The sequence below is a fragment of the Nuphar pumila genome, chromosome 5 (assembly GCF_984573655.1).
Source record: "Nuphar pumila chromosome 5, dmNupPumi1.hap1.1, whole genome shotgun sequence".
NCBI classification, from domain to species: domain Eukaryota; kingdom Viridiplantae; phylum Streptophyta; class Magnoliopsida; order Nymphaeales; family Nymphaeaceae; genus Nuphar; species Nuphar pumila.
The window spans coordinates 130,455,826-130,600,004 of record NC_143253.1 but is presented as its reverse complement, the minus strand read 5'-3'; the positions used below and the strand labels follow the sequence as shown (position 1 = coordinate 130,600,004).

Here is a 144,179-nt window from a genome sequence, read left to right as displayed (position 1 = left end):
TAAAAATCAGGGTCTCCTTTGCCTATCAGGAAGCAACTCGACATTGGTCTAGCAGAAAAGAACATGTATTTGCAGGATTTGAACTCATCACATCCGGTCAACTTGGTATTATTTACAAGTTGCCTATGGAGCCCTTGTGGGCAATTTCTAGTTATTAGTTAAGATGGCTTCATGCATGCCAGTACTTCTCTCTGTTAGACACATTTAACTTTGGAGTTCCGATGGTCGATCAGTTTCAAAATAAAAAGTTGCTAGTCATTTGAATTGATTTCTAGTGGCAGTTTTGAGGCTTTGAATTCTCAATCTCTCATTCTGCTGTGCCAAATCCCTTACCTTCCTCTCATCACGATGCGCCAAAAAAAAAAGAGGTTCCCAACGTTACAAAAAAAAGAAGATGATGTTAATAGCTTAGAAAGAAGAAACAATGATGTTTCTTCAAATTTGGTGGATATTAATTGGGGGTTTTAATGGGTTGAGTTTGGTTTGGACCCAAGTGGAAGCAGACCTGGTCTTGATTTTCGAGTATGGTATCGGGTGTGGACCCTGGTCTAATCGGATCTACCATAAGAAAAACCATACCCGGACCCGATAAGAACTACATGAATCACACTACAAGAAAATTGTTAATTAGCGACGGAAATTAGCGACGAATTTTTCCCGTCGCTACTTAACGACAGATTAGCTAGAGATAGAATCTGTCGCTAATTTACGACGGATTAGCGAGGAAACGATTTTTATCGCTAATCTGTCGCTACTTAGCGACGGATTAGCGACTGCATGTTTTTGTCGCTACTTTTGATTACAAGAACACCATTTTAGCGACGGATTTAGAGAGGGAACTCTGTCGTCGCTACTCCGTCGCTAATTAGCGACGGAGTAGCGACAGAATATTTTCCGTCGCTTTTTTGGTATTTGGGTTTCGCGACGGCTTCGCGACGGAATTTTGCCGTCGCTAAGCCGTCGCTAAATGTCGCGTAAATCCCTAATCCCATCCCTCTTTCTCTTTTCCCTGTTTCGCTGTATTGCTCCCTCCCGCCGCCCGTCGGCTCTCGCCACCGTCCGGCCACCGCCGCTCGCCAGCCGCCGCTCCCCGTCCACCGCTCGCCAGCCGGCGCTCGCCAGCTGCCGCTCCCCGTCAACCTCCCGCCACCGTCCGGCGAAGCGCATGTAATATTCTTCTTCTTCTTCTTCTTCTTCTTCTTCTTCTTCTTCTTCTTCTTCTTCTAAACGCAGGGGGTACGCCCCTTCCCTGTCGGAAACGGAGGGGGTTTAACCCCCTGCCGTGCTTTCCGGCAGGGGGGGTCGACCCCCTGCGTTTCCGGCAAGGGGGGTCGACCCCCTGCCGGAAACGCATGGGGGGTCGACCCCCTGCCGGAAACGCATGGGGGGGGGGTCGACCCCCCTGCCGTAAAGGCACGGCAGGGGGTCAACCCCCCATGCCGGAACTGCCTTTCCGGCAGGGGGTTTAACCCCCTTCCCTGTTTTGAAAAGAATTTTTGTCGGCTGGGCCGGCTATGGCCCTGTCATAGGCTCGCCTAGCACCCAGCCGACTGGGTGCTGGGCCTGGCGCACCTGCCAGCATGCTGGCAGTCAGCCGAGTGCTACTCGGCTGGCTGCCAGCCAGCCAACAGCCACCAACGTGAATAAAAAGATTTTTTTTTTTTGAAATAAAGGGATCATAATTCTATTAATAATCATTGCAATATATATGCAAGTCATCATAATGTTATCATTAATTATTAATGAATACTTTAAACATTATTTTGTAGGAGGCATATGAGCAACAAATGGTAGAGCGATATGGTGAAGACGCTACTCAGCATCCATCATTTGATCCTACAGCATGGGTGACTGCAGCAGGTGAACCCAAAAAAGGTCGCGTGTTCGGGTTTGGGAGTAATATGAACACTTCACCAGTTATTGGTTCTTCCAGTTACGGCTCACCAACTTCTTGCGCCGACATAAGCTCCAAGCAGCCGACTATTCTTTCCGGTGATGATGTACGCGAGATCATTAATGAATCACTGAATAACTACTTCCAATACACCGTCGCCCCCTTTCTCCGAAATGAGATCAAGGCCGCTGTTCAGGATAGGGGATATTCGATTCCAGGTCCCTCTCAGGTATAATCACATATATAGTTTTTTTTACTATCTTAAAGCACATCTGAGCATGGTAGAATCACATATAGAGTTTTTCTAGATGCCTTAGAACACATATGAACATGCTATAATCACATATTCAATTTTTTTACTGCCTTAGCACACATATGAGCATGATAGAATCACATATATATATATATTTAAATTTTTGTCTGTCTTAGAGCACATATGAGCATGATAGAATCACATATAAAGTTTTTTTGATTGCATTAGAACACATAAGCATGCTATAATCACATATTCAGTTTTTTTACTGCCTAAGAACACATATGAGCATATTATAATCACATATTCTGTTTTTTGACTGCCTTAGCACACATATGAACATGCTATAATAACATATAGAGTTTTTTAACTGCCTTAGAACACATATGAACATGTTATATATCATTTATGATAGAATCACATATAAAATTTTTGGCTTTGCCTGCCTTAGAGCACATATGAGCATGCTATATTCACATATTCAATTTTTTTACTGCCTTAGCACACATACGAGCATGATCGAATCACATATATAGTTTTTTGCCTGCCTTAAAGCACATCTGAGCATGGTAGAATCACATATAGAGTTTTTTTATATGCCTTAGAACACATATGAACATGCTATAATCACATATTCAATTTTTTGACTGCCTTAGCACACATATGAGCATGATAGAATCACATATAGAGTTTTTTTATTGCCTTAGATCACACATGAGCACATGATAGAATCACATATAGTGTGTAATTTATTTCATTATATTTTGTTTATCAATACTGACTGTTCTTTTCTTGTGTAGGCTGCTAGCGATAATCAGGGTAGTGGAGCTGAAGGGACAGATAAAGACAATGAACAAGAAGACGCACAAAATCTTGGCGATGATTAGAGGACTGTGTTGAAGAAGTTCTATTTTTTTTATTTTTCCTAATTGTAATTGTTGAATTGTAAATAATTAAACTTCTTAGTTTTAAGGTGGAACGATTAATTATTATAGATACTTGTTATATGAATTTTTTTGTGTGGTTTGTTTTTTATTTACAGGAAATATAAATTGTACAGGAAATATAAATTGTACAGTTCTCCGTAATTAATTTTTAAATAATTTTTTTTTTATTTTTTTTCGTTTTTGCGACGGATTAGCGACGGATGATTCCGTCGCTATTCATATTAATCTAGCGACGACTTAGCGACGGAATTAAATCCGTCGCCACGCCGTGGTCGCCGTTTAGTACCGGCGGATTGGCGACGGAATATAGCGCTCGTTATTCCGTCGCAATTAGCGACGGACTTGGCGATGGAATTATTCCGTCGCCAGTTAGCGTCGAAATATTCGCGACGTAAGCATACTGTCGCCGCGTTGTCGCTAATCCGTCGCTAACATGGTTAGCGACGGATTAGCGACAGATTAGCGACGGAAGGTGGTCGTCGCTAATCTACTGCTCTGTTGTAGTGTCAGACTCAGGCTATACCAGGTAAAATAATATTTTCTTTTATCATTTTTCATTGAAAATTTGTGGGTCTTAATCGGAATTCGGGTCAGGCCCAGGTCTGGTATAAAAAATTCACAAACTATACCTGGGTCTTAATCGGGTCTTCTTATTTATCACCGTACTCGAACCCTATTGGGTGTGGTACGGTTTGGGTCCAGGTAAACCCAACCCGTTGACACCCCTAATATCAATCCATAAAGCATTCAAGCTGAATACGGGTGAAAAACTAATTGGGGTTTCAGTTGGTATCGCCAAATTGGTACTACATGATCTATTTTACCATGAAAACAAAGTGAAGAATTGATTGTGATGGTTTGATGTGGATCATATGTTGAGGAGCATGGACGAGAAGGACCTGAAGTAGAAGAAAGATATGGAAGCCAAAAGACAATGACCAATTGAAATCACGACTTTATAGAAGTCTCATAGCTTATTGATTTTGCAGTTGATAAGCCTTTACATTCTCTCTATTTTTTAGACATTTTTATAATATAATCTCGACTTTCCTTAGCCAAGCTGCTATTTGAGGTTACCATTGTTAACTTAGGTGGGGGTATACGTAGGTTTCAAAACATGTGTATTTGTAACTCTTGTAAATGGGTGTATATAAAGAACTGGGGCGAGGGACAAGGTCTCCACCCCCGCCCCGTCTCAAAATACTACCTTCCATCCCCGCATGGGTTTTGATTTTAACCTACATCCAACTTGGCAACTGGGTCACTTAATGGGCGTATCCCTTTGCAGCATAGGCCGAGCTAGGGGGTGGGTGGGTGGGGGGGGGCAGGACTGGGCTGTAGCCTTACCCTTACCCAAGTAAGGAACCCTGGGTAGGGCCCCACGGCCACCCAAACAGCTGCTTAAGTTAATACATTCAAATGATCCAAACAGCTAGCTTGAGCTTGGATTGTGAAACTGTGTGATCTGAAAAATGATCCAACAAAAAATTCCTCTACCGAAGGGGCGGAGAGGAATTTTTCTTATCAAATTTTGTTTTTTTTATTAGGACCATCATTCACCCACAACACATCTCATTTCATGTGTAAGGATGCACAACGAACCGAGCTAGCTTGAGCTTGGCTTGAGCTCAGTTTGTTTAATCTCGGCTTGAGATCGTCTGTGAACATAAATGAGCCAAAATTAAACACAAGTCCAGGTTCGGTGTACATAAAGAGCCGATCTTGATCAAGTCGCTGAACTGGATTATGCTTGCATAAAAGTGCATATACAATATGTTTACAAAATAAAACTCATTATTTCTTTAATGGCTTGGGCGTTGGTCTCTTCCTCAAAAGTTACTGAGTTTGACTTTTGCACCTTATAAACTTTTTCGTTGCACGATAATTTAGGGTTTTTTAGTATGTGTAAGTTTTTTAGGGTCATAATACACAAAATACACCATTTTGGCGTAATGGTGGGTCATTTGTACACCGTTTGAAGAGGTTGTGGACAAGGTTGTTAAATGCGATGAGGTGAAGCGAGGCGTTGAGCCTGCGCTCCTCTGAGGTACTGAGGCGTACGCCTCTCACAACTGGAATGGAAGTGAAGCGGTGGGAGGGGAGGCAGTAAGAAAAGGACCACCCGCCCAGCTGGTACGGAAGCGAGGGATATGCCGATCGTTCGGTGGTCGGAGAAGACTGAGCAGCAGCTGCAGCACAGCAACTCCGGTGGTCGGTAGTCACAACTGGTCGGAGGTTGATGAGGGGCGCATCACAACAACGCCTCAGTACCTTGAGCATGCGCCTCGCCTCTGAGGCGTACGCTTCAGGTACTGAGGCGTACGCCTCTCACAACACTGGTTGTGGATTGAATCTTACCTTTTCAAAACCGTTAAGCCTTTTTGAAACAACGGACAATATCCTTCAAGCTCTACTCCCAGTTTGAAAAAGGGCATTTTGAAGTAAACCAAGTTTGAACAGCCCAAGCTTGGCTCGAACTCGGCTCATGTACAGCCCTACCAGTGGACTGCCCCAAGAAGAGCTTCCTCCATGTTTATCTTCCTCTCACCCATCACCATTTTTAGGTCTCTCTTTCATTTTTCATTGTGTTTTTTTCATGCTACATAAAACAAGTAAAAAATTTTCATTTACAAAAGTTATCATATCAAAACTTGTAATAGACAAATTTGTATTCTGTGGGAGCCTCCCTCCTAAAACCCCTTCCATCTTCCACTCAATACCAGACCTGCCCAAGAGCTTAATTTATGGTCTAAAAGAACCGGGTGAACTTTGGGTACATGGCCCAAGATGGGACTGCTAGGCTGCAATTGGAATCCAAAACCTGACAAGACTGGTTAAAATATTATTTCCTTGAACCCAGTTATATCCAACCCAAGCCAAGATGGGTTCCTTGAAAACTTTGGGTCTACAATTTAGGAGTGAATCCAACTAGGCCTGGGACCCCAGCCAACACTGTGTAGAAGAAGCATATCAGGTCAGGGGTAGAGGTTTGTGTCACGTTTTTTTATATAGGCAAGCTGAGTCAGGCAGACACCCACCACTTACAGAACAGTAGCATTAGGTTTTGAACTTGCGACGTTCCAACATAAGGTGACGTGCATTAACTGCTCCTACCAAACAAGCGGCCTGTTGGGCATATGCTGTCCCTTCATATGCTAGTCATATTGAGAATTTCATAAAAATGGTTGCATTAGTATTTTCAGCCGTATCCATGTGACATGAGATTTAACTTCTGAGAAAGCCTTTCACATACGGTCATGGGATGCCATTCAAAGATGAATGTCAACCAAAGTAGATGTGTCAACGGGTCTGGTTTGATAACCTTAGAACACATATATGCATGATTGAATCACTATGCGAGTTTTTTTACAACATTAGAACACATATAAGCATGATTTCATCACTATGAAAGTTTTTTTACTGCCTTATAGCACATATATGCATGATTGAATCACTATGAAAGTTTTTTGACAATATTAGAACATATATAAGCATGATTCACTATGAAAGTTTTTTGACAACCTTAGAACACATATATGCTTGCTTGAATCACTATTAGAGTTTTTTTGACAATATTAGAACACATATAAGCATGATTTCATCGCTATGAAAGTTTTTGATTGCCTTATAACACATATATGCATGATTAAATCACTATGAAAGTTTTTTTACAACATTAGAACACATATAAGCATGATTCCATCACTATGAAAGTTTTTTGACTGCCTTATAACACATATATGCATGATTGAATCACTATAAAAGTTTTTTGACCACCTTAGAACACATATATAAGCATGATTTCATCACTATGAAAGTTTTTTGACAACCTTAGAACACATATATAAGCATGATTTCATCACTATGAAATTGTTTGACTGCCTTATAACACATATATGCATTATTGAATCACTATGAAAGTTTTTTGGTAACCTTAGAACACATATCTGAATGATTGAATTACTATGAATTTCTTTTCACTGCCTTATAACACACATATGCATGCTTGAATCACTATGATATTTTTTGACAACCTTAGAACACATAACTGCATGATTGAATCACTATGAATTTTTTTTTGTCAGCCTTAAAATACATATTTGTATTCAGTTAATGTCCTTCACTTTATTGCTAGCTAGTATATGTGCAATTCATTCATGTTACTTTGATTGACTTAGATTAGGTGCATTGCATATAATTTATTTCATTATATTTTGTTTATCAATACTAACCTTTCGGTTCTCTTGCAGGATGTTAGAGATAATCAACGTAGATGAGCTGATGGAGGCATGGATGAAGGGGCAAATTGAGACAATGAAGAGGATGATGCTCAGAATCTTGGCGATGATTAGATTCATGTGTTGCATTTGTTGCACCTTCTTGTTGTTTCAAAAGAAACTCTTTGTATATGTTCACTTATAAATAATTAGAACTTGACGAGGATTATACTGGATCGATAAATTTTTTCACCTTGTATCTTATGTTAAATTTGTTTCAATTATTTTGTATGTGTACTTTATTTTTTATACATAGGATATATAAATTTTATAACGAGAAAAATTTTCTCGATATTTATATTTTAAATAAATTTTAATTTTAATTTTATTTTTGGTGACGGATTAGCGATGGATAATATCCGTTGCTAATTAGTATCGGCCTCCAATTTACAGATGGATTAGGGACGGATATTTTATCCATCGTAAAACTGAATCGGCCGGTGTTTTGCGATGGATTGTAATTCGTCGCAAATCTGTCACTACAATAACGACGAATGTGTATCTATCACAAAACCAAATATCTGTGGATTAGTGACGGCCTCGCGATGGATCATGGCATTCGCTAATCTGTCGCAAATTAGTGACAAATTGCTAAATAGCGACTAGAAAAATTGTGATGAAAGTTATTCGTCGCTGAACTATTCAGCGACAGATTTGCGATGAATTAGAAATAGATTACGGCCGTCGCTAATCCATAGATTTCTTGTAGTGTTATTTAGATAAAAACTATGTTTCCTTTTGAGCTAAAAAAATGTCAGCACTTTTATATTGGTTGATTTTTCCATCACCAGGAAAAGTTGTACACGAGTTGGATTCCATCCATTCAAAATCCGGTTCCCACTAAAAAGATGATGTAGATAACTTCCGTTGGGCCAGTTCTACACGCATCAAGAGCCCCCAAGGGGTTTGGAATAGTCTGAGGAGGCCTTGTCTGCTAGACGGGTGGTGAGGGTTTCATTCCTGTGGGCGTCAGCCCCATGTTGCTTGTGCTGAAGCAAGGCCACTCCCCGTGGACAAGGGGTGTGCACAGGTTTACACCGTAGGAAAAGCGACCATAAGTGTCGCAGGCATAGCATGGTGCGACTAGGTTTATGATCCATTGAGTGGTTTCCCTTCGTCATGAAAAAAAAAAACTTTAACCCTTCAAATAATGCTACCTTGCAATCCCAAATTAATTATTTGCCACAAAGCCATATCTGGAATGACTTTACAGTTCAGTAAGCTTCAGATTCTGCATGCTCTCGGTCACCCTATCAATTCAAACATACAAGGCAATTCTGTTCACGGTCTTATCTCATCAGAATCGGAACAGAATCACATCCATCGATTGATATCCTTTCACAAAATCACACAGTTGCTGTGAGAGAGCATAAATGTCGTGTAGATGGACTATTTGCATGCCCATGCTCTATTTATGAGAGAGAATGTCGTATAGAAGGGTTGTTGCATGCCCATATTCGGTCTATGTGTGTGTGAGAGAGACAAAATAATATGTTGTGTAGATGGGCTACTGCATGCCCATACTGTTGGATTGGGTTACCTTCATGGCTAATTAAGGTTGAGGAAAGATGCTTTTTTGAGAGGGGGTATGTTTTTTATTGTAAGAAAAGAGGAATAGAAGGGCACTGTAGCCCTGTTTTTGTGGCTCTCTTCCTTTTTGTGAAATCTGATTGTTTTTACAAAAAGAGAGAGAAGGAAGAGAAGTTTAACTTGGCTGCATTTGTTCTTCATCTTCTTCAAATTTGCATCTTCTTCTTGTGAAAATTGGAGCGGAAAGGTCATCACTCTTTTTTAAGTGATATTTTTTTATTTTTACCTTTTTGTTTGTATTGTTATTTTTTTATTGTGATAATGTGTGAGCTTATTGAAATATAGACATCGTGTATGCTCATTTGTAGCCATTCTTTATATTTCATAATGGGGTTGTTGTTGTATTGTTTTTAATTTCATGGTTTTTATCTTTTTTTTAAAAGGATTTTCTACATAAAAATTGGTGTGTGCCTTTCTCTTATTTAGTTTTTTATTTTTGTTGTTATCCCTTGCTCGTGTGTATTAAAAAATATATTTTATGGTATTTTTTAGATAATAAAAAATTTATTTTAGAGCATGAGTGTAAAGAGTTGTTCTATGTGATATATGCAAAGCATAAAAATGAATATTTTTCAAGTTTTATCGTCTTCATTTGTGAAGCAGGTGTCTTCAACACATACTCAAAAGAGCTAAGCCAGTTCGTACCCGCATCTTGTAGATATGCTACTCCACGCCCATATATATATATAATATATATATATATATATATATATATATATATATAGAGAGAGAGAGAGAGTAAATGTCTTTTATTTTGGTTGCACGAGCTTCCCATACCTCTCTATGTACGGTAACAAGGACAAGAGGGTGTGTATAGTGTAGATGCCTGCAACAACATATGCATGGCGTAATTATGAGATGCAATTTGGACCACGTTACCAGTCTTGAATGCCAAATCCCACAAGCATGCACCTGTTAAATGCATCTTTAAAATCACCCACATGGGATGGGGCCACCGACTTCACTCTTTAATCTTTTGATTCAAGCTGTTTTGGTTCAATCTGACTTTACAGATGGATTCTACATGGTCAATTTAATAGGAATCAATCTTTGAATCTTATTTTTTTGAATAAAATATTATTTTTTAATTCACAAATTTTGGTGTTTTATCAACCGTTGATATTTTAAAAAGCCAAAAAAACTGATTTTGGCTCTTTAAATGTTGAAAAAAGGATGAATGATTCACCGTTGCTCAAAGATAAGACTAGGGATGGCAGTGGGGCGGGGCAGGGGACAAGGTCTCCACCCCCGCCCCGCCTCAAGATTAGAACCTCCATTCCCGGCAGGGATGGATTTTAACCTCCATCCCAGTTTCATGTCCTCCATCCCCAGTTCAAACAGGGATGAGGCCGGGAAAAGTGGCAGGGATGGGGCGGGGCAGGGAAAAGGGTACGTCCATCCCCAAACGGGTATGGATTTTAACCTTCGTCCCCGCCTCCATCCCCGTTTCATACCCTTCATCCCGGGTCCAAACGGGGTGGGCCCCACTTTCCCCCGGTCCACTGCGATCCCTATTTTAAGCCTAAAAGTTTTTAAAGACTTGAATTTTTTAACCTTATAGAAACCCACCCATGTTTCGGAATCAAATGCTTCAAAAGCTGATCCTGATAAAATCAAGTGCATAGTTCACATCTGTACGGTCAGAATTTAAAAATAAAATATAAAAAACCATTTAACATATTTCATTTAGGACAGATACCTGTAAACCCCGTTACCCAAAAGAAAGAAGATTTGCCTAGGGGACAAAAAAAGAAACCATATATCATACTTTTCTTATTTATTGACAAGGAACCCTACTAGGATATTGAGCCTTTTCCACCGCACCCTATATAGTGATAAACTTTGAGAGAGTGGACCGGCCTCATAATGTTGCTCCATAACTATTGCTGGTTTGATCTCAAGACTTATTTTAGAGAGAGAGAAGTTTGATCTCAGACAATCAAACGCGTGACATAAATTTGGGAGCCCCTAGAGTTCCCAATCCCACCCTAACAAGGCGAGCCAAAAGTAGAAAAGAATCATACTTAGAGGTAGAAAGATTGGACAGGAGGGGGTGAGTACTATTCATTTAATTTTTTTGTTAATTGATAAGCTTATATTGGCTTGATTTTCGTATGCCACCGTATCACTGATTAAGCATCTTTTCGGACGTGGCAGCATCTCAATGTGGTCATTCTTCTATGGGTCACCGTCTTATTATCATAATGTCCCTCATTTATCATCCTATTTTTTCTATATTAGCCCATCAGATTGACACCAATTCCACTTACTAGTTGAAAACTAAAGGGTTAAAACACATTATCAAGGCCTTAACTCCCACTTAAAAGAAATTGTGAGCCTTCAACAAAACACTTTTTTCGCCACAAGGCCGTGAATGATATAATTATATATTTAAAATTCCAATTTGAGTCCCACTTTTTGTATGATATTTCAATAAAGTCGTGTATTTTCTTTTTAAGGGTAGTTTCATGCGTGAAACTGCCAAATAAGGGACTCAGTTGCGGTTACTCAGGTTAACTATGAGTCATATATAATAAAATTGCCAAACTTACCTTATTGCTTAATAAAACGGACAAAACTCACTTTTGCAAAAATGATATTTTATATGGATCTTAACCATATATGCAAAACATACAATATGTAACACCCTAATCTGGGACCTCAGAAGTCTGAGCTCGGTTGATATTACTTCTCGGAAGGAAAAAGTATAAAGTTTACACAGAGAAAACGTGGCTAAAAAAAGTTTTCATTTTATTTCCATAATAAACATTTTTCCTTACAATGTTCATCATTCATAACAAAAGAAAAGCAATTACATTATTTTCAAGGGCAAAGAAAAGAAATTATACCAAATGCTTTACTGAAAAAGAAGAAGCTGCTCACGACCTGATTGGTCTAATGTCTGAAACTTACATTTATAATTAAACATGGGAGGTGAGTCTACAACTCAATAAGGAATAATTATAAACAAATAATAATTAAACTCACAATTGTAGTGGGCTCTAAGCCCCTAGTCTTAGCTTAGTTTTTGACACATCACACAAGTTTATATATTTTAATTACCCTCATTAATTTTCTCAAATACTCTCTCACAATCATCTATCACTAGATCGGTTATACCGGTCATACCCATCTGTGGGCATAGCAACCCTGTAGAACACCCCAATTCTACATGTCGGTCAGACAATGAACCATACACTTCTAGTGGTCCTCAGACCACCAGACACTGCAGTGAATCACCACGGAAACCCCACCAGTAGCTAGCTGGGTGGTCAAGCTCTTAATCTTGGTATGGTTCATGCTACATCCTAACCATGATGGTTATTAACCATCCATGGATCTCAAGAGTCTCAAACCAGTGTGAGTGTAATCCTAAGTCATAACTAAGTTTACACATTGAACCACATTCACAAATTCGCACTCGTTCTCTCACGAGTGATATTGTGGCTTATCACAAAAATCTTATTCTTAATCTCATGATGACCTTAGAACTCACACCTCTCTTACTTAGCATGTAATGATGTAGTGTCTCTACATCGTTAAATCACCGACGGCCCACTCTCTGTGGTGGTTGCACTCTAGCCGCGAACCAGATAGCCCTTGCCACAGGTCGTCACTTCCGAGATTTAAGAGGTTCTACATGCTGATCTCACAATATTCATTCATACCACATGAATGAACTAAATGAGACTCTAATCTAAACTTAGTCTCATCATAATGCATGATATTTAACGATCATATAAACATGCAATCACAATTCAATTTCTTTCTATCATGCATGACATATCACAATTAACCTGCATATAAATACAAATATTTATATAAATCAACTCATAATGTCAAGCATGAAAGTTTTATACATGTCATGGTCTTATTCTAAATTATCATGCTAATCACATAACATATATAACATTACAAATACATGCAACGTAAAAATGTTTATTTATTTCTAAGAATTGCTCATAATATCCCTTACCTCAAGTGTGAATTTGTGATCTCTCCGAAATCGAGCCTCATGAAGCTCTAACAATGTGATCTTGTTACATAAGATGTTCATATTAATGCATAAACTACTCATGTTATAACTAAATTACCAAAATACCCCTTCCCAAATTTAATCATAAAACCTCAATTTCTGTACCTCTGATTTTACTAAAATAAATGAACTAGTACATTCATTTCGACAATACGAGTCCAACGCATCAAACCCCACTCGATTCCGAGTTTGGAGTGCAAAGTTATGCCCCTTTTACTGAAATGGATCTCGAGTATCCAAATGGATATCTTGGTAAATTTCGGTACCATACGAGACTTTCGTATGATCTGATTCATATTCATTTTTTATCTAGATACAACCTAGTCTGATTGGATTCAGATCTATAACTCTTCTGGATCCAGAATAGTCTGATTGGATCGGAACCGGTCTGACTGGATCCATACTATTCTGACTGGATCTAGAATAGTCTGACTGGATCCAGGAAAATTTGACTGGATCCTGACCTACCTGACTGGATTCAAAACAATTTGCTTGGATCCAGATCTGCTTGACTGGATCCAGAATAGTCTAACTGGGTCCAGAGTTGTCTGACTGGGTCTAGACCCGAGACTGATCCAATCAGATCCAGACTCGGTTAATCTGGATTTAGGACAGGTCTAGATCGAACTGGGTTCAGACTAATAACTCAGATTCAGACCCGAACTGGTTCGGTTCAGACCATGGTTCAAACCGGTTCAGTTCAGACCCGAGTCAGTCTGAACCGGTTTCACTAACCAGTTTGATTTGAACCGGTTCGACCCAGACCGATTCACCCAACCCATAATTTTTTTTCAGCCTGTCTCGGTTCGGTCTGGGTCGCACCCAGGTCGAACCAACCCCCCCCCCCTTTTTTTTAATAAGGGTTCGGTCTGGGTCACGCCCAAACCGACCTGGTTCGGTTCGGTAACCCCGGACCGACTCGATCCCCCCCCCCGTTAAAACCCTCACAGGGGGCGAAAAAAGGGCATCGCCCCCTTTTCGTCTCCCCTTCTTCTTACAGAGAGGGGCCGACCGACGAAGCCGGCCCTCTCTGTCCATTTCTCCGGCAGGAGGGGTCGACTGCTGACATCGGCCGGCCCCCACCTCCTCTTTCTCTCTCTTACTCTCTTTGATTATTTTTTTTTGATGTTTATCCCCTCCACCGTCTTCGCCGGAGGGGGTTTTACACCATATTTGCTACAATGGCTTATTGATACCTATGTGACAAATATCTTGAGATTTATAAAAATCTCGTGAAAATTTGTCTTAAAGTTTAAAACTGTATTTTCTTGCGAGATTTTCAAACCGTAACAAATATCACGATATATATATTTTTAGCAGATATTTATCGTGAAGTTTGGGCACCTAAAGTTAATTTGGGTATTAATAAAAATGGTACCTAAGCTTTGAATTTTTTTAAAAAATGCACAAAAAAATATCAAGGTTAATTAAAAAAGCTCAGGAGTTTACTACTGGTCAAGTTTGCTGTTAAATATGATGTAAAATTATCATTCCACCCTCAGTATCATATTTTCAAAAATGCACCTAAGAAAAGGAAATAAATCTTTGAAGGGTTGACCAGTAATTTAACTCTCTTAACTCGTCTTGGTAGGTGATAACCTAGGTTAAATGGACACATTTTTTTTTATTAACGTTGAAATTTTTTAAGTCTTTTTAAAATTTTATAAAACTTAGCTGTATCTTTTTATTAATACCCAAACTTTAGGTGTGTTTCTGAAAATTCCCCAATTAACTTCAGATCTCTATTTGTCAATTTCAGTAAAAAAGTTTCATCTGAATATTTGTTTCAAGAAGCATGTGATCAGACTAAGAGGTGTTGGTCGTAGTGGGATGGGGAGTAGGCCACAAGGCGGGCGGTCTAGGTTCAATTCTCCTGGGTGTCACTCTCGTAAGCTGAATGCATGGCTATTTCCTTGAGGCAAAGGGCAAAACCCATGGAGTTTTATGCTGCCAGGATAGCAACCCTAAATACAGCAGGCAGAGTTAGCACGCCTAGGTCTCTGATCTTGGGGGCGGTTTCTCTTTGTAAATATAAAAAGAGAAGCATGTGATCTATTTGAAATAACAGGAAAATTAAGGTGGGCCCTTGAAAAACACAAGGAAAAGAGTGAGGCCATTAGCATCATTATGTTTATGAATGCACTTCCTCTTCCGTGAAAAGAATTATTCACTAACGTGGATTTCGCCCACGAAGGCTTGTTTGATCTGATTACATTTGAGACGAAAGAGTAATTATTTCATATTTCTATGCAACTGCCAAGTAACTTTTAATATGCAAAATGAGAATCTCTTTAGTTGAACGACTCTCTCTCTCTCTATATATATATATATCACTACAAGAAAACCGTGGATTAGCGACGGCCTCTATCCATCGCTAATCCGTCACTAAGCCGTCGCTAAACTATTTAGCGACGGATTAGCGATGGATAGAGGCCATCGCGATTTTTTGCTCGCTAATTAGCGAAAAAAATTATCTGTCGTTAATTCCGTCGCTAATTTGCGACAGATTAGCGACGGACATTATCCGTCGCTAATCTGTCGCTAAATTTTTAAAAAAAAATAAAAAAAAATTGATCCTTGTCGGGCGGTATTCCGGCAGCACTAAGCCGGACTTATACCGCACCCGACAGGCATTGCATGCACATAACGATCGCTCTGCCTCATCGCGAACCGGCGTCGCCGTCCTCCATGAACCGGTGCTCTCCGGCGTCGCCGTCCTCCATGAACTGGCACCGTCATCTTCCGTGAACCGGCGTCGCCGTCATCCTCCGTGGACCGGCGTCATCGTCCTCCATGAACCGGCGCCAACGTCCTCCAGCGATCGCCGACCGTCCTCCGTGAATCGACGTTGTTGTCCTCCGTGAACCGGCGCCGACATCATCCAGCGATTGTCGACCGTCCTCCGGCGTCGCCGTCCTCCGTGAATCGGCATTGTCGTCCTCCGTCAACCGGCGCCGACGTCCTCCAGCGATCGCCGACTGTCCTCCGGCGTCACCGTCCTCCACTCTCATGTACATGCTCTCCAATAAGCTCTCCGACGTCGCTCGGTTTAAATCGAGCGCGGTCGATTTAAATCGAGCGCGGTCGATTTAAATTTCAAACAGGGAGAGAGGAAAAATTTCGCGCTTGGTTTAAATCGAAAATTAGCGACGGATTAGCGACGGAAATTTTCTGTCGCTAATCCGTCGCTAATTAGCGACGGATTAGCGACGGAAAAATTCCCTCGCTAAATCCCTCGTTAAAATATTTTTCTTGTATTGAGAATTAGCGACGAAATACTTGTTGTCGTTAATTCGTCGCTAATTAGCGACGGATTAGCGATGAAACAACTTTCATCGCTAATCCGTCGCTACTTAGCGACGGATTCATTAAGAAAGTTTTCTCTAGCTAATCTGTCGCTAATTTGCGACGGAAAAAATCCGTCGCAAATTTCCGTCGCTAATTAACATTTTTCTTGTAGTGTATATATAAGTCACTAAAATATCAGCACTAGAAATATAAGAACTATCATGTGAATTGGGCATTTCCAATGTTTTTTTTCCCCAAATCCAACCTTGGAGATGTCTTTTTGGCATGGTGAATTCGCTACGAATCAACTATTGGATCATGTATTTTTTATAAAAATTTATGATTTTTTTATGCTTGAATATTTATGAAGATTATGAGTCATTGATTTTAAAGCCTTAAAAAATTTTGTTTAGGTATTGTAATTGAATGTTTCAAGAGATGGCCATGCAGATCACATCTGTGTGGTTAGATTTAAGTGAAAAGAACATAAAAATCATGGTTCACATCGTAATTCACATATTTCTTATTTTCATATTCTAGTGACTATATATATATATATATAAAATAAGAAATCTATTGTGGTTGTGAACCACAATCCCATACAGAAATATGTGCTCTTGTTTGAGCGTATCCAGCCACCAAATGTCAGATATAATCATTCCAGATGTGTTAGTATGTTTATTTACCATGTTAGTAAGCTTAATCATCTCCATTAATCCATCAATGGATTCAATTTTCCAGGTAGTAAAAAAACCTGTGGCTCTCAATTTACGAAAATTGAAGATGGTTTAAAAATTACTCTAGACATGGTTTATTAGTCAACTTTAGTGCATAAAAATAGTAAAAAGCTTGATTTTGCTTTTAAAGATTAGATCTATGTAAATCAAGCTGCGTCTTTTTTTTCAAAACAAAAAAACAGATGCAGTTTTGAACCACTGCTAAATCTCTCTCTCAACCCAACAATAATTCCCCCAATGAAGGGGTTTGCTAGGGTTGGTGAACAAGCCGAGCTTGGCTTGTTAAGGCTACACCCTTGCTCTTTGCGAGCCAATCATGAGCTGGCTTGTCTTCTAAAAAAATATTTTTAAATATTTTTTAAAGCTCGATAATGTATAATATATATAATACATAAATATATGTTTAATCCATGTACAAAAAATATATAATATGTATTTTATGTATATATATATAATATATAATATATGTATAAATATATAATATAAAAGTATATATAAATATATAATATGTAAATTGGCTTATACAAGTCAAGTCAATCGAGCTTGCCATGTTCATGCTCGGCTCATTTATCTAAATGAGCTAGATGACAGCTTCGTTAGCTGGGCTCAATTTCAGTCAAACCAAGCCATATGGCAAGTTGTTCATCTAGTTTACTGGTGCTAGAGTTTGTGCCCATCGTAGTTCAGATTCTAACCTAGGGTGGGCACAAGTACAAAGTAAAAAAAATAATGACTAACAATATGTTTTAAAAAACCAAATCAAAATCTTATTTTCTACAAGCATCACAAATGGTTCATTTATGCTAGATAAAAAACTATATTATTCTAACCAAAATCAAATCACACAATATTCATGGATTCATGTTGAATGGTAATTAAAAAAAAATACAAAAAACCTTAAAACTATAAACTAAACATTTATATCATTCTAAAAATACAAATCAAAACGAATCACTACAAATGACATTAATAAAAAAAACACACCAATATTCTAACCAAAATCACATCTTGCAATATTCATATATCCATGCCTAATGATAAATGAAAACACACACGTGAAAACTCTTAAACCACAACTAAACATTTATGTCATTAAAAAAAACCAAAACCATAATACTTACAAATAATATAAATTATGCAGTTATAATTAATTAATAAAAAACCCTTAATATCCTAGCCAAAATCAAACCACATAATATTCATGAATTCATGCCTAATGGTAATTAAACACACACACCTTTAAACCATAAACTAAACATTTACTTCATTACGAAGAAAGCAAATAAAAACCGTAAATCCTAACAAATATCACATCATAGACATGCTAATTGAAAAGAAAACTAATTAAATATTTATGTCATTTAAAAAACCAAAATAGAAGGCATAAATCCTAACAAAAATTAAAGATTTAAGGGTTTGATGACCAAAATCAAGCATTTATTAATGAAATCGTGCTTAACTATAATTAAAAAGAAAATACCAGATAAAAAGCCCTAAAACATTCATTATATAATCATGTAAAAAACAAATCAATACCTAAAATTTTAAAAGAAATCATAGATTTATGCTAATTTAAAAAGAACAAATAAAAGCTCTGATATTCTAACGAAAAATCAAGTATTTATTATTCATGTTTAATGTTAATTAAAAAAAAATCACATGCATACAAAACCCTAACAGGGTGGATTTTCGAAAAAATAGAGAAAGGAGGGGACCACAACAGGCGCGACCAGCCATTCGAGCCTCCGAGAGAGAGAGAGAGAGAGAGAGAGAGGGCAATATCAAGGGTGGAAGGGTGTCAGCCCCCTTTGGGTTGGGTACCTGTGCCCATGCTATCAGCGGGCCTGGACACCATAACCCACATCCCTTTTAAGGCATTGCAATGAGTCTGGATGGGCAAGTGCCCACCCTCTCGCTAATGTGGCTCTGCCCTTGCCTATACTCTTTTACGGGAAGTGCCATGAATTATGTAAAATTGGTACTTGAAATGTTGACCTAGCATGAGGCTAGGTGGGTCGGCTTAAAAGTGTCCAAGTTGAATGATGCTGCGAGCTTGCAGGCTCAACCGGGTTTACACCCAATCCCGGTTGCAGCCGATGAGAACCGGTTTAAATCCACCTTGGATAAGCTCAAATCCCCCCTCGCCCAAACCAAAACATAAAAAAACAGACAATAATAACATATAACAAATTTAAGGGTCTAGTTTTTTAGGCTGGAACCTAATTTTTTTTTTAGGCAATAATAACATGGCACCTGATTTTTTTTAGGTGACAATTACAGACCACCTATTTTGTTAGGCGACATAAGGGTGTAACCCTCAATAAAAAAAAAAAATCAAGTGCCCATGCTTGACATATTTTGGCCACATATTTCTCTAGGCTAGGTCAAAACAATGAATTGTACAAAAAAGTGAGTATCCATCTGTCATTTTCAGAAAAGAAAAAGATGGAAAAACAACTTTAGGGTTAAATTTAAATGTGCGATCATATAGGATACGGGATGGAGGATTGTTTTGATCCACATCCAAATCCAAATCCAAAATTTTAAAGTGTCTAAATTTGGATCTGAATCTAAACTAGTTCGAACAAGGTAACATTGGATCCAACATTTTATATGTGAGAAAGACAGATGGATTGGATTGAAAACTCACCTAACTTATACTCTATTTACAAAAGGCCACAAACATTTCCGTAATTAAACCGACTTCCTGCTTTTACAATATACTTGAAAATGGTCCCACCTTATGAATTGGTCAATATGCATGCACACACAAATAAAATATATCCAGTAAAACTATTAAATACAAAAACAGAGTAAACCATAACATCGAACAATAATGCTAATTGCCGACAATCAATTTTGCAACTTGCGAAATTATCTATAATTCAGCTACTTTTTGTAAATAATTAAAATATTATTGGGTAGATCGCGCTTTGTATATATATAGAAAAGAGCCTAGGTGCTTGAACATTAGGTGCTTGCAATACATTCTTGATGGTTTTTCAGGTTTTTTTTCTTTTTATTTTTAAATTTTGACTGTGCAGATGTGATCTATGTAATTGATTTTATAGGGATCAGCTCTTGAAGCGTTCAATTCCGATACATGGGTGGGTTTATATAAGGTTCAAAAAATCAATGGTCCAAATTATTTATAAATTTTAGAGGCTTCAAATATTTATTTATTTTTATCTATAACACATGATCCAAGTGTAGATTCCTCTTAAATCGATCATGCCCAACACAATTATGGGGTCAGAACTGCCAAAAAAACATCAAAAGAGCAGAAAAACTCATCAAACACTTATTATAAGCACCTATTTTCTACTCATATATATATATATATATATATATATGTGTGTGTGTGTGTGTGTGTGTGTGTGTGTGTGCATTGGATCTCATGTAAGTTTATATTTACTATTTACTATTTACACTAAATCCAGGATTTGGCAACTACATATGCATAAACTCCATATACACCCATCCCAGCTACAGATTCCAAACAGTCCCTAAATGACATAAAAAACCACAGCATTCACCTTGTTATTTTGCACTTTAGTAAATGACATTGAAACAAAAGAGTTTCCTTTGTCATTTTTAAAATTTTACAGTGCATCTAAATCATAGCCCCCTAATGCCCCTCATCGCTCCTTTTATAAATAGTATAGATGTAAAAAAAAAATGAAACAAAGTGTGATCCAAATAGTATCGGTATCCACCCTGAATTGTTTAGCTAGCCACCAATTCAGCTGTATTGGCCGATATATAATTAGTTTTGTATCGGCTCAAAAATAATAAAAATTATTATGTGTCAATCATAATGTGACATGTGTTAAAACTATTAGAATAATATTAAAAAAGTAATTTTTTATATTTATTAAAAACTATAGCTGATTCAGGAATGAAGCTTATTGCATTTCTGCCGATATGATAAAAAGACCTGATTAAGATCCAGGTCCGGACCCAAAGGTTGGACTAATACATGAAACTGGGTATAGTTTGTGAAATTTTATACCCAACCCGAGTTCTTATTAAGACCCATAATTTTTCAATGTAAAGATGATAAAAATATTATTTTACTGGGTATGGTTCATGTAGTTCTTATCGGGTTCAGGTATGGTTTTTTTTTTTTTATAATGAACACAATTAAACTTGAGTCCAGACCGGATTTACCATACCCAAAAATCGAGTCCGTTTCACCTGGTCTTAACCAAACCCGACCCCTTGACACCCCCTTATACGCACTCATGCCAATAACCTGGTCAATTTATTCACTAGTATTTTTTTTACAACAAAATATGATTCTTTAAATCACAAACTTTTTGCTTGAACACCGTGTTCACACTAAACCATCTAATCAAATGATTGATGGTTTAAAAAAAAAAACTATGAAAATGGTGAAAACATCTGGTGCAATATGATTGCACAAATATTTGTGCATTAAGCACCTGATCACCCTTCAGGACAGGGCCGGTCGAGTGTGGGGCCCTGCTTAATGTCTATTTTCGTGCAATCATATTGCACTCGCTAAATAAAAAGTAGTTCTTAAAACATATTATTGCCATGTGTAGAAGTCATTTTTAAGGCTGTAAAAAATTAACAACCTACATAATTTTATATGCAAAAAACACGATCCAAAATTATGATTCCTGTTAGGGTTCGATTCCCACACCGGGTTGACACCTCTCTCTCTCTCTCTCTCTCTCTCTCTCAATGTTTTAGTTATGCGCTGTTTGGAATCTCGGCACTGGGATGGGTGTTTATGCATTTGGGATGGAATCTTCTTTGTATTTACACTAAATCATGGATTTAGCAGCTGCCACTTAAAATGCATAAACTCCATGAACACCCATCCCAACTACAAATTCCAAACAGGCCCTTAGGTCCCATTTCCGTTAGGTCCACACTAAAAACATGATTGTAAGTATTCTTTTTGTTGAATCTGAATCAGTATGTTTTGGCAGTAGTTTATTTAATTTATTAAAAAGACAAAAAAAATCTTCTATCATTAAATTTTATCGCAGCATGAGCCGTTGATTTTAAACTCCTCCAGAACGACAAATTAATTGCATGTCTGCGACAGAATAGACTATGACAAACACATGAAGTCTGCTTAGATCAAACAATAATCACCTACACCGACCTCCTAACGAGAATGGATCCGACTATATCTATATATATATATAGGAAAATGAGTCCGTGTTAAATCTATTTGGTGTTAAACCGCATGCTAAATGGGGTTTTGAGCTTCTCCATTGCTTTTTATGTGGCTTCCGCCCTATAAATGTGTTGGGCATAGAGGATTTACTAAGAATTCACACTTGGATCATGTGTTTTTGATGAAAATTTGATGTTTGATGCCTTGAAAAAATTTGAACAGTTGATTTTTTGAACTTTATACAATTTCATCCTTGTGTTTGTGTTGGAATCAAACACTTCAAGAGCTGATCCCTATAAAATCAAGGACATAGATCACATCTGTACAGTCAGAATTTAAAAATAAAAAAAAACCCAAAAAAACTATTTAACAGGTGGTTCATCACAAAATAGGTTTAACACCAACCGATTACTATATATATTACTATTACTATATATATAACACAACAAATACAATAAAAATAACAAATAGTACTTCTCCCGACGTGACAGCAGGGTAGTTACACCAAATCAAACCCTACTGGTACAAGGGTGTGTCCATAGCTTTTAGATGTGGACCACATAAGGCCGGGTGGTCGTGGGGTCCTACCTACTGTTTTCCTTAGCTTTGGATAAGGTTTCTTATAGGGATGGCAGTGGACCAGGGCGGGGAACAAGGTCTCCATCCCCGCCTCTAGGCCCGCACAGGGATGGATTTTAACCTCTACCCACCTCCATCCCCGTTTTATGTCTTCCACTCGTGGTCCAAACGGGGGTGAGGTGGGGTGGGGCCCATTTTCCCTCGATCTATAGTCATCCTTTGAAGGATAGGGGGGGGGGGGGGGGGGGCGGGATTGGAACGAGGACTGGGCTGAGGCCGGAGAAAGCGTAAGTCCATCCCCGCATGAGGATAGATTTTAACCTTCATCCCCACCTCCATCTCTATTCCAGTTTCATCCCCAGTCCAAACGGGGTGAGGTGGGGCCCCATTGTCCCCCGATTCACTGCCATCCCTAGTTCCTCATCATAAAAAAACAAATATTTCTTAAAATGTCTAGCACATGCTACGCTTTATTCTCACTTGACTACAGTGTCAAATCCAGTTGTTGGCATACTTCCATTAGCCCAAATCTTGGTCGGTATAACAATAGCACATGCACACTACACCTATAAGCTGATCTGGATCCAACGGTATCTACTCAGATTGCATTTATGGAATTCATCATCTGGGAAAATCTCATTGATGTTGCATTATGGCATGATCCAGATCCAAACACTCGATAGCCCCTTATATATTGCTGGTTAATGGTAGGATATTCCATGTAATTAAATCAGGTTGGATCTGTGCTTGCTCATAACAATGGTGGATCCGCCTTGTTACGCAGTTGGTTTGAATTTTTTTTGGTTCAGTTCAGACTTCAGACCCATTCCAACAGATGCCGAATAATATGGACCCTGCTTTTGTCATGTTAATCAGATAAATACAATACTCAATGAAAGTAAAAGTCTGACCCAATTGTTGAGCTAACACTATAAGAAAAATGTTAATTAGCGACAGAACTTTGCGATGGATTAGCGAGAGAAAAGCATCCACCGCTAACATTCGAAATATTTATGAAATTAGCAACGAAAAAAATTCCATCGCTAATCTGTCACTACTTAGCGATGGATTAGCGACTGAAAAACTACGTCGCAAAACCCGTTGCACGTAGCTACGGATTTGACGACGGAATATTGTCCATCGCTATTTAGTGATGACGGCGACGAAAGTATTTTGTCACGAATCCATAGCAAATTGTCGATGTAAGACCCCCATCTAGAGCACAAAATCGATCTCTTCCAGTCTCGCTCTCTCTCACCCGCGTTGCTCGCCCTGTCCAAAGTCGTGCTCGCCGATGACGACCTCGACAACCTACCGCTATCCGGCGACCGCACTGATCACTTGTCGGTCTCCGACGACCACACCGATCACTTGTCGGTCTCCGACGACCACACCGATCACTTGTCGGTCTCCGGCGACCACCCCCCTTTCGGTCTCTAGCGACAGCCTCCTCCCTCTTTGGACGCCTGCTATCCGGCGACGACCCCGGCCACCTCCTGCTCTCCCTCTTTTATCTCCCGCTCTCTGGCAACCCTCCCTCTTTCACCTCTCGCTCTCCAGCGACGAGCCCCGAACGCTACGACGTCGGGATTTCAGGTGAACGATCTTCCGATTTCGTGATTTCTAGATGTTGATATTGTTCTTAAAAATTTTTGTGTTTCATTTGTTTGTTCTGATGCAGAGATCATGCTTTTAGTTTATCTTGCTTCTTTAGCTGAATCTTTCAGTCGCGTTCTTGTTTTTGTTTTTCCTTTTTTTTTTTTTAGAAAGCTCCGTCGAATGAGTAAGCTTTCGATTCTGGTTCTAAAAGTTTCAGACTACTCGGTTTGTTTAATTAGAGAAATCAAGAGTTCTAGTTTCCAATTTTCTAGAATTTTTTGCTAAAGCAATCATGTTTTTTATTTTCTTCGTGGTTTTACTTCTTACCTTTATTTTTGTCTAAGAAATTGAATAAATCCTTTCAATTTCGTGAACATATATAACAAGGTTGTTTCTTGTTCTTGAGTCTAAAAATTTCTGCCAGACTGTCGCCCTAAGTTTTCTTCTTCTTACTTCTGTAGTAGTATCTGGAAATTCGTTTCTTTTTATAGTAAAACTGGCATAGATAAAATTTAGATCTTGTGGCTTTAAATGTTTTTGTAGATTTGTTTACTTCACTCGATCAATCTTGCTTTTATATATTCCACCTCTGTGAATTTTTGGTTGATGTTTTTGAAAATCTAAACTGAGTGTCGGAACCTAGAGCCTCTTATTATATTAAAGTAAACATAATTACAAAATTATGCTATGAAGAATTTCTAGTCGATTTTTCTAAAAAAAGAAAGACTTGTGGGATTTCTAAATCTAGAGGTTCTATCACTTCGTTGCATACTTTGTGCACATCCATATAGCGACATCGCAATCAATTTATTGTTGACTTTTTGCTACTTTGCCTATGATTAAATAAACATTTTTTCATTTTTTTTCGAAAGAAATTTGAATTGATTATCTCTTGTGACACGTTAAAACTGCAATCTCATTGAATAAACTTAGACTTTCATATTCTTTGACCATAGCTGGATTCATATTGTTGGCACGTGAGTTAGTGGGAAGCGATTGAGAAAGAAATAGAGAAGTCATTGGTTAAATTCGCACGTGAGTTAGTGGCACGTGAGTTAAAAATTTTAATTTGTTTGGTAGAAATGTTTTTTTCTTCTTCTAGCATTGCAATTATAATAATTTGTAATGTTTGATGTGCAATTATAACATTTTTATTTGTTAGAATATGGTTCGTGGAGGTGACAGTGGTCGAGGACCAAGTGGAAGCCTTGGGACATCATTAGGTAAATGTTTTTGTGTTATATTTAAATATAGACATTCATTATGTTTTTGCTTATATGTTGATATAAACATTGTTGTTAATCGTCTTTATAGGATTCCAGTTCAATGAGAAGCAGTCTCAGCCTTCGTCTTCACGCAATGCTTCGATAGGTATATCATTTAAATAATTGTATACTTGATTAGTTTAAATGTGTATTGTGTGAATTTCTAACTCATTGTTCTGTAGGTGAAGTTTTGCCTACACATGACCCACTTACACCAATTACTCATACACATCACGAAACAACTTCGAATGCAAGGTCTTCTTAGTGTGACACACGATGACTCATTCAAATAGTGTATATCGATAGCCGACTGCAAGTATTTAATTGTCACTTATCCAATACTTATATTATATGCAGTCGACCGTAAGTATTTAATTGACAGTCGATTGTTAATATATATCAATTCATATGCAGTGCGAGGTTCGAGTAGCAAGAAGTAATACGAGACATTAGGAAGTCACTACTGCAACATCTTCCAGGACCGGTCACGCAATGGAAAGTGTACCCGAGGGAGGTACTAGACAGTTTAATGTCCTCATTCATGGTATGCAATCATTTATCATAACTAATGTGATTCATATTTAATTTTTTGTTATACTCATGTGTGGTAACTTTCTGAAACTATTTGTAGGCTTTTCAGCGCTTCGCGACTACAAAGGAGGAAAAAGACGCGATGGTAGTATGATAGAAGGTGACTGCCAATATATTTGCCGACATGCTGCACAATATGAAGACTGCAGCAAAAAAAACAGTTGGTGGGATAGATGATCCATTGCAGTGGAAGGGTCATAGGCCTTCTACTGTCAGAAGAGATTACTCGGAGGGCATGTCCGACAAGTGAGCCAACACTGAATTTCAAAACCGCTCAGCAAAGGCTGCACAAAATCAAGCGAAGATGCCCGATGCTCATCTACACACAGGTGGATCTAGGACTTTTGGGAGCCACCAAAAGAAAATGGTAACTCATCAATATATATGTTGTCAAATTTATAAGTATTGTTGCATACTTTTTAATTGGTTTTTTATTATTTAACCTCACAGAAAGCAGAAAAATGAGGCTTTGTGCCTTACAAAGATGTGCTTGTTGAAACACATAAACGTAAGACCACCGGAGAGTTCGTAACAGAGAAGGCGAGAGCGACAACGGTACATATTTATTGTATTAATAAACATTATAATAGACAAGTTACCATGAATTACATTATCATAAACATTGTAATTCTTAATTATTAATTCATATTCTAATCATTATTTTATAAGAGTCATACGAGTAGCAAATAGTATAACGATTTGGCGATGACTCCAATCAACATCCGTCTTTTGATCCTGCAGCATGGGTGGCTGCAACTAGTGAACCCAAAAAGGGTTGTGTGTTCGGGTTTAAGAGTAACATGAACACCACACCAGTCATTGCCATATGCAGTCATGGCTCTCAGAGTTCTCTCGCCAACATCAACTCTCAACGTCCGATTGACCCTGCTATGTCTTGGGATGGTGTCTATGAGCGTCTTGAGGACAAAATGCAGTACTTTTTAAATGAAGTCATTCCCAACATTATCCGTAATGAGTTGTGCAACTTTTTTCAAGACAAAAGAACTTTGTCTGCATTCAACATGAGCTCTGGTGCCCGTCAGGTATGAAGTTTTTATTGCTTTATAATACATATGAGCATGATAGAATCACATATAAAGTTTTTTTACTGCCTTAGAACACATATGAGCATGATAAAATCACATATAAAGTTTTTTTACTACCTTAGAACATATATGAGTATGATAGAATCACATATGAAGTTTTTTTACTGCCTTAGAACACATATGAGCATGGTAAAATCACATATGAAGTTTTTTTACTACCTTAGAACATATATGAGCATGATAAAATCACATATGAAGTTTTTTTACTATCTTAGAACACATATGAGCATGATAGAATCACATATGAAGTTTTTTTACTGCCTTAGAACACATATGAGCATAATAAAATCACATATGAAGTTTTTTTACTGTCTTAGAATACATGAGTATGATAGAATCACATATGAAGTTGTTTTACTACCTTAGAATACATATGAGCATGATAGAATCACATATGAAGTTTTTTTACTGCCTTAGAACACATATGAACATTTTGTTTATATTTTGTTTATAATTACTAACATTTTAGTTCTCTTGCAGGATGCTGGAGATGATCAACGTAGAGGAAATGATGGAGGTATGGAGGGAGGGGTAGATCGAGAAAATGAAGAGGATGATGCCATGAATCTTGACGACGATTAGATTCATGTATTTAATTTGTATGACATACTTGTAATTAATTATAACTTGGCAAAGACTGTATTTGGTTGTTTAACTTAGAACTTATGTTAATTTTGTTTCACCTGTATGTATTTTTTGTGTATATTTTGTTTTTAAAAGCAGGTTACATGAATTGTATAACGAGAATTTTTTCTCGAGTTTCATATTTTAAATTTTTAATTTTTTTTTAATATTAGCGACGGATTGACGACGAAACTATCCGTCGCCAATTTCACTCATGCGATGGTTTGTGACAGTCGTTAATCCGTCGGCAATCTGACGCTAACTTGCCGACCAAAAGTTTGGGACAGATTATAGCGATGGATTAGCGATAGATATATGTTGTCGCTAATTCATCGCTAATCAGCGACATATTAACGACAAATAAAATTCGATGCAATTTAGCGAATAGGATTATGTGACGGACATTGTTCGCCGCTAGTCCGTCGCTAAGGATGTTTAGTCACGGATTAACGACGGATAGTGTCCATTGCTAATACGCATTTTTCTTGTAGTGTAACATGAGAAATATTATTTTCTAATCAAGCATGCACAGATGTGATTAGATTCAGGTTATCTCACCGAATTCGAAACCGTTTAGCTGGATTCGTTAGTCAAAGTCAGATAAGATTCATAATAAGGTCCAGACTAGGTATCAAGGTTTGCATCCGTCTGAGTCTAAATCCAAGTAATTACTGATCTGAATGCACGTAAATGATGGACTTAAGCCAGTGAGATCCGAATGTTGTTTTTGCTGTTCCCCATCCAATCCCCTAATCCAAATCAAGATCTGATTATGTAACCTGTTTGCATCCCTGCAAGATAGCTGATTCTAGGACTGTTTTTTGTTTTTGGAATCTGGATTTAAATTCGGACTTAAAGTTTTTTGAATTCCAAACAGATGCAGTCGGTACGAAGTAGAAGACGAAAAGAACATAAAATGGTTGCCCATAAAAAGAACGCAAAATTTGAGCATTTAAGTGGAAGCTAGTATCATTAAAAGCTAAGCTATGTCATTAAATGCTTAGGATAAATGCTATGGTCACACCCCCATTAGAAAAAACTAGGGGTGGCAAAACCTGACACGACCCGCCAACCCGACTCTTAGGCGGGTTCGGGTTGGGCTTAAGCCAACCCGTTTAATAAACGGGTTGACCTGCCTAACCCGTTTATTAAACAGGTCGGGTTCGGGTTGGGGGTATGCCAACCCGCCAACCCGGATGACCCGACCCGCCAACCCATCCGCCAACCCGACCCACCAACCCACCAACGTGACCCGCTACCCGCCAACCTGTTTTCCCGACCCAACCCATTTATTAAACGTGTTGGTGGGTCATGTCGGGTTACCCGTTTATTAAATGGGTCGGGTTAGTGTTTGCCACAGCCGACCCGTTTAATAAATGGGTCAGGTTTGGGTTGAGGTATGCTGACCCGCCAACCCGACCCGATTGCCACCCCTAGAAAAAACCACATGTGAGGCGTTGGAAACCTAAATTAATCTTCACCCCTGTTTCTCTTCTTCTTTTTGTAATTAATTTTGAAAATGTATGCCATGCTTGTAATTTGCTTCTACTCTCACTCTCTCTGGGGATGGCAGTGGACCGGGGAAAGCGGGGCCCCGCCCCGCCTTGCCCCGTTTGGACCGGGGATGAAGGGTATGAAACGGGGATGGAGGCGGGGGTGGAGGTTAAAATCCACCCCCGTCGCAGAGGCGGGGCGGGGGTGGACGTGCACTTTTCCCCGCCCCGCCCCATCCCCGCCCCGCCCCATCCCGACCACTTTTCCCCGCAATATCTCCGCCCCGCCCCGCCTCATCCCCGTTTGGACCGGGGATGAAGGGTATGAAACGGGGATGGAGGCGGGGGTGGAGGATAAAATTTTGAGGCGGGGCGGGGATGGAAACCTTGTCCCCCGCCCCGCCCCGCCCCGCCCCACTGCCATCCCACGGGATCCATCAGAACCCGTCCCTTTTGGTGCGGGTATGGACGACATGAAATGAGCAATGGATCGGGGATGGAGATGAAAATAAAAAAAAACCGTTGGTGAGATGGACTTACACTTTTCCCCTTCTCATCCCTATCTTCATCTCTGTTAATAAAATGACTAAAATGCCTTTATTATTTAATAAAATTATATATAACTCTTATATATTTTTCTAATACTAGATTTTTAATCCTAAAGTCAAAAAACGACTCTTTTGGCTTCTTCAGTTCTCTTTCCTCTCCATCTTTAGGTTTCGACCTCTTATTAGGGCCTCTGGTGCAGCTGGGCGTGACAACTTGACCCTCAACCTCTAACGAACGCAGCGGTAAGAGACAAGAACGGTAAATTTGAAAAGATGGAAGGAAGATGAGACTGGAATGGTAAATTTGCGTAGAGGTCACTATTTTGAGATAGTGTGGGGATGAAGACTTGTCCTCCCACCTGCCCCGGTCCACTGCCATCCCTATCTCTCTTTCTCCATGATGACAAAATTAGCATGAAAAAAGAATGATGTTAACCCAATAAAGAATTAAAGTTATATTTATGCCAAACAACCATAGGAATGAAATTTGACTGGGTAGACCTGAGCCGACCCGAACTGACTTACATGCCCAAGATGGGCATCTAGGTTGTCAATGAGTCAGTCATGATGGTGCATCCAAGGAACAAGCACCCAGTTTTGGGTCATGTGGAGTTCGAAATTTGAATCCCATACATGACCAACATAATTCATAGGGTATCTTTTGTTTTTTTAACTATTACGCTCGAGTCAGTTGGGTCAGATGGGATCTCTGACCAAAGTCATAGTGCAAACTTGACCCACATGTCACTTGGTTGTGTTTAGGTTAACCCAAATAGAATTTTTGTCATAATTTTTGGAGGATGTTTAGGTTCTTATTGAGTTAAAATACTTGAGACAAACCGAACCCATAGAAAGCCCTACAAATTATATTAGGTAAGCACAAGTTTCAGACTTCAAATTAGGGGTGTCAACGGGCTTGGTTTACCGGGACTCGACCCAAACCAAACCTTATGGGGTCCGAGTATGGTAATAAATAAGAAGACCTGATTAAGTCTCGGATCCAAAACTTGCAGGTCCCATTAATACATGGACTTAGGTATAATTTGTCAAATTTTATATCAGACCCAGATCCAACCCGAGATTCGATTAAGACACACAATTTTTCAATGTAAAAATGATAAAAAAAATATGATTTTACCGGGTTTGGTTCATGTAATTCTTATCGGGTCGAGTATGCCTTTTTTTATATAATGGACTTGATTAGACGATCGGGTCCAAACCCGACCCGTTGACACCCTACTTCAAATAATTTGGGGCTCTCAAGTGGCTCTACCGAGAATTGCGTAGTGGGATAGGGGCCTAAGCTCTGTAACAAATATCGTGAGATTTATAAAAATCTTGTCGTGAGAAATTGCCTGAAAGTTTAAAATGACAATTTCTCACGAGATTTTCAAAATATCATGAGATTTATGAAAAAAATATAAAATACGGAGATTTAAATGCGATATTTTTTGTTTTAAACTGCTATTTATCATGAAAAAATAGTGTGTTTTTATTTTTAAACATTTTTATTAATAATTTCTTATAAAAATATATTTTCTATTTTTTAATTTATTTTTTTTATTGCCAAGATTTTGCCAAAAAAAATTCAATTTCTCGCGAGTTGTTGACAAACGAGATTTTGCAGAAAAAAACGTTTATCGCTATGGGCCTAAGACCATTGCCGGCAGCCTAGGTTCAAATCCCATGAGCGCCAATCCTGGCGTCTCCCTGAGCAAACTCTAGTGAAGAATTTATACATCAGTCTGGGCTGGATTTCGGCTGCCCAAATTCTGTCTTTTTACAGTGCTAATGTTAAGCACAGACCCATAAGATCAGATCAAATTCTTGGTCCAAATCGAGCACGGTTCCATGGTCATACTGGGATCTCATTGCAAGTGAATTTGATCAAATCAGACCGTATACATCAAGTAGAAAAGAGAGAGAATTGCGTATTAATTAGCTGTTGAGAGATATATTAAATAGCCACCTTCGGCTCTCAAATGGCTCTGCCGGTAGAATCGGTTCTACCTGTAGAAGCCTCCCAAATGGATAAATTCCATTGGTGATGGCCACCTCCAAGGGGCAGCTGTAGCACTTCTCAAAGCTTAGTTTGACGACTGTTTAGCATCTATCTAACTAGCGTTTGTCAGAACTTACTGTGTTACTGGTAGTAACGTCATACACTATTTTACATGCTTTCTTCCTTCTTAAAGGCAACACCTAAACCACACCCTCTCTGCAAAAGCAGCCTTCTTCTCTCTATATAACCACCCCTCCATCTCTCTAGACTACCAAGAGACTCCTTCTTCTGCTTCATATCTCTCTCTCTCTCTCTCTCAAGTCGAAACGGTGAGATATCTGATCTCTCTGAAAGCGATCATTTATCTTTCTATAAGACTGCATTCTCTCTCAGCAACCTTCGGTTTCTCTAAAGTTCTAAACAACTATAAGACTCCATTCATCATCATCATCTATCTATCTATCTATCTCTAGAGAGATGGTGTGTTCTAGCGTTTATCTAAGCGACATGAGGATCTCGTCTGTGGTGCCCGGCCATGTAACGGGCGAGAGCGTCGTCCACGAGCTCAGCGGCCTGGACCTCGCCATGAGGCTCCACTACATCAAGGCCGTCTACTTCTTCCCCAAGGAGCAGGTGCAGTCCATCGACATCTACCAACTCAAGAAACCTATGTTCCGGTTGCTCGATCTCTACTTTCCGGTGGCCGGCCGGGTCCGGAAGTCCGATTCCTCAGCCACCGGTTCTCCCCCATTCTTCGTCAAGTGCAACGACGGTGGCGTCCGGATCGTCGAGGCCAAGTGCACCAAGACCATCGATGAGTGGCTCAAGTCGGAAGAGCCGTCCTTCAACCGGAAGTTGGTCGCCGAGAACGTTATCGGCCCTCAGATCGGCTTCTCCCCGCTTGTTTTCATTCAGGTACGGATCCTCCTCAATTATTTCCAATTTTTTCTCAGTTTAACGGGAATTTAACCTGCATGATTTTTAAAGCATTATGCTCGTTCACTTCCCAAGAAATGCTTCAAATTGTCTTGGAGAACAGTTGCTATCAAATCGTGTGTAACTAATCTTAGGCTACGTTCAATCCCCAACACACATCTCACTTGGCGATGGTGCATCACATATAGATAGATGATAACGGGGCCCACACACATCTTCATCAAGTGAGATGTGCGGTGGTGATGGAATATAACCAGTACAGTCGAATAGTCTCGCAACATTTGCATTTAAGAGAAGTCTGTTTGAATTTTTGTTTCTTTTCCAAACCACAAAGGCACAAACCCCCTGCCTTTATCTTAAAAATTAACTATCTATTTTAAAAAATGTCATTCCATTCAATGGTATTTTAATCATTTCAACGAATCGAATAAATGTTAACATTAATATAGAAGGTTTATATATAGGGTTAATAGTTGGTGTTATCAAAGGCACTGAACTATTGATCTAGAAATCATATGTTCAAGCTTTATGGCATAGATGTGTTCAATATGAATTGTTTGCTAATGATTGGATCATGTTATTTCACTCAAAAAATTACTTTTATGAATCCTGTTATTTTAGTGCATTATGGGTCGTTGAATTTTGGTTTGTGAAAGAGTCCAATATTGGTTTACCCACTCTTGGAAGCCAATGATATGTATCGCGGGTCACGCAACACTAAATCAGATGTCAGTGATATGGAAGATCAGTGAGAGTGACATCAACCAGCAAGTGCGACCTACCTGCATTTGCATGGTTTAAATTGATTTTGAGAGAAACCAACCTCACAAAGGCCTTGGCAATGATAGGGCCTGACACAAACTATTGGCCTCAAACGCTATACCCATGCATTCCATTGAAATCTACTTTGATCTCTCTCTCTAAAAATTTAATTTCAGCCTGTTTGGAATCTAAGAACTGGGATAGGAGTTAATGCATTTGGCAAAAAGTTGGTCAAACTACCACCCAGTGGCTGTTTGGAAACTGGTAGCTGGGATGGAAGTTAATGCATTTGGAATGGGAAGTGGCATTGTATTTACACTAAAGCACACGTCCTGAAATGCCACTTCCCATCCCAGCTACTAGTTTCCAAACAGGGCCTAATGGTTTTTCTTTTAACAAACATTCATATAAGATTTGGGGTGAAGGGGTTATTGGTCATTGAGTAAATGAGAGAGCTATTTAAAACCACTGTCATTTCTACTTTTTAAGGTGCAAGGACATCAAGGCCCTGTTTGGAAACTAGTAGCTGGGATGGAAAGTTTCAGCTGGATTTGGCGTCAATTTCATGCTTTAGTGTAAATACAATGCCACTTCCTATCCCAAATACATTAACTCTCATCCCAGCTACCAGTTTCCAAACAGCCACCAGGTGGTGGTTTTACCAACTTTTTGCCTAATGCATTAACTCCTATCCCAGTTCCTAGATTCCAAACAGGTACCAACTGACTGAGGGATCGTGGTTCGACTAGGTTGGTTTCCTTCCTTCGATATTTTCTCTGCTTATTCATAAATGCAAGTAACTATCTTCGTTAAATTTGGATGGTGACAGCTTTTCACGTTTGCATCCCCCTCTGTCAGTGATTACCACAATTACTCTACGCTTTTTGTGGCCAAACACGACATTAATTACTTTCCTTTCTCACCTAGTCCTCAGGCACAAAGGATCCTTACCTCTGACGGTAAATGTCAGAGGATCTATGTTGATTGTTGCTGTCCAACTGATGCACCTGAACGGCTAAAATGAGTCTACATGCAGGTGAAAATGTGGATGGATCATAACCATTGGTTGGATGGACAGGATTAAATGTAAGATGGATTCCATCATATGTCAGATGGTAGGATCCATTCTTGTTCTCAGGACGAGTACCTTACACAAATGGGTTCCACTCAACCCCTATGTCATCTCTACCTTTTTTTATCAAACTGGACCCCCGAGATGTGATATAACATCATTCATTTAGTAAATATCAACATTTAAATCTCTTTTTTGGGTCATTCAAAAAATCAATGGTTGACAGAACACAAATTTTTTTTATCTCAATGACCTAATTGGGATATGATGTATGTTTTGGTCATACTGTATATAACCGATTCATCCGTGATATTCAATCCCATCCGCACATCACATTTGATACGGGGTGGGGGTTGAATATGACCGATGACCTAACTTGCCCACTTATGTAGGCTCGATAGCTCATCCTAGTTTCATAGAAGCGGACGAGCCCGAGCCGAGCTTTAACTGAGCCTAGCCCGAGCCAGATCGGTTCGGTGTGCATCCCTAGCTCCAGGTTTACTATCCAAGTGGGGGCCATTGAGTGAACTCTGTTATTGAATGTTATACACCTAAGACTGGCATTAACTGAGCTCTCCCGACTGGCCTTGTGTTTGGCTAGTAAATGGCTCATTGAAACCCCTTAGATAGGCTGTGCAAGCCTTACTGGGTATTCAGCTTGGCTAGGCTTTTATAAGCTCATTAACACAAGTAGTTACAAGTATATTTTAAATATATCTTAATCATAAAGTAGGTGGTAGTTGCCTAACTTTTCTGGTCTACCGTTAGCCTTATGGGCTTTTGAAGGTTTTTTCATGTTTTTCTTGAACCTAACCATACAGATGTGTTGGTTTTATGGGAATTTACTCTTGGATTGTTCAATTCTGACAAGTGGGTAGGTTTTTATATAGTGTAAAAATCAAAAGTCTACAATTTTTATAAAAAATTTAAGCTGAAAAATCATTTTTTATTGAAAAGCATTATTCAAGCGTTTATTCTTAGCAAATAAGGTATGCTGAACACATCTGCAAGGTCAGATTTGCGAATAATAACCTGAAAAACACCCAATGGCTCCTGGTAGGCTGGTGGCAAGCTAGACAAGTGGTAGGCAGTTTTTCCCTAATCATATACCAATAAAAGTGACTTATTTTGCTTAGTGAACATGACTATTTACAAGACAAAAGTATTCAGTAACGTCCTTGTCCCCTCCGGCCTAAATGCTTTGAAATAACCAATACGTCCATTAAACAATATGCCTTTATAAATTTTGTTGTTTTTATTTTTATTTTTTTGTTTTATGTTGTCAATTGTACAAAGTACTCACACTGCCATTCACATCCATTGCTGCAAATTGAACGGCCAGGAATTGCACTCAGAATATGGATCGCCTTAGGGGCATTCTTTCTGGTTCATCTTTGAGCATGCTTGTTTTAGAAAAACTTGGGATCGGATTTGTTGATTGATCCCTTATGTGCCACAGTCAATCACACCACAGCATTTTGAGTGTGGCTGCATTTTGCTGCAGTGGAGCGCATTGATTGGTTGATAGCCCATAAGGGATCACTTATGAGATCTTTAGATCCCCTCGAATGTTTGAAAGCTAGAAAGTGGTAGGAAAAAAATCCAAGTTAGAAAGAAAATGGCAACTTTTCCATTTAGTTCCAGACAATATGAAACTTTTGACATGAAATTCTTTTAAAATGCCTTGATTTTGATTTTGATATAAAAAATTCTATAAAGAATTTTCATTATAGGGCAGCTCTCACCCTAAGAAAAAACACTCATCTCATGATGGTTCTACTCTAACAGCTTTTGATATGAACCAGAAAGAATATCCCAGTCACGAGAGCTCAGTTAATCACACAAACAAGAAAAATATTTTCATTCGTTTTTTCATATCACACAAACAAGAGAAATTCTTGTACTGTTGGTTGGCAATAGGAATGTGACCTTTGAAACTTGGGAAGGACCAAGGTTTCCACTTCAAAAGAAAACACAAGGACCACTTGGTCTTTTGACATCAAATCAGGTACCCTATGCAAAACTACTGTTTTTAGTAGGACTGGGAAACTAGGCTAACTAACCGAGCTGCTTATTGCTTGGCTTGTAAAGAACCTGTTCAAGCTCTTAAAATAAGCTCAGTAAGCTGAACGTGAAGCAAAAGGCTCAGCTTGACTCATAATAGGCTCATTAAGCTGTAATAAATACATTTGATTTGTTGAGATACCTTAGCAAGGTACAATTTACATTACTATATAATACTATTAAACTAATGATTGAAATATAGTATTTTGGATTCCTTCAACTCCCTTCTTTAATCAGAAAAAGGAAAGAGAAAGGAAAAAAACAGAAGTTGCTAACTGCAGTTTGCAAGTTTCAATCAATAGAATAGAGTAATGCATAATGCAACTATTTAGTGTGATTCAATTACTATTCTTAATCTCAGTATTTTGTTAAAGCTTACTGCTTTCAGCTTTAAAACAACGTGTTTTATGTAATCCTACCACTTTCAGGTGTGTATCTTTTCTTAAATAAGCCAGTTGCAACTCATTACAGCTTCACATTTGGTGCAGCGCTATGAGCCTAGCTTAAACACTTCAAGATTGGCTCTTTCAGCTTGTTTACCAGCCTTTCTTTCTACACCCCAAAAAAAAACACTTGGGAAGCTAGGATCTTCCTTCTCATGAAAAGGAAAGGCCTTTCATGAGAAGGGGTTCGGCTTCTAAATAAGTACTGACAGCTCAATCTTTCCATGAGAATGTTTTCATAAGGAGGGAGGGAGGTATGAAAGGATTCAAACCTGAAAACTGGTAGGTGGTGAGAAAAAACAAATGCCCACTCGTGAGCGTATCTCTTTCTCACCATGATGATTTGATGTTGGTTTCATTCATGGTGAGAAAGCAAAATAAAAGATTGCTAGCTCATCAGTTTCCTATGAAAGTTGGTATGTAATAAATCCAGGAATAATTCCAGTATGTTGATTTTGGATCCATAGGAAGCTGTGATGTATCCTCACCGGGTGTAGGGGGAAGTCTTTAAGTGGTGGACTCTGTGAGGGCTTGGGTGTCTATGACCTCGCTCCAAATTTGAAATAGGATGGGTTTCATCATACATTCAATCCTAACCATCCAATCAACGGCTAGATGGTTCTGCTGGATGGTTAGGATTGAATGATTGATGGAACCATCCTATTTCAATTGGTGGGAGCCGTGTTAGACCTCACTCTGGGTTTACCTGGTTGGGGGCAGACCCATTAAGTGTCCTGGAGCCTTGGACGAATATACCCTTATTATAATTTAGGTTTGTAAAGGCCGCTTGTAAGCCTAAATCCCTGTGTCCCCACCATCTCTGTAAGGGTAATAATGTAATTTTGTGCTTTGCTGCAGTTCACCACGTTCGCGTGCGGGGGGCTCTCCGTGGGGCTCAGCTGGTCCCACATCCTCGGCGACGCCTTTGTGGCCTGCGACTTCCTGAACGTGTGGGGCGACATCCTGGCCGGAAACTCCCCCCCAATACCGCCTCTCCACTTCTCCAAGCCGGAAGCCCCTGTCGGAAAACCGCTAAAACAGGCTCCACTCGCCGTGAAACCGGTCACCACCGCGGAAGACCGCTGGGAGATCGTCAGCGGTGCGGCCATGGAGCACTCCTCCTTCCGCGTCAGTGGGGCCCAGCTGAGGCAGCTCAGATCGACGGTCGGGGACCGGTTCTCCCCTTTCGAGGCGATCTCAGCCGTCGCTTGGAAGGTGATCGCGAGGCTCCGAGGGGAAGGCTCCGTCCGGCGAGTGATCGTCATCCGGGAGGATCAGCAGGACGAGGGCCGTCCTAACCTTGGGAACGGACGGCAGGGAGTGAGGAGCGTGGAGATCGACTTCGACGCGCCGGGAGCTGAGTGGGCGGATCTGGCGCGCGCGGTGGCGGAGGGGGGAGCCGACGGGAGGAAGGAGATCGAACTGTGGATGGAGTGGAAAGGGTTCCCCGAAGTCCAGATGTACGGCGGGGATCTGACGGTGGTGGATCTGCAGGGGGTCAGCTGCTACGGGCTGAACTTGGGCGGGAGACAGCCGGTATTTGTGGATTTGTTCGTGGGTGGGGTTGGAAAGGAGGGATCGGTACTCGTGCTGCCCGGGCCCGAGCACGAGCACGGGGGGAGAGTGGTGAGCGTTTGCATGCCCGCCGACCAGATCGAGTCGGTTGTGCGTGTTCTCAAGACGGAGTTGGGTGTGTAGAAGAGTGTATGTGTGTGCGTCTTGCATGCATGTTTCTGGTATCTAGAGGTGTATGTGTCCTGCATGCATGTGGCTTGTGTGTGTGTGTGTGTATGCATGCGCTGCTGCAGTGTTAGCTTTGCTCGTCGAAGGTGTGTGTTAGTTTACTATTTTCTTTAAACAGAAAAATGAGACTCTTTTAGTTGTTAAATATTACTTACAAAACTCTCTCTTATTTTAATTGTTGTTATGAACAATGTTGTCAAAATGGTATCGGCTATCGAATCCTTTGGCCAACGATTCAGGTGAATCGGTACCTTGAGAATCATTCCGAATCGGCTAAAAAATAATTAAAAATATTCTATCAATCAGAACATGACAGGTGTTAAAAACATTAAAATAATATTAAATTTTTTAATTTTAAGTATTTTTTACATTTATTAAAAACAGCCGATTCAGGTTAGTATCGATCGTATTGACTTTCTGCCTATACGATACTATAAGAATCGGGCCGATTTGCACCGATACTGACATTGGTTATGAATACTTACCAAACTCTCTCTCTCTCTCTCTCAGTACCATGGTCGCTGAATTTTTTAAGAAAGAAAGCTTGCTTCTGAAGCGGGAAGCGTCAAGTTTATCTAAAAAAAGAGAAAGTATGAGCAAACTGAGAAGCCTAACACGCTTCATGTTTGTGAGGAAACTCAATTTTCAAAACGTTTCTAGTTCGCTTTTCCCTTGCTTTCTCAATTTTTTATGCTTTTCATATTAGTGTATTATTTTTCACCTGTCACACACTCCATCTTTGTGATACAGCCTCACTGCTGTAGGGCCCAACAGCAGATGGAGGGTAATCAGGTGCAGCAGCACACCAAAAGTGTGCAATCACATTGCACTTGATTGTTTGCACAATGGCAGGCCAGCAAGGACACTATTTCTTATTAAAGAGAATGACAATGACATGGGGCATTATTCATCGAGTTTTCTCGGGTATTCACTAATAAATCATTATGAGGGGTTAGCATTGGCTACCCTAGACTGTACCGTACTCTCTAACAAGAAATAATTGTTTTCTCACTTTTTGTTTTGGTTTGTTTTTTGGGCACATAAGTCCTAGGGAACTAATCTACACATTTTGTTTAGTTAAAACACATGTTTTAGATGGTCTGATTGTATTGTATGTGGCAAGTTATTTTAAGAGTTGCAAAAGTCAGAAGTTAATGCACCAAAACTTTACAATTTAAAGAAAATCATCTTTTTACATCGAATCCAAAGTAAGATTCCTAACAAACGAACTAGGTCAAATACATCTATAAAATCAGATTAGGAAAGTAAAACCTATTAATTATTTTGCTAGATAGCATGGTACTATCAAGGGTACCCAATACTTCTCCCCTGAATGAGGTCCACACCACCTTTAATAATTTGTACCAACTCGGGAAACCAAATAGCACTAGGCTTGTGATCTTTATTATGAAGAGAGTGCATCAATAACTCTTGGGTACTTGGGTCACACCCATCCGGGTTGCCTGAGTGGTAGCAAGCCTGGGGAGAAGGTGTCCGGGTTGCCTGAGTGGCAGCGAGGCTGTGCAGAAGGTGTCCGGGTTGCCGGGGTGGTAGCTAGGGGCAGTTCAAGAGAAGTTGATTTCATTGGAGGCCCATATTTCTCCACATATTTTTTTTTATTTGAGGCCCTCAGCATGTGCCATGTTCCATTGGAGGCCCTCAGCATCTGAAATATAAGCGTTATATATATTTTTTTCATTTGAGGCCCTAGGCGGGTCCTTCGTTTTAGGTTCGATTTTCACTGGGTGTGCGGGTGCCTTTCACTGAGATTACCATTTCACTAGAAAAACTGTCATAAAAAAATAAAAATAAAAACAAAAACTGGCCCCACCCAAAGATTACCCGCTTCGGTTGAGAAACTTCATCATAAAAAAATAAAAAATAAAAAACTCTTAGGTAGCTGGATCACATTGATAGGATAAATAGAAAAACTAAAGATGATATCAATCGACCTAACAACTAGACTCCAAGGGGTCGCCAAACCAGGTTTAAGTAACATCTGGTTTTTACAGAGTTGATTAGAACCTAGTCTTGTAAAAACCTACCTCCACCTAGATTTTCCAGTGGCAGTTAGCACCGCCTCACTTGAGCAGTAAGCTGTCAGGCTGGGCTCGCTTGGCATGCAAATGGGTTCAAGCTCAGCATGGGTTAAACCTAGCAAAGGTAAAGCATGGCAAAGCTTGTTTAAGCTTGACTGAGCAGAGTAGGCTTAGCTTGGCTTAATTTTTCTATTGCAGTCCCAATCCTTTCTTCTCAATATCAGCATCTCGCAATAAGAGAAAGAGGCATGGTATGACCTTGTCTTTCCCTACCACATAATTGTCAGTTCAATATTGCTGCGGAGAAGACTGAATTGCCTCATCTCGGCTCACTCTCAAGTCACTGAACTCATGAAGTCTTGTTTCTGTAGTGGACCAATTCATTGACATACGGCCGAGAAGTTTTTTATCAACAGAATGAAACCAAGAACTTGGCTGCACAAAACAAAAAGTGCCTCTAAAGTTTCTCGATGGAGTGAGTGAAACCTTATAGTCTTACCACTCGGCCATGCCGCCAAAAAATAAATGGGCGTAAATACTCTATTAGGGAGTTTCATAGGAAAAACCCCCTCTTTTAATATACTAAGATGCAGACACAGAGAGCTGAGATGGTACTGCTATAACTCATTCTTGTTTATTTTGAAATTTAAATGATTCCGTTACTACAATTCACAACCTTGGCCGGCACTCACTTGGCACTCAGACAGTAACTAGCATTGTAATAAAACAACCACAATTTTCTTGTTGTAACATACACTGTTCAGACTTCATATCCAGGATTTACCAACTGCTGAATGTCACCATAGCTCTCCAACTCTTCTATGTCCTCCAAACTTCCTAAAAATAGAGGAAGCCTTTGATGCAGCTCCACCGGTTGCATTGATAAGATCCTATTCTTACCATCAGAACCTCTTCCCCCTGCTTGTTCCACAAGAAAACTAAGAGGGCTTGCCTCATAAACCAAACGAAGGTGTTTCCTTGGATTCATTGCCACCCCACCATAAATCAACGTTCGATGAAGGTCAGCAACGAGTGAACAGATATAGCGTGCAGAATACTTCTTGGGATACTGACCTTTACCTTGCCTAATGTTGTCAATATAGAGTTTTAAACCTTCTGGCCAATCAAAATATCGTGCATCATTTACAGAGTAGATTTGTCCTGCCAATGTAGCTGTAATTCATTAATACAAGGATCATACAAGCAGGAAATCTTTAACTGAAAAAGATGCTATACACAAAGCATCAGAATATGTCAGTTGGATCAACAGGTTAACCTAAAGGTTTAAGTCCAAACATAAAGTTGTCTTGCAATATCTCCATAAACCAAGGATTTCTGACTGATGGATTCCGCTACCAGCTATATGTAGAAGGTGAAGCATCAGAGAGGTATTAGGAAACCGTGAAGAATCTTGACTACTTAATCTCTGACTTTGATACATATTGCTCTCAAGCTACACTAGCTGAGGACAACTTAGTCTACTTAGCAACACAGATGACACGGCCAAGCATTAACAGTGCATTAAGAATCAAGAGGTATAAAATTTTTCTGAGTTTCACTTGGAGCAACAGGGCCATTGTCAAAACAACAGCAGAACAAGTTTCTACGAGAAAACCAATGTTAAAATATGTTATGCATCAAGTACAAAATACAAATATTGAAGCAATTCATGCATGAATCAACATCGTATGAGGAAAAAATAAAAGGAAACATGTCCTTGAACTGAGGCAAAATTGAGAGAAACTGACCACGCTTAGATGCACAATATGATCTGTATACTAGCCTTTCACATGACCAGGAAGACAGCACAGAAAAACAGAACAAACAAACTTCCATCAGGAATGCATATAGATAAGCTACACATACAGAAAATGTGAGCAAATTTTGGCATATGCACCTGAGACGTGGCCACAATGCAATAAACAACAATTCATTTAAGCTGGTTGAAGACAACTTCAGAAATAATGTACACTCACTACAAGATCCAATGCAGCTTGTGATAAAATGTTACCTCTATGTGGAATCTCAATGGATGGATGTGTGAGAACAAAATCACCAGTTGAGTGATCCAATGTAAATGCATGTGTTCCTGTGCCAAAGGTAATGCAAAGTATCGTAGCTGATGAATACAACACATAGCCTGCAGCAACAAGCCTTGCTCCACTTTGCAGTGAATTTAGCAGTGCCTTCTCCTCAACAGGCAAATGGTCCAATTCCCGGAGACGGTTATAGATCCCAAATATTGTTCCAGTTGGAATTGAAGCATCAATGTTTCGAGAGCCATCAAGAGGATCAGTCACCACAACATAAGGGCCATCACCAGTTAACCAAATGGGAACATCATCTTCCTCTGATGCCATAACTGCAACTTTACCAGAGCTTCGGAGAGAGGACAAGATTATATCATTCTGTTGAACCCCAAAAAATATATCTAGTAAAGAAGATGATCCTTTGTTGGGTCACAACAGAATAGGAGATGATTTATTGTTAATTCATAGCCTGTTTCACATTGACATCAACAATGACATGATAAATGACACGTACATTTAAGAAAAAGATAGAGGACACAATTATAGTTTCATTTGAGTATTCTATAATTACATGTGGTGTTTAGGGTTCCAAATTTCTCACAAATTACTGAGTCAATATTTAAGATCATTAAAAATGCATAGGGGATGCCAACAACAGACTGAAAAAGAAAATAGCAAGAAATGATAAAATGAAGATCATAAAATAATGATGACACTGTGATCTTCATGTCTGACATAAGTTTTGTGTCCATGAGGTGTCATGCAGTCATTGCTCTCTCTCTCTCTCTCATACACAGAGTATCCACAAAATAGCTTAAAGACACTTTTGCACTATGTCATGGGGACACGACATAAATATATTTTTACATTAAAATATCAAAAAACTACTTTTTGATCAATTAAATTAAAAAAAATTTGTGTCATTGTGTCCCAGCATTAAAAAGTTTTGTCTATTCCCATTTCATTCTTGCATCAGATACCCATCCATGTCTGTGTCCATGTGACAGCTCTTAAACATACTATGGTGCAAGTAAACTTTTATTGTTCAAATAAAATGGGAAAAAAGTTCACGCAGAATTTCAATTTCATCCTAAGGTCGTAACCCAGACTATGAAAACAAAAGCAAATATATGTGACTCACCACCAGCAATCCATGCATCATGCGTGGTAAATGTGTGGTTCAAACTTCAAACTTCAAAATTCAGATTGGACATGAGCTTTGTCCAAGTACCAACTAAAGACTTAGAGTCACATCATTGACTTCAGTTCTTCAACAAAAAGTGCAACGAGACCCTAACCAGCTCATTCAAATCACATTGTAGGTTCCTTTGAGTGTGAATCCTGGGTTGGCAATGACCTATTACTGAGTAGTGTGAAAATGTACCCAAAAATTCTTGGTTGAGATATAGAGCTTCATAATGCTATAGACCTAACAGTCAAATTTTAAAGGCAAAAATATACAAAACTGCAAGTCTACAATCAACTATGCTCTTGACACTTTATATAATGGTTCCCAATTCAATAAAATCAACGCACTGCATCAGATATTATTATATTAAGTGTCCACCAAACTAAGCAACAACATAAATTGTTCTTAATAGCAGAAGATGGATGGAAAAATCCATTTCTACACATATTTATGCATGGTCACCAATATCAGTCGGTACACTTCCTAAGTGTATGATAGAATTTATTGGCAATTAACAAGAGGATTGGGACAGCAAAAACAAGCAAAAAAATCAATCCAGTATCTAGATTACCAATAAAATCTTCTTAGGAAAACCATATGGACTGCATGTAAGGAGAGAGACAAATCATGTCCCAACAAATTCACCAATTATGAAAATGAACCTAGTTTTCTTAAAGAACCTAGGTCCCAGGATCAATGGGGCAGTAAATAATTTGAGTAGCTTGAAAAATAAAGTTCTAACACAACAAAACAATAAACTGCATTTGGATCATTAAGACCATTTCAAGAATCATAGTGACCTCTCTGAAATGGCAGTAAGTGATAGGTTCCATGGAGCAATTCAGACTGTATTACAACTTCAGAACATAACCTACATCAGAATGACAAGTGTATAGATGATGCCACTATCAATGACGTTTTTGAAATCTCTAAATCAGTAATTAAATTAAGTGCAGAGCCAAAACATATTTGCAAAGCGAAGGCACAAGCCCGAAGTTACAATTATCTATCCAGCATACTTCTGTGAGCTGCCATGTAGATAAAGTTCAAATCACTTGAAACTGGAACATGAGCAGAACATTTGTAGTTTATTCAGTTCAATTTAAACAATTCTACAAGCACTTTTTGTCTTCTTTTATCTTATCGCTCTTGTAATATCGACAAATATTTTTCTCACTAGTGTTGCTTGCCTTAAGTATTGGGAAGTGATTAAAGAACACTTAAGCCTCTGTACTGTATGGCACATCTTGTGTGCCAAAAGTCTAGTCCTAGATGATCAGACGGTCATCTACAATGCCTTAAAGAAAAGAATGTACTGACGTGCCAAAAAGTGCATTAAGAAACTGCCAAAGTTTGATCTTACAATTCCAGTTTATTGAGGTGCTCCAAAAACTTTTGCCTGAATTGAAGCTTTTGAACGAAGGAAACTAAGGCTCTGTTTGGAAACTCTGTCAGAGGGAGTTGGAGAGTTTTTGTGGAATCCATGGCTCCCTCCTTTGTTTGGGAGAGTGGAAAAATGGGAGAAAGAGGAACTGGCACAGCAGTTGCCTCTGCCAGTTCTTCAATCCAACTACCACCGTGAGGAGGTGGTAGTTGTCAAATGCTGCACCAATTGCCCTCCCGATGGGCGCTTTCCAATTTTCGGCATCTCTTCCACTTACCAATGAGACCTTTCCAGTTATGTGTGAGGTAAACGCTCTCCATCCCAAACAACAACAGATGGAAGTTGGTGAATCCATGATCCGTGCTCCCAAACAACCTAAACAAAAACTGCCAAATCCACCGGCTCCTCATGCTGTTGTGGATTTCACAGCTGCACCGTCAGAGGTGGGTTTCCAAACATAGTCTAATAATAAGCACTCAAGAGTCAGGGGAAACAATCGATAAACATGAAAAGCTGTTGAATCACAGCCTCATAAGTTAAGGAAACTGCAATACGACACTGGCTAAGGCATTTGCACTTTTTTCTTCTCATTTCTAGTTCAAAAAGTAAATTCAGATCACTGACTTCACTCACAACACAAAAAGTCACATAATTCAGATGAATTGACGATATCTTCAAACCTCAAACCTCACTAGGACGAGAGAGAGAGAGAGAGAGAGAGAGAGAGAGAGAGAGAGAGAGAGATTCAATTGTCAAAATAGCAAAACATCCACCGTCACAATGAGGGAAGCAACTACAACGAACATGATACCAAACAAAAGGAAACCATCATTCGTAGACAAAGAATCACCAAACCAGAATTACATTCTTCACAATGCAAAACAAAATAAAATAAAAAAATAACAAATCAAGAGAGAGTAAAAACCAAAACGGCAATTTACTTCAACCAATTCAATCGAAAGGTAGAGAGTAGAGTACCGAAACGATGTCCAGGGGCTTGGGCTCATCACGCGCGCTACTAGCCCCCGTTTCACCGTGACCTTCATTCTCCTTCTTCTTGCTCTGCTTCTTCTGCTTCCCCAGAGAAGCATTCACGGGGGAAGCAACCAACGCCGCGATTCTCTTGCACGCGTACTGAAGATGATCCATCAGCACCACAAGATCGTCTCCCACGTGGGTTCCACCGCCGGCCATGAATCCCCCGAGGGTCTGCAGCTCTTCCCCATCGATACCCATCTTCGATTTCGCTCTAAAACGAGAAAAGGAAGACGTCGGTCGTTCAATTTCGAAGTTGGTAACTCGTTTTCCTCTTCTTGGTGAGAAGAATTGAGACGTTGGGGTGTGGTGGAGAGTATTGGAATTGGAGAAGAGGGTCAGAGAGTGCATGGTGGCCGATGTGAGGAAGGAGGACTGTTGGTCATTGGATTACGACGAGAGAGATTGTGGCTGTTGGTGTTCGAGAGAGAGAGAGAGAGAGAGAGAGAAATGAGGTCGAGGTTTGTTGGGGACTTGGGATACCAGAAGAACGGCCGCTGCAAATTAACGCGACGGAAATCTACTCATTAAAGGTATTATTTTAATATTGTTTAATAATTTTTACTGCACTTTAGTATTGTCTTAATCAAAATATATTTTGAACATGAAAATATAAAAAATTGTTTTTGTTGATTACAAATTTTTAAAATCCTTCGTCCTTGTGTCCTATGTAATTTGGACACAAGGACGCATACTAGAGGTTCGGCTCAAAAGTTCAATTTTGTTTTGGAAAATAAGACACGAGGACACGAATTCTTTTAATTTTTTTGGAAAACACTACACAAATTAAAAGAGTATGATTCCCCAATCCACATGGATGATCCTCTTCGTACCTTGTAGGTTTCAAGAGTCCAAACTTACAATGTCTGTTAACATGCAATTGCATTGTCAATTACAAAAAAATCTGGCCTTTATTTAGTGTTAAATTAATGCCAATAAAAGTCTGGTGCTAGTAAAGTCCTTTACTAGCACGAATGTAGCGCCAGTAAAGACCTTTACTAAGCAGTTTTGAGAGTAAAAATGATGTCACTAATGCATTTACTCGTGGTAATGCATATCATGAGAAAAATGTATTTTTATTGACGCTAAATAGCATAAAAATAACACATTTTTTAATCATAAAATAACGTTAGAAAACTATGATATTTTTTGTGTTATTTTAGCAAAAAAAAATTTATGTTATTTTAGTGCCAGTATTTTTTTTTGTTAATTTAATTTTTCTCATATAACCCATTCATTAGTTAAAAAATAAACTTGTTCATACATACATTCATTCTAAAATGAATTTGTTTATACATGCGTTCATTCATTCTAAAATAAATTTGCTCATATATACATTTATTTTTTGCATTCAATATAAACCAACTCATTCATTCATTCATCATTAAATGAACATGTTTATACATACATTCATTTAAAAATGAACCTACTCATACATACATTCATTCATTTAAAAATAAATTAGTTCATACATTTATTCAATGGTGAAGCCATAAACTGGTTAGGATGGGAAAGTGCCCACCCTAACCCTGAAATCTCCAATAAGACGGTTTGGGTCAGGGTAAGCAATGCCCACCCTGATCCAAATGTTGTGTTTCTCCCAAACTCTCGCCCTCTCTCTCTTTCTAAAGATATACACACACAAACACTCTGCACATGCATATATTTGTGTGCACCTTAATTTGGATTTTTGGTTTCGCCTTTACATTCATTGATTTCATTCATTCGAAATAAATGTCCATTCATTTCATTCATTATAAAATAAACATGCTTATATATATATATTGCATTAAATATGAACAAACTCTTAAAATCATTCATGCATTCATCACCAAATGAACATGCTTATACATACATTCATTAAAAAATGAACATGTTCATACATGCATTTAACTTGAAGCAATTTATACATTTATTCATATTATCATTCATTTCATTCATTCTAAATCAGGGTTCTCATTCATTTAATTCATTCAATAACTCCAATATTCATATTTAAAGCCCTAAAAGAAATACAACATTTAAAACATATATACACGTACAACTATATTTATATTCTTCATTCAACCCTTTATAACTCTAACATCTTGCAAGAAACATAATATTTAAAACATACATACACACCCAATTATATATATTTTTTCATTCAACTCTCAATAAGTCCAATATTTACATATACACATATATAACCCTGTCATTCACATATTCTATCTATTATGAAAAAATGCATGCATAACGAGGAGATAGTTTGAGGCATATATTCAAATCAATATAAAAAAATGCATACATATAAACAATGTCATATAAAAATAAATAAATTCATAAATTACATTGAGGAGAGACAATCTCAAAATCAGAGGTGCACCACACTTGTATACGAGACCTGTGAATAAACATAGATGAAAGAATTACACACACACACACACACACACATATATATATATATATATATATATATATATATATATATATATATATATATATATATATATGTGTGTGTGTGTGTGTGTGTGTAATCAACTTAGAATCTTTAGTTATACCAACTTAACTAACGAGCTTGAGATAAACTTAATTGATTGTTTCACATCATTCACAACAATTGCTCCTTAAACGATATGACCTCAAAATTTAAACTTGTGAGTCACTCTTACATTACGTCTATCTTATCGTGATACACAGTGTTTTGATCTAAAAGTTATGCTCGACATACTTTCTCGCTGGACACCCCACGCCAAACATTTGTACACATTCATATTTGTCTGGTCCTAAAACATTTCTCTCGCGATGGGTCATCCACGAATGCATCTGACATCTGAGACAACTGAGTTAGCATGTCGATGATTTACGTTTACGAGATAATGTATTAATTCAATAAAAATTATATATTTTATTTTTATATACAATTCTTCTAGAATAACAACAAACTCTAATAAAGCAAATAAGTATTTCTAAAGCAAAATTAGGAATTAAAACCAACGGGGGCTTCACTTGTCTAGTAGGAGTAGCTAGTACTCATTACCTTATGTTGGGACGTTGCAAGTTCAAATCCCAATGGTATTGTTGTATAACCGATAGAGGTCTGCCTAACCTCAGTTTGCCTTTAAAATAAAATTATGAATTAAAATATAAATTCCTTAAAATCTAAATCATATATAAGAAAAAAAATCGAATTTAACCCTCCCTCCCCATTCACTAAATAGATTACAAAATTCAAAATTAAAATGCAAAACTTATAAATTTTAAGTCATAAATAAAAAAAAATAGATTTAGCATATATTCGCTAAATAGATTATAAAATTAGAAACTAAAATACAAAACCCATAAAATCTAAATAATATACAAGAAAAAAATCATATTTAAATGTATTCAATCAATACATAACAAAATTAAAAATTAAAATGCAAAACTCCTTAAATATAAATCATATATAAGAACAAAAAATATAGATTTAGCATGCATTTACTAAATATATTATAAAATTAAAATGCAAAACCCTTAAAATTTAAATAATATATTAGAAAAAAGTCATAAATTTAGCATGTATTCACTAAAAAAATTATATAATTAAAAATAAAAATATAAAACTCCTAAAATATAAATCATATATGAAAAAAAATCAGATTTAGCATGCTTTATCTCAATGAATAACAAAATAAAGAATTAAACTGTAAAACTTTTAAAATATAAATCATATATAAGAAAAAAATCAGATTTAAAATGCATTCACTAAAAAAAAATAAAATTAAGAATTAAAATATAAAACCCTTAAATTCTAGATTATATATATAACATATTTAACATGCATTCACTGAATAAATTACATAGTTAAGAATTAAAATACAAATCTCCTAAGAATTAAAATACAAAACTCTTAAAATCTAAATCATATATGAGAAACAATCAGATTTAGCATGCATTCACTCAATAAATAATAAAATTAAGAATTAAAATACAAAATCCTTAAAATCTAAATCACATGTAAGAAAAAAATCAAATATTTAGCATGCATTCACTAAATAAATTACATAATTATGAATTAAAATATAAAACTTCTAAAATCTAAACCATATACGAGAAAAAATCAGATTTAGCATGCATTTACTCAATAAATAATAAAATTAGAAATTAAAATATAAAACACCTAAAATCTAAATTATATATAAGAAAAATATATAAATTTAACATATATTCAATGAATAAATTACATAATTAATAATTTAAATAAATACTTTTAAAATCTAAATCATATATGACAAAAAATCAGATTTAGCATGAATTCAAACAATAAATAACAAAACTACAAATTAAAATAAAAAACTCCTAAAATCTAAATCATATTTGAGAAAAAATCAAATTTAAAATACATTCACTAAATAAATAATAAAATTAAGAATTTAAATACAAAAGCCTTAAAATCGAAATTATATGTGATACAAATTTGAATTTAGCATGCATTCACTAAATAAATTATAAAATTAGCAATTAAAACATAAAGCCCCTTGAATCTAAATTGTACATGAGTAAAAAAATTTGAATTTAGCATGTATTGACTAAATAAATTATAAAATTAGTAATTAAAATACAAAACCCTAAAATTATAAATTGCAAAAAAAATAAAAAATACACCTTGGGTGAAGCAGTGGTGGCAAGCGATCAAATATGCTGCGACGATGGTTGTTGTGGTCAATGAGCACAAAGACAACACCAACGATGGTAGAGGACAGGTCGTCTAACAAGAGATAGGAAGAGAGAGAGAGAGGGTGGTGGCTAACGATGGTGACTATCGGTAGTGGTGGGTGAACATAGAGAGAACGAGAGAAAGCGAAAGGGAGCATGATTTGATTTTTTTTTCTAATCTAGTATCCTTTTAATGGTGCATTTTTTGTACATTGAAAAAAGTTTTTTACTGGCACATATATTTGTTGTGCCAGAAAAATACATTTTTTGGCATATTTTTATGTCCGCCAAAAAAAATATTATACTGACACATTGTAGTTGTTCCCTTGCGACTTACATTGTACAGTTGCACTTAGAGTCTGTTTTGCTTTTGTTGAGTCTAATGTAAGCTGCCCGGTTCAGGTGAATCAATACCCCGAAGGGGCAGCCCGTATACTTGAACTGTAATAGCCTGCGGGCAAAATTGTGAATGAAGTAAATGCGTTGAGCTTTCTTTTGTTCACCCTCATTGTGATTGTTTCTTGTGATTGCAATTTCTCTCCCTTTATTCTCTCTTGCACTCTGATTACAAGCTTCCGCAATCGGCAAACGAGATGACAAGTAGGCTTGCGGCGGTGAGGAAAGACTAAGTGGCTACTCAAATGGAGAGTTGGGTCGGCAAAGCCAAGTTCTCTGTGGTGCCCCTGAACGATTTCAAGGTGATTTTGGGTATGGAGTTTCTGCGAAGCCAGAATGTTATGATACTGCGAAAGTTTAACACGTTGACGATCATGAGGTCAAACCTGTCCCACACAGTGCAGTGTCTTACGCAGAAAGACAAGTCTTCAGTGTTATCGGCAATGCAGCTGAAGAAGAGTGTCAAGCAAGGGGAACATACATTCTTAGTTGCAGTGCGCGCAGAAGAAGGGAAGGTAAAAGCAGTAGTGCCACCGACCCTAGCCCAACTATTGGAAGAGTTTTGGGGGGTGATGCCTCCGAAATTGCCGAAGCGTCTTCCACCAAGATGTGAGGTCGACCATAAGATTGAGATGACCTCGGGAGCGAAGCCTCTCGCAATGGTTTCATACCGTATGGGGCCAGCTGAGCTGAAGGAGTTGTGCAGGCAACTAGACGAGATGTTGCACGCAAACATTGTTCATCCATCAAAAGCTCCATTTGATGCTCCAATCCTTTTTCAGATGAAACATGATGGCTCCAAACGGTTATGTGTGGATTACCGTGCTTTGAACAAGGCCACGGTGAAGAACAAGTACCCATTGTCACTGATAGCGGACTTGTTCGATCAGCTAGGCAGTGCTCGTATCTTTTTCAAGCTAGATATACGATCGGGTTACTAGCAGGTGAGGATTGCTAAAGGTGATGAGCCGAAGACAACTTGTGTCACCCGCTATGGTGCTTACGAATTTCTAGTAATGTCATTCGGGTTGACAAATGTTCCAGCCACATTCACGCCTTTAATGAATCAAATCTTCTACCCTTACTTAGATAAGTTTATGGTAGTTTACCTCAATGATATCGTGATCTATAGCAGCAACATGGAGGAACATGTCGGGCACTTGCAAACAGTGTTTCAGGTGCTGAAGGAGAATGACCTCTGTGTCAAACGAGAGAAGTGTCTCTTTGGGCAGGAGGAAATCAACTTCCTTGGCCACGTTGTGGGGCGTGGTGTGCTGCGTATAAATGGGCAAAAGATAAGGGTCATTCAAGAATAGGTTCCGCCAAGCAAAGTGTCAGAATTGCAGTCATTTCTCGGTTTGACAAACTATTATCGGTGTTTCATCGAAGGTTATTCCATCATTACTATGTCACTCACAGATTTGTTAAAGAAGAATCAGGTATGGCTCTGGACAGGAGCATGCCAAGATGCCTTCGATGACTTGAAGAAAGCCTTAGTGAGGGAGCCAGTGCTGTGAGTGCCTAATCATTCGAGACCCTTTGAAGTCCACACGGATGCCTCCGACTTTGCCATTGGCGGAGTTATTATGTAAGATGGTCATTCGATCGCATATGAGAGTCGCAAGCTGAAAGATGCAGAGAGACGTTACACAATGCATGAACGTGAGATGTCCACCATTGTGTATTGCCTCAGGACCTGGCGGCACTACCTTTTGGGTGTTGAGTTCGTCGTCAAGACGGACAATGTGACTACGAGCTATTTTTAGACGCAGAAGAAGTTAACGCCTAAACAAGTTCGATGCCAGATGTTTTTGGCTGAGTTCGACTTTGCCTTGGAGTACAAGGTTGGAAAGACCAATGTTGTGGCGGATGCTCAGTGCGTTAGTTAGGTAGAAAACCCAAAGTTAGGACGTGTGCTACACCGGTCTACTCCAAGGTGTATGCAATGGCTGACGATCATCATTTGATCCGTCCTTTGAGGGAGTACTTCATGCCAAATACGTATACTCCTACCTCCTGCATCACGAGACCTGATGTAGGAGCGAGCCATTTTGAGATTAAGGCCAGTGTGATTCAAATGTTACCTTCGTTTTATGGCCTTAGCAATGAAGACCCATATCGTCATCTCGACGAATTCCTTGAGATTTGCTCGACTGTGCGAATCAATAACTTTGGAGATGATGCTATGCGGTTAACTTTGTTTCCGTTCTCTCTCAAAGATAAAGCCAAGCACTGGTTAAAATCTCTTGAGACGGTTCGTATTACTACTTGGGAAGGAATGCAAAAAGAATTTTTAAAAAAATATTTCCCAATTGGTAAGACGAACCAGTTTCGTAAAGCTATAACCAGTTTTTTCTCAAATTGAGGGAGAACAATTTCACGAGTCTTGGGAGAGATTGAAAGATCTTCTCCGCAAGTGTCCCTATCACCAGGTGCCTCGTTGGCAGTTGGTGCAGTATTTTTATGACGGGCTTACTGAGAAGCATCGTCAAATGGTTGATTCGTCTTGTGGGGGCACTTTTATGCTCAAGAGTGAGGACGAGGCGTGGTCTCTATTCGAGACCTTGAGTGAAAACACGATGCATCATAATTTGTCTTCACGGCTCGATAGGACTACATCTCTGCCTAGTGGTCCTAGGAAAGTTGGGATTTCCGAAGTAGGGTCTGAGTTAGAATTGCGTACCAAGGTTGACCAGTTGACTAGGAAGTTAGATCAATTCCTAGCCAATTCCTCGAGAAATCCAATAGAAAGAGTGTGCGAACTATGTGCTAGCCCTGCACACTGTGTTGCGGATTGTCCGGCAGTGCCATTATATCCTGAATTAGTTCAGGAGCAGGTGAATGCTGCCCAAGGTTTCGCTAAACCCATGCCCGATTCATTTACATCCTCATATAACCCAGGTTGGCGAAACCAATCCATTCTCCTATCCCATCAGCCCTCCCAGACACAGTATAGACCCAGTAACCCTTCACAAGGTTACTCGCATCCTATATTTCCACAGGTTCATCCCCAGTATTGTCTACCTTCTCCTCAGGAGCCCATTCCAAGTTCATCATTTCAAGAGAAGATGTTAGAAGCCTTTTCTGATATCAAGGCCACTCTTTGTTCCCATACGCAGTCAATAGCCAAGCTAGAGACTCAAATGTGACAGTTAGCTCAGACATTGAGTAGGCAAAGCCAGGGGAACCTTCATAGTCAGTCTGTTATCTCTAAGGGAGATGATTCCATGTCATTTGGCTTGCAACCCACTGATTCACATCATGAGCAAGTCAAATCTGTTACATCCCTTCAGTATGGGAAGGCGTGTCACTCCACTCGAGAATCGACTCATGAACCCCATATCATTTTTACTGACGAGTCGATCTCCATGATACCTCAGAAAAAGGGGCCTTACTCACATCATGCATTTTCATCATATAGTGCTCCATTTTTTCAGCCTTTAGGATCACCAATTTTTAGTAAGCAAGAGGTTCAAATGCAGAAAGTGCTTGACCAAGTCAAGCCAGATCATATTCACCACTTGTCTGAAGTTGCATTCATTGATAATCGGTCGGTCCTAGACTCTCGATTCTTGACCAGTCACTCAGATGAGACTAATCTCTTTTCTTCATGTCGAGAGAGTTTTGATACTACAGTTAGAGGTAGACGGGATGGAAACACAGTGCGTAGTGTCACAGATGACACTCTTTTCTATATAGAACCTCATTGAGCGGTACTTCATGTCCATTGATCTCATGGACGATGAAGGTTTTTTCAGGGATCCGTCTGGCTGGGGACGTGAAACTTAGCCCTTTATGGGAGGCAACCCATATCTTGTATATTATTAGATTTGCTTAGAATTTATAGATTTTATTTTGTTTTTACTTTTTAGTTTTCTTCATGAGTTTTTCATGTTCTTTTTGTTTCATTCATGAGTTTGATGTTTTGTCATGTATACATTGCATTCATTACATTCATAGAACGTGTATTTTTAATTCATGTCAGGTCATTCTACTCTTTTCCCTCAATTATTTCCTCTCATGTGCATTCACGTACTTTCATATAAGCATGGGAGAGTGCCACTGGGACAGTGTCATTCAAGCATGGGGGAGGGTGTAGAGTGCACACCTTGATATTTCTGTTTAAGTTCTTGCACATGTTTACACATCTCTCATGAAAAGTAGATTTTTAAAGAAAGAGTTTGAACTTATATGAATGTTATTTCAAATCTGATGTTTTTAGAGGATTTTTAAGCCCCACAAAAAAAAAATTCTTACATAGATCTAAAAATTATGGTTGTTTATGTGGATTTCAAAGAAATGATGATAGATACATGTTAGAATTTATTTTGAATCATAAATATGAATATGCACAGTGCTATTTTTGAAAAACTAAGCAAATGAACAAAAGTGTAAAAAATGAGCTCAAAAGAAAAATATAGCATGTGCTAGGTTGTTTGGATAATTCCACAATCCTTAGTAGATGGAATTTAGATGTAAGTTGAAACTTTTAATTCCATTTTCGAAAAGGAGAGTGGAAAACTTCGTGATCCTAAGTAACTGAGAACAGATACAAGTTGAAATGTTTGACTCTCATGTTATAAGGGTGAATGAAGGAAGTCACTTTTATGTCTTAGTTGATATCTTTTGGTATGTATTGAAAAAGTATAGAAGATATTAACATTGCACAAGGCATAAAAGCAGACCACACGCAAGCTATAAGAGAAGAATAAGTACGCAAAAAGAAAAAGCGTGAAAAAAATGAAAAATTTGAGAAAAGAGCTGAAAAAGAAAGAAAAGTTCAGTGCTTAGAAGTATGATTGAGAAAACCTGTGCAGAAAACATATGAGTGAGGATAAGTAAATAATAATATGTTTTTATTGGATTTTCTAAGAATAAAACATAAATAATTGTGATATTTAGAAAAGTGAAAGAAATTCTTTTTTGTGGTGGTGCATAAAAGACTAATTATATTTCAATTTTGAAATAATAGGAAATATTTGTGAAAACAAAGTCTTTAATTACCTACTGCTTATGAGGATGTGTAATATTATGCATACATGACAGAGATGTTTGTGGGTAGCATCACTGCAAACCCTCACGAGACCTTACTCGTCCACTGGGATAACCCAGGGGTTGAAAGGGCTTGTTGCATGAGCTAAATGCAATCGTGATTCCTACGAAAGTGAGTTAGGTGATAGTTTGATTTCTTGCATTTTTCTAGTTTGCTCGAGGACTAGCAAAACATAAGCATGGGGGTATTTGATCATGCATATAATTCAGGGTTTATTAACATTTAAATATGCATGATTTTATAAAATAATGTTTCAAAAATCCAATTTTATGTTAGTTTTCGAGTAAATGTGCTAAAATGATTTAAAAATAGAAAATGCATAAAAAATAGTTTTAATTTATATTTTTATACATATTTTAGTTTTTGTTATATTCATAGTAGTTTTAGAAAAGAAAAAAATATAGTTAGATTAGTTTTTGAAGTTCCTTTATAAATAAATAGTTTTGCTTTTGAAAATGTTCATAATAAACCGATTTATACGGTTTTCTTTACTTTTGAAAAAAATAAAAAAATAATAATAAAAACAAACCATTATATGGTTTGTAATTTTTGAAAATTAATGGAAAACTGAAAAAATAAATAATAAAAATAAAAAAAACTGAACCGGTTTTGTATTTCTAATAAGAAAATTGAAAAAATAATAAAAACCAAACCAGCTGGAACCGGTTTGGAATTTTTGAAAACTGAATAAATTTTGTTACAAACCGGTTCCAACCGGTTTGAACTTTTTAAAATCCCCAAAATCGAAAATTTCAGGGTCTCCCCTCTTGCGTCTAAACTCTCTTCTTTCCCCCTCTTTTCCTTCTCTTTCCTCTCTTCTCAACCACCGCCGGATTCTTCTTCCCTCTCTTTTCCCCTATCTTCTTCCCCTCTTTCTCTTTCCCTTCCTTTCAATCCGGTGGAGGCTCTTCTCATTCGGGCGATGGCGTAAGGGAGGAGTCCGATTTCTCTTCTAATCCTTCCAGGTGATTCACGGTAAGTCATTCGTTCTTCTTCTTCTTCCCCTAATCTGTATCTTCTTCTTCTTCTTCTTCTTCTTCTTCTTCTTTTTCTTCAGCCGATCTATTTTTTTTCTGATTTCATCTTCTTCCAATTCTTCATCTTCTTCTTCTTATTATTCCTGTTCTTCTTCCTCCAATTCTTCTTCCGATTTCTTTTCATTCTTCTTCTTCTTCTTCTTCTTCTTCTTCTTCTGTTTTTTTTTCACATTTATCATTTTCTTCTGGTTTAATGAATTCAGGTTGTCGTCTTTTGTGAAACTCATGTTATGTTCTGTGTAAAGCAAAACAGGAAAAAAAAATATTGATCGTCGATTGCTGTTCCAGAATTTTTTTTTTCCCGATTTTCAATTCTGAAAGTGATTCTTTAGTTAGATGAATATTAACTCTAAATTCCAGTTTACATTCTGAAATCCATAGTTCATTTGATTTAAAAATTTGTCATCAAATTTCCATATAATCTGGTACTGATCAGAGTTGTAGAGTTGCAGTGACTAGCTGATAGGAATCCCTTGTGTTAGCCACAAATTTCATAATCAGCATGAAGATTTCTACACAGCTGTTATTTCTGATGGAGGATTTCTATTATGAACTGAGAATTCCATCGAGTCTATGATCAGTAATTCTTGTTAATTTCTGAACATTTTCATTGATTATTAATGCACAATTGATATCCGGTGAATATTGTATGATTGATGTGCTACAGTGAAGTCCATAAGATCTGGATTGTGTTTTCACTGAATGCTGCTGGAAATGGTTGGCATTCCACTGTTCATTACGGGAAATCAGTGAGAATCACTCTTCATTAGTATCTAAATTCCGGCAAGAATTATTGACAGATTGGATTAAATTGAAAGTGGAAATTGTTGTTGATCATCTTTCGAATTCAAGTTGATGAATGTCTGGAATTCTAATTAGCATGATTTGAAATATAACTAATAATGAAATGTTATAAAGTGTAGTTGTTGTTAGGTTAGTTGTTAATTAAGTTCTTAGTTGCTTAGTTACATAGATAATTCAGCTGATAAGTGTGTTGTAATGAGTTTAAGTAATTTGTAGCATTAGTGTGATTCGGTAACTATTAGTCGTTTAATTGCGTATTAGTTAATTAGAAATTAGTTTTACTTAGTTAAGATAATGTAGTAAACTAGTTTTTATTTTAAATTTAGTTCTTAAAAGTGCTTAGTGAATTGTTTCGTTATAGTATTTTAGCATTTAGTTTGCTTAGTGTAGTCACTATTAGTATCGTTGGTACTGCTCGTGTTCATTTGATTTGTGTAGGATAACGAAGGAGTGGAGCGGAAGTGATTATGTGACACAAAGTACGAAGATAGAAGATTTTTACTTTTCAGTTTAGAATTAGAATTTTAACTGGGTTTGTAAATATTGCACTTTACGCCCTCTGCGAAGGGTATTCATTTGTTGTAATAGTTAGTTGTTTTTACCTTTTCTGAACATTTTCACATTTCAATAATTCGGCAATAAAGAATAGTTTAGAATTGTGTGCTTGAATACGATATATTCCCGTTCCCTGAGTTCGACCCGATCTCATCCACTAGTGAGAACCGGTTTTTATTATTTGATGTCTAGTTTTCACATGTTTTACATTTAAAAATCTTTTCAAAATTACAACGATTTAAAAGAAGACATCAGTGACACAGTTTTGTTACAATCTACAGAAGAGTGAGTCTTCAGGCCACAACCCGTTTGAGATAGCCACGAGGCAGCAACCACTGACCCCACACACTCTTACCGCACAAGAAAAGGGAAGGCCATCCTTCGCCTATCATTTTGTTCGCGATTGGCATGAGCAAAATGAGTTGGCGAATGTATTCTTACACAAGGGGGCAAAGAGAATGAAGAAGTGGGCGGACAAGCATCGTTGGCCTGCGGGGTTTCAAGTTGGGGACCAAGTGTTGGTGAAGCTATATTCTGGGCGTACAGGCATGTTTCACAGACGACACCGCGGACTGCTCAGAAAGTATAAAGGACCCTTCACCATCACAAAGAAGGTGGGCAAGTTGGCATACAAGCTGAAGTTGCCCCTAGACTTCAAGGTGCACCCGGTGTTTCGTGTGTGCAACTTCAAGCAGTTCCATCCGAATGATGGAGACCCGGAATGCAGTGTGCCACATCGCGCTCCTATTATGCAGAGGGCCCCAACAACACAACGGGCCGAAAAGTACCTCAGTCAGATCCTTCGCCACAAAGTCAACTACTTGGGGGAGGCGATGAAATACTTGGTGCAGTGGGAGGAAACAACGAAACCAACGTGGGATCCTGCATTCCGAATGAACAGCCGCTACCCGGCTAAAGTCAGAGCTTACCATAAAACAGATGACACCGAGGATGGCGCATGATTTGAAGGAGGAGCATGTTCCTTTGCGACTTACATTGTACCTCTCCCTCTATTCTCTCTCGCTCTCTTGCACTCTAATTACAAGCTTCCGCGATCGGCAAACGAGCTGACAAGTAGGCTTGCGGCGGTGGGGAAGGACTGTCGCGCTGCGCTGACCCATTGAAGGAAATAGGCCCGTGACAGCAGCTGCCTCCAGTATAATTCATTTTTTTACTGGTGTTACGTAAAATAACATCAATGAATATACTCTTTTATTGGCACGCCCGGGGGGATACACAAGTAAAAGTATTTTTTCTTGTAGTGGTCCTACATTTATTTATTTTTAATAATAATTAAATATTATAGCTAATGCAGTGATTTAGTGCATACATTAGAATTTTTCTTTATATGTTTAATAGCAGCTTGATTACCCCTAAAGCAACAATACATAAATTATATATAACCGATATGCCATGTGAATGACAAACCATATTTTATTTTGATGATGAGAACCCTGGCTGAAGCAAGAAAAAACTTGGGTGGGACCCACGATCACCCAGTCTTACGTCATGGCCCACCTCGGAAAGCTACGAAGACACCTCTACTGTTGTATTACATGCATATACATTTACCAAATTCGTGGGATTAGAAGGTAGTTGACAAATGTGTGGGGAAGGATGGTGGAAGGTGAAGCAAGGGTTGTTTTCTGAGTTTGTTGACCATCCAACACCACACGTTTAGCCTGTTGGTTGGTTATTAAGGCCAACGCAACATCCCTTTATCAACTACTGGTGCAAACAGGTCATATTAGTTGGATATTCAATATGAGCCCGTGATGTTATTTCTAGATTCAGATGCTCTGCATTTGAATCGGATTCAGATTTGGTTACTTAAATTATTTTCGGATTCAATTTGGATTCATATATATATTTAGGTCAGATGTAATTCTGAACCAACTTAAATCAAATCCAATTAGATTTAGATTCAGTTTTATCCCATACTATTTAGATTCAGATTCAACCCAACCGGATCCAGTATGTTTTAGAGCAAGATGTGGATTCGGACCTACTACCTGTTTTTAGGTTACGATTCAGATCTAGCGTGATCCTCACTATATCTGATCCGTTTGCACCTCTAAAATTGGTAGATGCCTGCAAGACCTTTATCAGGGCATGTTTGTTTCAAGCATGGTCCCATGAAAACGCCCTCTAATAAAAAACATGAACAGAGGCCAACCATGTCCCACGAATTTTAATGGGACCTTCTTCTTTATCACCAAACCTTGACCCTATAGGGTTTGGTACACGTCCGGTCTAGGTCAAACCTGGCACATTGACACCCCTACCTGAATCTGATGATGTCAATGGGTCGGATGTAACCCAATATCTTGCCCGAATCTGAATCTGATTATCTGATTTGCAACGATACCAACAACAATGCCCCACACTGTATGAGATCTTGAGATATGAGACCCAAACAGACCCTTCAAAGATGGCTTGGCATTGTAGCATCCTCAATTTCTCACTACGAGCCTTAATATAGTAATTTCTACAAAAATGAACAATATACATCACCACACATATCGTTAACTTTTTTTTTAAGGCAAGCTGGAGTTAGGCAGACCCCTGCCAGTTATACAACTATACTATTGAGTTTTGAACCTCTAATGTCCCAACACAAGGTGACGTGCACTAGCTGCTTAGCCTTTGAGAGTTTTTGATAAGAGGAGTTCTCCAAAAGAAAGTTTTCACTTGTTTGTGTAGCATGAGGAAAAAGAGAGTGAAAAATATAAAAAAATAAAAGAGAAGAGAAAGAAGGTGGTGGTGATGGTGGTGATAGTGAGATGGTAGATGGTAGGTGGTGGTGGTGGTGGTGAGGAGTGTAAAAATAAAATTTTCTTTCAGTAAGAAACATTTTTCTTATCAAAAAGTGTACTTTTTAGAAAAAACTCTCTCGGTATAAGAAAATCTCTATGATTTTTTATTTTATTTTGCATTACTTTTCCTACATCTTTCTCTCTTTCAAACGTGCCCTTATCTTTTTAAGAATAAAAACCAAATATTAGTTTTTGGGAGAAAAATATTTTGTTTTTTATATTTACACGAAGAAAACGCTCCCAAGATTAGAAGAAGCAAATCAGGTCATGCTGAACATGAGTGTTTTTGCTCATGCCGACATCGTGGCCGTCTGTTTGCATTTTGGATGAATGCCACGTGGTTTTGTTGACTTTTGAGCTTTTTAAAATGCAAATCGGATGGCCACGATGTCGGCACGAGAAAAAACGCTCATGTTCAGCATGACCTGATCTACTTCCAAGATTAGATTTAGACCTAGATGTGCTCTTCTTACTTTACTTACAATCACTTCCTGGCAGTATAAAACTCTGTGGGTTAGAAAACATAAATTTATATTTGAAAAGATTGCTTGAAGAAAAAACTAAATTTGCGGGATATTGGGTAGATAATGTGGAGTATTGCATCATGATCCTATAATTCTTGTACCAAGACTTGAATTTCAGGGAAAAGTCTTATACATAATCGCCATGAAAGGGTATTTTGGTAAATTAGGCTCGTACAGAAAATGTCGCCTTTCTATGGAAATTGGAAAGCATACTCTGCCGGCCGAAAACGCCCTCTATAATTAACGAAATTACACAAGCGCTACCCATAGATCCGTACCTATTATGCCTTGGTCCGAACCCAACTTTTGATGAATCCGTTAGGTGCAGATCCACATCCTATTGGCACCGTAGTGACAAAAGTTTAAAAACGACAAAATATTGGCAGAAAAAACTCGCGTGAATTTGATTTTTTTTTTAAAATCTCTTTTAGAAAAATCTTGGCTGCCAAAAACTTGGGCGAAATTGATTTTTTTTTTAAATCTCGCTGAAAAATATATTTTTTATAAATAATTATAAATAAAAATATCTAAAAATAAAAACTACACTGTTTTTTCACGATAAATAGCTGATAAAAACACAAATATTGCATTGAAAATGTGATATTTATGTTTTTGACAAAATACCCATGAGAAATTGAAAATATCGTGAGAAATTGTCATTTTTAACTTCCATGTAATTTATCACGATATTCAGGATATTTTCGCTAGATTTTCGTAAATGTCGTGAGATTTGTCACCGTGATTGGCACAGGTATAAATGATTCAGTTTCTGCTTTGAATATAGGCACACATAAATAAGTTTCAATCGAACTAAGATTCACGGTTGAAATAGGGAGATCCCTTATTAGATCTGGATCCAATTACTTCCCCAACCACATGAGATCTAAATGGATATTTAAAAGAGCCTAGTAGGTTTTGGATCCTATAAGAGAATAAGGTAGACGATGATTTTTATGGATTTGGATTGGAGAAACCAATACTGATCCGGCTATCTTACATGATCAAATCAAGCCCTATTATATAGTAAAATTATTTATTGATTCTGAAACTATATGAGAAACACACTTTGTGAAAATGAAAAATTGTCATGGTTGATAAAAAGAAATTAAAAATTCACTTCAAATAGGTGCATACACAAGTTTTAAATATTTATTGCTAGTTTTCCATATATTTCCTCTAGCATAGTTTAAGGGCCTGTCCACAAGGCCGGGCCTTGATACATCATGTTTCTTTTAATATTTTTATGATAAATAGATGGATAAAGAATGAAAGTATGGTTTTAAAACAAATTATACTATTTTGGTTTAAAACATACAACTAAGAAAAATGAAGCAAAAATAAAACCTAAAAGAAAAACTTATGGTACCAAAGATGGTCTTTATCTTGTTTAAAAACTTATGATACCAACTATTGTCTTTATCTTGCTCATCCGAAAAAGTAAGAAATAAATAAATTTTATTTACCACATCAAATGTGAAAAAAGGGTTCATATATGTCATAGTAAATCTTAAAAGCTTACAAAAAAAATACATTTATTTTAAAAGCAAGTTGGGGTTAGGCTGGAGTCCAAAATGCAATATGATTGCACAAATATTTGTGCATTAAGCACCTGATTGCCTCCATCAGGCCTTGGGCCCCACAACTAACTGACAAGCCCTGTCCCCAAGATGGAGGGTGATAGGTGCTTAATCCACAAGTACATTTACAATCATTTTGCATCTGGTTAGTTAGAACCCCTATCAGTTATACTACGATGCCATTGGGATTTGAACTTGCAACGTCCTAACACAGGCGATGTCCTACAAGACAAGTGTGTGTGTGTGTGTGGGGGGGGGGCATTGATTAAAAAAAAAACATACTTACCATGGGAGTGGGATGACACTTATTTAACAAAAAATTATCGATTGAAAGAAAAAAAGGTAATTAAATAAACTTTGCATGATAAAAGGGAGAAACAATATTGCTTATTATTGTTAAAAGGTGAACTTAAAAGCAACCCATACACAAGGGAGTTGAAAAATTCTTGGCAAATTTGTAGGAGATGGAGTGCAATGTCTTTTGATTTTATACAGTGTTGTGAGAGGTGTACACCTCAGTACCTGAAGCGTACACCTCAAAGGCGAGGCGCACGCTCAAGGTACTGAGGCGTGCCGTGATGCGCAAACTGGCCCTCATCAACCTCCAGAACCCCCTCCTTCATCCTCAAGTCTTCCTCCTCCGCTCCCTGCCTCCCCTCCCACCGCTTCACTTCCATACCAGTTGTGAGAGGCGTACGCCTCAGAGGCGAAGCGCAGGCTCAACGCCTCGCTTCGCCTCATCGCATTTAACAACCTTGATTTTATACATTTCAAATAGAGAGAAAAAAGGAAATTTCTCAAATAGAGAGGCTTTTCAGTTAGAGAGAAAGTTTTTAGAATATGAAAAAAGTTAACCATTGTACATTTTGGCGAGGCAAGGGGTAAGCCCACGGAGTTTTACGCTGCCAAGACAATGACCGCAAGCAAAGCCAGCATGGCTAAGTCTCTAATCTTGGGACTGCTTTCTCCTTGTAAAAAAAAAAACCATTGTACATTTAATTTGTTCAAAAATGATAATGTACTCTGATAGGAGCAATGAGTGTGCATCACCTTGTGTTAGGAGTAAGAGGTTGCAAGTTCGAATCCCAATGGTATGGTTGTATAACTGTTGGGGGGTTTGCCTAACCCCAGCTTGCCTATCAAAAAAAAAGAAGCATAGTGGCAAACTTGCGAGAAACTGGAAATTTTCATATATGCTCATATGTTTATTGGTAAAATATAGGCAAAAATAAATAAATGAAAACATATTTTTATAAGAAGAAAACAAAAACAAAAATATTGTGAATATGATGACAAAACACAATATTTGCATTTTAATGAAAATAGCATGTTATATTTAATAAAAAGCTCACGATATTTGGATTTCAAAACAACAACCTCAAGTGTCACATTTTTCCACGTTATTTTCGAAATATCATCGTAGTGTGAGGAAGAAAAAAAGAGGTCCAGAATCCGGCTGTACTGACCCGGTCCAGAATTCCTATGCCCATATACGTGTGGTTCCAGTTCTTGGTCCAATCCAATGTAGACCGTGGGCAACTTTCCATTGTCGCAGGGATACTTCAAGTAAGTGTCATGTCGTGTCGTGTCGTGTCATACACTCTTATTATCACTTAGTAAAAAAAATTATGGAGAGATAACATATATCGTGTCTTCAAAGCGAGTCCGTGTGACATGAACCCTTTCTATTAATGGCGCCCGTGTTAATTCGTAAAATAAATGAGGATATTTCAGTAATATTTAGTTGAAAAGCGTCCCCTCGAAAGGCCTTTCTGGCGGCGTAAACCTCCCCTTTTCGACGGAGAACAGGCGGCGTGTCGTCCCAGAGAGCGAAAGGATGGAGCCAGAAAGAGAGATAAGAGGGAGATCCTCTTTCCATCCCTCTCCCTCTCTTCCTTCCTCGTTCTCTCTCTGAAATTCCAGAATAATCGATCCATTCGTAGCCAATCGGAGCAATGCAGGCGAGCTCGAATTCCGATGTGCTGAAGAGCCTCTTCGAGATGTCCGGCCTCGATTTCCTCTTGGCCATGATCACCGGAAAATCGGGTTCCGGCGACGTGCCGGATCACGCTCAGGCTCTCCGGGAAAACCCGCAGCTCGTCGTGGTGCTGACGACCCTCCTAGCGGCGCTCCTCGGGTGCTTCTTCGTCTTCTGGCGTCGGTTCTCCGGCCAGAAGCCGGCGAAGACTCCGGAGCCTCCGAAGCCGCTCGTCGTGCGCGAGGACCCCGAGGTGGAGGCTGATCCTGGGAAGAAGAGGGTTACGATCTTGTTTGGCACACAGACCGGCACCGCCGAGGGGTTCGCGAAGGTGAATTTCTGGGGCTTATGCTTCTGGATCGTTAATTTCCGGTGTTTTGTGGCGTTTCCGAGGTTTTTGGACGCAGATTGAGTCTCCTTGACTTTCGTTCTCCTGATGATCGGTGAATTTGATGAATCTTACGGATGTCAATTGGATTTAGTTTTGCTGTTGAAGTTTGGCCTGTAGGTTGAGTTTCCTATACGTGCAGAGAGGAAGGGTTCGAAAGTTGTACTTTAGGACTTCTTGTTCGTTTCAATTCTCAAAAAGTTATGTTTTTTTCCAGATGGAACAATTCATGGTGATAGTTTTCCCGTTTTGGGTATGAGTTCTTGATTAAACAGGAAAATTGCAGTTCTATCAATTTTTCTGGGTATGTGTTTGGCCCTTCGTCGATGGATGGAAAATTGGAGAATTGTGGATGGAATGTTATAATACCTGGTCATTCCCTCCCTCGCCTGTGGTTTTGCTCTTGTTTTGTCGGAAGATTACTTGCGATCGCAGAAGAAATGAGTGAGACGTGCTTTAGTTTTAGGTTTTGGTACCATGGTTGAGCGGATTGCCCGGTATTGTTTTGGACAGGACTGAGCTTAGCTTTAGCATATTAATGAGAGATATGTTAGGGTTTTTAGTTTTTCGGTTGATAAAGTAATATATCTCTGCCATGAGAATTGCTCGAGTTTAGTATATTCTTTTAGATTTCTATGGATGGTGCACCTGGTGGTTGTAAGACCAGGATTTTAGAACGCTACAAGCTTTAGCTAGTGTTCCAATAGACGTGGACATGAAGATGCGTGCTAAAACACGTGCATGAACTTGTTAACTGTATATACACATCATAGTCAGTATGTGGATGGGCACAATGGAAGCTGATGCTAAGGACTCGTAGGTTTTCTTATCTTGGATTGCTGATTTTTAGGCATCAATCATAGATTAAGGTTTCGTTACTTTCCTTTTTTCCCTGAACCCAGGTGATGCGTAGGAGGATTCTAGAAATAGGTTCGACTTTTATCTGCCTTTGACATTTTAGTGCTGACTCAAGGTTCATTATAGTTGACACACATATAGATCATCATAGTCAATCTGGAGAATGTTTCACATGGGATTTTTCTCTGGAGAAACTCTTTTTTGTTTCCACATTTTCCTGGGTTTGGGGCAACTAATGAAAAATGACAAGATATTAAACCACAAGGTCTGGTGAGATATTGAACTGCTCACATGGCTTTTCTTTTGTTCTTCTGTTTTAGTAAAAATGTTGCAGGTTTAGATTTCTACGAAGAACTAAGTAAACAGTTTCAGGAAATTAAAGTGAGGAAAAAAAATCACAGAAAAAAGCGAAGTTTTTTTCTTCAGAAATTTGACCTGTCTCGGGGATTTTCACATATTTTTTGTTTTTCAAACAGAGTGAGAAATTGAGACTTGTTGCAATAACTGCTGTCATTGTTAGGCATAGGTGAGGGATTTAGATGGTTCATATCATAGTTAGTTGTTGTGGTTTCATATTCCTACATATAGAATCTTCTCGGAAAAGCCATTGAATTGGTTTTCTATCTTCTAATATAAAGGTTTTGTACTGAATGAGTTGTAATATTATTGGTTCAATTTCTAAGAAGGGAAACAAATAGCTAAAAGCTTATAAATAGGGTGTGTCAATCCGGTGTTATTATGAATATTTATTTTAGGTCAGGTTTTTATCTGAACATGAAATTTGGAAATAAATGTTCTCAATCTCAGATATGATAGCTGGATAGATGGTGTCATGTTTAATAGTGGGTGGGTATATCCCACAGAGGGCTATCTCCAGCCTGGCCATCTTTCAAAATCTTTTTTTATCTATGTGACACGGATAATCCATTTTGACTCCGGTTCCGTATCCCTTTATATATTAGTTACACTGAAAACTTCATAAAAAATGCCCCGTATCTTCAGCCATATTCATGTGACATAGCTTTTATGGATAAGATTGTAGCGCCAAAAGAAATTCAAATATGTCTGATCTTACCTTGTATCATCGGACTTGTAACTTACAACTCATTTTCGTTAGAATCAAATTAGAAAAACAAAACATATTAAGACATTAGATTGGACATACCTCCAAGTATTGTGTTATTATATTGTAAATTTCATTATAGTTAAGTGCCAGATTTTTATTAAATGGCTTATCCTTCCTTTTCCTCTAAGGTGAAAAAAACAAACCAAATGCTTCAAATTTAGGCAGCAATTGGGTTTGCCTTTATTCTTTTTTATCATTTATTTATGAAGAGGAAGGAAATGAACTTTGTGAAAACAATCTGGAAGGGCATTGTGATTGTTATTCAAGAGAAACCTTTTCTAATGCTATTTGTCAATAGATTGTTGGATTTTTTTCACATGCCATTGTTTTTTTATTATCATTTTGCAATTTTTATTATTGATGATCCTGTAATTGCCTTACTGAATTGCTCTTGGTGTTTTTTCCCATATTTATCAGTCTTTAGCTGAAGAAGCAAAGGCACGATATGATAAAGCAACTTTTAGGGCTGTTGATCTAGTGAGTAAGCTACAATATAATCATATGGGGTTCTCTTTACTGTATATGATGCTTCACCTTGCTTGTTTTGACAAATACGAGGTGTTTGGGCTGCTTTAGGATGACTATGCTATGGATGATGACCAATATGAGGACAAACTAAAGAAAGAGACGTTAACCATTTTCACATTAGCCACGTAACATCATTATTGTTTCCTCTTTATTCCTCTTGTGTCTTCAATCATAATTAGACTTGATCGAGCAATCAATCAGGATCTACTTGTTTATTGTAGCTATGGAGATGGTGAACCAACTGACAATGCTGCAAGATTTTTTAGATGGTTTACTGAGGTGATATGGCTTAACTGATAATGCTTTATCATTGAAGTTTCATATGGAGGTCAATCCTGAAGTTAGTGCATATTCTTTTTGGCAGGGGAAGGAAGACAGAGGCAAATGGCTTGAACACCTTTCTTATGCTGTGTTCGGTCTGGGCAATAGACAATATGAGCATTTTAATAAGGTAGCAGTCAGGTTCTTGTATTTTTCTTCTATTCCATGAGGCTGGTGCTTATCATCTTTGTAACCTTCAAGCCAGGTAGCAAAAGATGTAGATGAGATGTTTAATGAACAAGGTGAGCTGCATCAACCATGCACATTGATAACTTTTCATTGCATATCGCTAATCCGCATTCCAAATTATTATTTTTGGGTTCAACATGTTAATTTATCATTTCTAGGTTTGTCTTTTTCGTAGTCTAAACAAAAACACATACTTTGGTTTGATGTTTATCAAGTTGTTACTAATCTAGAAGCTGGATGCTTATCCTTTAAATGGCACTGCTCTCTGATATCAATCTCATGATCAAGAGGCTTATTCTTGTCTGAACATTGTGATTGTTAGAGAGATGGAATCATGCTCATAAACACAGAGAAGCATGCTTCTCTAATAATAGAGATCATACTTGCAAACATGATAGTTGTTAACAAATATAACAAGCAGCAATCAATATTATATGTACTTTAATAAAAATGAGAGGATGGTTGCAACAAGAGAAAATGTATCGAATGTGGCATAAGGGGTTGTTTGATGCGGCATTCTGCGTGCCGCGCAGGACGTTGTGTCCTTTTTATCATGTTATTTTCGCTCCCCCGACTCTCTCTCTCTCTCTCTCTTGCAGCTGATGGGGTGAGGCTGGTGGGGGTGAGGCGATGTTGGGTGAGGCCGGCGGGGGTGAGGCGATGTTGGGTGAGGCCGGTGATGGGTGAAGCGACGTTGGGTGAGCCCGGAGGGGGGTGAAGCGGCGTTGGGTGAGCCCGGAGGGGGGTGAAGCGGCGTTGGGTGAGGCCGGTGGGGGCGAGGTGGCGTTAGGGGTCACCGACGCTGGTGGTGAGGCTGGCGGCGAAGCGCCGAAGACTTCTTCGTTCCTCTCTGTCTCTCCTTCTTTGTTCCTCTCTTTGTCCGCACACAGCGTAAAACAAACGTTGGACAGAAGGAGCACAACTTCTTGTACAGTCGAAACAAACGTTGGACTTGGTACAATTGTTACAAAATGAACAGAACGAGTGTTCTGTCCATTTTGTTTGTTCATTTCGTCAAATCCTGGACAAGCCATCAAACAAGCCCTAAAGCATTGGCCATATGTCATTGAGTTAGAAGTACTTTGGGTTTTATTGTTATGGAATGTCAGTTATTGTTTCTACATGTGCATATTGTGTGTTGGATGGAGGGAATGGGAGTCAAAGGAAGTCCTATGGTTAGATGGCAGAAACTCAAGGGTGATAGAGTAAGACCATGAAAATAAAAAGTGCAGGTGGAATGTAGATTCAAGAAAAAACATGCAATAGCATCTGAAACGATAATCAATATTTTTGATAACCAATTATTGTGCATTTTTGTTTGAACAAGAATATTGGCAATGAGAAATCAGTGCTATATGTCAAGATGATAAACTTGACAAGCAGTCACACCAAGTTACATAAGGCAGTTGCAAGTGCAAATGTTTAAGAAGCGTCATACTTGGCCTAAAATAATCCTAATTGCTGATAAAGTCCATAACACCAAGAGATTAATCGCCTAGTACCTCTTTGGATGTATATACAAATGATCCTTCCCTACTGTACTAGGCTAGACCACGATAGGAACTTGTTCAGAACTGGGCTTTTACATGGAAAGTAAAAATTAGTTTTGAGTATAACCTATATCCTATGTCACACGGATACTCCAATTTGCCCCGCATATCGTGTCTCCTTATATACTGGTCATATTGAAACAAACAACAACAACAACTACGCCTTCATCCCAAAACAATTGGGGTCAGCGATATGAACCAAAAAAGAAATTCATTTCGGGTCTTCCACATGAATCCTTTTCCTCCAATCATTTCTATCCAATGCCATGTCCTCGGTGAGGTTCAAAGCATTCATATCCTTTCCTATCATCTCCATCCAAGTCTTCCTAGGCCTACCCCGACCTCTTTTAACTAACATATTTTCCCATTTCTCCAACCTTCTAACTGGAGCATCACTAGGCCTTCGCCGAATATGTCCAAACCACCGTAAACGATTCTCTCGCATCTTATTTTCAATGGGTGCAACACCTACCTTCTTACGTATCTCCTCGTTCTGAATCTTATCTTTTATTGTATTTCCACACATCCATCTAAGCATCCGCATCTCAGCTACACTCATTTTTTGAATATGATATCTTTTGGCAGCCCAACATTCCGTACCATATAGTAAAGCAGGTCTAATAGTCGTCCTATAAAACTTTCCCTTCAACCGCAATGGCATTCTACGATCGCACAGCACTCCAGTTGCACTTTTCCATTTCATCCACCCAACCTTTATCCTATGATTTACATCTCCATCAATTTCTCCATACTTTTGAATGATGGATCCCAAATATTTGAAATAATCATTCACCGGTATTTCTTGCTCACCAAGCTTCACTACACTCCCATCACTACTTCGTTGCTTACTAAACCGACATTCCATATATTCAGTTTTACTCTTACTCAACTTAAAACCTCTACCTTCCAATGTCGGTCTCCATAATTCTAACTTAGCATTAACCCCAGCTCTAGACTCATCAATCAAAACAATATCATCAGCAAACAACATACACCACGGTACATTTTCTTGAATTGATCTCGTAAGCTCATCCATCACTATCGCAAATAGGAAAGGGCTTAAAGTAGATCCTTGATGTAACCCAACCGTTATCGGAAAATTGGTTGTCACCCCTCCACAAGTGCGGACATTGGTTACTACTCCTTCATACATATCTTTAATTATACTAATGTACTTGAGAGAAACACCTTTCTTCATCATTGTCCACCAGAGAACGTCCCTAGGTACTCTATCGTATGCCTTCTCTAAATCAATAAAAACCATATGCAAATCTTTGTTCCTCTCCCTATATCTTTCAATAAGTTGTCTAAGAAGATGTATAGCTTCCATAGTTGATCTTCCAGGCATAAAACCGAATTGATTCTCCGATATCATGACAACCTTCCTCAACCTAGACTCAATCACCCTCTCCCAAAGTTTCATAGTATGACTCATGAGTTTTATACCACGATAGTTTGTGCAATCTTGTATATCACCCTTATTGTGGTCATATTGAAAAGTTCATAAAAATGGCTGTATCCCTGTATCCGTAGCTGTATCCATGTGACATATCCTATATCTGATCCTGATCCAAGCGTTGAATGCTAAGCTAGATTTGAGTCTGGATTTACTGACCTGGGTCTGACCAGAATATGGAAGAGATTACAGGGTTTTTTTTGTGAGTTCAATCTGTTTTGGATTCATTTTGGACATTTGGTTCGCTTTGAGCCTTCTATGGATGCATTATGATGGATGTATTTCGTTTTGTGTTTTTCAAAATTGATAGTGGTTGATCATGGAAACAAAATGTACTTATAGAAGGAATGCTTTGTGAACAGTTTCAAAAGACCACAGGGAACCATTTAAGCTTTCTCATGAGCAGCTTGTCTCTTTTGGCTTTTTTCTTCTCTTTCTCTCTGAGTTTGAAAGAGGTGTCATTTGAATGGAGCAAGCCCATTTCAGTATCTTTTTCCCATTGATGTCCTGAGTAGTTATAATGGAATTTGATATTTTTTCTTATGCTCAAAATAGGTGCAAACCGTCTGATCCCAGTTGGACTTGGGGATGATGATCAATGCATTGAAGATGATTTTGCTGCATGGTACGCCATTAGATGCTTACATTTCTGTTGCTTGCTGATCTGATGCGCTGATTCTCATGCTGAAACAGCTGCCTTTGTTAATTTTTGCCCTGGGAAGATGCAGGTCCTAAATTGCTTTTTGTTTTGCTGATTTCATTCATACAAGTAAATTACTCTGGTTTCTTATTCTAGGAGAGAGCTATTATGGCCTGAACTGGACCAGTTGCTTCGTGATGAAGATGATACTCCAGTTGCTTCTTATACTGCTGCTGTTCCAGAATACAGGCTCCTAATTCATTTCTCAAATGGTACAGTTTTGGAGGAGAGATTTTTTAGTATGACTAATGGAAATGCTTCACCTGATATCCACCATCCATGCAGGTAATTGGGGTTGTATTTCCTAATTCTTGGATTAGTATCGATTCTCTTTTTCCTCTTCTTCAGCGATATTGACAGTGTTGTTGTTTTGCCATCTCAAAGAGCCAACGTAGCTGTTCAAAGAGAGCTTCATATGCCTGCTTCTGACCGATCCTGCTTACATCTGGAGTTTGATATTGCAAGAACTGGGCTTACGTAAGTTGCATATTTCCTGCAGCCTCTATATGTTTTTCTTTATCGAGTTTTCCATATTCAAGAGGAAATATCTAAACCTTATATTTTAAGGAGAGCAAATTGTGGAATAAAGGGTTGTGGTTTCACACCATCTGTTTCTGTGCTGGTTTCTCGTTCCTTTTAACAACGATCATGTTCCATCTCCAATTAAGTTTAGTGTCTTTATGTGACCATTTTATGGTAGTTAGCATGCTTGCGATTATGGCAACTGCATAGCCTGGCATTGCTTTATCTTAGAGAACCTGAGTATTAGTTAATCATCTCTACACTTGCAGAAGCCACATCCAAGTATAAGGATTAAAAAAAAGCTCGTCTACCTATATATGAATGTTCACTGTTTGGTTTATAGTAAATTGACCAGGTGAGATGGGACATTGGTTTTCATGTTCTTTCTGGTAAGTAATCACTAGGATACTGCTGGTCTGCCATAATAGTGCACATGAAAAGGATAAACAAAAGATATTTAGAAATCAAAATCTTGTAATCTAAAGAACTAAGAAGTTAGGCCATGTGTATACTATGTAGCTTGTATCTTCAGGCTGAGAAACTGCACATATCAAGAAATTGTGGAGCTTGACTGGTCAAAGCATTTCAAAGTTACCCATAGGATCTCATCTCAGACAAGAGAAACATATGGGTAAAATCAATCGAAATTTGGAGTATCCCATCATCATGTCATTGCTATCCTAATTTTGATTTGGTTGTTTCTTAACTGCTCTTAACCATGGATATATGCTTTAATCTTGCTGATTCATTTTATGTCCTGTTTGATGATCAATCAAAACCCCTGCTTTGTCTGACACCATCTTGGCAGTTTGCTAGTTAAATTTCCTTTTGTGTATGATCATGTCTGTCTCTCATGATTTATGTTCCTCTTTTACTAACCTCTCCTTATAATGCCCCTCTGCACAACGTGAGAACCATTTGAATAACATGTTCTCATGAATGTACTTAATGTATTAAGTTGAGCTGCCAAATCACTAGGAAAAGTTTCTTGCTGGTGTTCATTGTTTTCTATGCAACCATTCTGAAGGTTGCGGATACATATTTGTGTGACGTGCTTGTCCAGTTAGTCAATGATATTGTGCAGTTTTACTCCATGATCTGTATGAAATAGTGTGAGACAATTATCCATGTATTTCTTATGGTAAAAATGTGCTTTTTGAGATTTTTATGTAGTACTTTTTTTGGATGATCTGTTGATTTTTATACTCATTATCATCCTTGATTACTTTGTAGAATCTATGCTTGCTTGTTCGAGGTCTTACTATTTTCTAGAACAATGTAAAATAATCTTTTGTGGTAGCTTCCCATCTTATGATGAGGCAGCTCAGCTTTAGTGTTTAACTGTCTCTGCAACCTTCTCTCCAAAAAATAAATAAATCCGTGCAACCATTCTTAATGTGTTTTTGGTAGTTGCAGGTTAATTGAGTGTAAGTTAGTTGTGTTGTACTTTTGTAGTGTTCTTGAATTACTGAAACTTGTATAGTTTATGTTGAAATTAAATGCTGTTATTTTTTCATATACTTTAATACAGAGCATAAACATGATTTTCCCCAAAAAATCACTTTTTCAAATCCCCAGAGAAAGACCCTTACCTAGAAATAGCTGAGAATAATACTGGTGACTAGGGTATTTATCCGTGCATGCATGTGTTTGTGCCTCACGTGTGTGTGCGTGCACTAAGGATGCAACTTTGAATTTCTTCACAGGTATGAGACTGGAGACCACGTTGGTGTGTATGCAGAGAATTGCATTGAAACAATTGAAGAAGCGGGAGCTTTGTTAGGCCAGCCTTTGGATTTGGTATTTTCAATCCATGCAGACAATGAAGATGGCACAGCTCTTGGATGCTTAGTGCCACCTCCATTTCCAGGCCCATGCACTTTACGAACTGCGCTTGCCCGCTATGCAGATCTCTTGAATCCACCAAGAAAGGTGTGATGCATTTGAATACAAGTGCATTATTTTCATTTGAATTGCAAGTATGCGGTATTTAATTCTGTTGTTTTAAACAGGCTGCTCTTGTTGCCTTGGCTGCCCATGCATCTGATCCAAATGAAGCTGATCGACTAAGATTCTTGTCATCACCTGCAGGAAAGGTATGATAGTGACAGAATGACCAGAAACCTGCTTTCTATAGCATATATTGTATTATTTGCAGTGCTACTCTGGAACTGGAGATCAACTTTTGATGTGGATTGTGGACATTCTGACATAGTTTAGCATTCTCTTGGTCATGTCCTTCCTTTGCTGTTATCATAAAGAGAATATTTTTCCAGGATGAGTATTCTCAATGGGTAGTTGGAAGCCAAAGGAGTCTTTTAGAAGTAATGGCAGAGTTTCCATCAGCCAGACCTCCTCTTGCTGTTTTTTTTGCAGCAGTAGCCCCTCATTTGCAACCCAGATACTATTCGATTTCATCTTCACCCAGGTAAGCAGTGATTTATGGATGATATTGTCACAAGGTTTGGCAGTTGGATAGAACTTTTCCATGCATCATGTGTCGTTTGTTGCAGATTTGCACCTTCAAGGATCCATGTCACATGTGCATTAGTATATGGACCGAGTCCAACAGGGAGGATTCATAGGGGTGTTTGTTCAACATGGATGAAGGTATGGATTTATGTGTGGGTGTAGGGGTCTGTTCATGCGTCCTTGTATTGGATGAGTTCAAGATATACTGCATAGTGTACTATATACTTTGAACACAAGGTGGTGCAAATCTACCATTCTGCTGACTTGAAAATCATTGCTGACAGCATGCAGTGCCTTTAGAGACAAATCATGATTGTAGCTGGGCTCCGATTTTTGTAAGACCGTCGAACTTCAATCTGCCATTGAATTCATTAACTCCAATTATTATGGTTGGCCCTGGTACTGGATTGGCACCCTTCAGAGGATTTCTGCAGGTTAGCTGATAATGCCCCACTCTGTCTTCTCTGCCCCTCTTCTTATGTTCTTTTTGGTGAGGAGGATGGAATCACCAACTAGATTCCTTTTCTGTTTTTTTTTTAACAGGAAAGATTGGCTCTAAAAGAATCTGGAGTTGAACTTGGTCCTGCTATTCTTTTCTTTGGGTGCAGAAACCGTAAAATGGTATCGTAACATGGAATTGGAAGAACGTCGAAATAGGAATTGAGACTTTTAAATTATGATTCTACAGTGTCCTGATAATGTGCACCTTGTAGATCTTGTTCCTATTGATTTTGTTTTAACTGTTACTAAATGCATTAAAATTGAGAATTTGCTTTACTGGTGTAGTTCCCAGTCTTTTGACAGGGTCATCCTTTGTAGCATCTGCTACAGAGGATAGTTAAACAACAGAAATGCTCCCTTAACAGCAGCAGTTTTTAATAAAGAATAAAATTAACTGTTTTTGTGAGCCAGAAAAATATGGTTGATATTAATGATTATGGGAAGAAGGATTGTTCTTCATCCAAAAAGCAACTTTTAAAACTTCTTGAGGTTTGGTGTAAAACAAGAAATTTCAAAAGATTTGGAATGCTATAGTTTTATATCGTGATGAGTTACTTCTCAGGACAGTGGGTATATATATATATATATATATATATATATATATATATATATATATATATATATATATATATATATATATATATATATATATATATATATATATATATATATATATATATATATATATATATATATATGGGTTAGTATTTGGTGCTATTGAAGGCATGGAACTATTGAGCTGGAAATCATGGGTTCAAGCTTTATCGACTCAATCTCATCACATAGATGTGTACAACATAGTTTATTTTCTAAGGATCAAACATTGGAACTTGTTATTTTGATCTAAAAATATGATATTTTGAGTTATGAAATTTCAGTGCATTGTGGGCCATTGATTTTTGAAGCCCTTAAAAACCCGTTTACATGTCATAATCACACGATCCAGAACTCATTATCTACTAAACAAACCTTGTAGATCACATTCACAAGGTCTGATCTACAAAAAAAATCTAGAAAATATGAAAACAAGGTGATTTATACTCTAATAGTTCCATGCCTTCAATATTACCAAATATTAACCCTATGTATATAAATATAATCTTTCTTTCTTTCTTGAAGTATCGTTGTGAATCAGCCTGAAACGGCCGACTCCTATTGTATTGGCCAGAAATCGATACAAAACCAAGCTGATTTGGCTTACTTTTATTTTTAAAATGGTTTAAATTTTTTAATATTTTTAATATTTCATGACATGTGCCATCTGCTGGTTAAAAATTGGCTGATTCAGTTCAGAATTGAAATCAGTTGGTTCCTTGAATCGTTTTGAAAACCGATTCAGGGCCTATATCAATTCTGACAACATTGATTGGACACACAGTTATTTAATTCAAGTGAGCTATGTCTACTGTGGTATGATCCCCTGACATTCCAACAAAAAGAAAAATCTGTTATGAATTTCTTTAAAAAACTGTTTGGGCGATTTTTCATAGGAGATTTAATCATTTCTATCAATTCTGATTGTCATTCGGCTTTAAGATAACCCTTTTGTTCATAATTTTCTTAAGTTACTATGCTTGTACAAGTTTTTAAAATTGACAGTATGGTCACTGATTTGGTCTATTGAAAGGAGAAATTTGTATCTTGTATTCAGTTGATGTAATCATCTTCCTGTGTAGGATTTCATTTATGAGGATGAGTTGAACAACTTTGTTGAACAAGAGGTGCTGACAGAGCTGATTGTTGCTTTCTCTCGTGAAGGACCAACAAAGGAATATGTTCAACACAAGATGATGGAGAAAGTAGTCTCTGAGACATCCCTTTCCTCCTCTTTTTTAGTTTATCATATTTTCTTCTCTTGAAGTATTTCATAATAATCTGAAAAAATCCATGATACAGGCAGCTGATGTCTGGCATATAATCTCACAAAATGGATATATCTATGTATGTGGTGATGCAAAAGGAATGGCAAGAGATGTTCATCGTACTTTACACACAATTGCCCAGGAGCAGGTATGAATTAGTAAATGTGGAGTTCTTGTTTCTCTAGGGTTGTCTTTTGATTAATGAGAGGTGACCTTTCTGCCTCAGTATGTGTGACAGAGGCCATCAGATATTGTTTTGAATTGGTTGACAATCAATATAAAATTCTGTAAATGAAAGTGGGCTGGTGATCACCATTATGAACATGGACAGCATCACTAGTTGGAAATAATTAGGTGTTGTTTCAAGTATCATCCTTGGGTACCTAGTTAATTTAGAACGAAACTAGAATTCAATGTGACCAATCTTCTGAAACCACTCTTTTTTGTTTCTTTCTATATTACCCTTTTTGGTATATTTGATGCTTTTAAACATTCACTCATGCTTGATAACTCCAAAGATGTTTTTTTGGGATAATCAATTCCAACGATTTTCTTCATGAAGTCATTCGATTCTTTTTCCTTTACAAGGACTACCATTTGTTACTCTTCTAGAAATCTATTCCAACCTTGGGTCTTAACCTTGCTTTTGCCACTTTAAATCCTGCTGCAGACCCAATACTTTACAACTTTCCTAAATGACTATGGTAATTTACTTGAAAATAGTAGTCCTTAGAAACATATCATTGTTCTAGTTTCTGTCTAGCTAGTACTAATTGATAGCAAGACTGTATATCAAGAGCATAAATAACTACTGAAATTTTTCAGGGACAAATGGATTCAACAAAAGCAGAGGCAACAGTTAAAAACCTCCAAACTGAAGGAAGATACTTGCGAGATGTTTGGTGATATGGCCTTAGTTGAAATTGATCTCAATTACAGCTTGTTAGCTGGTTCACATTATGCACATTACTGTGGCTGGATGGAAGGGCTGTCTTTGAGTTTTTCTTCCTCCATTAAATTACTCGCTTTAGTGGTGCTGTTATTTCATAACAAAGCAGCAGTATTGTTTGCGGCGGTTCAATTGTAAGTATCGATGTACTGTTTCAGAGAATAATTATTACACCAGGATAAGAGTTGCTAGGTTGCAATCCTCGCAGTGCAGATTACATTTAAATGATTAGGGTTATTAAAGCTCAGGAGTTTCTGGTGAGGGTTCCAGATATTCATGCTGGTCTTGAAATGTCAAGCTCCAGTCATTTTCTGATTCATCATACTGCTAAGGTTGTTTTGATCTGGACATGAATTGATCAACCTCAAGTCTTGTTGAAAATAGGCTTAATCGAATTTGAAGTTATTTCCTTTTCATGCCCTCCTCTTTGGTGGTGTTAAATTGAGTTCATCAGATTGGAAGTTGTACCCAAGAGAGATGGCATTCTATCTTTTGAAGCCATATAAGGTGTATTTGCATCGCGAACCCATGGAAAAGGCTTTCATGCCATTCCGCAGAAACATACCCATAGTGGTTGCATATAAAAAAGAGGAAAAAAAGAAACAAAGTAATTTTGACGCCATTTGAAAATGCTCTTGGAGCATTTGGCTCAATTCATTGTAGGCATGAAAGGCACACGTACTTCTCGACTTGTATTCTCTCTTTCATTGTAAGCTAATTCCTGTCTCGTTTCGGTATAAACAAGTGGGGTAAAATACAAGCAAGATCTGCCCACAAATAAAATACAAGAAAATAATAAAAGGAATTCCCCTCCCAAGCACCATCAAAACTAAATGCAATCAACCGATAATGATTTTCCTGAATATATTCGTTCACACCATCAACATGCTACGATGTCAATACGTTGTGCAGATTCATGCCCCAACCCATTTCGCCCAACGAAACCAACCAGCAATTCTAGATGGCAATGCATATTCAGGTGCACGATTAGGATCATTGTCCACATCGGATGATCTAGACCATATGTAGACTCCTCGCTCTTGCTTGCTGCCAGGAACACTGTTGTCTAGTATGAATGCAACCAGAAAAGCAACCACCATGTGAAGCGATAGAATGCCGTTTATCGCGAAATTAACCTGAGATGTTCGAAAAGCTATGTATTAGATAAGTTATGGTTTTTTTAACAGAAAATTCGACCAAGAGCCTTATATAGTTTAAAGAAGGTGCTTACATCCTTGCTTCCTGTATTGATTGGTCCATCGGATAGTGCAACGTAAGGAACCATGTAGCTTGGCAGTATGATGCTGATGTTGGAACCGTATTGTTGAAAATATGCTGGAACTGATACAGATAGGAATAAAGAAATCCCCACAATTAATACATTGCGAGAGCTTCCGCTCTCGCTGTACCGCAGAGTTGATAAACCGAGTGCCACAACCATGGCCCATATGAAGCACAGAACGGAAGCTGCCATGGCCGGTGGGATTGAGGCTACGACTGCACCAACTTTTCCTGTTAATTATGGGTAACAACTTTCAATTCCATAAAGCAGATGCAAACTGCATTTGTAATTTTCTTGATAATTCAGTCCTAGTTCTCTCACCAAAACCCACTAGAGGTATGATCATGCTAATGCTGAACACCCTTCCAAGAAAAAAGATGAATATGTAGAAGTTCATCTTACCCATGAAAGAACAGATTATTAATAGCACAGCTCCCAGCTCCACAGCCCTCCTGCTTCCCATTTTGGTTATTGCTATGGTATGAACATTCTCGGTCAATGTCGTTGATCCAGTACCTGTTCCCCAAATTCCAGCCAGGATGCTTGTGAATCCTTCTAGACCAATACCTCTACTCACAATTCCAGGTGTTGGAGTTCTTGAATTAACCAGTAAAGACGAAGCATGATACGATCCAACCTGCATAACAGTTAACGATTCACAATAAAACCAAGAACTAGAACACCATAGTCAACCAGAGCATATCCACAATGTTACCATGACAAACTGATCAAAAGACAGTCTTGAACAAGTATTATACTCATGCCAGAAAACATGATGATTATAGAAACTGGAAATAAGCATTTGAAAGAAAAAGGTAAGCCTCTAATCTGATTTAACCTAACTTGAATGATAACTTTAATTTTTTTTTATCCTACATATTGCATAAAAATACAATACTGGGGAAATATAACAGCTGCGTATATGGGTTATGATATGCCAAGATTCTCCAGTATGGACTCTCTCTCTCTCTCTCTCTCTCTCTCTCTCTCTCTCTCTCTCTCTCTCTCTCTCTCTCTCTCGCATGAGTCATGATATATGTTTGGCAATAGCAAGTTGAGCACCTTCTAAGAGTATACCAATGAAAAGATCCCCGCAAATATTGCCGAGAACACACCAAGATATAGACTTAAAGACTTGCAATGTAGATAGTGAATCAACTTGTCCACCTTCACTGAACAAAATAAAAACTGGTGATTTGTCCTTGATTCAGATAAACTGTTTTAGAATTTCTTAGCAGAGATAAGCAACCAAGTTGGACCAAATCCACCACCTTGATATTAAACAGCATAAGCTTCCTTTTTCTTTTTCCGCTTTTCTTTGTTCCCTAGATAACCAAGCGGCAGATGGCCTACATGGTAAGCCTGGGAACTGTTGGCCCTCGGTTATGATAGTGCAACACTTATACCTGCAGCTATATCGATAGCTTACCATATTTATGATTTTACTTCTATTTTCTGTCTCCAGGGCAATAAAAAATGGGCACAAAGGGTAGCACATGCCATAGAAACTGCTGCCCAAAATGAATTTGTTGACCCTTACATTTGGTTTAAACTGGACAAGATGGCAAGGTTTTTGGGGCATGTAAAAATAAGTGAAAAGAAAGCGTTATGTCTGCCTCAAGCTCAGAAAACAGATGTAATGCAAATTCTACTTGGTTTGGGAACCTTAAGATACTCACCGAGTCAACCGATGCAATTATTGATACGACAACCATTATAATACATGTCCTCAAACGGAAGGAGGGAACTCCCCATTCGAAAGGGTAGGGAACCCTAAACCAAGCAGATGATCTCCATGCACTCGAAACATCAGTTCGACAGTGCTTCATAGTGATTGCATGTTTCCTACATGCTTGAGATAAGATGTTTGAACTTGGAATGTTAGGGTTGCAACCCTTATAGTTGTAAGCCCCGCCTGCTGTCAAAAGGGAAGCGTATACCCAGGTGATCGCCACTCCAAGGGGAACCTGGAAATTTGTAATATATTAGCAATGTAAAATCAGCAGTACTAAGCTGAAAATGTGTACCATGATCGATAGGATGGTAAATAGAAAGGGTGCATGTACCGCATAAACTTGGAAAATACGGTGCCCATAGACGGAGACTCTCCGAAGGTACTGCAAGCAATAAAAACTTTAGATGCATCACTAAGGCATCAAACAGTAGGATTCAAGTACATGAAGCAAATAAACAAGAGACTGAAAAGTAAAAGTATTTGAAGTGCAAAATAAATAAGAAATGAACATCAAGTGAAACTTTGAACAAAACTTTCTAGCCACATTGCATTGCTGTGCAAATAAACACTATTACCAGAGTGAAAACAATAATCAATACAAGCTGTGGAATGCTGATCTCAATGCAAGTCCCAGCTTGAGGAAAAGCATAGCTGAAAAATGCTAAACCTACCGCTGCAACAGTTGGTGCAACTATCACTGGGTTTATCAATCTGCAGAAACATCCAAAATTATGTGTTATCCACAATCTTATTCCTTAAATTTAGAGCTCAAATATTGATCAAGTGTATCCAATATTACATAAATTTACCACACGAGTACACTATCCTTATCCTCATAAGAATTTCAACATGAGTGACATACAATATCCAGAAGATAATTTGAAAGAGAATTCTAGCAGAACTACAAGAATCAAAGTTTAGGAACAGATGCTTCCTCACAAACCTAAGTGTATCTGCATTAAACTGGTTTCAGTTGAAACAAGCACAATGATTAAAAAAAAGGAAAAAAACTAATTTAAGTTCATAGGCCATGAGAATGGAAGGTTATGCAACCAAATCATATGAAGCATATAGTAACCATGGTTTTTGGAGCCAGTAGAAAGCAAAGCAGAGTTTGATTAGCAATCATCAACATTAACAACTAGTAAGAAAGGTGATTACTTGTGAAATAACAATGACAAAATATAATCCGTGACCAGAATGTTGATGACCATGAAAAGGCTGCTTGACTCTTTATCCTATCCAAATATTTGGCCTAATCCATGAGTCCTTTAGTGTTTTCGTCTGGATGAAGCAGAAAAGTAGCTAAATTGCAAACAAGGGCTTTATTATTGTTCAAAAGATTATACTGCATATATATAAGGTTGAACAGTTTCACAAAAATAGAAAACTCTCCAAGAAATCAATAATGCTAAAGTTTAAATACCTACAATGAAACTCAATGAAGTCAACATCTTATTATTTTATCCATTTTATCCTGGCATTTGAAACATAAGAAATTCCACCAGATTAGGCTTAGACTAAGCTTAATCAAGGGAGGCTCAAACATGGTAATTTAAGCTGGGTTTGAGCACAAAGCTCATCATATGGTGTGTACCTCAGTATAGTAACAAAACGTTTTTTTTTTGGTAAATATCAGCAGCCAAATTCTGGTGATAAATTGAAATTTTTATTTTTCTCACATTTTTTGGCAAAAACTGGCAATAAATAAATAAATAATAAAAACAATTTCTACAAAGAAAATTTTAAAAAATAAATAAATAATGGGAAATTAAATTTATGGCTGATATCTCACACACTTTTTTCACATTTTTTTGAAAAAAACACTGATATTTGTCACTATGGCATTGAAAGCTTGAAAAGCCCATAGACAGTATTGTGTTGGTTCATGCATAGCCCTAGGAGTACAGTTAAGTGCTTAGCTTGGCTATGTAATAAAAAATTGAAAGAAAAGGTACAATCTAGCATGATTGGAAATGCATATATATATATATATATATATATATATATATATATATATATATATATATATATATATATATATAATCATGAGAAAACTGACCTATAGGGATGGCAGTGGACCGGGGGAAAGCGGGGCCCCGCCCCGTTTGGACCGGGGATGAAGGGTATGAAACGGGGATGGAGGCGGGGACGAAGGTTAAAATCCATCCCCGTTCGGGGATGGAGGCGGGGATGGACGTACCCTTTTCCCCGCCCCGCCCCGCCTCATCCCCGTTTGAACCGGGGATGGAGGACATGAAACGGGGATGAAGGCAGGGGTGGAGGTTAAAATCCATCCCCGCCGGGGATGGAGACGGGGATGGAGGTTCTAATCTTGAGGTGGGGCGGGGGTGGAGACCTTGTCCCCCACCCCGCCCCGCCCCGCCCCACTGCCATCCCTACTGACCTAAGCTTGCACAGACTTGATGAGTGTGTTGGCATCACCTACACATACACATTCACACAGATGTCTTGAATGCATGTAGACAACAACCCACTGATAAGACAATGTATATTGATCTGGTTCATGGTTAGGCTCAAAAGTTCCATCCAGGCTGCAAGCTTCTAAATGCTGGTTACCTAAGTCTTAACTTCACAGGGATTCAAGTTATATCAGACCAGCAGACTGAGCAGCCAGTATCTACTGTTCAAAATGAAGAAGATTATACATATGTATGTATATATGCATCTATGTGCGTATGTGTATGTTCATGTATGTAAATACATATTATGTTTGCTGTTTTGCATAATTAAATGGTTCAAGTTAATGTTACGGAAATTTTCATGAAGACAGATAATTTCAACAATTTCCAGATAAAATTGGTGTTCTTCAACATAGATATGGTGTTTTCCAACATATATATGATGATCATAGTGAAATAAAGTTGAAGAGGTCCCAAAAATAAAAATAAATAAGCTTGAATCACAACATTAAGATTTTAACAAAGTGGACAATCAGAAGCACCAAAAGTTTTCTGCGCCAATATGCATACCACCTATACCAAAAAATTCAAGATAGTACAAAACAACTGGTTGAAATTGACATTGAGAGACCTTAAAAGGAGGGCCATCAGGCCACTGTATCCCAAGATGCACTGGAAAATTGAACCGACAATTATGGCCCCCTGTAGTTCCTTCATTATATGCTTGAATTTCTGCAAGCAGTGAAAGAAAATGTCAACAATACACATTTTAAAATTTAAACTTAACTTGCGCAAGAATCTAGGACACTAAACCCACATGCATTCCCAAGTATGTAAACAAGAAACATTGTGCAACACCTTCAAAAGTTATGACCTAAAAGAGAGAACAAAAATAAACAAAAGCAAACATTTGTTGGAGCCAACTTCAAGCCTCTAACGTTATAAAGTTAAATTACAATACCCAACAAAAACTACTTTAATATCATAATTTCCTGATGCATAGGAAGCAGAAGCGGCTCTGGGCAGCACCCAAGTTTTCTTGATAGACAGCACTGATCACAGACTGTTCAGGCAGCTCCGGGGCTGTTTCTCAGGATGCTTCTCATGGTCAGCTTCCATCTTCTATGTCCTTAATTCTAAGTCATAAAGCACAGGATGAAAAAATAGGTAGCACTAAAGGTGTCAATCTATTTATAAAGAATATTGAGATCGGATAGAGCTTAAGATTAAAGGTGATAAGTATATTTTTGCTACACACATGAACTTCACTGATTCTCTCCCCTTTTGGAGACGAGTTTCTGAAATGAGACCAGTAGATAGGAAACTCTCAGATAGCATCCCCATTTATTCTGAAGGCATCTGGAGAGGGATTGAGAGAAAGTGATCAAGATAGGCAGCAGTAGAACCAACATCTTCCTTTCTGCTTCTGGTACTCCCCCAGTTGCTTTAGTGCTAAAGGACACAGGGTTCTTGATTCATGGTTAGCTTATTTCCAAAAGAACCAACCCATCCATCATAGCCTGACAAGCTTTGGAAGGTAGGCCCCCCGGCTGTAAAGAAGGCTCACACGTTTGGTATAGGGAACACGCACACATAGGGAACACAAACTTAATGTGGTTCAGTCAGCATAACCTACATTCATGAATACTCTCTCTCTCTCTCTCAATTCATGAAGAGAGGAGTGTGACTCTCTTTATTTATAAAGCCTTTCATGTAAGAGTTATATTTAGATGAGAAGACTTATTTTCAATCTCCTTAGAGTCCTTATATGTAAGAGAGTCATTATTGGTATGAGTACTGGTTCTTGTAGGAGTCCTACTTAGTTCAGACTTCTTCTCACACGCTTCTTCAACAGGAAGCTTCTTGGAAGGACTCTCATGCACAGGCATGTACGGACTCTTGGATGTCCCTTTCTGAGGAGGACTCTTGGACGTCCCCTTGGAATTTGTACCGAATCTTGGATCTAGATCTGACCTTGGATCCTTTGTCTTAACACACACCCTCAAGACAATCTCCATGAGGTTGAGCTTGTTCCTGAAGTGATTAAACTTTGGGCCAGCCAATGGTTTGGTCAGGATGTCTACAACTTGATCTTGAGAATAAATAAATTGAACTTCAATTTCTCCTTTGAAAACCTTTTCTTGCATAAAATGATAATAAATTTCTATGTGTTTGGTCCGTGCATGAAAGACAAGATTTGTAGCGTTAGGTTATCACACAATATAACTGGAACACCACAGGGAAGAACGTCAAGTTCTGTCATTAGTTGTTTGAGTAAAACAAATTCAGAAACAATATCTGCAACAACCTTATATTCTACTTCTATATTGGATTTGGCAATTGTACGTTGTTTGGCGGAGCTCCAAGAAAGTAAATTGGTTTCCATATAGATCAGATAACCACTTGTAAATTTGCGATCATCTGGGCACCTTGCTCAGTCAGCATCAGAAAGCGCAGATAACAGCAAAAAGGAGGACTTCTTGATTTGTAGACCAAAATTAATGTTTCCTTTAAGATAACGCATGATCCTTTTTACATGAGCCCAATGATCCTGATTTGGCTCATGCATGAACTGACAAGATTTATTGACTGAATATGCAATATCAGGTCTGATAAAAGTGACATAATGTATGATGCCAACTATACTTCTGTATTGGGTCACGTTTTCCAATAACGTTCCACCATGCATAGATAAAATCACATTTGGTGCAGTTGGAGTGACAATTGGTTTACAATCTGTCATCCTTGTTTTGAGCAAGAGGTCCATAACATATTATTTTCTCTGACAAAGCACAATTCTGAGGCTTCATGAACAAGTTCTATCCCAAGGAAGTAGTGTAGATGACCTATATCTTTGATAGAAAATTCACACCCAAAATCCTGCATAATCTGCTTAATATTTTCACACGAGTTGCATGTAACAATAATGTCATCAACGTAAACCAAAACAAACGTATGTATACCATTTTTATGACTGATAAACAGGGACAAATTAACCTTTGATTCAGTAAACCTCACATTTTCTAAATAGACTCATAGTCTTTTAAACCACATTATAGGACCCTGTTTTAAATTGTAGAGAACACAGTTAAGTTTGCACACAAATTTTGGGTAACGCTTATTTTCAAAACCATTGGGTTGACTCATGTACACCTCTTCTTGCATTATACCATGAAGGAATGGATTATTTACATCCAGCTGATGGATCGGCCAACCTAAACTGACTACAACAAAGAGAACCAGTTGAACCGATGCAGGTTTAATAACTGGGTTGAATGTCTCAAAGTAATCAACTCCCTCCTGTTGACTATACCCCTTGGCAACAATACGATATTTATATCTAGCTATAGTTCCATCTGTTAGAAAGTGGCTTTGAATACATTAGGTTCGATAATGAACCCATACACATGCATATGAAGTGCAAATAAACCCATTAAAGGGAACAACACAAGCACATAATGTGCTAACACATAAACCCACACAAGGGGCAAAAATATGACATAAAGTCATAAGTTGAATATTATTGAAGAAGAGGAAGAAGAGGGTAAAAACCCCTTACAATGGAGCAAGAGCTCCTCCAAATCTTAGGAAATACAAAGGGGGAGACCCCTATTTATAACACAAGAGAGGAGCCACCTAGGAAGCTCCTAAGGGAGTTGTTGGGAGCCCCCAACGGTCACATTTGTGACCGTTGGGGGCTCCCCAACGACTCTTTGGGGAGCCTCCCTAGGTGGCGCAAACCACAAAAAAAGAGAAAAATTAAAAAGGAAAATTAAAAATAAAATTACAAACATATTCCAAATGGAATATGCGTAAAACTGTGAAATGTCTAAACTACCCCTATGCCTATAAATAGTGAAATATATATTTTATATATATAATTAGGATAATACATATGCATATATACCATATATGAATATGTATTATCCTTTATATATATAAAATATATATAATATTACAAATGTTGAATGATACATTTTAACACCCCCCCTCAAGCTTTGCGTGGGGGAACGAAAAGATTGAAGAAAGCAAGAGGAAGAATCTCAAGGCTTCAAGAGCCTTCAGTACGAATGCCATTGCAAATGTCTTCCTCCAACGTCTTTAACGATGAACACCTTCCATGATCTATCCAAGGTACTTCTTTTCCTCTTATCTTCAAGATCCTGAGGAACAACAACAAAGAACAAGTAAAAAGTAAAAAATATCTTTGCACTTTACTCAAAAAGGAATATTCCTAACAAGGTGCAAAATTTATGCATAATAGGATAATTACTTTAGCATGAAAAGAAAATTTAGAAAACCAAAGTTTCAAAAATCAAATATCATGTTAAAGAGTGAGCGGAAACGAATTTGCAAGAATGCATAATGCATTCATAAGGTCCAATATTGGACAAACACAACCCCACAATGGGAAATAACAAAATGGTTCACTAAGGGACACCACAATAAGCCTACGAAGAGGCATATGCTTTATTGAATGAGGGCCTAAAAGGCCATAATAAGCATATGCATATACTATCATGAAATGAATTAACACTTAAATAAAATCATTAATGAACATGCTCCAAACATACTTTAGTCAAAATGAACACGGATGCAAATATTCAAAAGCATGATGAATATGAACTTTAAGGGGCTTTATAATTTTAACACGCATAGATCAACAATACAGTTTTTCACATCTTTAGGGAGAAGATCTATGTCAAACAAATGTCATATATAAGAAGCATGATTTGACTAAATATATTAAAGCATCCACCCAAGATTCAAAAATGAATATCATTTGAGACAAAATACTCATTTTGCATATCAAATACAAAAGATGTCGAAAAACTGGAAGCACTTAATATATGCTAAAATATCGATTTGATTTAAAAACATATCATAGATATGATTCACTTGTATCTAAAAACACAAGAAATTTTGCAATTTTCAAAAGTAGTTCATCCACTACAAGCAACTACCTCATTAGTCCTCTAAAACCCGTAAATCAAGTGTAGAAGCTACTAGATCAAGAATATAAATATAATGTCATTAAAGGCCAAATGACACACACTAAGGTGTGTAAAAATACCTTTTGTCTACATATAATAATACTTGAAATGAGTGCATCTACGACAAGAATAAGAGAATACACGCCAACATGGACCAAAAGCATCTCTTGTCTACGTAAAAATACACTCAAAACCAAGTATGTTCAGCTACTAGAACAAGAGTAACAAGCCAACCATGGGCTAAAACACAATACATCTCTTGTCTACATAAGATGACACTTGAAATGAGTGAAATAAGCCAACCATGGGCATACATCTCAGCGACTAGAACAAGGACACAAATGCCAACATAGGCTAAAATCACACATCATGGTGTGAATCAACGTGCCTTGTCTACATAATAATAACACTCAAGACAAGTGTGTTCAGCTACTAGACTAAGAGAGCAAAAGCCAACAAAGGGCTACCAACACACGAAGGTGTAAAAAAATTCTTGTCTACATATGATGACACTTAGATAAGAGTTATAAAAGGAGAAGACTTTTGAGGTAATAAAACTTGTGATGACAAACATATATATAAATCAAACCTTGAATCAATAGAACAATATTCTTCAAAAAGAATACCCATAAAAATAACATTTTGGAATAAACTATGTAAAAGTATCTTCAACAAGATACAACAACCGATAGAACAATATTCTTGAAAATAAATGTGTGAACATACGCACACCAAGAACATATGGAACACTTGTGCACAAAAGCACGAAATCACAAATGTGCAAATGCACTCATAATTTTCATAAACAATAAAAGGTTGGGCAATAATCCCTAAAACCTTGATTTTAATATTCTTTAAAACATTTTAAGGTTTCAAACATCATATATCCATCACATTTATATATAAATAAGAGCATCCATAAGATCAATGACCAACATCAAACTAGTGACACACTCATATACCAAATCATTCTAGAGTCCCAAGGTGCCCATAACTCACCTCAACCACCATCTATAATAATGGTAAGTGGACAATCTAAAATGACATAACAACGAGTGACACACTCATAATTAGAGATCATATACCAAATCATTCTAGAGTCCCAAGGTGCCCATAACTCACCTCAACCACCATCTATAATATGGTAAGTGGACAATCTAGAATGACATAACACAAGGTGCTCATAACTCACCTAAAAAATCTCTAATATAACAATAGGGCCATAAAAGAATTGATGCATCATATAACAACATGTGATGGATAAAATAAGTGCCATTAAAAGTCAAAAGAATACCTTGGCAACAAACATAATGACATAAAGAATTCATCTTGGGATAATCAAGCTTTTAATCAAAGGAATTACAAGAACCGTAACGGTTCATAAAGAGAGCTTTAACTCAATAATCAAAGAAAGAATATTCAATAGTACTTGAAAAATTATAGATTTGGGATAAAAATCCCATACAACAAGTTTTAAATATCCTTTGATGGTGATGAGATATGCGGAAACGTATAAAGTGCTTATTCGTACTTACCATGTTTTATAATGATTTAAACAAAAAGAGTCAATTCATTATATTTTTCACAAAAAGAAATGTGCATAAAAGCTCCACAATGTAAGAAATGTCTACGAAGAGACAATATACATGCAAGCACAAAAGGCTTTACAAAAGATGTGCACGAAGGCACTCATACAATACTTGAACAAAATACACACCAAGGTGTAAACAAACATGTACTAAGGCATGTATTTCATAGAAAAGAGGAAATGCATACAATCGCAAATATTTGAGAACCAAATGTATACAAAATACAAAAAATACACAAAAGGAAGCAAGTATGCATTTTATAAAAAGAGCAATCCTTGAGATTCTCAAACTTTAATTATGCAATTATATGCTTGACAAATGCAATTTAGGAGAATACCATATTATGGCCAATGTAGGCATCCTTAGAGATACAATCAAGAGGTTTTGAAATCTTATGTGAAAAATACAAACCAACAAGTTTGTAAAGTTGCATAAATAAATTTAATGAAATCTTTTATACCAAAAAGATGTAATAGATACACTATGCATTCTATATAGTGTGAGAAATTCTTTTAAAAGATCTTTTACAACGGTTCGAACAACTTATTTATTACAAACAATTTTTCAAAAAACCTTTAAATAAACCAAAATCATTGAAACATCTTTAGGAGTTCTCATAAATAGTTATCATTAACGAGAACTACTTAGGATTCATAACAAGGATTTAGATGTGAGAGATTCTTATACAAGAATTATATCAAGATTTTCCAAAAAATGCACTAAAATCCATAAACAAGAGAGGAACTCAAAATAAATTAGACTTTATATGAGATTAAAGAGTTTTTAAACAAAGATCATTAATCTAGCAAGAAATCGTATTTAAAAACTTAACTTATAGGTTAATCACGAAATTCTTATGAGAAATCATAAATCTCACATAATTGAAAAACAATTTTGCAAAACATAAATTACTATTATATGTGATGAGAAATCGATAACTATATAACCAAGAATTATATATTTGAACAATAAACAAATTTACCAAATTTAAAAGTAGATATTTTAAAATATATGAACACGCGAAATGTGAAAGGAAATGATTCAACTATCAAAAACACTAAATGTGCAAGAAAAATAGTTTCATAATGCATAATATGTTAAGAAAAGAGATACATACCGAAAACTTCTAAAAAAAGAGAGGAACAACGAATACTTCACCATTTCTTGAGCACCACGCTTTCCGTTGCACCAAGAGACAACCCCATCGTAACCGGGCTCTGATACCATGTTAGAAAGTGCTTTTGAATACATTAGGTTCGATAATGAACTCATACACATGCATATGAAGTGCGAATAAACCCATTAAAGGGAACAACACAAGCACATAATGTGCTAACACATAAACCCACACAAGGGGCAAAAATATGACATAAAGTCATAAGTTGAATATTATTGAAGAAGAGGAAGAAGAGGGTAAAAACCCCTTACAATGGAGCAAGAGCTCCTCCAAATCTTAGGAAATACAAAGGGGGAGACCCCTATTTATAACACAAGAGAGGAGCCACCTAGGAAGCTCCCAAAGGAGTCGTTGGGAGCCCCCAACGGTCACATTTGTGACCGTTGGGGGCTCCCCAACGACTCTTTGGGGAGCCTCCCTAGGTGGCGCAAACCACAAAAAAAGAGAAAAATAAAAAAGGAAAATTAAAAATAAAATTACAAACATATTCCAAATGGAATATGCGTAAAACTGTGAAATGTCTAAACTACCCCTATACCTATAAATAGTGAAATATATATTTTATATATATAATTAGGATAATACATATGCATATATACCATATATGAATATGTATTATCCTTTATACATATAAAATATATATAATATTACAAATGTTGAATGATACATTTTAACACCATCTACATGCCTTTTAATCTTATAAACCCATTTGCACCCAACTAGATTGGTAGCCTTTTCTGGAGAGACCAGGGTCCATGTTTGATTTTGATGTAGGGTCTTAACTTCTTCTTCCATGGACTGACACCACTTAGGTTCAGTGAGAGCTTGGGTGAACGAGTACGGTTCTTGCTCTTCTTAGGTCACCTCACTCAAGAGAGCAATAGGATATTTTGTTTCAAAAAATTAACTGGGTTTAATAGTTCCATCTTGGGTTCTAGTAATCATATGATGTGTTCTAGATGAAGATTGACATGAAAGATCAATTACAAGATTTAAACCCGGAGATGAGGTTTTGGACAGTAGCCCTTGTTCATTGGATGCACTTGGTTGACTAGGCTGGACGAGTGAGGGGATTTCAGGCTCAGGTTGTGGTTCAAAATCATGAGTCTTAGGAGGAGTAGGCATAGGCACGGGACTGTTAGGAGACCCATATATTTGATTAGATAGGTCGGTGAACACTTCAGTATTCTGGCTAGGTAGGACAGTTTCATGGTAATCTATGGGATTAGGCAAAAGAATTGGGGCCAAAGACTAACTTTGTGTAGGATTAACAGGAGGATTGACTTTCTAATTTTGAATCCAAGTTGATACTTCTGGGAACGTGATAGGCTCTTTCTTTCCAGTATAGATAAATCTATCTTCATCAAAAATAACATATCTTGAAATAAATTGAAACAAACAATGATTATCTCTTGTGAACCTCGCTACTCACAAGAGATTCTCCTAATAGAAGGCACATGAAGGATATTCTTTAACATGAACTTTTTATTTCCAAAGCATAATGAAAGATTACCTGAACTGGAAATAGGTAGGTACGTTCCACTTTCAACCATGATGTCATCCGAGTCTGGATATTCTCTCTTACCAGTTATGCCTTGATCTTCAAAGGTAACATGATGTGTGGCCCCTATGTTTGGGTACCACGCTGAATCATGCATGTTATTCAGGGCCATGGCCACAAACTTTTAGAATATCATAGCATGTGCGGGCAATATGATTATGACGATCACAAAATTGGCAGATTACCTCTCCTTCTCTCTCTTGTGGTCGGCCAGGCTGAGACTGGCCTCATTGATTATCTTTATTAAAATTTGAGAAATTTTCAAAAGGTTGCCTAGCTTCTATGGAGCAACCTCTATCGCGACCAGATGCATCACCTCTTCCACGACCTATTTGGGCAAAAAAGGCCATAGAGGATGACTCTTCTTGTGAAGATTGCTTATTTATCATTTATAACCTCTTCTCTTGATTTAACAAGAGTTCATAAATTTCCACAAAAGAGGGCAACAAACTCCGAGTGAAATCGAGATAACAAAACTTTCATAGTCTTTAGAGACACCATTTAACATGTAGTGAACCAAATTTTTATCAGATACAGGTTCACACATAACACATAACGAGTCAACAAGAAATTTGATATGTTTCAGATGCTCTACCATACTCTTCTTCTTTTCGAGCATCCCAAAGGTCCTTCTTCAGTTAGAGAATGCATATACTAGACTGAGAGGAGTAGGATCGTTCCAACATGATCCAGGCTTCATGCGCAGATGAAATACATATGATCTACCCCAGGACAAGCTCTGTAACAGTTGCACGAATCCAACTAAGGGCCAACTGATCTGCCCGTTTCCATACCATAAACTCTAGATTCAGTTTCATTTCTCCTTCTGTAATCAACATATTTTATTAGATCTTGAGAAAACATAACTGACTCGATTTGAGATCTCTGTAGGAGATAGTTGTGTCGATCAAGCTTGATTGACACTAACGAGGAAAACATATTCCATTGGATAACTAGATTCGGCATGAAAGAGGAGAGACCCAAGGAGGATGAAGCAGAAATGGATTGCATAAAATCACAACCACCTGGAGAGGGACGACACACACAAAATGATCACCGAAGGGCGTGTGGCTCTAATACTATGTAAAGAAGGCTCAGACGTCTGGTATAGAGAACACACACTTAACGTGGTTTAGTCAGTGTGACCTACGTCCACGAATAGACACACACTCTCTCTCAATTCACGTAGAAAGGAGCGTGACTCTCTTTATTTATAAAGCCTTTCATGTATGGTTACATTTAGATGACATGACTCTATTATTTTCAATCTCCTTAGAGTCCTTACACATAAGAGAGTCATTATTGGTATGAGTCCTGGTTCTTGTAGGAGTCATACTTAGTTCAAGCTTCTTCTTCTCACAAGCCTCTTCAACAAGAAGCTTCTTGGAAGGACTCTTATGTAGAGGCATGTAGGGACTCTTGGACGTCCCTTCCTGAGGAAGACTCTTGAACGTCCCCTTAAATCTGTACTGGATCTTGGACTTGGATCTGACCTTGGATTCTTTGTCTTAACACCGGCCCCTATACAACGTTTAATCATTTCTCACTATCTACACATTTCGCTATTACTCTGTAACATAGAAAAATTGTTTTCCGCCCATTGTTATCGCCATCTTTTCTAACTGGGTGGAGAAGCAGTACCAAGTTCCAACAGTTCTGACAACCATGCTAGCATCTATCTATATTTTTCTTCATCTAGATATTGCTACTATAATCCACGCCAAGTGGATAATGAATGACCAATTAAAAGGCCTTCACTTAATCTCAAGTGATTTCTATGGCATATATTACTAAACCTTTTCATGCTTTGATAATCAAAGAGAACTTTAATTTAAGAACCATACTCTAAATAAAAGTTCTCAAAATTATTTCTCAATGTACTTTCAAAGTATTAGACCTATTTTACAAAATTCAATTTAATATTGAATTAAAAATAAACACAACATATTAACTTCTTATCAAAATAAGCAAACTTCGCAATCACATTCGACAAGAATAATCCCACAAAGGATCCTAATTACCAATCTGGATTACAACTGAAATTCTGAATACGAGCATCTCAAGTATGGTATTACAAATATGTAACAAAATACGAGATTAACACGCATAGAAGAAGTTGAACTAATAGATAGGGGTAAACACGTGAGAAGGGATCTGCTCACATTTTCACTAAGATTCCGAAATTCTTGAGAATTCGCGATGGCGAGAGCAGGAGCCAAGTACACGAATGAACTTCCTTGAACAAGTGGAAGCCGTGTACCAAGATAAGAATGGAGAAGCGTTGTAACACCAGTAACCAACAAGACAGTTGATACCACCATAGCAGTCTCCTTCTGCAAACCATCAGAAAACAAAATCTCCTCTCCTTAGTCACTTCAAGCTTCATAGGAAAGATAGGCAATGACAAAAAAGAGGAAAAGAAGATTACATCTGTTCCACCCATCGCCGGAACAAGGACCAAAGGTAGGAAGACGAGCGAGCCGGACAATGAGAGATAGTGCTGCAGACCGTAGAAAGAATTCGAGGCTGCATTGTCCAATTATAAGGAAATGATCATTGATTCGTCATTCGTAAGTGCACCTGAAAATGAAGCCACTAATGGAGAGCTGCCACATCTACATAGAGCGTCACAAGTCACAACGTTGCCAGGCGTGATCCTAATAGATTTTAATTTTAAAGAGCGGGGTGGAAAAACACCCTTGTCCTTCAAAACGTGAAAGGCGTGGGTCACATTGCCACGCCACTTTACAGTGTGACACGCTGACACGGCCATTACAATGTTTTTTTATTAAAAATACCAAAAGAGTTTTTTTTATCGAATAAAAAACAAAAAATCCGTCTCACAGTACTCTATTTTCCTTAGAAAAAAAAAGTTTGAACCTCAAAATATGGGCTTGATCGTTGGGGGACCAACGATTGTATCACAACATTTTCCTCCAAGAAGTCGTAACGGCTACTTTTGAGGGGGGAGCAGAAAGCAGACCGGTTCAGGTCGCTTCTCAGTCCGATCCAATCGATCCAGACATGGAGACAAGGGCGGGCCAGGTCCGCAAAAGGACAACCCAAATCCGGACCAGAGGGTTTTAACTTTTAAGTAGGGCTGGTAAACGAACCGAGCAGCTCGTGACGACTCGTCTCGGTTCAGCTAGTCACGAACCCGTTCATGATGGCGAGCCGAAACACGAGCAGCACGTTTAGCTTAGACGAGTCGAGCTCGAACACAAGGTGTTCAGCTCGACAGATAAAATATATATTTTTATGGATAGTGTATATTTTGTATAATATATAAAATGAAGTGCATAAAAAGAAGGATGAACGAAAAGTATATACATAAAATATAGACTATTAAGTATTAAGTTTAATTTATAAAAAGTTACATACATTTTCAAGTATAATATATAAAAATATATATACTACGTATAAATAACATGTAATGTTTTTACAAGAGTCAGCTCGTTTTCGGCTAGTCTCATTCAAAGAAGAACTGAGCTCAACCTCGGCTAAACACGAACTGAGCCACGAGCTCAATCCACTAGTAAACGAGCCGAACCCAAACATGACATGTTGGGTTCGTTTGGCTGGTTTACCAGCCCTAGTTTTAAGTTTTTAACAGTCCAGCCATCCCATCATGGTCGGATCCGGTCTCCGTCAGGTCCGAGACGGACCAAGCACAGACCCCACTTACGGCCGATGGCAAATGGGACTCACTTAACCCGACCCGGTTTTGGACACCCAATTTGCTGTCTGAGTGTCTGGCGTACCGACACGAAAAATGCACCCCCTCTTCCTTAGGGAAAATGCAGAAAAAGCAAAATTTCGCAAAAATTACAAGATCAAAAGACAAAAACACCATCCTTATTACTCTAGTTAACGAAATGCCCCACCTTGCAGAAAGATGTCATAACTGTACAACTATAAACCAGTATCGGGCTATTTTCGTCACATTTCAAATGTAGAGGACAACAACGTCTTTGACCAATGCTAATTCTCATACAATTTTAGAATTGAAGAGCAAAAATTTATGGAGAAAAAAAGGAGACGAGGAAGTAAATACTCAGAACCAGACTCACCGAGTCCGGAAGTTTTTCCAACAGCCGGCCGCCCCTGATACGCCGGAATCCCGCCAGGCGAAGATTCCGGCAACTCAATCCCCACCGCCACCGCCTCCTCCTTCTCGATCTTATCCGCCCCCTTTGGATCCTCGCAATCCGTGATCAGAGCAACCTTATTTTTCGGCTCCGGCGGAGCTTCCGCCGCCGATACGGCCGGAGGCGGCGGCGGCGGCGGCGTCAGATCGGCGTTCCTCCTCGTCTCCGGCGGAAGATCGCGCGAGCCTCCTGCCCGTCCCTTCTTGACTTCCTTAACCGTCTCGATCTCGGCTCTCCTCAGACTGAGAGCGTCCAACCGAGCGGTGCCGCTCTCCAGATCGCCGCTGACGCTCGTGGCCTCGCCGGATAAATTAGGGTTGAAGCCCGTCCGCTTGGCCCAGGTCTTGAGGTCTCCCGGGTTGAGGTCGGCCGCCGGCGCCACGAACGGCTCGATCTTCGGCGGCCATGGCCCAGGCCTCTTCCCCCTACCCCGCTCCTGCCCCTCCGGTGATTTCGGTGGCTCATTCGGATCATTCGCCATGGATCAACTCCCTCAGAAGAGAGAGAGAGAGAGAGAGACGCACTAATTTGTTACAGACGATTCGGCGTCGATGGAGGACGCTACCGTAATGATGGAGAGGAAGCGAGGAGTAGAAGCGAAGTCAGAGAGAGAGAGAGAGAGATTAGGGATAGTTTGGGGATTTGAAGGAGAACTGGAGGGTAGAGATGTGAAGTGGGAATGTGCAACGTGGGGAATAAATGCAAAAGATTAATAATCACTGAGGCTCAGGGTGCACGATGGTGGGTCGGTGGTGGCGACTTTAGAGGAGCAATGCATATGCTGTTGTTTATTATTGTAACAATAAAGGAAGGGAACGACCGCGTCACGGAAGTTTGAGGGTCGATGGCTAACGAGCGATAAATAAATCAATCAATGGCTCCGGCTATGCACGAGACTGGTGAGGTCGTAGTCATAGAAATGGGTCTGCCGTATGAGGTTGGATCGGGTGATGTGTGCCGAAACAACATATCTCTTGTGTTTCGGGAATCACCACCGTCATATCCCATAGCATTACAATGAATGGTCCAACCAAGCACAGCATTCCATAAATTCGCTTGCCAAAGTAGCATTTACAAAAAAGTGTGCTTCATTTACAATTGAGAAAGTGCCTCCAGGAAAAGCACAACAAAAGGCAAAAACGATAAGGTGATGATGCCCTTTACATGTAAAGGGTGAATAAATGGGGGTATCTGTACGTTACTCATGTAAAGCTTTAACCCTAGAGCTGATAACATCAGGTCAGATTTACAGATCAGCGAGGCATTTGTAAACCGAAGCACACACAAAACGCTTGCAGTTTCAAGCTTTTACGCACCTAAAGAAAAAAAAAAGGTTAAAGCTTCTTGGTGAAAGCAACGATGGCGGTCACATGCCATATGCAGAGGTTGGAGATGGGGTTGCGAATCCCAGCCATAGCCATGGCGGTGAAGGGTTCCGAGCGGCGCTGCTGTCAACCTCTCCCGCTCCTGCACTCTCCTGCACCACCGCTGCTGCAGTAGAGGCTCTGGTGCGAGCTAGCGGCTTGACTGGGGAGACTGGCTGGAGCGCGGTGGGGGAGTCTGCGGTGCAGGAGGACGCGGACGGGGGAGGGTGCGGCAGAAGCAGTATGTCCTCTGCGACCTGCGATGGTGACAGGCTGTTGGCAGTAGTACCCTTGCTCGCCATGCCCGGCCACAGGAACGTGCCCTCTGGCTTGCACATCCTGAACCCACTCGGCACGTGTGGGCCCTTGTGCTGTCGCTGCTGTTCCTCCTCTACCTTGTCTGCACCACCCAAGCTCCACTCGTCCGAGCCGTTGCCACCTTCCTCGCTACTCTTTCCCACGGCCTTCGCCGATTCCATCTGGTACAATATGTGCTTCATCTCCTCCTGTATAATGGAAGAGATTTTATCATACATTTGGGTTTCATGGTTTACCTTATATCACATTTTTATCATCTAAGAAGGATGAGAGATCTTGGTGTGTGTAATATGCCTAAGATATAAGACTGTTATCATTTGAAATGGCATATAAACGGATGAGAAAGTCAACAAGGTGCACCTGCATTGTGTTTAGTGAGGTCGATACCTCAACCAAGTGATTCTCGAGCTCTGTTTTCTTTCTCAACAAGCAATTCATCCCTTCCTGAAATGGAATTTACGTGTTTAAACATGAATTGAAGGATGGACATGAAAAGAAATATTTTGTTTTCATCTCTATGGTGTTCACCATTAAGTGGCTGCGAAGATCAGCTCCCTGAGGGCCCTCTATACTGAAGCCCAACGAGCCGGTTTCCCTCTCGCTCTTGGCTGCTGCGATTGAAGACGTCTCGGTTGAACGAAGACTGTCCACGTCTCTGTCACCAGGAGGCAGAAAAGTGCAAAGTCAGAAACATATTTTAGCAACCGTAAAGAGACTCCGTCAGTTTCGTGAAACAAACCAACGAAATGGTAATAGTACTGGACCGCAGCTCGAACTCGTACCTCCTGATCTTGGCGACCTCATCCCTGAGGTGGCTGAGCTCATGAGCCTGGTCAGTCGACGCGACCACCTGCTGCACCCGGTCGCCGGGCTTCCAATCGGGGGGAGGGATCCAGAAGGGGTCGTGTATCCCTGCCTCCTTCCTCTGCTGCACCAGGTTAGCCCCCTCCAGCCAGTACTCCATGGCACCCTCCGCGTTGTGCCTCCTCCTGAACCTCTCCCCGTTCCCTATCACCGTGTCGGTCATGTGCTTCAGCAGGTGGTCCAGCAGCCCCGTATCCCCTATGTGCTTCCTCGCCTCCTCCCTCAGCTGCGGCCTCAGGATCGGCTTCCCCAGCACGGCCCCCTTGGCGTGCATGATGTCCAGCAGCTTCAGTTGAGCTGCCTTGTACCTGTTTGAGTTATTGCATGGACCATATTAAAACTCAAGTCTCTCTCTCTCTGCATGGACCATATTAAAACTCAAGGCTCTCTCTCTCTCTCGTTATACAAGAGGGCCCTGCTCGTTAACGGCACGTGGTAGGCATCAACGTGCGCATGTCTTCCACTAGTGAGAGTGCATGCACGCGTTTAGATAGCGGTGCATTCGAACGTAACCAAGAGTCGACGTACGTTGGTCACGGGGGAAGCAAAAGAGAACCTTCACCATTCATTCATCAATAGCATACCTATTTGACGACCATCTACCCAGTATCTCCTTCTTCGCCACCTTGCTCGGACCCTCGTCTCCGGACGGGAAGCCATCTCTGCGCCTCTTCGACTCTCTCTTCTTCGTCGTGCCGCTATCCTCGCCGCTCTTCTTCTTGATGCCCTCTTTTTTTTCCGACGTCGATACCTTGTGCCGGCCGATGTACTGGACTTTCCGGCGAACCCCCCAAGCTAATAGAAATGCGGGCCTCGTCTCCGGGCAGCTTGAGCCGTTGCATGGGTCGCAGTCATTCTGTGCTTCGTTGGCTGATGGATTCGGTTCCGTGCAATTATGCGGCGACGCCCGTGTTGGGATGACGATGCGGAGCCCCGACCTTCTCGGCTTCAGCTCGCCGGAGAGCATCCAGAAGCTCTCCTGACGTCTCATCTGTACGTACTCGGCGGGCGGGATCAGACGACGGAGAACCTTTCCGGCAAGCTTTAAGCCCATAACGAACTGCTCGTCGAGTCGCGGGTGGTTGACGTTCGCATTCCCTTCCAACATGTTCTTTCCGAAGTAGTTCCTGAGTGAAAGAATGCTCGGAAATTTCACCGAGACGTTGAGCTCCGTCTTCTCCGATACCTGCGTTTCAGAGAGAGAGAGAGAGAGGGAGATATTAATGGGTTTCACGATGATGCTTGCCATAATTGCATAACTATTTTCTGATATTAAAATCTAAAAGTAAAACTAGTAGAACAATAAATTCGACACACCCAATCATTTAAATTAAAGAACAATGAAAACCCTAAATGCCCGAGCTAACACGAGAAATGGACTAATGATCTGCTCTCGGAAGGAGGAAAGAGTGGTAATGAAACCGACTGTGTTTAGAATAGCAATCTTTTTTTCTGATGGAATTTGAAATGAACATAAAAGCAGACGAGGTAATAGAGCAACCAGAGAGCCACCATGGATTTCTCCAACACCAACACGAAGAAGAAGAAGATGACCAACAAGCGAGATTAAATAAGAGCAAGAAACCATTCATTACCAGCACGACGCGGACGGCTTTAAGTTGGATCGGCGCCTTGGGAGGAAGCCGCCCATGATCGATCTCGTAGAGACATCCCTCCTTGATCGCCCCTACGAACACCATATCTCAACCCCCTCAGCTTAAACTCAAACAAACTACCACCAATCTCACCGAAAACAAAATACTGTCTGCCCACCATTGTTATGTACACACTAACCCAATTAACAATTGTTATAATAGCAGCAGGCTGGCAGATAGCCACAAAACTCAAAAGAGAGAAAACGACGTTCGTATACCATTGCACTCAGAGTTCGAGTTCTCGCCTTTGAGATGTCCAGCTACGGAGGGCCTTCCCACGTCGACGTCTCCCTTTTCACGCATGCCTGCGTACTCGTTGTCCTGCCACAATCACGAGAGAAACAACGTAAGAAAGAAACACCACACCACTCTCTCTCGATCGAGATAACTACCAACAACAATAGAAGACAGGAATAATCGGAAGCCTCCCCTCTTACAAGAGTGGTATGAGGCGGTACGGTAGGAAAGTGTGTCGTAGCTAAAAAAGGAAAAAAGAGGGGAAAAGCAATGTCACCGTCGAATCGTCCGCCGCACTCTCAGATTTGAAGGTGCCCTCCCCTCCCTGCAAATCTGAGTCCCATCCGGAGGCCCCTCCTGCAAAGAAAGCAACGCATCCTTTCGTTACCACAGAGAATTGATGAGGGTGTCGGGAAAATTCGAGTTTTTTTTTTCGGTGGGTAGAGAAGCTATACCGGAGTCCGACGTCTTCCCACGATTACTGCGTTCCGCAGAGCGGCTCTGCTCGTCGTGGTTATCAGCATCCGCCATTGTGGTCATCATGCGGCTGCAGGAGTGAGAGAGCAGATGAAAAGCAAAAAGAGTTTAAACTAAACGCCATTCTAGAATTGGAAGAAATGCTCAGGATGAAAATTAGTAAGAAAAAACGGAGTTGATGGAGAGTTTGGTTTATATGGATGCAGTCTGGGTTTTTTGAGAGGGAGATTCAAGAATTAGTCTCTTCTCTCAGACTAGTCTATCAAAGAACTAGACAGAAGGCATAGCTAAATTTAGGGTTTTGCATAGGCTGCTGGTCAATTTTTCTGATCTCAGATAGGTCCATAATGAGGTTTTATTTAAGCTTAGGATAGGTTTTTACTATTGATCATTGCACCACTTCAAAAGGAAACACTTACGGTATATGATTTGAAGATCAAAGTAGCTATCCTTCCTGCAATCTCCTACAAATTGGTGCAAGAAGGAAGATGGTCGTCAAGAAAAATCACCAACTTTGAAGTAGTGAAGAAAAAAGAGTAATCAAAGAGTAAAAACTTGCAGAAATCTGACCATGCAAATTAGAGCGAACAAGAGGAAGAAAAAAATGGCAACAATGCCAAACGGGGGATTAGTTTGCAATGTGCGAAAAAATCACACCTCAAGGAAGAAATAAGAAGATGAAAAACATAATTTTGTTTGTTTGATAAACAGTGAAGTTTTGTCTGAGAAGAACGTGAAGGCAATATTCCGAGAGGAGAAAAATAAGCAGAAAAGAAATGAAACTTGGGAAAATCAACGATTAGGGGTAAGAAAGGAAGGAAAACAAAAAAACAAGACGGCGGGATCTGCGGTACGCTTTCATCTGAACGAAATTTCTTGGAAATCGAAAATTAAGTACAGAACTTCACTGAAGACGGGACTATTAAAAGGAGAAAATATCTAATTTTCCATCCAAGAAACAAGACAAAATTAGAACGAAATATAAAAAACCCTAAAATTCCTTTTATTATGAGAAAAAATATGAAAATGAGCGATTTATATCCGGAGAATCTCTGCTGTTTGGAAGAACAATGAATTCCAAAAAGAATTTCTTTGAGAAATCCTCCGTTGCTGATATACATACCAATTGCCGTCGAAATTCAATTAGAATTTTAGAAATAGTTGGAAAAAGAACCATATCGTTTCAGAATTTTACATGAAAGAAATCCCTAAGTATGAAAATCTTGAGAATAGATGAAATCGACTTATTTAAATCTCAGACAAGAAAATGAATTGAAATCTCTAAAGAACTACTAAAGAGAATCGATATGAAAACAAAAGAATGGAAATATAAACAGAAAATACAGCAAAAAGATGCCTTGGTGTTATACCGAATCATTAGAAAAAACATTGCTTCTTCAGATTTGGTCTGAATTTCTTCAAAAAACAGGAAGACAAACGTTCTTTGCGACAAAAATATACCCCAGAAATTCATCTCAAACGACAAAAAAAGGAACAAAGAAAAAAAAATTCACAGCAAAAGCTTGAGATATATGAGGTCACTATTGATTAACAGGAAAAACCAAAAAAAAAAATCATCATTTTCAACGAAAGAAAGGATGAAAATTGCTGAAAAGAAATTACTTGATATCGATCGCATAAAAAACCAGATACACGCAATGTGTGTGTGTGTGTGTGTGTGAGAGAGAGAGAGAGAGAGAGAGAGAGAGAGAGCTGCTGAAACCAGAAAACTTACTGAACACCGAAAGCATCAAACCACTTTCTTCTCCTCTCGCAGAGAGAGAGAGAGAGAGAGAGAGAGAGAGTCTCTCAGAGGGAGGGAAGACTCCGATCTCAAATGACGAGAAAGAGAAAGGGTGCGGTGGTATTTATAACGGGGTTCGAACCTTCGACCTCAGGGTAATTGGAGAGGCCTTCGGCCAACGGCGCTATTCCTTCCCCCGTATGACGACGAGCCTCCGCTATCATTACCATATCCCAACTTGCGGTGACGTGGCCGTTCGTGGTAGGCCCACGCCCACGGAATAAATTTCTAAGTTCAAAAGTTTCCCCAATTCGAAACTGATTCACGGAATTGCCCTTGTTGGCAAAACTGGGCCGTGGCATTAGTGGTTATCGTGTAAATTTTTTGTGAAAACAGGGGTGCTGCTTGAGATCATTTGAGTTCGGGTAGCCAGTTTGTTACAAACGGAACGATTTGCCACGCCGACGCTTCTAGGCACGGAGTGATACTGTGTCAGACGGCTCTCCCTCGCACGTGAAATGGAGACGATCACTTCGCACGTGTGCGAGATTTGACACCGGCCATGTCTGGGTGGGACCAGGGCGTGGTGCTCCGGTGGGTCTGGGTTCGGGTTGGGCGTGTAGTCAGCGAAAGAGTAGGTTCGAGTCAATGCGAACAATAGGGTTTCATTGTGGTCCTTGGTCTGCATGGAGTTGACTGAGTGTAGTTTAGTGACAAGCGTGGGTCTGGTCTCAACCTTCAGGTTAATGATTTCCTTGCAGGTGCACGATGGGTTGGGTTGGGCCTGGCTCGGAGCTTGCATTGACAAATTGAGTGCCAATAATATGACCACTATGTTGGCTGGAGCTTATGCGAAAACATTGATCAGGTGGGCATTGACTTGATGGGGTTTGACCATTCCCATTCTCTAAAATGAGCCAAGAATTGAGTCTACCTGAATTGGTCACGGAGAGTTATATACGGGGTTGGTGAGGTAGTTTCGCGCTTGGTTCATGTTCTTTATGAGATTGCATGTGTTCAAGCGATCGGTTCGTTTATGTCTTGCCAAGTTGCAAGTGTGGCACGGCTCGAGCTCATGCAGCTTAGCCTGTAAGTTTCAGTAAGTTCATTTCAAACCTGTAAAGCTAACAAAACTTGATTTTAAGAGTTTTACACCCAATCGAATCGCCTGAGCGGCAGCGGACCTGGGGTTCGACTCCCATGTGCAGGTGCCTTTAACTGGTGGGCTCCGTAAGGGCTTGGCCGCTTGGGTGTCGTGACTCCATCCAGGGTTTACTTTTCAGGGGGCCGGGCCGATTAAGTAACCGGGCGGGTTCTAAGTGAGGGTTCTTCGTCATCATAAAAAAAAAACTTGATTTTTAGGAGTTTTAAGAGCTTGTAGTGACAGCGGTTCAGATTTGGGTTTGCAAATATCTCTTTAAATAAAACTTGCTAATATCATGGGTCCACAACATGTTAGGAAGACCCCACTAGTTATTATTCAATTGTACCACTCGGGTTTTGAACCTGCAACGTCCCACCACAGGGAGACGTGCACAGACAGCTCCTACCAACCACGCGGAGCCCCTGTTGGTGGATCCACAACAAGCTCATAATGAGCTTACCAACTGGTAATGAGCCAGAAAAACTAGTGAGTTCATGAGTTGCTTATGGGCTCCTTACAAGCTGAGCTAGCTCACTGATACGAAATGAGCTGACTAGCTCCATAGCTGAACTAAGCATTTCATTGTCCATATTTGGACAACCATGTCACAAGGACACGATTCGATATGAGTTCGAGACACGAACACCCACATTTTTTGAAAAACTAGGACATGATGACACAAACTTATCTTATTATTTAATTTACAAAATAATCTATTTTTTTGGAAATTTAATATATAAAAAGCCATTTATTGTTGAAAATCCAAATCCACCGGCTCTCTGAATCATTTCAGATAACACTGGTCAAAACCTCTCCGAGTGGGGAGCTCCTGATTGGACAATAAATAACCATGGGTGAGGGCCTTAGCCCACGAAGACCCCCATTAAGATTCGTCAAGGGTGACAAAAAGTGGAGTCGAACGCGGGACGTTTGGGATAGCCTGGTTCATCGCGCGTCCACTCTAGCCGTGTGGGCAAAGCTCGCGATGAGCCACTGTTCAAGAATGTTGGTGCGACCAAAAAACATAATACATGATATTTTCTTAAGAATTTCTTGAAAAACTAAAGCTTTTTATTGTATTGCAATATTTTCCCGCGTTGCGAATCAATACCACTGATATTTAGAAAAATGTTGTAAACGTAACCGATATAATTCAATTGCCATTATTTTGCTATTAAAATTGTTGCATTTTTAAAAGAACTATTTTGAAATTATCAAAGTTTCAACAAATTATCATGTGAAAATCCCATTAAATCTTTTTTTAGAATTTTTTTATATTGTTTTATATGTTTATTATCTGGTTTGATTTGTATTTTATATTTTTTCATGTCAATATTCCATGAGATTTTGAGGAAAAGTCAGATTTTTTAAACTATCATGAGATTTTTTACTGTGATGATTAATTGTTGAACTAGAAAATTAAGGGTCCTTTTACATTTTATATGTATAATATTTTTTTAAGTGTCAATATTCCACGAGATTTTTTAATATATAACGATATTTTTTAGCTGTTGAATTAGAAAATTACAGGTCTTTTAGTTTTCTTTTTTTCCATGCTCATGCAAATGTTAAGGCAATAAGGAACAAATGATTTATAAATGTGAGCTTGAAAATTAAGTCTTGCCATTTGTCATGTAGAGGTTTGTCAATTTTCCTTTTTTTAACCAAATTCCCCAACCTTTTTCATCAATGACCTGATGCTCATGCTTTTGTACAAGTGGCAGCGCCACATCGTAGGCTTCACTTTTACGCCACAATCTCATTCGTCCTACTGCTACAACTAAGGCTGTTAAATGAACTGAGCAGCTTGTGAATCAGGGGCTCATCATCAACTTGTTCGTGATCAATTCATATAGTTGATGCTTAATAATTATAATTTTTAAATGTTAAATAAATTCATTATACAAAACTTGTGGATCTTAAATCGGATTCGAACATGATCCGAAGTTCAAAAGTTTGATCCAAATAATATTTGAATCTGAATCTTTTATCAGATTTGAATATTGATCCAAACCCATATTCAAAAATAATATTGATCCTTCTTAAATCTTTTTTTCTGGAGGTGACACCCCCCGGGGCTTATAAATACCTCCTTTGGGGTGTTTTTTCTTTTAAGAACTCTTCTTCCCCCTCAAAACTTCTTCTCTCCTATTTTAAATACCCCAACCTCGTTCTCTTACCTATCTCTCCATCCTATTGACCTTAGACCCTTGTTAGGATATGTAATGTCTGTAAAAACTTCAGTTGTTTTCAGTTTGGTAGCAGAAGCCCTGCCTTTTTAAGACAAATTTGAGATCCCGCTACGAAAGCACTGCCAAAATCTTTGCTCACTATTGGAGGTTTTGAGAAAGCACAATGAAAGCACTGCCAAAATCGTCATACTCGGAGGTGGATTTGTGAAAGCATTGTAGAAGTGTTGCTCAAATTTCTAAAATAAGATATGTACTTGTAGAACTCATTTGGGCTTTTATATAGATTTTTAGAACCTCCTAGCTTTCTCCTAAACCTTTAGGATTTCTTTTACAGACTGAAATACAACAATTATGTCAAAATTTTGGTCTATTTATACTCTTATACAGGAGATGTGTTGTCAAAAATTTTAGAACAACTTTTGAATTTTTTATACTAAAATAAAGGTGGTTTTATAAAAAAATTTAGAATCTTTTCGATTTTCATACTAAAATAAGGCAGGTTTTGTCAATTTTTTTATATAGCTTTTGAAATTTTCATATTAAAATAGGAAAGGTTATGTCAAAACATTTTAAAATAATTTATTGAGTTTTTAATTTAAATAAGCTAGTTAATGATCAAATTCCAGTAAATTCATAGGCATTATTGCTAAAAAATAGAGCAAGTGCTATCTAAAATTTTAAAATAATTTTTGAAACTACAGTAAAAAATAGGGATAGTACTTCTTGATATTTCAAAAAATATCAAAATAGGTAAAAGAAATCTCAGAATGATTCGTATGAATTTATTTGAATTATTATTTAATTTTTAAAATTTCAGAATTTTAAACATACTTATGCATATTTATGGTTAATCCATGAGTGTTAATCTAGAACTCTAAATTTTTTCTGAAATAGATTCGTGATTGAAAACGCATAATATGATGTGTTGAGTTGTGTTGATACAAATGTTACATCATTTTTTATAATCATTTATGTTTAAATGATTTGAAATGCATATTGTGATGCATAAATATATGATGAAGTAAATGTATACTTCAACTATAAGTTCATGTTATTCGTATTATAAACATTATTATTTTTTTAAATGCATATTGATGCTATTGCACAATATAAATTTTTTTATGGGTATTAATCCAAAAAGTGCAACTTATTATAAATTTTGATCATGCTGCATTTATTGTAAAAATGACATACATTGCGAAAATAATTTTAGAGTGATAAAAAAATTGTATTAATAATGATTTAGAACTTGTCACATTGAGAAATTGTGGACGAGCGAGTCGGTCAAATTGAACGGTGTTTGCACCAATCCTGTAAAATTTTTAGTAGTCTCTGTGAGGAGTAATTCCCAACACCAGTTAGTCTGAACAATTTTTTCTATGAGGATGAAAATTCAAGATTCAGGATCGCTTTGAGGATGAAAATCCAAGATTAATAAATAAAAAAGACAATGGATCATTTCTCTCAACCAGAGTGAATTAGGAGGATTTTCAGGCTCGACTGAAAGAAGTTGGTAGTCCAAACTATGTACGTGTGTTTAACAGTTGTACTGCGATCATGGCCAGTCACAGAAAACCTTGTTGAAGATTCCTTGACTCTGGTGCCGACATCTCTGCTAGCAAAGGGTAAAATTTAAAATGAAATGTGTAAATGAAAACCTCTCAAAAGTATGAACGCTCATAGTGTACTGAGATAATGGTGTCTTAGGTGTTGAATTGGGATGATCACTTAATTTTGTGAAATGTTTGTTAGCATGGCATTTAATGCAAAAATAATTTAATTTGAAAGATAATAATATGATTCATACCTATAAGATAGGCTTGTAGATACATAATTTTTTGTTTAATTAATTGCTTATTTTGATTGCATAAATAATTCTTTATTTAGATTAAATTATTTTGGTTATATATATAATAAGAAATTGTGGGATGCATGAAATTTCTTACGATCATTCAATTAATTATAAGTATTTATATTGAATTTAGTTGAAAAGATTATCATGTGAAATGAAATGAAAGAATAATACACAAAGGAGATTTGTCTTATGTATGTAAATTATAATGTCACGTATGAGAAGTGTGGTATATTTTTAGAATTATATACAGATTTGATAGAGGGTCTAATAGTATATATTTTGACATTAAGTTGTCTTATTTATTTTTATTAAAAAAAATTAGGTTTACAGAGATGAACAAACGTATGCTACAATATAAGAGGACTCAACAAAATTTTTGGTATAGATTAGGATAATTTGAACTAAGTCTTTGTGTTTTTGGCTTGTATAAACCTTGACATTCATTCAATGGAATGCATTGTTTTTGAAATGACTATTGTGGTTTGGTTTTTAACTTTTGAAGGGTTCGAAGATCAGAACATATTTTTTATTTTAAAAATAACCTTTATTATGTTTTAAAATAAATTGGTAAGAATTTCAAGTCTGAATTTTTGGGGCATTACATGATGAGTCAAGCTATGGGAAGCCCATTTAGTTTAAACAAGTCAAGCCCAAACATAGGGTGTTTGACTTAGCTTTATTCAAGAGAGCTTGTTTAGATTTATATATATATATTCTAACTATAATATATAAAAAAAAGAATGCATAATATATAAAATAAATATTTATTTTAAGTATTATATATGTCACGAGCCTACTTTTTCAATAGGTCAGTGCAGCGCGACGGTCCTTCCTTACTGCAACAAGCCTTTTTGGTCCCTCGCTTGCCGTTGTAGAATCTTTGATTATAGAGAATGCAAGAGAGCGAAAGAGAAGTGAGGGAGAGAAATTGCAATCACTTGAAAGTAATCACAACAAGGGTGAACAAAGAAAGCTCAACGCATTTGCATTCATTCACTATTTTGCCCGCAGGCTTATTACAATTCAGATCTATGGGCTAACTATTTAGGGCATTGATCAACCTGAACCAAACTGCAAGGGTGGCCTGAAGAAAGTTACATGTGACTCAACACTTACATCAAAACTCAAGCAAAGTAAAACAGACTGTGGACACAACTGTACAAAGTAGGTCATAGGTGAGCAATATATATTCTATGTATAAATAACATGAAATGTTACAAAACAACTAGTGTTCGTGTCATCTCATTTAGAGACAAGCCGAGCTCAAGCTTCGTTCAACTAAACATGAACACTAGCTGAGTCACAAGCTCAATCTACTGGTAAACAAGCCAAGCCCGAACAGGCATGTTCGGTTCATTGTGCTTGTTTACCAACCTTAGGTACTATTTGATGCTTTGATCATCAACTCCGATATTAATAAGTTTATCGTTAGCAATGCATTAAAACAAAAAAATCATCAAATAATAAGCACATGATTCAAAAAATTTGCATTAAAAAAGTACAGAAGAAAAAGAAGAATAAAAATATCAAGTAAGCTGTATATTATTTATTTTCATTTTAGTAAGACAAGGCAAAAAAAAGTGTGAGATTTTTTTCTCTTGAAAGTTAAGTTAGGTTATAAGAATCACAGGAATAAAATTGGATTCATACTTGAACTTGAAATGAAATTTTAATTTTCATGTTCTAAACATTTTTACCAAAACATTAATTTTTTGCTGGTATTTTGAAATACAGTTTCCTCTCAGTGACAACCAATGCTCTCTCTCTCTCTCTCTCTCTCTCTCTCTCTCTCTCTCTCTCTCTCTCTCTCTCTCTCTCTCTCTCTCTCTCTTTCTCTCTCTCTCTCTCTCATATTTTTCCTTAATATATCGCTTCTAGCCTTTTCATAGTCAGAAATTGAGGTTTTTTTAGCACAGGACTTGAGTTTGTATTTTGCTTTCAGTTTAAGACTAAAATGGGAAGAAGATTATGGATTCAAGTTGTTCTGTTTGGTGTTTGTGATTGGTCGAAGCTAATTAGACTAAGGAAAATGGATGATTTACTACTAATCACAAGTTTCATCTTGTTCTTAAAAAGAAACAGTTTGAAAAGGTTCAATTAGCTGAAATGAATATCTAGATCCTTAACTAAAAATTAATTCTTATCAATCAAATTTATTGATCCAAAGAAAAAGAAGTCAGAGAGAGAGAGAGAGAAGGCTGTGGGTAGCCAACACCAGCTGAGGGACGAGCTCCAGTGGCAAAACTCATTGCTCAAGAAGAGAGAATAAACCCTCCTTTTTTTCACAATTAGTTGAATGGTAAAAAAAATAAAGAGGGCACCATGGTAATCTGCACATGATTAACCATGATTTGATCAAGGTAAACCCACATCAAATGAAGGAGGTGTATATTTGAGGATTATTTTCTAACTCAAGCTGGTTTTTGTAATTCTGAAAAAATAATGTGTTTTTTGTAATTAGGTCAAAAGGTAGACGTGGCTTTGTAAATTTTTAGTTTTTTTTTTTACTTGAACTTTGGGAAAACGACTTGCTATAGTTTGGACGTCATGATACAGGCTGAGAGGTGTCACATCGGACGGGGATACGAGTCAATGTCCATAGCGTAAAGCTCCACAAGTTCTCCGACCCTCCTCCCACCCATCATGAATAGTTTTCCATGTGGCTTAAGCCTTGCTGTAAATGACAACTGCCTCGAGCACTGACGCAGCGAGAAGGTGCTTACCCTTTCGTCCCAGGTTCGACTCACATTGGGTGTGTGGGTGCCTTTAATTGGTGGATTCTGTAAGGGCTTGAGTGTCGCCGTGTCGGTAAACCCACGCGAATTTACCTAACAGGGGAACCATACTTAGAGGTATTTAAGGTGTATAAGGAAACATTGAACTGTAAGGAATTGCTTGCATTCTTATTTTGCCTTATGCACTTCAAGTACCTCCAAGTACGAGGGCTCTCATTTTCTTCTTGTTTTACCTTGATCATGAGAAATGGATCAAACTGCTTCTACTCTCATTTAGGCTGTGAAGTAACGAGTCCACCCTAAAATATGTTTTAGCCTCTTGCTCTGCTCTTCTTGTAAGGCTGGGGGTCGATACCTCATCGCCCTGAGTTTTTTCTTTATTTTGCTTAAATAAAATCACGTTTACTTCATCAAAAGAAAAAAAAAACTCACGTGTTTTAGCAGCATAGGTTTCTCCATCATCAAGATATCCATCCAATCTTGATTATCATTTTCACCGATTTGGGTATAGTCCTCTTTACCAACATCTACCACTTTCACCACCGAGGTGGAATCCCATGTAGTAAGCGGGGTCCTGTGCCAAGCTGAAGGCCCAGGTTCGAATCCCTCTGCCACATGGGGCTTAAGAGAAATTTGGTAGCGATCTGCCTAACCCCAGCTTGCTTTTCAAAAAAAAAAAAAAATCAACCACTTACAGTGTAGTGTGCTTCTGTACCTGATCACCCACCATCTACTATTGGCTCCATAGCTGACAGGCTAAGTTCAGAAGGTGGCTAATCAGGTGCAGCAGCACGCTAAAAGTGTGCAATCACGTTGCAGCTGATGTGCAGGATATGCTCAAAATGAAGGTCGCAGACAAGTGTCATTTAAACAGACGGGCCAGCACATTTTTTGGTGCAATCATATTGCACCTGATCCCTGGGCGTAGACAGAGGTTCAGCTGGTTCTTGTTATGAGAGCAGTAGACAGGATTCATAGCCCCCTGATCCTCTGGGCAGAGTAGTCGTTTTCGAAAACAAAAAGAAAATCAACCTATCAGAACCGCTCTATTAAAAAAAATTAAAATTAAAAGATAAGAAAACAGTAAAAACATCTTGAAAAAGGAAACACAGAAACAAAGTAAATGATGACTTCAATCCAATTCTAAAATGCAACAATAACTTCAATGAAATATGAAGAGGAATCCATTTGATCAATGCAGCATATTCAGGCCGATTCGATTCCATTTAAACTTTTTTGCTGGATCCAAAATCATATTTATGTAGAACCATACAGTGCAATCAAGCAAGTGTTCGTTCAGTCTGTATGGATTTTGGAGCTTCTTACTGTAAGTTTTATCATCATCTTTATACACGATCTCATCTCTGAACAAGAGCAACCAGGTATCACAAGGAAGTTTAGCAGTTTTCACAAACCTAGAGGTGGCAGCAGACTTTTATCAAGGCCCGTTTTCTGAATCATTTTTCAAGGCTATGTTCCAATAATTTGAAACCAAATAAACAATAAATTATGAAAAGGAAATACCCACTTGTCCTCATTTGGGAGACAAATTTGTAACATTTCCACTACACAGTCTAGGCTCATCAGCACCATCCATCAGCCACTAGTTGGTGAAACCGATTGGGTGAATAATTGCTGCACGATTCTTGCACCCCTTCCTTGGGCTAAATAGAGGCCCACATGATGCATGATTTCCTACAAAGAAAAGAGATGCTCATATTTCAATCTACAGCCAAGTTTAATCCCCCAAACAAATTCATTAAAAAAAATCTACATCAAAGTGAACAATAATCATAAAAAGCTAGCTTGAATTTCAGACCAACATTCTGATAAACTCAGATTTTCAGATAGCCCGGCGTTAACTCTTTGATACAGGTATCCAGTAAGAGGAGTTTACCATAGACATGTCAAAATATAGGAAATACAAAGTCTTACATGTCAGATCCCCTAGTAGCAACTATAGTCATGTAAAGTTCAATGTCAACATTAAAACATAATTGTGCAAATCATAATTAATACACATTTTAAAGTTAATTCAAAACATAAAGTTGTTCCAGAGCTCACAATTAACATTCAATTTTGGCATTCCAGAAGATTAGTAACCATCAACATGATGTTATCTATTAAGTTCAAGGTCAATATTAAAACATAATTATGTTAACAATAAGTATTGCACATCTAAATGTTAATTTATAACATAAAGTTGTTCCAGAGCACACAATTGACAATGAATTGATGGATTCCAGAAGATAATTAACCACCAAACAGGCCCAGTCCATCATGATGTCAAATAGATTATGTGTTACAATGTCATGAAATGTCTGGATCATAAATTTGAAAAAAAAGTAATAAAGAAAAATGAAGATAAATGTAAGTTATGATAAACAGGGAGCTATTTTGCATTTCTAAAAGTGTGAACCTATTAATCAATGATGCAGAAAATATTTCAACGAAATTACTAATAGAACGAATTCAGTTGATACTGGGAATAATTCTCAACTCCAGCATGACTGGCCATTTTTGGTGCTCCTACCATCAGGTTCTGGTCCTTTTTTCTTTCACACATCTCCTGTCCTTCGGTCAAAAAAAAAACAAATGACTCTCTTTATGTATGGTGTTTGACAAGGTTTGACAATATATGGGTGACAATGAGGTTGGTGTTGCATTTTGGGGACTGTTAAATTATAGGTTCAGTGCCCAGAAAAGAGTAGCCAAGGGCTATGCCATGCCCCAAAAGAGAAAAGACTGGGATTGATCCCATTGCAATGGAATGTGGTTCACTGTGATATGTGTCACTCAATGTAAGTAATGTTTTCAGATATACTCCATGGAATCTGATAGAACAAATGTGTGATTTAATGGGGTATTTTTTGTTGGTACCAACAAAAGATGGATGCACCGGCCTTCATGGACTTCTAACAAGAAGGTTTTTATTTTAAAAATATATCCATGCTGGACACGAGTTGAAAACAGAACACAAAGAAATAGCGGCTGCAAACAGAAATCCAGTAGAAGTTATGGGATGAGCAAAGTTTTTGGTCAACAGATAAAAGTGAAACAGGTTTAGCATCTCGATTTCTCCCTACGAGCATGCTCTTGGTAGTAGGATTGATATTTCATTTCCCGTTTATGGTTTCAAAACTCCAAGCTGTGAGTCTGCTGTGAAGATACATAAGGATTACACTAATGACATGTTTCTAGGCTTCTTCCCTGGACATTTCCTGTACACAGAGGCATTGAAGAAATGATGGTCGTCAGGCATTAGTACAGGAGACCAAGAAGCTGGCGGTGATAACAGACAAGATGATTAGATCATTGAAGTCAATTCAATATTCTCACAAGACTCAAAGAACTGTTCTCTTTTGTCTATCATTCTCTGCCATCCTACGTGGGAGTCATCAATGGACCCTTCATTTATATCTAGTACTAATAGTAGTTCCATTCAATCTAGTAAACCCCATTGATTTTCTAATAATCTGTTGAGAGCTTCATGGATCGGACCCTACCAATGTTGCCTCTATTTTTATTTAGTAAAAAAACAAGTATTGTTTTATATTGAGACCAATGTCATCAAAATCAAATCAAAATCGGCCCTTTTTCAATTCGATGCAGGGGCCGATTCATACCCCCTATAGAATTGGCCAATTCAGCTGAATCGGCAGAATCTGTATAAATTTTATGATTTTTAAATTTTTTAAGAAACTTGTTTTTGTAATAATACCAATTCAAACTGATTCGGCTTTTTCCTGGAAAATCAATTTGATTCAAAAACTGATTTTGATAATATTTATTCAGACAGATTCTAACAATTAAAAATCAAAGGCCCACAATACACCAAATTTCATGACACAAGAATCAGTAATTTAGGTGAAAAAAACTCGACCCAAACCATTGTAAAAATATCTTTAAGACTAAAGCTATGTGCACAAAGGCACTAGATTCTCAATAGACCAGTATGTGCACAAAGGCATGAAAAATAAAGAATAAGTTTATTGATGAGTGAGAGAACCTTTACAAAAAGGATAACAAATACAAGGGGGATGACCCCATATTTATACAAGTGAGGGGACCCAAGGAGGGGCTCCCATGTAGGCATTCATTGCCTAATAAGACAAAATAAAAAGAATAAAGAATAAAAACATATTCAAAAGTGAATATGCGTGAATGGGTGAAAAGACCATTTAATCCCTAGTGGGTATTACAAGAGGAGAAGTATATATATATATATATATATATATATATATATATATGTCACATGGGTGCGGGTATGGGTGTGACACGGGTGCGGTGCAATTTCAAAAATTTTGGACATGGGGACTCGGCTATATATAAATAATTATATATATAACAATAAATTAATAATAAGATTGTAAATTTTAAAGCAAAAATAAAAAAGTAATTCTTAACGACACAAACTTACCAAAATATAACACATAAAGAAGCTTGTGAGTGCGATAAACAACAAAACTTATCATAAATCTGCCTCATCGTCCGAATTAGAGGGAAGAACAGGATCGAGGTAGTCCATGTTGAGAGTATGCAAATCATGTTCTCCCCCCAACTCAAAATCTTCTAGATTTACATCCCAATACTTGGATGGTCCACAACTGCATCAAAAAATGACTAACTTAGTATCTAACTTCAAACTTTGAATACAAATATTTAAATACGAACTTTGAATACAAAAGAAAAAAAGTATTTATACTCATCTTTGGTGCGGCGAAAAATTAATCGTAAATTAGAGTGAACATAAACCAAATTCTCTGCTCTTTTACTAGTGAGTTTGTTTCTTTTAATGTTGCAAATTTGAGCATATGTACTTTAATTTCTTTCACAACACGATGATGTAGCAGGTTGGGATAACAACTTCATTGCAAGACGTTGCAAATTTGGTGTCTTTGATCCATATGTTGCCCACCAATTAAGGAGATCTTCCTCGTCCCTTGCCACGAGTGTTGTTAAAGAATCAAATATCCCAGTAGAGAACTTTCCAAACTCACTATTTACAACCTTAAACATGTGAGGATTATTAAAAAGCTTTTCCCAAACATATCATTTTATTCCTTGATATCTTAGGATCTTCATTTGGAGAAACACGACCAACACTTGCTGTCAACCATTTTTTTGCATAATATTTTGGATTGAGAGAGTGTGTCATGCAATACAAAGGTGTATTGATTTTATCCCATCTTCTCACTAAAACTGAATGTATATGATTGTAAAATTCTGAATCATCAAGTGCAACATCTTTCTTCTCATGTTTAAAAATGATACTTTGAACTTTTTCAATCATATTGTCCCACATTTCATAAATTCTATGAAACATAGGTACATCTCTATCAATTTTTCTCAACATTTCCCAAATAGGCTCTGTAAATTCAACAAAATATGTAATTTTATCCCACCAAAAATCATCACATATGCATTTTTGATAGCTTGAGCCCTAAGTAACAGGGACTCGGCAAAGCAGGTGTGCCACCCGCGTCGACGCGATGCGGGTGAGGCACCGGGTGCAGTCAACACGACCCTGGGTGTGGTCAACACACCCAGGGTCGTTTTCGTCCATATTTCGAACGTTAAAAAAAACTGATGAAAAGGAGTGATTAGGGCAAAAAATTTTTTTGCCCAAATCACTCCTCTCCTCTCCCTCGCTCTCTGCTTGTGTCGGCAGGGGAGGGGCCAAGCCCTCCCTGCGTCCTCTCTTTCTCTTGTTGGGTCGGTAGGGGAGGGGGTGAGCCCCCATGCGCCCTCTTGCTCTAAAGGTGGTTCGGCAGGGGAGGGGCCGAGCCCCCCCTGCTCCCTCTTATTTCAGAAGGGGAGGTGTCGAGCCCACCCTGCTCCCTCTGATTTCGGCAGGGGAGGGGCCGAGCCCCCCTCTCGCTCTCTTGTTGGGTCGGCAGGGGAGGGGCCGAGCTCCCCCCCCCCCCCTCTCGCTCTCTTGTTGGGTCTACAGTGGAGGGGTTGAGCCCCCCCTGCTCCCTTTGTTTTCGACAGGGGAGGGGCTGAGCCCCTCCCTATTTTCGGCAGGGAAGGGGCTGAGCCCCCCACCCTACTCCTTTTGATTTCAGGGGAGGGGCCGAGCCCCCCCCCCCCCCCCCTCACTCTCTTGTTGGGTCGGCAGGGGAGGGGCTGAGCCCCCCTTGCTCCCTCTGTTTTCAGCAGGGGAGGGGGTCGAGCCCCCGTCCCTACTCCCTGTTTTTGGCAGGGGAGGGGCAGATCCCCCCTCCTTGGTGATTTTATATCAAGATAATGTCAATCTGTATAATTGATTTAAAATTTTGAATGTATTTTTTTGTGTTTTCATGATAAAAATGACGGATAAAGGGAAAAGACTTGCGTCATCCTCATCCCAACATGTGAGTTCTGCTGCTAGTTTTGCTGATAGTTGTAGTGAAATTGATGATGTGGGGCCACTATGGGTACATGTAGATAAACTTGCAAAAACTGGAGGAGGTGGTGAAAACAAGAGATTTCGATGCAAGCTCTGCAAAAAAGATTTTGTTGGGTCTTACACAAGAGTGATGGCTCATTTGTTGAAGATATCAGGACATGGCATTTCAGCTTGCAGAAAAGTTGATGAGGCAATGCGAAGACAATACAAGAAAATACAAGAAAAATATGAGAAGAGAAAGGCAATGGCCGATTCTTGTGCAGTTAGTGTGTCATTTGCAAGCCACCAAGAAGATGCTGAAAAAAAATCAATATAGGAAGTAGAGGAACGATACAAGCATCATTCAATACATATAGAAGAGAAGAATTGGATAGAAAAGTTGCGAGGTATTTTTATTTTGGTTCACTCCCATTTAATGCAGCTAGAAATCCTTATTGGAAGGATTTAGTAACATCCTTGGCAAATTATAATTTGAGTGGTTATGTGCCTCCAAGTTCAGAAAAAATACAAACCACACTTCTTGCAGAAGAGAGGGCAAATGTGAAGATGTTGCTGGAGATTAAAAAATATTCATGGGAGCAAAATAGAGTTTCTATTGTGTCTGATGGACGGACAAATATTCAAAGGCGTCCATTGATCAATTTCATTGCTCGTTCGCTTAGTGGCTTAATATTCTTGAAAGCAGTTGATGCATCTGGGGAATATAAAAATGTAGAGTATTTGAAGGGATTGTTTATAGAAGTGATAAAGGAAGTGGGTGATCAGAAAGTGCTACAAATCATTATAGACAATGCTCCAGTTTGTAAAAGTGCAACATTGAGTTTGGAGAGTGAGTACCCTCATATTTTTTGGACTCCCTGTGTAACACACAACTTAAATCTAGCCCTAAAGAGCATTTGCAACCCCAAAGAAGAAGAAAATTTACAAGCATATACTTTATGTTCATGTATTGAAGATTTATAAAGAAATGTCAAAAGCATTAGGAATTTTGTTGTTAACCACCATCATCTAATGCTATATTTAATAGGCATTCTGACTTGAAATTGTTGAAGGTCGTTGAAACACGTTTTGCGTCCATCATTGTAATGGTGAAGAGGATTAAAAGAGTGAAGAATGCTTTGATTAACATGGTGACTAATGAAAATTGGACATTCTATCGTGCTGATGATGATATCAAGGCTCAAGAAATTAAAAAATTCATTCTTAATGATGAGTTTTGGGACAAAGTGGTATACTTCATTCAATTTACGCAACCTATTTGAGAAATGTTAAGAGAAGTTGATAAGGATGAGCCCATGTTTCACAGAGTTTATGAAATGTGGGATAATATGATTGAAAAAATACAAGCTATAGTTTTCAAGCATGAAGAAAAAAATCATGCATTGGATGATTCAGATTTTTTTAATCATATTCATTCAATTTTAGTCAGAAGATGAGATAATAGCAACACTCCTTTGCATTGCATGGCACATTCTCTTAATCCAAAATATTATGCAAATAAGTGGCAGGCTGGTGGTATTGGTCGTGTCTCTCCAAATTTAGACCCAGAGCTATCAAGACATAGAAATATGTGTATGACAAGACTTTTTCCAGAAGGATATCTTCTACATCAAGTCACACAAGAGTTTGAAAAATTTTCATTTTCGAGGTTATATGGACCGACATTATTCGCGAGAGAAGAAAATAATATAGATCATATCACATGGTGGTCAACATTTGGATCAGAAACACCTCTTCTCCAACGTCTTGCATTAAGATTGCTATCGCAGCCTGCTAGTGCATCTTGTTGTGAAAGAAATTGAAGAACATATTCTCAAATCCGCAACATGAAGAGAAACAAACTCACCAGCAAGCGTGTAGAGGATTTAGTATATGTTCATTCAAATCTTCGATTACTTTCGCGAACCAATGATGAATACAGGTACTAATTTGCTCTCTTAGTTATTTGATTATTTCTTAGTTTTTCATTTAAATATACTTGTATTGTATTTAGCATTTTCAAATTGGGTTTGTAATGCAAACAAGGAACATCCAAATTTTGGGATGTAAACCCAGAAGAGTGTGACTTCGAGGGAGAGCATGATTTCAACATAACAAACATAGATTTAGCTGAGCCCAATATTCCTTCTAATGATGCATTTGATGATGATGAAGAAAATTATTAACATCCATTACTTCATCAGGATATACTTTGGTATATAATCTAGTTCTTTTATGTTTTACTTATTTGACTGATATTTAGGTTGATTTATGTAATTGCTTTACTTATTTGATTGATAATTTGATATTTAGGTTGATATATTGCATGCATGATGAATGATATTATGACAATGTTAATTGTTAAATGTTAAATTGTTAAAACTTCAAAATTATATATATATATATATAAATTTTTTTTTTTTACATTTTTTCCTCTGTCGCACCCCCGCACCCGAGTTTTTTGGAAGTGTTGCATCCCCGCACCTGCCCCACACCCGCACCCATGTGACATAGCTTGAGTCTTAACATCATCTTCAGTATGATAAAAATCTCAATCTTGATCAGCCACCATCATCATCAATGCATTCTTGAGTTGTTTAATTTTTTTCATCATAACAATGAGAGAAGCAAAACAAGTTTCAGCAACTTTCAGTAACTTGAGATCAGAATGCCTATTAAATATAGAAAGGGCATGATGATGGTTTACAACAAAATTTCTAATATTTTGAACATCATGCTCTATTTCCTCAATCCATAAACACATTTCACGTGCATGTGCATCATCTTTTAATGAATTGCATATACTCTTAAGTGTCAAATTTAAACTGTGTTGCACAAGGAGTCCAAAAAATATGTGGATATGTATCTTCACTTGCCAAATTTATTCTTGCACGACTGCAAACTAGAGCATTGTCAGTAATGATTTGTACCACACTTTCTTCATTTACTTCTTTTATCACTTCGACAAATAATCTCTTTAAATATTCAACATCTTTATACTCCCCAAATGTGTGAATAGTCTTCAAAAAGATTGACTCATTAAGTGAGTAAGCAATGAAGTTTATCAGTGGCCGCCTTTGTATATCAGTCCACCCATCAGAAACAATAGACACTCCATGTCGTTTCCATGCAAAAATTTTTGTCGCTAACAAGTCTTCAATTCTATTTTTTTCCTCTGCAAGAACGATTGTTCTTAGTTTTTCTGAACTAGGAGGCACATAACCACTCAAATTACAATTAGCCAAAGATGTAATAATATCTTTCCAGTATGGTCTTCTAGTTACATTAAAAGGAATTGAGCTTGAGTAAAAGAATCGACCGATCTTTTTATCAATTTCTGCTCTTGCCATGTTTTTGAATGACGCTTGTATTGTTTTATTGCTTTTCATCTTTCTTTTCTTCAAAAGCTCTTCTTGTACATCACTAGCAATAGGAAAAGGCAAATTAATCGAATCGCTTCTCATCTCTGCAATTTTCTTCTTTTCAGCTTCTTCTTGTTCTTTCTTTAATTGCTTTAACAAGTCTTTGTCAACCCTAGAATATACCCTAATTTCTTGATCACGAATATGCAAAAGATGTTTTTTCACACACGTATAAGAACCCGTGAAAGCAGTCTTACATAGATTACAATGAAACTGCATATTCCCACCACCACCACTAGCTTTTATCCCTTTTGTCACAAGCCTCCAAAGTGGTTGAGAAATTTCTAATTCAGGGTTAGAACTTAAACCAACTGTATTGACATTGCCACTAGAACTCGCCATTATATCTGAAAAGTGAAAACTGAAAAGAAACTACGTAAATAAAGTTAATAAACTGAAGAAGTGGAAGGAATCACGTTGATCTTTAGATACAACGTGGAGGGTCACGATACGAGTGACTCCATAGATACGGTTGGCAACGAGGCGCTTCGATGTGAAATAAATGGGCACCACGACTACTCCAGTCGTGCGATACACTGATAATATGAATAAAAGGTCACTGTGGAATACACGCTGACTGCTTCATTTCATTAACCACTTAATTGACAGTTGAATGCAATAACAAATAGAGAAAACAAAACAAGCAAGGACGTAATGGAAAAGTAAATGCAAAAACCAAAAAAGAATCAAAGAAAATGACAAAAGGAAAAAAACTACTGAAAGGGGACAGTTGCTTAATTTTTTTAATCAACTTCGTCCGCACAAAACCCTAGAGGAGGATTTTTTTAAAGGCTACAGGTGGACCCGGGTCCAGTAATGGACCCAAAACATGATCTGGGTCGCCTATGCATTGAAGTCAGATATGAGAAGCTCTCCGCGTTGAAACCGGATCTGAGAAGCCCGGGTCCGGGCTCATTTGGCATAGTTGCACAGGGGTGCCTCACTCTTGCGCCTTGGTACCACGATTTGGATCGGATCTGCTGCATGGGTCTGATCTTCAACCCCCTCGCGCAGACCCGGTTCCCTGCCTGGGTTACTCGGTGTAGACCGGACCCAGTCCTGCTCTGCATCATAAACACTTCAAAAAAATAGTAACAAGAGCTCCACCCCTCTCACTGTGCCCGACAAAAAATAACAGAGGCGGCCCCTGCCGAAAAACTGATTGTGGTTACAGTGAGCAACACATGCCACAGCCGTTGCTGCTCTGTGCCGCAACTGTGCGCATCAAGAAGCGCATGCTGCAGTGTGGCCTGCCAAACCGCATGTCCAAGCCATCTGGCAAGATGCACAAGGAACCTTGCAGTTGAGTTGTTAGCACCGAGTAGGGACACGATTCCGCTGTGGCAAAGGGAAAGCAAACACAGAGACCCGAAAGGCACCAGCCGTGCAAACAAACATGTGCAAGTCCTCTGGCAAGATGCACAAGGAACCTTGCAGGTGAGCTTTTAACACCGAGTAGGGACACGATTCCGCTGCGGCAAAGGGAAAGCAAACACAGATCTGAGGCAAGGGAGACCCCTGCCGAAAAATAAACTGAGGCATGGGGCTCCGCCCCCTACCAGAACACATATCCGACATAGGGGGCAACCCCCTGCCGGAAAATAAACTATGGCAGGGGGCCTCCGCCCCCTACCGAAAAACACGAACGAGGCAGGGGGCTCCGTCCCCTACCAGAAAATAAACTGAGGCAGGGGGCAGAGCCCCCTACCGGAACACATATCTGACGTAGGGGGCAGCCCCCTGCCGAAAAATAGATCGAAGGCAGGGGATCCCCCTGCCAAAAAATAAACTATGGCAGGTGCCTTCGCCCCCTGCCAAAAAAACAAGAACGACGCAGGCAGGGACCGGAACACAGATCCGACGCAGGGGGCAGCACCCTGCTGAAAAACACGAACGAGGTAGGGGGAGCCCCCTGCCAGACGAAGAGGAAGAAGAACGAAAGAGGGAGGAGAGCATACCTGAGACTAAGAGGACCGGTGGCTGAGGGAGAGGGTGGCTGGGGTCACCTACGGCTACGGTCGCCAGGGTTTGGGTCGCCGGAGAGACTGAAGGGGATGAGGATTGTCGGACGGCTGGAGGGGAGGGGTTTGTCATAAGCCCCTCTCGCTGTCGTAAGCCCCTCTTTAGGGTTCGACCCGACGCCGATAACATTTTGGATCTGGGTCGGGTCAGAACCCGACCCGAGTCTAAAATGAATTTCAAATATGGATCTTTATAGACTCGATCAAAGTTGACCGAGTCTATAAAGTGGATGGACTCGGCCCAAGTGCGTTGACAGAGTCCGACACTTGTTGACCGAGTCCGACACTTGTTGACCGAGTCTGCCCCATGTCCGAAGCCGTACCCGTGTCGAGGCGTGTCGACGTGGGTGCGTCGACCCTCTAGCCAAGTTTGTGATATATATATATATATAAGATACAATTTAATACCCCCTCAAACTTAGGGCGCAATGACCGAGAGTTTGCCAAGGAAAAAATTGTATCTAAGAGAACAAAGCGCCTTGGTGAAGAAATATGTCAATTGATATCCTGATGTTATGTGAAAAAGATCTATAACTTTCTTCAGATATTTTTCTCTAACATAGTGGCAATTCATCTCAATATGCTTTGTGCACTCATGAAATGTGTGATTTTTGGCAATATAGATTACGCTGTTATTATCACAACACAGTTTTGTGGGCCCTTAAACATGAATCCCCATATCTTCCAGTAGCTGGTGAATCCAGACAATCTTCATGGTAGTAGCGATAACTCGGTATTCGGCTTCAGTAGATGATAAATATACCTTTTGTTGCTTCTTGCATCTCCAAGAAATTAATGATTCTCCTAAAAACACACAAAAACCAGTGGTAGAGATGATGATTTGGATCACCTCCCCAATCAGAGTCAGTAAAAGCTATTAAATTTAATTCAGAGGATGAAGATAGAAATACTCCCTTATTCAAAGATCCCTTTATATATTTGATGAGAATTTGATATCACACCAATGGTCTGAGAGTTGAGAGACCGAAAGCAAATTTAAATTTAATTTTGGTATAAATCTAATTTTGAGAATAAAAAATCCTTGATTTTCAAAATTTTCAATCCCTTTGATTTCAAAAGAAGCGCCATCCGTGGTTGAGACAAAAGGAGATATATTTTTTGTATATTCGGAAAGAGAAAAAATATTTGGAGTAATACGAAAGGATGCACCTGAAATTAAAAGCCAAGAAGTCTTACTGGGAGGAGAGAACGTTGACATGGCTGGCCTCGAAAATGGATCCCTGGAGAAGAGGTTGAAGAGCTTCCATAATTTGATTTAGAGATAGAGCTTCATTGTTGAAAGTAGATGAACCCTTCTCCTTATGTGGTTGAAATGTTGCAGACATGACCACCATCTTCTTCCATTTTGGACACACCGGTTTAATGTGTCCCAGTTCTTTGCAAAAATAACATATAATCTTGCTATAATCTTTTCTTTGGTACCTTCTATTTTGGCCACCATTTTCTTTCGCTCCTTGATTTTGATTTTGGAATTTATTAAAATAAGGGGGTTTGTATGTTTTCAAATTATTCCCCGGTCTAGAAAGAGCATAGGCTCCTTCATTTTTCATCTTTATTTGAAGGCATAGCAAGAACACTTGGATTGGTTTTACTCATTCACATACGAGTTTCTTCTCCACTTAGCTTAGTAAGAACATCTTCAAGAGGTGGAGAAGTAAAAGAAGATAGGAGAGAATATCTTATTTGTTCGAATTCGGGTCTAAGCCCGTTCAAAAAATAAAAAAAAATGATCTTTTTCCAATTGTTTGTGTCGAAGCTCAATGGCTTCTCCACTCCATTTTGGTTCAAGCATAGCAGGCTCATCCCAAATAGAGGACAATTTAGCAACATATTCTCTAATAGTCATTTCAAGGATCAAAGCACCTTTTTGAAGATAATATTTGTGGGACAAATCTCTTGAGGTATACATCCTCTCAAGATATTCTCAAACTTGAGACACCCTTTTAAATTTCAAAATATTTGTATTGATTCTAGTCTCAACCGAAGAGAAAATCCATGAGAGAATTTTATAATTTTTCATCTCCCATTCTTCATGCTTTTTGTTATATTCTTCAAATGCTTTTGCTCTCTCCTCTCCATGAAGAACCTTTATTTTCCCTTTTTTCAACTATAGTGATTTTTGGCTCAGGTTCCAGAATCGTACCTTAGATGTAACCCCAAAGTCCCTTACCCTTGATGTGAGCCTCCATATTGTCGGCCCAAACATGATAGTTTGACCCATTGAGTTTGAAACCAAGAAAAAAGTGAGTCATTTTCTGCCATTGAGGAACTTTTTATGAGAGGCTAAAAGGAGTATAGGCACGATGGGTCTTCTTTAGTCTTACTTCATGTAGTGTGTCTTCACTAAATGCAGATTGCAAGAGCTTTCCACACCAAAACACAAGAATAAAGTATGGGCACGACTTTCGAGGCGACCACCGTGATAACACAATACACAAGCTATTCTTCAAGAGACCAAGCTTTCATACCATGTAAAAATATCTTTAAGACTAAAGCTATGTGCACAAAGGCACTAGATTCTCAATAGACCAATATGTGCACAAAGGCAAGATAAACACTCACAAAGGAATACACATGCACAAAGGCATGAAAAATAAAGAATAAGTTTATTGAAGAGTGAGAGAACCTTTACAAAAAGGATAACAAATTCAAGGGGGATGACCCCATTTTATACAAGTGAGGGGACCCAAGGAGGGGCTCCCATATAGGCGTTGTTGGGCCCAACGTCTATATGTTGGGCCCCTCATTGCCTAATAAGACAAAATAAAAAGAAAAAGAAATAAATAAAAAAAAATAAAAAGAAATAAAAAGAATAAAAACATATTCAAAAGTGAATATGCGTGAATGGGTGAAAAGATCATTTTACCCTTAGTGGGTATTACAAGAGGAAAAATATATATATTTATATATATATAAATAAATAGATACATATACATATATATGAAATATATATGTATATGTATCTCTCTCTCTATATATATATAAATATATATATATATGAGATACAATTTAACAACCATGTCTATATGAATTTGTAACATTATGGGATTTAATGGCTGGCCCCCAATGCACCAAAATTTCATGATACAAAATACTTCTACATAAAAACAGCTCGAATCAAAAAATGTCTATATGCATACATAATGTTAATGGGATTGAATATTTTTAAACAAAAGAGAATTACCTAAAGATAACAATTCCAATGCAAGAGGTCATATATTGAGCCACTAGTACACCGGGTACCTCTTTGGAAAGTCTAAAAACTCATAGAAAATCCATGGCAATCCACATTTTTGTCTTTTCATCCACAAGAAAAGTAGAAATCGGATGAATTTCAACACCGGATCCAAATTGAACTTTTGTTATATTTTATGTTCATCAACAAAAAGCAAAAACAGAGGGAGGCACCAATTTCCACATCATGTGAGGAGAAAGGACCTACTCGTGTAGGAGAAATATGACAATAAAGAATGATATCAATTTTTATACAAACCCTTTTAGGATAAAAATGTAATGTGAACATGATCTGAGAGGTCAGATAGAAGTTAGAAACAAGATTTTCTTATTTAAAATGAAAAATCTATATCAGAATCTTTCCATTAAATCAAAGCAAATAAACCAATAATGTGTGATTGAGCCTGAGGTTTACTTGCTTTTAAGCAGCCAATAGATCATGTCCTTTCACAACTAAAATGGTTTACCCACTCTTACCATCTTGAAATTTCCTTGTAGAAAAAAAATGAGAACAACAATAGTACCTGAGGATGAGGAATAGCTCCCTTAATATTTTGAGCAACATGATCCGGGAGATCATAAGTAGCACATCCTTGTGAATAAACGAAAACATCCTCCAATGGAGATAGCCAACCACGATTTCTGGCAGATAAGGTGGTAGCCACAAAGTCTAAGACGCATACATCTGTACATATTCCTACCACCAAAATCTATACACAGTTTCAGTAACAGGTTTTATAAATGAGTCAACAGGAAGAAATTTGATTTGTACTTAATAAGTAAAAACTAAGATTCTATGGCTTCATCACAAGGCAAACAAATAAAAAATGGATACTTCCATAGAAAGTACATACAGCTTGAAGCTCCCTGCTTTTCACCCAATCAATGAACGAATTGGAACCATCTTGCTCCATTGAACTTACAAAACCATTGATGCAATCTTTGCGTTTAATTGTTGTGTTTGTGTCGTTTTCCAGCCATTCCAAAGCTACAATTGAACAAAAAATAGAAATAAGCAATTCCTGCTCTGCCATGGATATCAAGCCCTTTGGAACTTTAAAACTCACCAAATTGAGCACCAGTAATCAAACTATCAGAATTCAGCTAAAGCGCTGCATGACAAAGAAAGAGACCAAACACGAAGCAACAATCACTTTCTGAACGAAAGCGATTATTGACTGAAATTTTAGTAGAGTGGTAGAGGATACCAGGCACCAGCTTTTCTTCTCCTGTTCCAATGATACAGTGGGGAGGGTAAGGTGGCTCAGGCTTATCTGGATAATGGGTATCAAGAAAAGCAAATATTGGCCATTTTCTCTCACAGAAAATCCTAGCCAGCTTGACAGATTCATCCACCATGTGAGAGATTTGATCACTGGGTTCCAGTGGGGCCTGAGAACAAAGATATAGATAAAACCTCAATATATAACAAATCTAAATCTGACAAAAGACTAAAACAGAAAACCACGACCAAATCTTAAAGCAAAATGCTTTTCATCATGAGACATGCCCAAAAACAAACCCCAAACCGTGCCCCGATATTTAACAACAATTAGTATCGCCATCATAGTCAATAATAATAATAAGAAGAAGAAGAACAACAACAACAATAATGATGAAGATAATAAAAATAATAATAACAACTAAAAACCAAGAACCAAAGCTAAAACAAGTCCATTTTCACCATCCAAAATATATAATAAAAAAAACAAGTTTCGGAAAATTGAGAAAAGCAGACAATTTTTGAAACGCCAAAAACCAAAATATGCCAAAATAACAGCATCAGAAACTACAATCAAACAAAAAATTTAACACAACCTTCTATTCACCATCGAAGACACCCAAAGGGCCAAAACCACGATTTTCAGCTAACAGAAAAAACAGAGATTTTTTTAATGAAACAGAAATAATAGAGATAAAACAAAGCTCCAACACCAAAAGCCAGAAAAGATTCAAATCACAACCAGATGAACTTAACGCTAACAAGAAAATCATGCCATCTACCATAAATACCACCAAACAACAAAATCCTAAACTTCCAACAAACAGAAACCGAACACCAAAAAAAAAGACCAATATGAAAAGGCCGAGAGAGCGAGAGAGAGGATTAACCCACCAGATTCCCAGCCCCAGGAGTACAGAAGCCATTGACAACATCAACCATAACCAATCCAAACTTCCTCTCTGCTTGAAGCAACAAAGTCTCCTCATGCAATGGCAAATCTTCCCTCAGCAGATCAACAACTTTGGTTGCCATCTTCTCTCCGCTTCAGCAAAACCAACTTTCAGATGAAAAAAACAGAAAATTTGTCGGTTTTGTGAGATGAGGGATTCCCTCAAGAGGCCTGTATCAAGTGATGGTTTCGCAGGCAACCAAAACTAACCATGCAAACACCCCCAGTTTTTATCACTCCCCAAAATCCATTCTCGGACTGTAGAGTTTGGTGGTGGATCAAAATCAGCATATGTAGAGGATTCACTCATGCAGTCAATGGAGAGAGAGAGAGTCTTTGAATTGGAGTCTATTCTCGTCCACAAACCAAAAATAAGTCAAATCACATATATCAGACGTTCATCTAATGAGATCTTGCTTTCTGCTTTGGTTAAGAAAGTAAATTCCTTCGCCTCTGAATCGGTGCTTGTCGGTGCTCATCGGCCGGACGATACGAAACGTACCGGCAGAAAATCGATACTATAAATGAAAAATACTAAAAATTATTTTGTATACTATATTTTAATGTTTTTAACATGTATCGATTGACAGTAATATTTTTTATTATTTTCTGATCCATACAAGACGATTCACTTGAGTATTTGTATGGGCCGATACATCTGAATGGATACCGACAACATTGCCCTTGAGGTAGGGGGGGCAATTGTGTGGGGTTGGCGGGTCAGAACACCTCAACATGAACCTGACCCGTTTATTAAACGGGTGGGATGTGACAAACACGAACATGACTCATTTATTAAACGGGTAACCCGACCTGACACAGTTAACAGGTCGACCTGACACGATTATATTTTTTCATTAAAAGATGTTGCAAGCAGGAAATAAAAAGGAAAAATTATTTTAAGTAAGAAGAAATAAAAAAGAGTTGTACTTTTAGCATGATTTGATATTAAAAAAAATTAACGCTTTTTTTCTTCAGATCAAAACATTTAATGTTATTGCTCTCAAGTCTTGTCACCTCTATGATTAACTTTTCACCTCTTTTTCTCTCTCACATTTAATGTTATTGCTCTCAAGTCTTGTCACCTTTGCATGATGGGTTTTAAATATTTAAAAGTGTTATGTATATTTAAAATGGGTCGACACGATTACCAGTTTGGTTTACAAATGGGTTGCGAATTTAATCATCCAAAAAAACCATTTTTAAATATAAACAGGTTGACGGGTTCGTGTAAACGGGTTGACCCGCTTAACCCGTTTATTAAACGGGTCAAACGGGTTGGCGGATTGGCATACCCCTAACGCGAACCCAACCCGTTTAATAAACGGGTTAGGCAAGTCGACCCGTTTACGACACGAACCCATTTAAACCAAACCCGAACCCAGCTAAGAAGCGGGTTGGCGGGTCAGGTCAGATTTTGCCACCCCTACCTTGAGGTCCCCCACTCACCGGGGAGTACACCTTAGGTTAACTTTTTCAAACAAAACCATAGGAAACCATACTGCATCTTTTCTAAGTTGTAGTTGAAATAAGAATATGGGAAGTTGATTCAGTTTAAATTTCACATCCACATCTCATTTTCACTCTCATTTTTCCAGTGGGGACTACCAAATATATGAGAATAAATCCCCATCTTTCCTTTCATCTCCATCTTCCATACAACAACAAAGAATTCTTATAAAAACTAATACAGCCAGGGACAGAGCCTTAAAGGTTTATAATAATAAGTTTAGTAACGTTTACTAAAAGCATATAGTTGTCTTTAAACTAGGGTTGTCAATGGGTAGGGTTTACTCAGACCCGACCCCTACCAAACCCTATAGGATTCACTTATGGTGACAAATAAGAAGACCCGATTAAGACCTGAGTCCAAACCGGAAGATCTGATCAATACATGGAGCCAGGTATAGTTTGTGAAATATTATACCAGACCCCCTACTAAACTCTATAGAATCCGGGTATGATGATAAATAAGAAGACCCGATTAAGACCCAGGTCCGGACCCAAAGATCCGATCAATACATGAAACCAGGTATAGTTTGTGAAATTTTATGCCAAACCCCCTACTAAACTCTATAGGATGGGTGAATAAGAAGACCTCATTAAGACCTGGGTCTGGACCCGAAGATCCGATCAATACATGGAGCTAGTTATAGTTTGTAAAATTTTATACCAGACCCGGGTCTGACCCGAATTCCAATTAAGACCCACAAATTTTTAATGTAAAAATAATAAAATTATTATTTTATCGGGTATGGCATGCTCGAGACCTGATTCAAAGTTTGTTTGGGTATGCACCATGTAAAATGGACAAGACGTGCCTCGTAGTTGAGACAAGCCTGTATCACTATGAGGTAGGGGCATATTGGAACCAAATCAATACGCTTCACCCCTGAATCGCCTATTTTTTAATAAATATAAAAAATACTTAAAAATATTTTTTAAATATTATTTTAATAACTTTAACACTTGTCACGTTCTGATTGACACAAAATATTTTTAATTATTTTTGACCGATTATGAACTATTCACTTGAGTATACTGACAACATTGGGTAGGGGTGTCAACGGTTTGGCCTGAATTTAACTTTGGAGTGCTGGTACCCGATCCAACCGTGCTCACTATATTAAAAATAAAAAGGACCATCCATACCTGATAAAACAATACTTTTAATTTTTTTTTTATTGAAAAATTGTTGATCCTAATGAGAATTCGGGCTGGACCTGTGTTTGGTATGAAAGAAGTCACCGTGAGAATGCTAACACTCTGCTCTACATGAAATGGGCTGAACCCACAGAGGTGGTATCCCATGTTAAGCGAGGCTTAGGTTCGAATCCCTCTGCTACACGGGGCTTAAGAGATATCTGGTAGGGGTCTGCCTAACCCAGCTTGCCTTTAAAAAAAAAACCATGGCTACCAATACAAAAAAAAAAGCAAAAATTGTTAAATACTGAATATGTTATTTGAAATATTTCACATTAAAAAAAGATGGCTGAAAAAAAGCACAAGAAGACGAATTGAAAAAAAAATCAGCAAACAATGCAAGCGAGATTAATTCAGTTTTAATATTATAAAATGGGTAACAACAAAACACATATATATATATATATATGTTTCACCATTAGGTGCTTGTGATACGTGTTTTTTTGCTCTTTTGATACGTGCAATGAGTTTTTCAGTTTTTTTTATTTTGACCGTACAGATGTTATTTATGTACTTTATACTTTTAGGGATCAGCTCTTGAAGTGTTCGATTTTGACACATGAGTGAGATTTTATAAAGTTTAAAAAATCAATTGTTTAAAATCTTTGTAAATTTTTTAGGCTCCGAATATCATTTTTTTCACGGAAAACACATGATCTAGTCAAAATTGCAAAAAAAAAAAACACCAGACGAACAGAAAAACCCACCAAACACCTATAACAAGCACCTGCACTCTATAATATATATATATATATATATAAAGAGAGAGAGAGAGTAAAGAATAGCTGCTTGATTAGTAAGTGCTTGAGCACCTACTTAATCAAGCGGGACAGTCCATCACACACTTGATGGACGGTCATACACAAAAACAAAATAAAAACCGTCAAAATGAGTTTTCCACGCTCACTAGGGATACACACATCATTAAAGAAAATTGTAATAACGTGTGCACATTCTTTTGGACATTTAGGGGCATTGTTGAGTGCCGCTAATGCCCTTTTGAGAATATATTTTAACCTACTTTTTGACAGATTTTTTTTGTTTATGCGCTGGCCGTCCATCAAACGTGCAATGGACAGCCAGCATAATCAAGTAGGTGCTGAAGCAGCTATGCAGCTACCTCTCTCTCTCTCTCTCTCTCTCTCTCTCTCTCTCTATATATATATATATATATATGTGTGTGTGTGTGTGTGTGCCATTTTTTTTTTTCAAAAACAAAAGAACTATGAGATCCAGAATTTCAGACTTGAACCATTATATTCGAAAGCCAAGATCTGGTTCAATACGATCCATAATTTAGCTTTTTTAATATAAATTTTCTTGTTCAAAACTTTTCTATCAAAATAACATGTTTTTTGCTATTTTTGAGAAAAATGGATTTTCATTTGATTTTTTTATTTCGAAGTTTTATTAAAACTGGGGGCGGGATAAGATAAGCCCCTGAAGTTTTTATGCTGCCAGCACAGCAACTATAAATACGGCAGGCAAAGCCAGCGCGGTAGGTTTCGGATCCTGGGTGTGGTTTTTTCGTGTAAAATTAAAATCGACTTTTGCTAACTATGGTTAAAATTCAAACTTGAAAGAAACTTGTAGATTCCCAATATTGCCCCTTCATTAATGGAAAACTTCGCCATAAATAATTCGAGAATTTTACAAAATTTATTTAAAAAAATCGACTTTTGCTAACTATGGTTCAAATTCAAACTTGAAAGCAACTTGTAGATTCCCAATATTGCCATTGCATGTCAAGGACAAAAAGACAAAAATAATAAAATTAAATACTTCGAGAATTTTACGAAATTTCCTTTTTTAGGTCTTTCAAAAAATCCAGGAAAAGACAGGCATTCAAGTTTTCGAAAATATAATAAAAGAATAAAAAATTCAAAAAATAAATAAATAACAAATGTTTTTTAGATTTTTCAATAAAATTACAATATGTTCATTTACACGTTAGAAAAAAATTCATGAGAATGTTTTTTGTTAGATTTAAAATAAATCTCATTAATATTTGTCCAGGGGACACCACAGGAGATGTGGATACTTTTACCAACACGCACCACCCTTGTGCCTCCCCTATCGGGCATATATAGGCCTTTCTGATCATCATCACTGACTTCGATCATCGTAATCCCCCTCATCATGAACTCCATCCGATTGTTGTTACAGACTCTGATCATCGTAAGCTCTCTCCGATCGTCGTCACACGTTCAACTGCGTTAGATCTCAACGAATAAGTACTTTCCTGTCACAAGTAAATTTTTTGCCCTGTTTAATCTTCTACCCGTATTTTTCTGGTGTTTTTGTCGCTGTGCTTATTCTATTTTTTCTGTATATAATATTTTTGTATCTTGTGAGGGTTAGTCGTTCCTCTGTTATTTGGTAGATTGTTGTCTTCTCCTTTTGCTTTTTATCTGGTGAGGAAATGAATCTCATTTTTGCTTCATTTCTATCGATGAATAGTTTGATATTTGCTTCTATTGTTTTTTTTTTGTCTATCCTCAATATGAGTTTTTCTGGCGCACTCAGATGTAGCGCCACGGTAAACCAGTTTTTACTGGCGCAACAATTTTGCGCCAGAACAAAATCGGTTTCGCTGGCGCAGCGCGAGATTACGCCACCAAAAAAACTCTCTCCTGGCCAAGAACTGAACTGCACCAGTAAAAGTCTTATTTTCATAAGACTTTTGGCGGGCTCCCTTTTCTTTTTCGTTTCCTCCAGAAAACCCTCATTCTTTTTCCTTTTCCCTCCACCCCACGCTCTTCAACCTCGCAAAACTTAAGGCGACGAATCCACGCCGCTGCTTGCCAGAATCTCGATCTCTGGGGGACGGATACCGGCAAGATCGACGCCCCGGTACCCTCTGAATCTCGGGGGTAAAGACTAACCTAGTGTTTGCTTCGTTTTTTCTTTTCTGTTCTTTGCGTTCTTCTTCGGTGGGATGGTGTTTTCTCTCTGCATGTGCGTCCGTGTGTGGGAATCTTGGCGCTTTTATCATGCCTACTCGGAAATGGGCGATTTCCGATGGTTTCCGGAACTGTTTGGACGCAGCCGCTTATCCCGAAATGCTGGATAAGTTGGGATCGTCCTCTAAAACCCCAGACCCCAAAACGTGGATGGATTGGGCCTGATGCATTGACCGAGTCTGACTCTTCGTTGACCGTGTCTGAAGCACGTGTCTATGACTCAATGCGGGTCGACCTTCGAAACGAGTCCGTGTGACTTAGGTCCCATGTTTTACATTGTCTGTTGCGGAAGTTATCTTGGCAGGAAATGATTGCCTCTTGCTTGATATGTATTTGGTCCTTCACATTTGGAAGTGCAAAAATAATGGGAAAATTCTGTGAAAAGTAGAAGCTTACTTTGCACTTCCAATTGAGAGAAACATAAGAAAAATTCATATTTTATATGATGTCACGAGCAGTATGTATGAATAAACTTAAAAAAAAATAAGTAATGCTAAATTTCTTTTCTAGTTACAAGCATAGTGTTACTCATGACTCATCTTGATCCAGACTTGCTGGTCTGCCTTTCTTGTTAATATCCATGGCTACCGACCATCCTTTTTATTTTGTCTCATTGTGTAATTCTATTATCATTCCTTGCTGGTAGTACTTTCCTCTCAAGCAAGACTAGCCATACAGATGTGAAGGACAGCACGAGATGGCTGCTTAGGACATACTACGGACAGAGGTTATTCATGGGGTATTGTTGCGTGGGATCCGAACCAAGGGATTCTTTTGCCTGTCTTCTATTATTCATTTGACTGTCTTGATCATGTTCCTATCAGGTTCGTGGATGCTGTGAGTCAAAAAACAGTGTTTTCTTTTCTGTTTCTTGTAGCTTTGCCTGGATGGGGTATAAAGCAATTAGTAAATGTTATATAGGTAATTGCAGTCTCTTTTTACACATGAAATTATCTTGTATTTGTGCGTTCCTTATGATGGTCCTGAAACTAGGTCTGCTTCTTCAGCTTGTGTACTCTTGATAAAGTTTGATCAGCCCACTGATTTTGTGGCCTGCTCCACTCAGTCCAATTGCACCTGAAGAACAATCAGGTCGTTAGGTTCACATACTCAAACTCTTTCATGTACGTACAAAAGGAAAAAGAATACCCACAAACAATATATAAATTTTCTGCTTTTGACAGGCCTACTGTATGTAAAAGCACAGCTATGTGTGCACTCTGACCATGAATTATCAATATTTTTTGTTGTTATCATAAGAATGTTAATATATGCTGAATATCTGAAGTGAAAAGCTTCCATTTTGCTCAGTGGAATATATAATTTAAGGAAAATAAAATAATTTTTTTTACTGACGCCAAATTGTGCCAGTAAGCATTATTACTAGCGCATAACTGAGCCAGTACTCATGAAAGATCTTTACTGGCGCAAATTTGTGCCAGTATTAAATGTTTACTGATGCAAATTTGCGCCTGCAAAAACTGTATTTTCTGGCGGTGTAAGATTGCGTCAGTAATTTCATTAACGGTGATGCCTTTGCTGGCGCTGTTGCTGGCGCATTCTCGGGCCAGCAAAGGTCTTTTGTTGGCGCTATTTGTGAGCAAAATCGGTTTTTCGTGTAGTGCCTTTTGATGTGTTTTTCTAGTGATGAAAACCGTAGATTCTTTTGATTTCATCATTTTGGAACATTTTATGACTTATGGGTGTCATGATTTGTTTCCTAGTTATGATGAGAGCGAGGTTTGGTTTTCCTTTGTTTTCATGTGCCGTTTGTGAGATTGTTTTGTCATTCATGATATATTTATGGTTTTCCGTTGGTTTCATCTGCCATATTCGGGACTCAAACATGATTTGTTGGTGATGTGTTGTTATATGGGGGTATTTTACTCATTTTGGTTTTAGGTGAGCAAGACTATCCTTTGGATTAGCATTCTTTCTTTCTAATGCGTCCTTAAAACAAATTGAATCAAATACAAATTCAAACTCCTATTATCTGGCAGAGGTATCCAAGGGCCCCAGACTTCGTTCACAAGGACACCCGTGAAAGGTTATTGATTCGTCCCACAGATCCACCATGGGTTAGGTCTCAACTCGAACTCCTCGGCTCAAGGAGGATGGAGCATGGCCTAATGAATTTGGAAAGAAGCCGCCGAGTGGAAGCTTGACATTCTATAACCACTTCACATCGCAGATCCTCGGATTGAGGTGGGTGTAATGCGACCTTGAAGATCTTTCTATTAGGCGCTAATTTCTCATTGGAAGCAGTTTACGAACAGCAGAATAATTGTCTGATATTGATGACCAATGGGGGCTCCATCTGTTTGGTAGGAGTAGTTTGTGCAAGTCACCTTACTGGTATGGGTTGTTGAATAGGGAAAGAAAAGTTTTGATATGAGAAGTTTTTCGAAAGGTAACTTTTAGCTTGTTTGTGTAGCCTGAGAAAACAGGCTCGTAATGAAAGATGAAATTTTTTTGCTTGTTTGTTTGTGCATGAAAAATTTTTCTCATGCTATACAAAAAAAGCTGATTATTCGTTGGGGTTTACTAACAACTGAACAAAAACAGTTGGTCGAACTTAACCAATATATCAATTTTAAAATAAAAAAGAATTATATCAAAAAAATCAGCCATCTTAATATTAACATTAAATTTGATATATATTACAAAAAACTTATTCACAAATTTCAAATATATCAAACAATTGAACTATATTTTCAAAAGGGAAAAAGAACACAAAGGCAGAAAATAAAGAAAGAACCTAAAAAAGGAATTTGTTAATAATAATAATAATAACTCAACTGCAGATTTATTCAATTCAGAAGGAAAACATTAATGACAGACTCAATGAATAATCAGGCAATCATAGCAATCCAATGAAAAATGAAGCAGAACCTAAAATTGTAAGTTAAAAAAGGACTTACACAAGATTAACAAATTTGCATCATCATATTTCCCATTTAACACCAAAAAAATTATCCTCCAACTGAAAACCAAACAATCAAAATACCTAAAAATCAGGAGAAACTATCCCAACAAGGACAACACCCAAACATCTTGAAGTAGGTATCGACGATCTTCCCCAACTCCTTATTAACCTTGATCTGGAGCTTCATCATATAACCGCAGATAGGGGTGCTGACCAAGAAGATGCCGACATAGGGGTTGTTCTTATTCAAGGAGCCACCCCCTTTTGCCGCTGCTAAATGAGGTTGAGTGGCTAGGGGCGAAGAAGAAGCAACGGAAGGAGAGGGCGCTGGTGAGGTCAAGGGATAGGGAGGAGGAGGAGGTGCTTGAGTGGATGAGAGAGGGGGCATCTCTCCTTGTAGGAAAGACTCCTCCACCCTCCTAGAGGAGTCTTTCCTATCAAAAGTTATACCAGAGCATCTTTTGCTCGTTTATGTTTAGATGTTCAACTTACATTGACTTTGACTCCAAGATTGAGATCGAAGGTGGTCGTGCTTTTTATGCATTCACAAGGAAAAATATGGAAAACATGTGGGTTGGGTGCTTAAGAAACAAGGGAGAAGGAACAGGGGTCGACTAGTTTGGGAAGAGAGAGGAGAGAGGTTGGGCTAGTTGGGTTGGTTTGGGTGAGTGGTTTGAGAAGTTAGGAAGAATTCTAAAATGGATTAATAAGAATCACAAGTGTTTAAGGTTAACCTTTTTAGAGTATAACACACTCTTAAAAAGAATTTACATTGCATTTAACAACCAAAGTAGAATTCATGAGAATATTATCTAAAAGGCTTAGGCTAAACCTTATATAGGTCACAACCCTCCTAGCGGTAACAACCCAAATTTTCTAAATTAAAAATTTAGGATTTTTTTTATAAATATAAATCTTTCAAACAATGAAAATGTTTGAATAGAAGTTAAACAATTCTGGGCGAATTACAATGAAAAGAAAAATATACAAGACTGGATTGATTCAACTTAGGACTTGGATCCTGATCTGAAACCATGCAATTCTATACATTCAACTTTGATATTCATCTATCAAAATAAAAATGCAATTAATTTAACAACAAAGTATCACATCAATGTATATTGTAAAAATAGTTTTTGTCTAACTAGAACTCTAAAATAACCCTAAGAACAATTACTAATAGTGTCGTGGTTCACTGGCCTTGGTCCTGCACCACGTCATGGCTCCAACTAACGTTCCTCACCTACATTCTCCATATAACGGGGTTGGTTTTCTTTGAGTTGATAAAATGCAACACAACATAAAGCATGTACATTCTAAAGTATTCATTTTCGCATATTGGTCACAATTTAAAACAAAGCATTCACCTAACAATGTATAGACAACATGATTTATTCAGTGACACATCCATGATATGATAATAATGCAACAATTTGCATAAATCTCATAAGTCATCAACTACATATCTCTGATACGAGATGGATATCAACAATTGATAACAATTCTCAAACTATATAAATAAATCTTTGTTTCATCTTAATTACTTGGCAAACGATATTCGAGCCTTCAGTGTATCAACAATGCTACTTCGAGTGTGTATTATTTAATATTTATAAAAAGTCAACCTGGCCAGAGATTCCACAACGAGCAGCTCGTGACCGAAAAAAATTCTTAAATAGTAACCGTACTAAAAGTGAATGCATCCAACAATACTGCAGTAGATAAGGTAATTACCTAGAACGCATTGAAAACCCAGCCTCCCTAACTTCGAGTGACTGAAAATGAATGGGATACCATATGCTCCCAAAATAAAGTGACACCGCATGTGAACCTATATGCTCAATGTCACTTGAGATTGTACCTTCTAACCTCTCCAATTAGATCTATCAGAGATGGGTTATTGGGTCTATTATCTTTATTAGATTTATTATTATATCATGCACCTCATTCCTTGAGGCCATTTGGAGCCCAGAATCCCAAGTATATGTTTAGGGCACATTCACATCAATGTTGTTATGTGAACCTAGCCCGTTTCCACTTATGCCCGGCCGCTTTTAGCCTAAAAGAGCATACCACAGGTGAAGGTGGTAAAAAATTATGAGTGTAGATTTATTCATGTATTATGACACTTCCTAATATGCCTCACAAGTTTTTAATAGACTCGAGCTCGCTTAAGAACTAAGGATGTATAAACAATGGCTCACATGAATATAACAAGTTCAACATGAAGATCATACACACAAGTGTGCACATCACACAAGGAAGGTCCCTTAAACCATTTATGCAAACTTAAGAAAGATAATGAAAGCATGCATATCATGCATATGACTTTCGACAAATGTGCTTAACATTCATAACATCATTATCAGGCACATGTAATCCAAACACATGCTCACATATAAAATTATAAATATTCATAGACATTTAACTGCAGCTGTAAGTGTGCATATCTAGACATATAGATATAGGTTCTTTTTTTGGATTTGCACGCTAACCTGTACTCAAATGCATGCACTTGAATATCAAAATACATGTATATATATTTTTCCAAAACAATATATATATATATATATATATATATATATATATATATAATGATGAGAGGGTGTATGGGTTAGGATCATATACATGGAGTTGTTTTTGAAACGCTATGACATATATGTATCTTTATATACATATATATTTTTTCTTTTCCAATCAACATAAACAATCAAATTTTTACATCAATTCTTATGGTCTGGTTCAAAACAAGTACTCAGCCTCATAGGGCCATCACACCACCCTGTACAAATTCTTAAAAAGAAAACTATTTGGTTTTGATTGAAATGCCAACAATATTTTTTTTATTTACTATATATTTTTTTCTCAAACCTGATCAGGCCCTGACAAGCTAGTAAAATTCCTTTTGTTAACCCTAATCAGATTTTCCAAAACTGATCAGAGTTTGAATAAAAGTATTTTTTTTTTAATTTGCAGGCTCACTAGCCCACACCATGACCTGCCAGTGTCCGGCTAGCGTTCAGACCGAGGTCAGAATCTGGCCAGCCCAGGTCCAGGTGGCCGATCCAAGTTTGGTGCTGCCAGATTGAGACCGAGGTCGGAATCTGGCTAGCCCAGGTCTTATACTTCAGGTGGAAAGGCATTCACAGTTTGCATTTTTGCATGTTTACAATCCCCTCTCTGAAAGTTTTTAAAATGTGGTTCAAAATTACAAGAATGTTTGAAAGTTATAAAATCATCGGCTTTAATTGCAAACATCAAAGTTTGTATTTGGGCTATATTTAGGCTCCTATGACAACACTGTTGGAGCGAGAACCCAAAGTTAGATCTACCAGGTCCGGCTCATTTCTAAGAATTTTTTTTTTTGCCCTTGTGTGGGTTTTCAAGATTAGTGACCCCTATGAAAAGGTTATGGGATAATTGGGTCAAAATATGGTTTCATATTTAGTTTTGGAGGAACCACCATTGTAAAATAAGGAGTGAATGGACGTTCAAGAAATCTATAACTTCGTTACTAGTTAATGTAGAGCCATCAAAAGATAAGATCCAAAACGTGGTGGATGATCATTGTTAATTGAAGAGTGAATCAACAATACCTCTTATTTTTTCAAGACGAGATCATTCATTTGAATTTCATCTAAGAACTAACCATACACTATGGAGTCAGCATATATTTGGAGGATGAAGAACAAATCCACAAAAATCTATATTAACCAAGAGTTAGCCATGAACAAAGATTACCCTTAAAATGCATATAGATTAAAACCAACCCAAAATATGAGTTTAGAAATGAAAGATCACTACTAAAATCTCATAGAAATGGAAAACACCATTATATGCTTTCAAAAAATGAAAAAACATCCTTAAAATACACAGCATCTACTAAATGAACAATAAAAGCTTCAAAATATGGGCATGGGTTTTGAATCCATTCATACTCATGCACAAGAATTACTAGAATGCAAGAACATATGATGGGTAAAGAACTTCAGAATGTGCAAGAGATGTGGTGAATTTTCTTACTTTCACTAAAACATGGATTCCTTCCTTAATTCATGTAATGAGGAGTTTGGAAGCAACTCTCTCTACATGGATTTTAGTTGGGGGTGATGCTCTTCAATAGAATGGGGCTCCTGGATGAACTCCAAAGGCTGCTAAAAAATGCAAGAAGAAGAGAATGGATGGTGTACTTGGATTCATGGGGTTCCACCAAAACCTCATCTGCAGCTCTTTGAACATCTTTGTGCTTCTAGAGTGGATGATGTACTTAGTTTTATAGGGTTCATCCAGTAACTCTTTCTTCAACTTTGAGTCATTGAAAACCTAAAGTCAATCCTTCACGCAAATGCTCCTATCCTCGCTATAACGAAGAGAGAAATCTCCCTAATCATCAGTAAACGATCTTCAAGCAACGAAATCCTCAACCAACTTCCAACTTGCATCCATAAGACTGGCCAAAGTATCATACTTTGCGGGCGGTATCAGCCCTGAATCGTTTGGCTAACCATATAGGTGAATCTGCCGATACCGATTCTCAAGTGAAAAATTCTGAATGAGCTAAAAAATATTTTGTGCCAATCAAAACGTGAAGTGTTAAAACTATTAAAATAATATTGAAAACTTAATTTTAAGCATTTTTATATTTGTTAAAAAATAGCCGACTCAGGTTACTATCGTATCCGATGCTTGACAGCATTGCTCCAAAGGATGGGCAGGGATTTGTACATTAATAAAAGAAATAACTTAAAAAGAAAATCCCGGGTTTTCCACTACAGGCCTGTTTGTTTCAGCAATCAGAATAAGTATCTGAATCGATTTCCAAACTATTCAGAGAATCGGCCGATTCGGACTCTGAATCAGTCAATTTTTAACAGCAGATGACATGTATCGGTAGAATATTAAAAAATATTTTTAAAATATTACTAAAAAAAGCCGAAACAGCTCATTTCGTATTGATTTTTGGGCCGACTGCTGATTGGCAACCATACATACTGACGGTACTGGTTTCAAATGAAAACAGCTCTTTCCCGTTTTTCACGGAGCACGTGAAAAGTGGTCGGCCATGTGGCCGGGAATGGAGCCCATGTGAGCCGTATGATAGGGATGTCAACGGGTCGGCTGTAACCGAAGCCAGATCCCATTAAAAATAAGATTGGAATTCGGTATTCATTTTTCATTGAAATCCAAATCTGATTAAAACCCGAATCCAACTATGATTAGAATCTGATTAAGTGTAGATATGGGGTTTTGGACTAGTGGGATCCACATTAGGTCCTATCTTTTTCCGTCTCACTCCAAATCTGAATTTGAATCCGTAATGCCTAGACCCGA

At 38.2% G+C, this 144,179-nt stretch overlaps 7 protein-coding genes across 9 annotated transcripts; 3 read left to right on the top strand and 4 right to left on the bottom strand.

Annotated features, from left to right (window-relative positions):
• The first annotated feature begins 1,894 nt into the window (after nucleotides 1-1,894).
• LOC149838732 (uncharacterized) lies at nucleotides 1,895-3,156 on the top strand. The gene is made up of 2 exons (XM_090007776.1): nucleotides 1,895-2,123; nucleotides 2,948-3,156. The coding sequence occupies exons 1-2, from the start codon at nucleotides 1,902-1,904 to the stop codon at nucleotides 3,032-3,034; spliced, it is 309 nt and encodes a 102-aa protein (XP_089863902.1). The 5' UTR covers nucleotides 1,895-1,901; the 3' UTR covers nucleotides 3,035-3,156.
• Nucleotides 3,157-31,987: 28,831 nt separating this feature from the next.
• On the top strand, nucleotides 31,988-39,111 carry LOC149838731 (protein ECERIFERUM 26-like). The gene is made up of 2 exons (XM_090006773.1): nucleotides 31,988-32,899; nucleotides 38,120-39,111. Exons 1-2 carry the CDS (start codon nucleotides 32,462-32,464, stop codon nucleotides 38,957-38,959), a joined length of 1,278 nt encoding a protein of 425 aa, XP_089862899.1. The 5' UTR covers nucleotides 31,988-32,461; the 3' UTR covers nucleotides 38,960-39,111.
• Nucleotides 39,112-41,658: 2,547 nt separating this feature from the next.
• On the bottom strand, nucleotides 41,659-47,152 carry LOC149838730 (fructose-1,6-bisphosphatase, chloroplastic-like). Of its 2 annotated transcripts, none has more exons than XM_090006771.1 (3): nucleotides 46,625-47,152; nucleotides 43,055-43,451; nucleotides 41,659-42,216 (listed from the first exon to the last, which is right to left on the bottom strand). In XM_090006771.1, exons 1-3 carry the CDS (start codon nucleotides 47,030-47,032, stop codon nucleotides 41,804-41,806), a joined length of 1,218 nt encoding a protein of 405 aa, XP_089862897.1. In that variant the 5' UTR covers nucleotides 47,033-47,152; the 3' UTR covers nucleotides 41,659-41,803. The 2 variants fall into 2 exon arrangements, with proteins under 2 accessions (XP_089862897.1, XP_089862898.1); XM_090006772.1 differs by having other exon boundaries at nucleotides 41,659-42,204.
• Nucleotides 47,153-65,919: 18,767 nt separating this feature from the next.
• On the top strand, nucleotides 65,920-79,936 carry LOC149838729 (NADPH--cytochrome P450 reductase-like). 2 transcript variants are annotated; one of them, XM_090006769.1, is made up of 18 exons: nucleotides 65,920-66,429; nucleotides 68,888-68,947; nucleotides 69,047-69,123; nucleotides 69,220-69,277; nucleotides 69,363-69,449; nucleotides 69,525-69,561; nucleotides 73,070-73,139; nucleotides 73,311-73,499; nucleotides 73,599-73,691; nucleotides 75,443-75,668; nucleotides 75,749-75,832; nucleotides 76,013-76,164; nucleotides 76,250-76,346; nucleotides 76,493-76,642; nucleotides 76,752-76,829; nucleotides 78,386-78,508; nucleotides 78,606-78,719; nucleotides 79,397-79,936. In XM_090006769.1, the coding sequence occupies exons 1-18, from the start codon at nucleotides 66,076-66,078 to the stop codon at nucleotides 79,475-79,477; spliced, it is 2,130 nt and encodes a 709-aa protein (XP_089862895.1). In that variant the 5' UTR covers nucleotides 65,920-66,075; the 3' UTR covers nucleotides 79,478-79,936. The 2 variants fall into 2 exon arrangements, with proteins under 2 accessions (XP_089862895.1, XP_089862896.1); XM_090006770.1 differs by lacking the exons at nucleotides 68,888-68,947; nucleotides 69,047-69,123; nucleotides 69,220-69,277 and having other exon boundaries at nucleotides 65,926-66,429.
• Nucleotides 79,937-80,207: 271 nt separating this feature from the next.
• On the bottom strand, nucleotides 80,208-98,945 carry LOC149838728 (nucleobase-ascorbate transporter 11-like). The gene is made up of 10 exons (XM_090007774.1): nucleotides 98,352-98,945; nucleotides 96,710-96,807; nucleotides 96,444-96,614; nucleotides 85,592-85,692; nucleotides 83,113-83,248; nucleotides 82,869-82,919; nucleotides 82,482-82,769; nucleotides 81,205-81,439; nucleotides 80,752-81,032; nucleotides 80,208-80,656 (listed from the first exon to the last, which is right to left on the bottom strand). The coding sequence occupies exons 1-10, from the start codon at nucleotides 98,908-98,910 to the stop codon at nucleotides 80,435-80,437; spliced, it is 2,142 nt and encodes a 713-aa protein (XP_089863900.1). The 5' UTR covers nucleotides 98,911-98,945; the 3' UTR covers nucleotides 80,208-80,434.
• An 850-nt stretch (nucleotides 98,946-99,795) lies between these two features.
• On the bottom strand, nucleotides 99,796-103,398 carry LOC149838727 (protein AMEIOTIC 1-like). The gene is made up of 9 exons (XM_090008305.1): nucleotides 103,323-103,398; nucleotides 103,145-103,224; nucleotides 102,849-102,951; nucleotides 102,571-102,662; nucleotides 101,560-102,161; nucleotides 100,894-101,283; nucleotides 100,640-100,766; nucleotides 100,499-100,555; nucleotides 99,796-100,299 (listed from the first exon to the last, which is right to left on the bottom strand). The coding sequence occupies exons 1-9, from the start codon at nucleotides 103,396-103,398 to the stop codon at nucleotides 99,796-99,798; spliced, it is 2,031 nt and encodes a 676-aa protein (XP_089864431.1).
• A 10,857-nt stretch (nucleotides 103,399-114,255) lies between these two features.
• On the bottom strand, nucleotides 114,256-130,339 carry LOC149838726 (nicotinamidase 1-like). Its single transcript, XM_090007773.1, has 5 exons — nucleotides 130,199-130,339; nucleotides 129,291-129,474; nucleotides 128,937-129,070; nucleotides 128,607-128,792; nucleotides 114,256-114,709 (listed from the first exon to the last, which is right to left on the bottom strand). The coding sequence occupies exons 1-5, from the start codon at nucleotides 130,337-130,339 to the stop codon at nucleotides 114,611-114,613; spliced, it is 744 nt and encodes a 247-aa protein (XP_089863899.1). The 3' UTR covers nucleotides 114,256-114,610.
• Nucleotides 130,340-144,179: the final 13,840 nt, after the last annotated feature.

Coding starts and splice junctions, on each gene's coding strand:
- LOC149838727 (XM_090008305.1), bottom strand. CDS start 103,398: ATGGCGGATGCTGATAACCACGACGAGCAGAGCCGCTCTGCGGAACGC. Junction 102,663..102,848: donor CTCGAACTCTGAGTGCAATG/GTATACGAACGT, acceptor TGGTGTTCGTAG/GGGCGATCAAGGAGGGATGT. Junction 101,284..101,559: donor GGTAGATGGTCGTCAAATAG/GTATGCTATTGA, acceptor TAACTCAAACAG/GTACAAGGCAGCTCAACTGA.
- LOC149838728 (XM_090007774.1), bottom strand. CDS start 98,910: ATGGCGAATGATCCGAATGAGCCACCGAAATCACCGGAGGGGCAGGAG. Junction 96,615..96,709: donor CGGCGATGGGTGGAACAGAT/GTAATCTTCTTT, acceptor GATGGTTTGCAG/AAGGAGACTGCTATGGTGGT. Junction 85,693..96,443: donor TTCGGAATCTTAGTGAAAAT/GTGAGCAGATCC, acceptor CACTGCTTGCAG/AAATTCAAGCATATAATGAA.
- LOC149838730 (XM_090006771.1), bottom strand. CDS start 47,032: ATGCACTCTCTGACCCTCTTCTCCAATTCCAATACTCTCCACCACACC. Junction 43,452..46,624: donor AGCCCCTGGACATCGTTTCG/GTACTCTACTCT, acceptor GGGGTTCAACAG/AATGATATAATCTTGTCCTC. Junction 42,217..43,054: donor CATTGAGATTCCACATAGAG/GTAACATTTTAT, acceptor AATGAATTACAG/CTACATTGGCAGGACAAATC.
- LOC149838732 (XM_090007776.1), top strand. CDS start 1,902: ATGAACACTTCACCAGTTATTGGTTCTTCCAGTTACGGCTCACCAACT. Junction 2,124..2,947: donor CGATTCCAGGTCCCTCTCAG/GTATAATCACAT, acceptor TTTCTTGTGTAG/GCTGCTAGCGATAATCAGGG.
- LOC149838726 (XM_090007773.1), bottom strand. CDS start 130,339: ATGGCAACCAAAGTTGTTGATCTGCTGAGGGAAGATTTGCCATTGCAT. Junction 129,475..130,198: donor CTCCTGGGGCTGGGAATCTG/GTGGGTTAATCC, acceptor CTTTGTTCTCAG/GCCCCACTGGAACCCAGTGA. Junction 128,793..128,936: donor AAAGCAGGGAGCTTCAAGCT/GTATGTACTTTC, acceptor AACTGTGTATAG/ATTTTGGTGGTAGGAATATG.
- LOC149838729 (XM_090006769.1), top strand. CDS start 66,076: ATGCAGGCGAGCTCGAATTCCGATGTGCTGAAGAGCCTCTTCGAGATG. Junction 69,562..73,069: donor TGAGATGTTTAATGAACAAG/GTGAGCTGCATC, acceptor TGCTCAAAATAG/GTGCAAACCGTCTGATCCCA. Junction 73,140..73,310: donor GAAGATGATTTTGCTGCATG/GTACGCCATTAG, acceptor TTCTTATTCTAG/GAGAGAGCTATTATGGCCTG.
- LOC149838731 (XM_090006773.1), top strand. CDS start 32,462: ATGGTGTGTTCTAGCGTTTATCTAAGCGACATGAGGATCTCGTCTGTG. Junction 32,900..38,119: donor CCCCGCTTGTTTTCATTCAG/GTACGGATCCTC, acceptor GCTTTGCTGCAG/TTCACCACGTTCGCGTGCGG.